The 144,179-nt window shown below is 44.5% G+C and overlaps 1 protein-coding gene and 1 pseudogene across 1 annotated transcript; both read left to right on the forward strand.

Annotated features, from left to right (window-relative positions):
* Positions 1-33,902: 33,902 nt before the first annotated feature.
* LOC146860397 (glycine amidinotransferase, mitochondrial-like) lies at positions 33,903-99,142 on the forward strand. The gene is made up of 9 exons (XM_085644263.1): positions 33,903-34,066; positions 73,015-73,230; positions 77,966-78,161; positions 87,542-87,732; positions 88,780-88,917; positions 90,127-90,291; positions 90,408-90,471; positions 90,565-90,681; positions 98,117-99,142. Exons 1-9 carry the CDS (start codon positions 33,998-34,000, stop codon positions 98,227-98,229), a joined length of 1,269 nt encoding a protein of 422 aa, XP_085500389.1. The 5' UTR covers positions 33,903-33,997; the 3' UTR covers positions 98,230-99,142.
* A 43,979-nt stretch (positions 99,143-143,121) lies between these two features.
* The window catches only part of LOC146860398 (LIM domain and actin-binding protein 1 pseudogene), a 1,628-nt pseudogene continuing 570 nt past the window's right edge, over positions 143,122-144,179 (forward strand).

Here is a 144,179-nt window from a genome sequence, read left to right on the forward strand (position 1 = left end):
TTCCACAGTAATCACACCACTGCAACTGTCATCATTGCAACCACCAACGACAACTTTGCCCTGCTCAACAATAGTGAGACCACCCCCCTTGATCTCTCAACGGCATTCTACACCATGTGCTACCACACTGTCAGCTCACACATCTCCAACACTGGTATCCAGAGGAGGGCCCAGGATTGAATCAACCATTAGCTCACCAGCAAGGCCCAGGGAGTCGGCCTCCACCCTTCAGCATGTAGTACACTGGGGTCATCTGGCCCATGCCCCAGGGCTCATCTCTCAGCGTGATGATCTTCAATGACTCCATGACCCCCCTCTCCACCATCACATGCGCACACGACCTCATTATCATCTCGTATGCCATTGACACCCAGCTGCGCCTCACCCTCACCAGAGACCCAGCCATTGCCAGATCCAACCTTCAAGAAGGCATGAGATCCATTGACGAATGGCTGAACATCAGCCACCTGAGGCTGGACTTGGACAGGACTGAGGTCATCATCTGAGGATTGTCCCCTTATGGCTGGGTCAACTCCTTGTGTCCCACCGGCCTGGGCACCGCACCAGCACCCAGTGGCCACGCACGCAAGCTGGTGTTCATCGCATTTGGGACCTGCTGCAGAACTAAATACTTATAAAGTCCCAAAGGCGAGACCTATTAGCTATGCCAATGCTTGTTTTTCTCAGCTTGGCCTGAGTATTACCCGATCCTGATTGTCTGCCATTTTAGCCCCACCCCTATTGATTAACATTAGCCACGCCCCTTCATTTGCCAGGTTAGCCCCTCCCTGGAAAAATTTCTGCAGACGCCCATGGACATGAGGAACATGCATGTTCTAACAAGCCGGTGTACTCATCCCAATAACTGCACACGAGGCCCGCAGCGTTGGAATGGGAAGCTGACAGGGCCTTGAATTAAAGCAACGCTGCCATCTAGTGGCCATTTAGCGGTACCGCCCCCGCTAAAGAATGGACTGTGAAACACATGAGACCACAATAAAGACTGCCAGGACATAGAGATACTGCAGAGGAAGAGGCAGCTCCATGTTTTCGTTTTTTTACAGAAGTAGAAAAGGAAAAGACAACAGTACCAGGTGATATGCACAGCAGCTCTGGGACAACTGCTACTCAGTGAAATTGATGGGGGCGGAATGAGCAACTGCCTAAGCTGATGGGGCCGACCCCCACAAGTGAGCCTGTAAGGAAATCTAAAACGACAGGCTGCCAGAGTTTGTGTGATTTGCAGTGAAGCATACTGGCCAGTGGTGGTCACTGCAGGAGTAATGACATCAGAGAGTAATACACTGGGAGAACAGGAGAGGTACAGGACAAAAGTCCAAAGCAAAAAGTCCCTGGGGTGCTGCATGTGCGCGAGGCCTCTCCACACTGTTCTCTGAATGCAAATGTTAATGTGCCCCATAAAGAATACACAAACGATGTTCAACCACCGCTGTCCAGGGAATTAACTAAGCTGGAGAACAGCACTAATGGAAGCACCGGACCACCTCAGGGCAAAAATCAAGGAAAGGTTAAAAAGTTTCACAAGAAAAGGAAATTGAAGTTTAGATCTGTCTGCTATTCTGTGAGGGAGGGAAGATATTAGAAGGGGCTTCACAATTTTTTACAAAAAACCATCTAGGAAGAATAATAGTGTGTCATGTGGTGAATACATGCAGCAAAAAAAGTACAATACCAGAAATAGACGCAATTGGACAGTAAGCTATGGATAGTTGCATCCCGAACCACGATAGACTTATCAACATGAAATAATACCGAGATCACCAGTGGTCGTGAGGGCAGTGGAAACAGTAAACCATAACATGGTGGTCACAAAATCAATAAAAATAAACTTAGGACAGAAGATCAAAGAAATTAAATGCACCAGTGAAAGTAGAGGAGTACAGAGGCCCACCAAACCATGTGTGCAAAAGAGAGACCATAAATTTCATGCAAACGAGACATGCACCAACTGTTAGACCTGGCACCCATAGGGTGGTCTTCTCCCAAACCTTATGCGTTCCTCCTACATTTTGTGCGGATCTCGTTTTTATTGGTCGAAAGGATTCTGTGCACTTTACCACTGCTAACCAGTGCAAAAGTGCTTGTGATCTCTCCTTAGTCAAATTTGCTTAGACCTATTTGGCACATTTAATGTACACTAAAGTGGTAGCACATATACACTGGACTTGTAAATTAAAAGCGACTAGTGGGTCTGCAGCACTCTTTGTTCCACCCACTTAAGTAGCCTTTTAAATATGCCATCACAGCCTATGTGTGCACTTTTAAACTGCCAATCTACCTGGCAAATTAACCCTCTGTCAGGCCTAAACCTTCCTTTTTAATACATATAAGTCACTGTGGTAACAGACTTATTCTGGCAGAACAAGGGCTTATGTCAATGTGGATTCTAAATTATATGTTTTCTGTGGACTGAAGAAAGAGAGAAGGAGTAGGTGGTGACTGTTGGAGTCCATTACTTGCAAAGTATCAAATTTTTTAAATATATTTATTTTCCTAGGAGTTTGCATCTTCGTTCATGGAAATATTCCTACAATTTGGAGACAATTGCTTAACCTATCATTTGAACTTCATATCCAACGCTTGTGGAATATATTCTACAAATGGTGCTTTTGTACCTAACCCCGTTTTTTTTTTTATTGACTTCCATTTTGAGAACATAATTATTCTGGAGAGGAATTCTTCTCTGCAGGCTGCAGTCTGTTTTGAAATCAGCTTTATTCAGAAAAGGAATTGTTCGTGACAGAGCTTTTGATCTTCTTATTGATAAAGTTGGATTGTAGGAAGAGCTTTGACCTGGAGTTCATTTGTATAATTTTTATATTTGTTGGCGCAATTTTTGTGGGTGTCATGTTTGTGGATTTTACCTAAGTTCTTGTATCTAAAATGTGCAGTGTAGTGACCAGCAGGTCACTGTTCTAGTTGTTTTGGTATCAGCCACTCCCCGAGGGCTGGCTCACACCCCACGCCACACCCATCCAGCACAGGCATCACTGGACATGTTTTATCACCTAAGTATAGTGTCCGTGTCATCACTCTTACTGAATGGGGGCCTAGGGCCCCACAATATTACATTGGCGATGAGGGGGCTGTGCCCGTGCGTGCAGCAGCCCAGAAAATTGACGTGAGGGGAAGGGATGCCCGTGTCAATGGCACCCGCCGGGAGCAGGCGCAGGACAAGCCTGATGGCCCGCGAGGCATGTGAAGAGCCCCGGGTGTGAAGGAGGTGATCGGGTGCCCAATCTGCACCTGGTGTGCATGCCATGGCATCGCAGACACGTAACGCAGAGGGACCACGTGGGGAGTCTGGAAGCTGGTGGCCTGACCCTGCCACCAGCCTGCTGAGGCCCAACTGAAGGAGCGGAGCGGGAGCCCACCCCGCATTGAAGTGACGGCCCGCTGGGCATGAGGTGAGCCCGAGCGGGTGCAAGCAAATACATCCCAGGCCCCTCTAGGTGTGGAGAGGCAGATGGATGGCCCGATTGCCACTTGAAGAGGTGGCCGCAAACTACCTCACTAGCCGTAGTCGTAAGGAAAAGTAGGTGGAGTGCCAGGTCAAGTACGAGGGCACCGTGTGCAAGAGTAGGACGGGAGCACACCCCCATCCGAGGGGCAAAGTCACAAGCATCTGCGGTGAGGAGCAAGCGCCCGTGGGGGTGGTGTCGGTTTGAATCTCGTACCACTGCCGGGGCCGAGGCCACGCACCGGAGACTCTCAGCAGGCAGCTCCAGCCTGCGCAGACCATCAGGCGAGAGAAGGCTGGGGTCGGGGGGAGCAAGTAAAAAAAATTCTGGTGCCGATTACGATCCGGTAAAAACCGGGTACGAACCGTCGGTCGGAGAGTTTTCTCCGTCCGACTCGTACCCGGTCGGAAAACTTTACAAACATGGAATTGCGATTCGCACGGAAACACCATTTCCGTACGAATCGTAAAAAACACCGACCGACGAAAATATACATACCAATGTGATCCGGGAATGCTGCGACGTGATGTCGGGACGCTTTCAGGCAGCGTTTCACGACCCAGGAAGTACGATTCGAACCGACAGCAGTCCGGATGGCAATATTTTCACGGCACCCAAAAAGTGCCGGAAAAGCAAAGTATGGCGCGAAACGACCAGAGTAGGTGGCCCGGTACGCGCCGTACCCCCCCCAGCCCCCGTATGTACGCGCCGACCCCCTCAGCCCCCGTACGTTCGAGTCGTACCCCCCCGTGTATGTACACCCGTGTACGTGTGGAACCCCCGTGTATGTACACCCGTGTACGTTCGAGTCGTACCCCCACCCGTGTATGTACACCCGTGTATGTGTCGAACCCCCCGTGTATGTACACCCGTGTACATTCAAGTCGTACCCCCACCCGTGTATGTACGGCGCGTACCCCCAGCGCTGGGGGTACGCACCATACATACACGGGTGGAGGTACGACTCGAACGTACACGGGTGTACATACACGGGGGTACGACACGTACACGGGTGTACATACACGGGGGTTTGACACGTACACGGGTGTACATACATGGGGGTTCCGACTCGAACGTACGGGGGCTGGGGGGGTACGACTTGAACGTACGGGGGCTGGGGTCGGCACGTACATACAGGGGCTGGGGGGGTCGGCGCGTATGCGGGCACATGTCTCCATGGTTGCTATGGGAGTTCGGTGCGGACGGTGTTTTTTCCATACGGTTGTAACATCGGGCGCACGGGATGGATCGTAATTCCGCGGTCGGACTTCACTTCTCACATTTGTACGGTAAATCGTCCGTGGACGTGTCGGACACATTTTCCGACCCGAGGACGTGTGGGGAATAATTCCCAATGCGATTCGTATGGACTTTTTCCAATGCGAATCGTAATTGGCAGTTTGTACGGCACTTGTACGATTCGTACGGTAAAAAGACAGTAAATACAAAAATGCGCTGCTTGTACCCAAACGGCATGCAGGAAGCACCAGCCGCATCATAGGAAGCGCGTTCACGGTAGGACTGCCCCCAACAAGAGACAGCCAAGCATGGTGAGAATGTAGAATCACCTGGGGGAAGGAAAGCAGCAGGCCCCTGCAAGGTATAAATGCATGGTGAGTGGCACCTGTGGCCTTCTGCAGTTCCTAACTGACAGGAAGATGAGGAACATGCATGTTCTGACAAGCCAGTGTACTCATCCCAATAACTGCACACGAGGCCCGCAGCATGGTAATGGGAAGCTGCCAGAGCCTTGAACTAAAGTAACACTGCCATCTAGTGGCCATTTAGCGGTACCGCACCCACTAAAGAAAGGACTGGGCAACACAAGACCACAATAAAGACTGCCAGGACATACAGATACTGCAGAGTGCCAGCCCCATGTTTTGATTTTTTTTAAAGAAGTTGAAAAGGAGAAGACAGTGGTACCAGGTGATATGCACCGCAGCTCTGGGACAACTGCTACTCAGTGAAATTGATGGGGGAGGGCGGAATGAGCAACTGCCTAAGCTGATGTGGCAGACCCCCACAAGTGAGCCTGTAAGGAAATCTCAAAAGACAGGCTGCCAGAGTTTGTGTGATTTGCAGTGACGCAAACTGGTCAGTGGAGGTCACTGCAGGAGTAATGACATCAGAGAGTAATACTGTAGTGTAGTTCCTATATCCCTGATAGGCTCTGCGCATTGGAATAACATACACTGTAGATTTGACATAGGACTAAGGTCAGTATGTCTCTATCAAGTATATTAAACTTAATTACTTGTGTGTGCCAGCTAACTCAGAGGTCACTAGAAACTTCTCGAATATACAAGAAGGGATTAGTCTCTGACAACCGCATAAACGTGATAACTTTGTTTCCCTTTAGAATCGGAACAGTCTCAGAATCGTGGAAACAATAGATAACAGTTTCACTCAGTCAATCGTGCATGCTTCGTTTCTACAGAGTTGCACAGAAATAGAGAGACGGGCGTTTTCAATAAAAAAGGGTTCATTAAACAGTCTTATTTCACGTGCAAGAGATATGAATTGCTACAATCATAAGACAGACTGCGAAGTACAATATGTACGAGGTTAGCAGTAAGATAAAATAATACTGCAATAGCATGGTTTGTAGCTATGACATATATTAATCAAAATACATACATAAATAACATAATGCTAAAATGTGATACTCATCTGATGTTTCTAAATTGTTCTACCTCAGTGTACCTAACCTAAGTGCAGTACGAGGTTTGAAGTAGGTGCTGTTTCTAAAGTTTAGCTAGCTATATTTTAGTTTAGCCAAGAGTTGCCAAACGTTTCTCTACGTTCTAGTCAGCTCCATACCTGAGAATGAGAGAGGTTGGAATCTCTTTTCTGGACTCGATAGTCTAACCCCCCGCAAGGGAAGTCAGAGAGCACTGGAGCTGTATTCTCTGCGAGGAGGAAGGCAGCGTCAGGTCAGTGCATCAGGCTGTAACTCGATCTCCTTCCAAACTTGCCGTGGCGAACCGCGTAGTCTGGGTTGGATCGAATCCTCAGGGAACTGCGATTTGCCAGGGCAAGTGCTGGTATATTTATACCTTGAAGGTGTCTAGGAATGCCAGTATTGACGTAAACGTCGGGCAGAGGAACGTCATGATTGAACCCCTAAGGAATAGATGTTCATGCATACTTAATGAGTTCTTGGAGAAATCAATATTCAAGCTGAGGGAAATTCCTAAAGGCTTAAGGGTCTGGTTTTCCAAGAATCCGTTGTGACGTGGATGGACGGATATAGGTGGCCATGCCTGTATTTGGTTTGTACGGACAATGTCTAAATAAGGGCCGAATTTCTATGTCCAAATAAGGGCAATGTGAATTGTACCTATATAAGGGCATAAATCGGGAAACCTATATACAGAATCTAAATCTGCACACAACAATACACAGGGAGAACAGGAGCGGTACAGGACAAAAGACCAATGCAACAAGTCCCTGAGGAACAAAAGAATGGGTTCTGCATGTGCGCCCAGTGGTGAAAGGAAGCCACCACAAGTAGATGAGGAAAGAGCGCAAGGAGAAGACGTTGCCCCGAAGATGTACCCCAGACACGGACGGTACAGAAAGAAGCGCGAGAGTCAACGCCCTACAAGGAAGAGGGCCGAGGTGGTCACCTGATGTGACTCATCCTGTGAAGCCGGCCCGAGAGGAGGCTGCAAAGAGAGAGCCACGTTGGTGTGGTATTCAGGCGGCTGGAGCGCGTTCTCGAGAATGAAGACGACCTGCCAGAGGATCGCGGCGAAGATGACCTGCCAGAAGGTTGCGGCAAAGAGGACCTGACAGAAGGCCGCGGCGAAGATGACCTGCCAGAAGGCCGCGGCGAAGATGACCTGCCAGAAGGTCACAGAGAAGATGACCTGCCAGAAGGTCCCAGCGAAGTGATCGAGAGATCTGACAAGATGACCGAGTAGAGGTTTGTGGAGAGGACCAAAGAACAGATCAGAGAAGAAAGACCTGGAATCAAAGAATTAAGACCGAGAATGAGTATTGACAGGAAGAGGGTCACGATAACAGGTCTGGTCACCGAAAGAAGAGAAAGAATTGTCCTAGGGGTAGGACAGGACCAGGTAGACCCTTGTGAAGTGCATATCACATAGAGAGGCCTGGTCAGTGAAGATGAGCAAGAAGATGGGACTAGACCGCGTCCCGAAGCGAAAGAACAAGAAGGAGGAAATTGAGTGGCATGACGCCACCGCAAAGAAATGCAAAGAAGAAATCTGAAGAAGAAGAGAAGAGTGTGTGATCTGACTACTCGCACACCAAAAGGCAAAGGTGACGAGTGCAAGAACATTTGGCATAGTGTACAGTACCTGGAGAACATCGGTGTCACTTTGAGAAACTACCTAACCACGAGTATTCTGAACACCTGGTGACTGCAGAGGTGAGTAGGCTGGATCATTCATGACATCCACCTTGGGGGTCGCACTGGAGACTGGACGTCGAGACTGCTCGGACGTCCTGAAGAAGAGGACACAACAACTCCACACCAGACCGTGGCGACCCAGGTGCTAAGGCCTCAGGGACAACTGTGAGAGCGGTTCCCGCCACGAGAGATGAATCTACAGCCGCCTTCCGCAGGTCCCAGGAAGACGACGATCTCATGCTAAGTGACAGGAGTAAGCAACTTTCCTTCAGGTGGAGCTAAGGACTTGAAGGCGTGACTGGTAGCGCTTTCTCCACAAACCTAGCGAGTGGCATTGGAGTGACACAGCAAAGTACACCTAGTCCAGTGGAAGCCTGGCGAAGAGGGCCTCCGGGACATCCCGTGAGAGGGGAACAACTGCGAGTGGGGCATCCTGGTGAGAGGGATGTCTTACAATTACTCCGCCATTCTGTAGGGAGAAGCAATGCTGTCTGTGTGGAAATACCACAATAACCGGACTGATTGGTGGAAAGTGACATCTATCAGATCCACCATCAGTCTACCTGCTCTGTCACCCAGAGAGCTGTGTCTAGCAAGACATTGGTGTCAACTTCCATGCCCAGAGTCGAAAGAGAACCGGACCCACATGGCACCCATGAACTGTGTCAAATAGAACTGGTGGTCCCAGCTGCTGTCGTACCATCGTCTTTGCTTTGCAGGCAGCTAAAGAGACTCAGCGGAAGTTTCTGTTATTTATTGTTTTATTCTCTTCCACAGGCTGGACTCTGTTGTTTAATTTTGAATAAAGTTTTGGAGGGATGCAGTGACCTGCTGGTCACTGTTCTAGTTGTTTTGTTATCAGCCACTCCCGAGGGCTGGCTCACACTCCACCCCACAGCCATCCAGCACAGCCGTCACTAGACATGTGACCCTGACAATAAAAGGGGCCGGGCACATGTGCCCTTCGCCAGTTCTATTTAATTTAATTTAATTGTGGGTTTATATAGCGCTAGAATCGACTCCCGGAGGAGTATCTCCGCGCTTCGACCACTGGGGAACCCGTCCTGGCTCACCCTGAGAGATGGTCCTTAATGGGTATCTCTAAGGTGCGACCAAGCATCCCCGGCGGTCTGGGGGGGCCGTTGTGAAGATGAGGCAAGCTAATGCCCAGAGTTGCCGAGTGTGGTCCCTGACTGGAGTAGGCACCGAGGCGAGAATTATCGAGTCCGCTGACCCTGGTCCACGACCCTGGCGCGTCGGGAATCGAACCCTGGTCCCAGGCCGTCCTCTGCTTACGGGTCTGCCGCCTCTAACCAGTGAGCCACACCTCTCCACACCTATCTATCACCTAAGGACAGTGTCCATGTCGTCACTCATACTGCATGGAGGCCTAGGGCCCCACAATATTACATGCAGTACTGCGAGCAGACGGCTAACAGTTCAGCATGTACGCTAGCACTGCCACTGATAACGCAACCTTTTTGAAAACCCAACGAGGTATTGTGCATGGCAAGAGTTCTTCCACGAGACGTGGAGGGAATAAAACGTTGCAAAGTGGCACATGCATTCTGAAAATCTGAGCATTGCGAGAAAATGTGAAATAATCCCTGCCCACGCTAACAACATGATTTTAGGATCTGACATAGTTTCAGACAGACAACAACATAACTGAACACCTGTCAAGGGTTCACATTTCTGGAAACCTCTGAGTACTTGTTCGACCTCGGAGGTAACTGCATCATGTCTTTCTTTGACTGCACCAAATCTCAGGATTTTATGTCACTTTGGGCCAGATGTAGGTAAAATCCAAATTGCGATTCCTTAATTGCGATTTTTACTGAATCGCAATTAAGAAACCGCAAAATGCGATGTAGATTAAAAAAAACAATAAAAATCGGTATTACCGAATCGGTATTTGCGAATTCGCAGTTTAAGAAATCGCAAATTAACGAATCTGCCATTCAGGTGCAGCCTGATGACCTCACAGCCACGAAGTTGCCACACCGATGCTGTTTCTCAGTGCCTGAAGCTGTGGAAGAGGCAGGGAGCTGGACCACACACCCAGGAGCTGCACAGAAATCACCAAGCAGACACCAAATCCAACAATGGACACACAGGAGAAGGGAAAGGAGCAGGCAGAGGAAACACAAATTTAGTGAGAAGGAGTTGGAGGTTTTAATTGAGGAGGAGGTAAAGACCCACGACCACCTGTTTGGGAAGAAATCCCTGCATGTTCCTGAATCCACCAAAAGGAAGATATGGGTAGAAATCCAACAAAAAATCAATGCCATTGGTGTCACCCAGTGCTCCATTAACGAGCTAAAGAAGCCCTGGTATGACCTCCGCGAACGTGCCAAAGGAGAGGGTGGCTGAGAGGCTCAAACAAGCGAAAGAGAGAGGTGGCGGAACATTTACTGCGTCAGAACCAACACCCCTGGAAGAAATGGTGGGAGTCCACCCTCCAGTCTGAGGCCATCATTGGCATTGGAGACGCGGACAGCTCAGCCAGAGGAAGCAACAGACAAGGTAAGATGCATGCACAGCATGGTGTCTCCCCCAACCCATTCTCCAATTCCCAATCCCCAATGAGCAAGTATGAATCCCACTCCAGACCATGATTTGCTAGCAACCAACAATGCTTCCTGGGAGATTTAGTCCTAATTGACACATAGCATACCAGTGAGTCCAATTAACCCAAGTGCATGTGAGCCACACCAGTGAATAAGCAAGCTGGGGACTGTTAGTTACAATGACATTCATGTAATTTAATGAAACACAAATGCTGCAAGGCAAGTCAGTAAATTGACAATCTTTACCCACAGGCGAAGATACACCCCAGACTGCTGCGAGGGAGTCAGAAGAGGCACCTAGGGGACAAGACAATCAGGATGAGGAGACCCTGTCAGAATCAGATGTCCCACCACCACCACCACCTCCACCGAGACCCAGTAGGTACACAGTGGGTAGCATTCAGGAGATGGAGGGGTCAGAGGATGAGAGCCCGGGAGCCCCAGAGACCATGCAGGAAAAGGCAGAACAGACTCCAGAGACACAGACACCCATGGAGCGTTGCCACACAAGTGGCCGACGACGCAGACCAAGGGCACACAGTCCAGATACAGAGGGTGAAGGGTCCAGTGTATTTGCAGGTCTGAAGGGAAACATGTTGAAGGTGCAACGGCTGCAAGGCAAAACAATGCGGTCAATGCAACGCCAGATGGTGGACATGAACAGACACATGAGGGACATGACGGAGGGCATAAATGCACTAAATAACACTGTTGCTGAGGGCATGCGGACATGGCCGATGCTGTAAGGCTGTTGTGCACTAAAATGGACATGGAGCGGAAGGCACGGCGCAGGGACAAACAGCGCATGGAAGGGTATACAAAGGCAGTGAACCGCCTATGCAATGCCACCGCTGTCCTTAGCAGATGCTCAGTGGCCATGCAGTTGGAGATGGCCCCCTGCAGCCGAGACGTCGCAAGGGGTTTAGTTACTGTCACCACTGCGCTGTAAGTGCTCCAGACAGCACACATCGCTGCCACAGGGTCTGGGGATGGTGGTGAAAGTGAGGAGGTAACAAGCCACAGCAGCATCACTCCACCAATTACAGAGTCTAGGAGGCGCAGTGCAAGGCAAGGTTCAGCCGCAGGACAGTCCTCCAGGAAGGGCAGTGTGCAATGTGAGCGGAGCAGTGCTGAAAATATGCTGCAGCTGACATTGGGAGATGGGTGAAGTAACCCATGTGACCAAATGATGAGGGATGACAATGAGCATGCAGTCTATCAATGCCATGCTGGGATTGTTGAGTCACTGAGATGCCAATATGGTGCGGCGGTGTGCATTACTATTGCCTGTTGTAAGGTCAATAAAACACCGTTACACAATTGCAATTACTCGCTTTGTCTTATTACTCACTCAGAAATAGTTGCGTGTGATCTCAGTCCGTCTGTGTCTCCCATCTGGTGCTGTTGCGTGACCTGCTGCGCGGTGCAGTGGCTGTGGACATTCCTCATCCTCTGATTCAGTGAGTTCCATGGGTGTTCTCTTCTTTGTAGCCAGGTTATGTAGCATGGCACATGTTGCTATTATTTTTCAGCAGATTAGAGGGCAGTACTGCCGTGCACCTCCACTTTTGTGGAGGCAGCGGAACCTGCTTTTCAGGAGTCCAAATGTACGCTCCACCACACTTCGCATTGATTTATGGGCCACATTATATCTCCTCTCACTTGGTGTAGATGGGTTGAGGTATGGAGTCAGGATAAATGCCCGCACCGCATATGCCCTATCACCTAAGTGGTAAAGTAACAAACATTATTCACAGTCACAAACAGATACGTGTACTCCCAGGAAATTTTGCAACAATATCAATGATGATGTGAGACGCATCACAAATGACCTGTACATTGATTGAATGTGTTGATTTACGGTTACGGTGGTGGGGTGCAGCCTGTACCTCTCAAGGATTTCTGCCTCTGTGAGTTGGAATGGTGTGATGCGCACTCTGTATACGCGTTCTTTTCGTCTCCAGATCCTCTGTGCTGCTGCTTGCATCCGCATCCGCCTTGCAATGACATGGCTGCCATTGTGTTTACACAGATGCATTCTGGGGCTGTTTATATGCCGTGCACCTGTTTACCACCTGCTTTGAGTCAGTGTTTATTTGCGACTCCTAAATAGCGGTTTTTCAAAAAATTGCCTATTTGCGATTTTTGGTACATTGATTTGCGGTTTTGTTTAGTGATTCCTTATTTAGCGAATCGCAAATTAGAGAGTCAGTGTGGCATATTCGCTAAATAAGGAATCGCTAACTGTTTTCCTTTAATTTTAGCGAATCTTTATTTTGCAATTCGCTTTTTCTTTATCTACATTTCACATGGGTCATTTGCGATCGCAAACGTAGAAATTCTGCGAATTTCTGCGTTTGCGATCGCAGATTGTCTACCTACATCTGGCCCCAAGTTTCTTCTCATTTTATGGTTATGTTGCCACATGCTGGTATTTACTGGTATTGGTACTCTAACATTAGGATATTCGAGTTTCTATTTGGATACTGACTCTGGTTCTTTATTATTTTAATTTATTGTGTTAACTTTTTATTTTTGTGTTGTGTGTTGGTACTGCACATTTCTTGTGGAATTATTTTATTTACAATGCAAAACATTTCTCCTTCGCCATTTTTCTTACCTACTCCTCGTGAACTAAAATGGTCCAAATGGAAAAACGTTTTAAACATGTATCTAAAAGTATGTGGTTCCAACTTTTCTGCTGAAAAAAAGCTTAATTACATCCTCATTGTCTAGGAGCTGAAGGGCAGGAGACTTCTGAACATCTCCCAGAATTATCAGAGGAGGATGAGGGAAAAGGAGGAATGTCCATCATAATTGAATTTGAGATATTAGTAAAGAAATTGGATAAACATTATTTGCCTGATAGTCTATCATTTTGGAAAGATACCATTTTGGTATGCGTTTACAATATGTTGATGAGTCAGTGGAGAAATGTGTCATTGCTCTTAGGCAATTGACATCTACATGAAATCTTTGTAGCAACACAGAAGAGCACATATGAGATTAATTTATGTTGAGAAGCACAAATGATAAGGTCCATGATGAGTTAAGGTTGGAAGATGATCCTAAGCTGTGTGAGGTGATTATGATTGCCAAACAGATTGAGCATTCTCAAGTGCATGTGGCTGAACTGAAACAAACAAAGGTTGAATCATAAACCGTTAATGCTATTAGTACTAAGTCAAATGCAGTGTTGAAAAACAAGAATAAGAAAAATGTAAAGGAGTCTGTTTTAGCTGTGGCAATGTTGGTCATTTGGCTAACATCAAAGATGTTTCTGCTCTTAGCAGTGAGTGTAATGTTTGTGGGAAAAGGGGATACTTTAGAAAGTGTTACAAAAGTATGTATGGTTCTAAGTCATATGAGGAAAGTAATGACAAAAACAACAAAAGACAAAGTTAATGAAATTACTACTCTGAATGTACCCTTTCTCTTATAGATTTCTGATTGCATTAATGGAGTTAATGAGGATAATGGGCATCCTACGGATGTGGTCATGGTGTATGACATCAGAATTGAAATGATGATGGACTCAGGGGCATTAATATCTGATGATGTGTTTGACAAAAACTTTAAAGGAAAAGGGGAATTATTGAAACCTGATGTCAAGCCTTATGCTAATGCTGGCAGACCTATAGAATTGTTTGGGTAATTTGAAAATAATTTCAATTTTAGAGGCAATAGAACTCAAGGTTAAGCGAATGTGCCATTGGTTGGTGATACAGTGTTGTGTTGGCCCAATCATAAGTTACTGGGCATCATGTTGAATCCCAATGGGGATCCATAAATTCAAGTCAATTGTGTCAAACAATTTCCAGAAAGGTTGGTGAAAAAATTTCCTTCTGTTTTTTTCTGAGAGCAATGGATGTTTGAAAGGTTATTTGCAGTGACGGCCGTGTAGGGCGTTTTACCGGGGCGGTGACGTGGCCCAGAGGAGGGGCAGGGTGGGGGGTTGCAAAATGCGGCAAACGGACGATTTCAGGTAAGTTACGAAAAAATGTAATAAAACTAATTTCGTTGCGCGCGCTGCATCGCTTTTGGCGATGCAGCACGCGCAACGAAATTTGTTTTATTAATTTTTTTCGTAACTTACCTGAACTCGGCCGTATGCCGCATTTTGCAACCCCCCACCCTGCCCCTCCTCTGCGCCACGTTACCGCCCCGGTAAAACGCCCTACACGGGCCGTCACTGGTTATTTGCATGATATAAAACTGAAAACTGAGATTCTTCCCTTTTCGTGTAAAATAAGGAATATTCCTTGTAGTTTTCAGGAGGCTGTTAAAATAGAGCTTGGTAGACTATGTAAGGAATGTATTATCAGGCAAGTAGAAGCAACAGACTGTTTATCTCCCATTGTAGTGGCCCAAAAGCCCAACAATGAGATCAGACTATGTGCTGACTTGAGAGAGCTGAATAAGAGAGTGGGTATAGACAGGCTTCCTGTGAGAAGCTGGCCTGGTATATGATGTCCAAAAATGTAACTGGGCACCTTGCACCAGTCCAGACAACCTGTATGATGATTTAAGAGGTCTTAGACAACCTTAGAAAGCTCTCTAAGTGGTACCTGTGCAGAGCAGCCTTCAGGCTTGGTCCAGAAAGAGTGTAAAGCAGCTTGTTTTACCAGAATGCAAACTTACGGTATAGATTAAGTGAAAAAGAACCACACAAGGCAGTTATACAAATATGGATTTATTATAATATACTCTAACACATTTAGATATCTCACAATGCATACAATACTTTTCAAAGCAACATAGTAAATAGCACAGAATACAAAGTGGACCCCAGGGGTGGGGGGGACCAAACCATATACTGAGAAAGTGGTATAAGTACCACGACTCTGGTCAAGACAGTGTCGAGAGGATGTGGAAATGCTGGGAACCCAAGGAACTACCCAAGGTGAGTAGATAGGGACTCCACGGAGAGCGTGTGCAGTGTGGGAACACGACTGCATGCCCCGTACAACTCTACGGGTAAGTCATAGTTAGATTTCTAAAGATTAAGGACCCTTCCCAGTGGACCCTAAAGAAACCCTGTGAAAGACAGAAGGTTGGAGAGCCACCTCACCCGTGGATACCCGAGTACCCACGTTATCTACACCAGAAAAGCGGGGTGCACAGGTGTGAAGTGGTGTCAGAAACCGCCATCAAACCCAATGGAGGTCTTCAGGAAAGTGGCACTGCTGAAGAACGAGAAAGTGTCAGGTGGAATCCGAAGGTGGATTAGAGATGAGAGGTACCTGCATGCACAGGGGACAGAGTCTATGACACTCAGGAGTGACCGGGAGACTTGGAAGACGAATGTCCTCCAATGTCGAGTGTTGCCGGATGGATGACGATAACATTAACTCTGTAACCGTGAAGACCAGGTGATGCTGAGGAAGACCAGGAGCCATGCACGAGCTGTCCCACTTTGGATGTCGAGTGCTGAGGGGCAGGTGTTTGGCGGGAGCACCAACAAGCCTTGGCAAATGCAACCAATGCAGAAATCAACGAAGGTGCAACGTCGGGACCAGCATGGTCCACGTGACTCACCACAAGCGGGGGAGTCAGGGCAGGCTCCGAGCAATCAGTGGAGCCCAAAAGAAACAAAGGTGACCCTCAATTGGACCCAGAGGCCAGAGGCACTGGAGTCGCAAGAAGATCTCAAGCAGCTCACCAAAAGATGCAGGCCACGATGCACACAATGTGGTGTGCCTGAAGATTCTGGTCACTGGAGGTGCTCGAGGTTGGGGCTACTTGAAGCCCGAAGGTCTTCTTGGAAGGATGCCAACAAGCCTTTACAACTGCAAGTTGACGCGGTGCACAGAGTTCGGTTATTGCAACCCCCACAAGGAATACTGGCCTCAAAGGCGCAGGGCAGGCCTCGGGAGCTGCGGAAAACCACCACCCGTGTTACAGAACCATACGGAGTCCGGTGGAGCTCAGGATCAGATCGGTCGACTTAGTTGTGGTGCCTGCGAATGCAGGGGAGTGACTCCTTCACTCCAAGGGAGATTCCTTCAGGTGTCTTTGATGCCCACATGCCTTGGAAGGTTCCTGTATGATGCACAGGCATAGACAATGCAGCAGACTGGAAAGGAGATGAAGTCGAGTCCAAACGAAGTCCAGCAAAGTCCAGGGTGTCCAGAAGGTAGAAGAAGAAGTGGTGTCTGATCTGAATCTTGTCCCACGATGAATCTAGGGACCTCCATCAGGTAAGCCCTTGAGTACCCTAAGGAAAGGGTTGGTACAATTCAGGGGACCCTCCCAGGGAAGGGTCTGTACAGGGGGGAGGTCACTCCCATGTCCTTTGTCCAGTTTCGCACCAGAGCGGGAGCCAACGGCTCCCAGAGGTGGTTTGAACTGGACTATGCATGGTGACACCAAATATGCCCCTCATGCAGACTGAGTGGTGCCGGCAAGAGCACCCACCCTGCTCCAATACACTAAATCCTGTCTGGGAGGTGGTCACACCTCCCTGGGACAGGATGCCTATTGTTCTGCCTTCCCTTGCTTGAGCTTGGCTCAGCAGCAGGAGGGCAGAATCGTGTGTTAGGTCGGCAGCAACCATTTTGTGCTCAAGAAGGCTTGTACTGGGAGCACGGAGAGCCTAATGGAGGGCTCTTCCAGTGCTTGGAATTATACCTCTACACAGTTTACAGTGTGGGGGTATGAATCCAACATATTTGATACCAAACATGATAGGATTAATTGCAGCCAGTTTCGAGAAGGTGATTGTGTTATTACCCAATGCCCCTCTATATAGTATATGGCTGCTTCACTTACAACCCGGGAGAATGGACTCTGTAGGCTGTAGGGGGGTCCTGCACATTCAGGGGCACCCTCACACTTAGAACCAAGCACCCTGCCTTCAGGATTGAAAAGGCCTGCTATAGGGGTGACTTATAGGTTTCAAGTGCAGTTACCCCAGATATAGGAAACCTAAATCTGTAGTAAGTGCTGCTAGCACCAGCTTACACAGGCTGCAATGGCAGACTTGTATTTCCATTTTGAATGGTCTCCCATGGGTGGCATAATGCATGCTTCAGCCCATGAGGGACCTCTGAGGTACCAATGCCTGGGTGCCTTAGTACCATATACCAGGGACTGATAAGAGTACCCCAGTATCCAATCTGGGATGTATCTAAGTACTGAACATACCAATTTAAGGGAGAAAGCAGATAGACTGGGGTCCTGATTAGCCGGATCCCAGTCAAACTAGTCAGTAACAGCTTAGCACCAGGCAAAAGGTGGGGGTAACCATAAAAGCACATACTACTTTCCTACACTCCCCCTACCTAATACATCAGAAATGGTAGGAGTTCTTTCAGGGGCAAGATGGTTTACCACATTAGATCTCACCTCAGCATATCACCGGGTCAAGCTCACGAATCGATCTAAATAATTAACTTTGTTCATCACACCATATGGCACTTACCGATTTGAGTGTATACCCTTTGATCTTTGTTCTGTAGCCTCAGTTTTACAAAGGTTAATGACTAAGACAGGGGTCTCCAACCGATCAATCGCGAGCTACCAGTAGCTCCCCGACTCCTTGGGAGTAGCTTGCGCCGGCATTTAATTATTAAGGGCTCACTCGGAGCTCTGGCATCTATTTATTATCCATTCCTTCTCTTTGCAGGCCTTTTATGAGTGCTTGCCCGACCTCACCCAAACTAGCAGCTCCAATTGGCTGAAACAGAGCTTAGCTGGAGCGGGGTGGGCAGAAGAACATGACATTCTTCCAGAACTCTGGAACAGGCAGGAACTGCGCCACCTGCTATTTCCAGGCTGGCACCGCACTTTATATCCTGCACGACATGAGCGCAGATAATCAGGACGAAACGCCTGACAGTTGTAATGCCGTTGGCGCAAGCACTATTGACCTACTGCTCCTTCTGAGAACTGCAGCAGCTGCCTTTCGATCCTGCTCGGAGCGGAGCACAGTAGCAGATTGATAAGCGAGCCCCAGTAGCTGTATAGTAAGTTAATGCAGATCAGTGCATTTAAGACCCTTTGGTTTGAACATGTGTGGCTGTAAATGAAATACTCCCTCCGACAAAAAAAAAGAAATCGGAGTAAATCGCTGCCTAGTTTGAATGATTGTACAATACCTAATCAAGCTACTAATAGTAGGAAGACCAAACATGCGCCGACCAAACATGCGCCGTGGGGAGCACTGTCCTTCTCTTCATTTTAAAATTGCGTGCAGCTGAAAAACATGCACCAATAACTTTAATCATAATATTTCAGCAAATGTTCTGTTTTATGTTTAATAACCCTGCTGCCTTTTTCAGCAAAGGCCTACTTGCAATTGCTGTGGATTATCAGATTCAAAGATGTAGTTTTTTAATTCAAGAAAGAAGCCCGTGGGAAAACGCACAACAAATGCAAGTCAAAACGCTATTCCCCTTGCTGTCCTCTAGCTGAAATGCAATTTCTTAGCGCTCTTGTGATGGGAATTTATAAGGCATAAATCAGTATTAAATTAAATAATGCATTTAATTTTCCCTTTTTTGGTTACCGAGTGCTGAGTCAGACAACAGACAGCCACAGCCGCAGACAGGCCAGCCCCAACGACGAGCAGTCTGAGTGCATGCGAGACAGAAGTGAAGATATCCATTCTCAGAGTTGTTATTTAACCTGCTTTCTCAGTCAGCAAATAGATTAATGAAAATAGGATCAGCACTTACACAGAGAGATAGGCATAGAGGGGGCGGAAGTGGGTGCAGTCACTAAACAGACAGAAAATTAATTAGAAGTTCTTTCAGAAAAGAACAATCAAAGCATGGGACCGGGTCTACAGCCACTGTTTGTAACCTTAAAATGCATCATCCGATCACGCAGATTAGAACTGGAAAAACCTCAAGGCACTGTTCCTGACTGCCACAGCAGGTGCTCTGCCCCATGAGCAACCTTAGTAAGACTGACCTAAGCGCTTTTCTCAGGACTGAAGCCTCTTTCCAGCAGGATGCCTCACAGAGCTCTGTTATTAGTTAATTAATGGAGACTGTGACATGCAGCATTTCGTATCAAGTGCTTTAATCCCCGATCTATCTTACTTTCATTGGAACTAATGAGCCATAGGTTAACGCATAGGTTAACGCAGATTAGTGAAAGAGGTGCATTGATCTCCGATGTATATTCTAGAAAGAACAGGAAACTGTGATCTACAGGTAGGGAGATGCCCTGCGTTAATCTATTCAACCATCATACTGCAGCAAGAATGGTAACCTGCGGGTTACATCTGGAGCCCTGCAGCAAGCGCATTGACCTCCTGAGCTTTCATACTGGGTTTGAACCTGCGACCTTAAGGCGGCATGTCTATCTCTGCAGCAGGCGCATTAACACATATACACATTTCTGCAGCAGGTACATTAATCCACTGAGTTTGCTGCTATGGAACCATTACATGACCAGCAGGCATGCATTTTCATTTGAAAAGAAATGAAACTAGGAATGCCACCTTTCCAAATACCGGACATTTATTGTTTTAATAGTCTGCAAAGGCCTGGACATGAAGGAAGATCATATGTATTAATTTGTAACATGACTTTTCTCCCTTTGTGTATTTGATAACGAAAAAAAGGGAGGAATTTTCCTGCAGCATTTTCCTAGTGCTTACTAACCCAATGTATGGCACTGAAGTACTTACCTACATGGAGAGCAAGCAATGGCATGTGTGGGGTGGGTGGTTGCAAGGGTTTTCCTAGGTTTCTGATCCTGTGTGGGAAGTGTTTCCATGTCTTGACTGATGAACACCAAAGTGCGGTTATCATGTTATGGGATGCAGCGCAGTGGATAATGATGTGTGAGACAGCCTTAAAGTCAATGACGCTGGGCGTGAGGGGTCTCTCGGAAAAATGTGCGATTTGCTTAGCCTTTAGTAGCTCAATACGATTTTCACTGATCAGAAGTTGCTCTCCCTACAGAAAAGGTTGGAGAACCCTGATGTAGAACCTTCATAGGGTAACCTCTGTCTTTAAACTTGCCGGCCATCTTTACCATCTGTTCGTAGAGAGCATCGGTGTCAGATAAAATTCTCTTAGCAATTAAGAGTACGATATATGATTCTTCATAGAGTTCTGATGAAAACTCTTAAAATGCAACAAATTGTTGCGATCTGTGTCTTTTTCTAACATATTAGTGCCCAGTTTATTCTAATTCTTAGACACAAAAACATCCAAGAAGGCTATACCGGTGTCACTGATTTGGTGAGTGAATTGAATTCTCTCATTCACTTTGTTGAGTTCAGTAGGTGTCTTTATCAATTTATTTTTTGTGCCCTTCCATAGGGTAAATATGTAATCAATATATCTTTCAAAAAAGATAGCATTGGTTTTCCATGTTTCATTGTTAAGAATATGTTCCATCTGAAATGTATTCATGAATAAATTGGGGTATGCAGGTGCGGCGCAGTTGCCCATTGAAGTGCCAGTAAGTTGTATTTATTTATTTATTTAGCGATTTATAGAGCGCCTGGTGACCCGGTGGCATCCCCGCGCTATGAAATCAGTGGAGCTCTGAGGGGAGGGGGAGGGATACTATTTAGTAAAAAGGAAAGTTTTCAATCTTTTACGAAAGAGGAGGTGACAGGATTCCAGACGCAGGCTGCGAGGAAGTGAGTTCCATCCTGAGGACGCTTTGACCGCAAAGCGTCGCCCACCGGTGCGTACCTTCCTGAATCTAGGGACAGTGGCCAGGCGTTCGTTGTCCGAGCGCAGGAGTCTGGGAGCTTTGTAGGGGGTGACCATGTCTTTCAGGGCAGCTGGGCCTACACCGTTGATGAGTTTGTGGGCAGTGCACAGAGCCTTGAATTCTACCCTCTGGTGCACAGGAAGCCAATGTAGGGCCTTGAGGGCAGGCCTGGCCGAAGCTCTGGGGGGGAGACTCATAATGAGCCGCGCCGCCGCATTTTGAGTGCGTTGGAGTTTCGCCAAGGTAGATTCGGGGGCACCGAGGTAGACGGCGTTGCTGTAGTCTAGCCGGGCAAGAATGAGACCCTGAACCAGTAGTTTTCTGGATAGGGGAGGAAGAAGTGGAAGGATCTTGCGGATGGATCGCATGAGTCCAAAACAGATTCCTGCTGTTTTGGCTGCCTGGGTCTTCATGGTCAGCTCAGGTTCCAGCCAGACTCCCAGTGTCTTAATTTCCTTTTTCGGGGTTGGCACCTCACCGAAAACGTTTAGCTATACCGACGGGGGAATGGTTGTCCATTTCTTGCCCATGAGCATGATTTCAGTTTTCGCTCCGTTGAGCTTCAGAGAGGACTCGCTCATCCAGCTGTGAACGTCCTGGAGGCAGTTCAATAGGTTGTCTGGGTGGTTGTCAAGGTGAGATAATGAGACGACCAGTTGCGTGTCGCCCGCATAGCTCACTATTTTTATCCCGTAAGGGGTAACGACATCCTCAAGGGGGGCCATGTAAACATTAAACAGGGTGGGACTAAGCGAAGACCCCTGAGGGACTCCGCTTGAGAGTGGTAGAGGGGCAGAGTGTGAGTTGCCGTGCCAAACCTGGAATGAGCGGCCTGATAGAAAAGAGTCTATCCAAGCGAGCGCAGCGCCCGCGATTCCTGCCCTGGCCAGACGATGGAGAAGGACACGGTGGTCCACCGTATCAAAGGCTGCACTGAGGTCCAGGAGGATCACTGCCACTGATCCTCCTGAATCCAGAATGCACCTTGCCTCCTCGATGACAGCGAGGAGTGCGGTGTCCGTGCCATGGCCGGGGCGGAATCCAGTTTGAGACTGACGCAGGCGTTTGTTGGCCTCGAGGTACTGGGAAAGTTGCACATTAACCAATTTCTCAGCCATCCTGCTGATGCATGGGAGAAGCGAGATTGGTCTGTAGTTGGCCATGTCATCAGGGTCCAGTTGAGGTTTTTTGAGAAGAGCCTTGACAACAGCGCTCTTCCAGTTCGGAGGAACAGAGCCTTGCCAAAGAGAGATGTTGATTAGTTCCATGATAGTGGGAGCTATGCTAGGGGACACTGTTTTTAAGAATCTTACAGGGGCAGGGTCAAGGGGAGAGCCGCTTTTCATCTTGGCCAGTGTAGAGACTACTTCGTTCAAAGATACTGCTCTAAATGTGGACAGCTGAGGGTGTAGGCTGTTACCCATAGGGTTAGTGGCCGCCTCTTTGTCCGTGTGGTTGGATGGACTGGTAGGTGGGAGGGAGGCTAGTATCCGGGCAATTTTGGAATCGAAGTAGGTAGCCAGTTCCTTACTTCTGTCCGGAGGAGGTGGGTGCGATGAGGGTGGCACTGGTATTTTAAGTAGTTCTTTGGCTATGAGGTAAGATTCCCTCGCCGAGTTGGAGGAGTTTTTTATTCTGGCGTCATAGTAGGCGGCTTTGGCAAGCTTCAAGGTGGATTTATAGATTCTTATCGAGCTGCGGTAGGCGTCCTTACTAGCATGGAGCCAGTCCTTTCTCCACAATCTCTCTGCTTTTTTGCACTCTTTGCGGAGAGATCTAGGTTCAGGGGTGTACCAAGGGGCAGAGCCCATTTTCCCGTTTTTTTCCTCACGAGTTTTTATGGGGAGGATGGAGTCGAGGGAGGTGGAAATCCACTCCCTGAACTGTTTGTCCGCAGTGGTCGGGTCATCCGGGAGCCTAGGGGTTGTTGAGTTTAGGGCTCTGAACCAGTCCTCCGCCGAGAGTCTGGCCCATGCCCTATCCCTGGTATAGGTGGCAGGTTTGTGGGGTTTCCTGAATGCCCCTGGTAAGTGGATAGTGACCAAAAAATGGTCCGTCCACGGGAGTGGGAGAGAGTCTTTAATTTGTAGGGGATGGATGTTAGTGAACACTGGGTCTAACAGATGTCCCTTATTGTGTGTGGCTCCGGAGTTGGCAAGATGGAGGCCGTATGCCGCCAGGTCATTGATCAAGTCGGATGCCCCTGTGTCTAGAGGGTCGTCGAAGTGTATGTTTAGGTCTCCTAAAATCGAGAAATTGGAAGTAAGATGGGCCAAAGATGATACGGATTCCAGGAGAGCGACCGCAAAGGGGCCAAAATGGCCGGGGGGGCGATATACCAGTAGGCCAGACAGGGTACTGGTCGGGGCTAACTGGATGGTAAAGAGGCAGCTTTCGGAGTCCAGGATTTGGGCATCGCTAGCTCTGCAAGAGAGGTGATCCCGGTAGATAATTGCTAGTCCGCCTCCTCTGCCGGAGGGGCGTGGTTGGGACTGGATAAGGGAGCCCGGGGGAAGAGCCATGACTACATCCGAATTCGAATGGTCGGTAATCCACGTTTCTGTAAGGAACAGTATATCCAGGTCGTGGTCTGCTATGAGGTGATTAATGAGCAGGGCATGCATGGGTAGCGACCTGCAGTTTAATGTGGATATTTTAAGGCCCGGGGGTGGGACTGGAGGTTTGGGGAGTTGTAACTGGACTGGGTTGCAGATAATGCAGCTAGTAAAGGGTCCGTTTAGATCGTGTACATAGTTGAAAGTGCTGTCGTTAGTGGGTCTGAGACTAAGAAGGTCTCGACGGGAATAGCTTACCCTTGTGGGAGCTGGATCCGGCATAGGTTCTGGCCCTAAGCCCGGTCGTGCGCGGACGGGCGCAGACGGGCTTGCCTTAAGCGCGCCTTCGGCGCGCAAATGGCGCTCGTCCGCTGCGCTTGCGCGGCAGGCACATTTGTAGGGGGTGTAGGGGGCGTGGCCTCCCGTGTGGGCGTGTCTCCGCCTTGAACTGCGAAGGAGGGAATCCCTGGTGCAGCGTTAGGATCCGCTGTGTAAGGGGGTCTGCGGGGGACTGCTCGGCGCGGTGCACAGTGCCCGTGAAGTGAGTAATAAGGTTTTTTTAAAAGAATCAAACACAATTTTTAAAAGAGTAAATCCTCCGGCTTCCGCCTCAGAGGTCAGCACAATCTACTGTCGCGCTTTTCGATCGGCGCTTAAATAGGCTAGCGGGTGGGCGTGGCCTCAGGTGGGCGTGGCCTCCCGTGTGGGCGTGTCTCCGCCTTGAACTGCGAAGGAGGGAATCCCTGGTGCAGCGTTAAGATCCGCTGTGTCAGGGGGTCTGCGGGGGACTGCTCGGCGCGGTGCACAGTGCCCGTGAAGTGAGTAATAAGGTTTTTTTAAAAGAATCAAACACAATTTTTAAAAGAGTAAATCCTCCGGCTTCCGCCTCAGAGGTCAGCACAATCTACTGTCGCGCTTTTCGATCGGCGCTTAAGTAGGCTAGCGGGTGGGCGTGGCCTCAGGTGGGCGTGGCCTCCCGTGTGGGCGTGTCTCCGCCTTGAACTGCGAAGGAGGGAATCCCTGGTGCAGCGTTAAGATCCGCTGTGTCAGGGGGTCTGCGGGGGACTGCTCGGCACGGTGCACAGTGCCCGTGAAGTGAGTAATAAGGTTTTTTTAAAAGAATCAAACACAATTTTTTAAAGAGTAAATCCTCCGGCTTCCGCCTCAGAGGTCAGCACAGTCTACTGTCGCGCTTTTCGATCGGCGCTTAAGTAGGCTAGTGGGTGGGCGTGGCCTCAGGTGGGCGTGGCCTCCCGTGTGGGCGTGTCTCCGCCTTGAACTGCGAAGGAGGGAATCCCTGGTGCAGCGTTAAGATCCGCTGTGTCAGGGGGTCTGCGGGGGACTGCTCAGCGCGGTGCACAGTGCCCGTGAAGTGAGTAATAAGGTTTTTTTAAAAGAATCAAACACAATTTTTAAAAGAGTAAATCCTCCGGCTTCCGCCTCAGAGGTCAGCACAATCTAGTTGTAGATAATTATGGTTTTCCTAACAGAAGTAACTCTGATATAAAGTGAAGTGTGAAACTTCCATCAGGAATAACTTGAAATCATCATTCAGTGATGAGTTCATCAAATGATACTCAATGGCTTCCATCCCAAGATCATGGGGAATCAAAGTATAAAGAGATTTAACGTCTAGAGTACAAAATAAGATTTGATCTTCCTCATTAAAGGTAACTTTGTTGACTTTGACCAAAAGTTCAGTGGTGTCTTCGATGTAAGTACTCCTTTTCAGGACAAAAGGTTGTAGATGTCCATCTAAAAATTGGCCCACTGGTTCATGTAAATTTCCTTTGGTGGATACAATGGGTCTAAACAGAGGACTGTGCAGATGTGTATGCACCTTCGGTAGCATGTACATATGCGGACTCTTAGGGTTTGCTTGAATTAAGAAATATTTCACTTCTTAGTGCCATTATCTATAGCTCTATCCAAAATAGTGTTGAAGATGTTGGTAAATGTTGCTGTGGGATTTTAATTCAAAATAGAATATGTATCAATGTCTGAAACATGTTCATCTACGTTTCTTTTGTAAAACGAAGTGTCCGGGATAAAGAGTGCTCCCCTTTATCTGCTTTTTGACATGTTATATCAGGATTGTGAGCAATTTTCTTCAAAATTCCAACTTATTTATTCGTTAAATTACCATGTTTGTGTCGTTGCTGGTAATTAATATGTTGAATATCTTGCCTAACCAATCTTTCGAAAGAATCCAAAATCTTCTGGCTAACAGGTGCTAGGAAAGTACTTTTAGGTCTTAAACCCTTCAAAAGGTTACCTTGGTCTTTGCCATGGTCATTCGTAACACCCTCACTATACAGTACCAGATTGTCTTGTATATTTGAAGGGCCAAGAGGAACAAGAGGAAGTACACCCTCCTGATTTTAAATCAATTACAATTTATAGTACTTCACCGTTTATTCTTATCATGATATTAGGAATAGATATTTTTGCCATAGTCAACCACAATGTTCTCGAAGAAGTTCCTCAAGCGTAAATTGCGCATAAATTTAAATAAACCAATTTTGAGTTCAAGGTAGTTGGTGTAACATGTGGGGACAAATGAGGTACCTTTTGATAAGTTTGAATCTCAATAGAGTTAAAATGATGCTTTGAGATGTTGATCACTAAGTTGTTTGCTTCTTGCCCTTGATTCTCTTGGTTGGTACTTCAATCATGCACCCAGGGTCTTTATAAATAATGAACGATAATAGTCAGTTGGACACATATTTTTAGTTTGGTGGTCAAGAGACCTAGTGAGTTAGAGCAACACTTTGATACTGAGGACCCGACACAGTAAGCTATAGGGGGTAGAAATAAAAACACACACTAGGTTTCCCTGTCGCATGACACCTAATGGGGTGAAAAGCATCCCTGCACGTATAGCAATAAGCTGATAATTAGAAGCCTTGCCAGGTGAATTTCCTAGCTAACTGGAAAATAGCAGTTGCTTACGTGACGTGTATCCTACTTTTTTTTACAGCAACCACCATTGCATTGCCTTATTATAGTGACACACCCTTATGAACCAGATGCTAATTGGTCATTTTTTCCCCTATGCTAAAATAAATGAAGGGATTAATTGATAGCAATTCTCGTGGGATGCAGGAGAAAGGGCTTTATTGCTGTTGTTGTCCAAAATTATGTAATCAACCAATCATGCAGTCAGTTTATGCGGGTGAATAATTTTTCCACTAACTACAGCAGGCCTACAACTGTTAAGGTTACATAAATCCACTGCTGAGAATCGCTTGATCATTAATCTAAGAAAAAATATAATGTATTTTGGTACACATACTAAACACCCACGCAGGAACCCATGGGAGGTACCAATCGACTTCGTAAAGATATGACTACCTTGGGATAACCATCAACAACAAGTTATCTTGGGTGGACCATATGCTTACGAGAAAACAAATATCAAGTATCATAACCAAATCCGTCAAAAGATTCACAAATATTTAAGGCGGTAGAGCAATTGGTCCTTCAATCTCAGCTTTGAACTCTAAGGTTATACCTTCACTTTGAAATTAATCTTTAGTATTCAAGGTAGAAAGAGTATTAGAGCTGAAAAATCTGCATTCAAAACATAAAATCCTTAATTGAATTTTCATACTTCAATGCAGCACTGTAAAATCCAACTGGAACTTAATCTTGCATCACTGACTACTCTTCAAGGAGCTGCAACATTTAACTATGTCTGCGACTTTTGCTGAGCCACTGCACATACTTTATAAAGCTTAATATTTGCTGAAATATCGCAAAAAACAAAATACAGTGTGGATTTACATGTAACCAGCATTAAAAAGCCTATACAGAAATATACATTTGCTATTGGATTTGCTATTCAGCATAAGTAGTCCTTATCATAATACTTTTAGCTATTACTAGATTCTTACTCGATGGTAAGGAAAGACTATGCACACTTGCCATTAAATCCGCAATAAATGTTAAATATTTAAGATATAAATTATTTTATATTCTATTATCACAATTTGAATGCTCATGGAAATCAATATGCATTCATCAGACCGGATGCAGGCTCTGTAGGTATAAACAGGATTATGTAATCTGTTTCTGTTCAAATTAATTGGACCTATGAAGAAAATACCTGTGTGCTCCCTTTAAAGAAGAAAATATAAATTCAACCAAAGATTAACTATTCTATAGCTAAACTAATTACATTTTTGGGCTATGCCTATACATTGTTACAACAGTTTTCTAGTCCCACATATCTTGTGCAATTCTACTGTAGCACAAGAATGCAAGACTGATATTATTTTTGATCGAAATTACCACCTGCCTTTTTAGGTCTCGCTGAGACCAGCGCATGCGCTGGCTCGAAGAGACATTTTGTATGTGGGAATTTCAAAGTGCTGCTGGCTGGCCTAACGCTTGCGTTCACGCGATCGTGCACGTGCGCAGCCGCCCGCCAGCAGCACTTTGCAAACTCGTGCGTCATCGCGATCGCATGCCTATCTGGATTTCTCGCGTTCGGCCGCCAGGTTTGTTTACATTTGCTGAACCGTGCTCATCCCCTCCCCTACCCCCTCCCTTACCCCCTCCCTTCTCCTACTTCCTCGTTAGTCTCATGCCTCACTATGCTGTAGCAGGCTGTGGGCGCGGCCCCAGCTGCCAGCTTTGTTTACTTTTGCAGAGCCGTGCTCAATAACGGCACCCGCGCTTTACTTTAACATGGTTAAATGTAAAGCACCGGTGCCGCGATTGCTGCAATAGTAAAGAAATAGAAAAAAACATCTATTTCTTTACATTTGCTACAATCGCGGCACCCGCGCTTTACTTTAACTATGTTAAAAGTAAAGCGCGTGTGCCGCAATTGTAGTAAAAGTAAAGAAATTGATTTTTTTCCTATTTCATTACTTTTGTGCAATCGCGGCACCGGCGCTTTACATTTAACCATGTTTAAGGTAAAGCGCGGGTGCCGCGACATTTCATCCACCATTTTCTTTAACTTTTCTTTTTTCTTCTCCCTCAAACGAAGCCTCCTCACCAGCCACACTGCGCCCCTGCACGCACCCTGCCAATGCTTGTTCCATTTGTGCTTAGTTGCTTCGGGGGTTGGGCCCTGAAGTGTTACTGGTGTCACTTAATGCATGCTGGCAGCCCCCTACTGTGCTCTGCCGCAGGACGGGTGAGGTCGTGAAACCCACCGAACCTTGCGGGTCGCGAATACTGCACCAGTTTCGGAAGACCGGATCAGCCCACTGCACTGCATAACCAAAGCTCCAGGGCTGGCGAGCACTTTAGCCATTTTCTCTCAAATAAACATTTTACAGGTGGGTGGCTACTGCCGTCTAGGGACATAGGATGTTATTGTATTTCTTATTGAAAAATATCGTGCTACTGTCAACCAGATTGTAAAGCTTCCTATTGGTTTAATTCAGGTACAAAATTAACACAATCTGTGCGCTAATGTTTCATTTGTAGGAAATGATCCGCAACAGGGCCAGATCATGTATTCAAGATTTTCAGGAGACCATCACGAGTTGGCTGTAAACACATTAGGTCGGTATCTGTGCAGTGTGTCTCCTACATGAACAACCACATTTCCTTAAAACACTAACATTGTGTGTCAGGATGTGAACTACAAAAATATCGTAGGTGGAATATGAAGTGCCAGATATGGTGAAGCGAAGTAAAGATTTACTATTCTTGTCTCCAAACCCATGGACCTTGTAGGTATGTGTTGGTATGGTACCTATAATTGAAGTTACGTGTCACAAGGATACTCTGGTTATGATGTTTTTGTAGCATATATTTAGGAGGTGTTTTCCCCACAGTACACCATACAAAGTTAGGCACTATACCCAAATTCCCTACAAGTTGCGACTATAGCACTAGAAACTGTACTTCATCCTATTCTAGGCACTGTAATTTAAATGACAAACATTAGTTATTTTATAGTGGTTACAACCACAGAAGGGTGGAAGGCTGAGGATGATGTCAAGAACCTAACATTTGGCAGAGGCGAGCACTCAGCTCACTGAGCTATCCTTTGGCCTAGCAGTCTGACATACCACATCTATTATTTTCATACCCATTCCCAGTTACACCGGCATGTTCCTTAAACATTAAAAATCTGTGTACATTCTCATGCACGGGAAAGAATAGTAATATGAAAATCTAGAAACGTAACCATTTAAAAACGTGTAAACAAAACTATAAATGCATTATTTAAAAAGTGCACAGCAGTAGAGCGCTGCTCCGCCGAAGAGTGCCTTTACTATACAAGAGGAAGTCACAACCAATTAAAATTTAGGCGCAGAGCTCGTGGCACATGATCTGGTCTTTCTGCTGGATCAAAATTGGAGCGGAGGCCGACCTTTTCTTTTCCTCTACAGGCCAGATCATCTTCATCAAAAACAGATCACGGCATCTCCATTAGAAGCGGCGCCAACAGCTGCCACTGAATTATACAGCACCCAACACGGCGCAAATCGCAGCTACTGGCTCAATAGAGTGCTCTGTGTAGAGCCAAGAGTAACTACTACCTTAAAACAATTCCCAGCGCAGCGCCAGGAGCAGCCAGTGCCTTGAATCAGTCTCCAGTATAATGCAAGGACAAACCACTGTGTTGAAATAGCACACAATTTGGCGCCAGTAGCAGCCCCAGGCTCGACACAGTAGCCCCCCCCAATATAGCACAGAGAGCAACCACTACTTTACAACCGCATCAAATACATGGGTATGTGCAGCCTTCTTATCAAAAAGAAGCATTGGCATAGCCAATAGGTCTCTCCTTTGGGACCTTATGAGTATTTCGCCATGCAGCACACAATCATGGGCGTACAACATATAATGTTATTTTACTTGCCGCTGGTGTACAGCCACACCCAGCCAAGGATAGGATTCCGTGCTATTTAATGAAATATAATAACGTCTCTTTAAAATTCTTTAATAAAGATGCTTTGACACGAATAGGCACATTATAGCACTCAGAGAAGTACTTATTAAAGTGTTTGTTTTGTACAACTGGAAGTGCTTTCATACGCGATAATGAAGACAAGCATAGGCATAGCCAATAGGTCTTGCCTTTGGGACCTTATAAGTGTTTAGCCATGCAACACTTGATGTTGTTGCACCAAGGATATTGTGCTACATAACTAAATACTTATAAGGTCCCAAATGCGAGACCTATTGCCTATGGTCTGGTGAATCAGGTGCAGATCTGAATAAGGGGTGCTAGGTTTATCCCATTTGCTACATGCTTAGGCCAGGATAGCAAGAATGAGATCTGTTGGTGAACATGGTACTAAGCCTAATACAGAATCGCCATTTGATCATTTTTCTATTGCAGTATTTGTCAGTTTCGTCAATTTGTCTAGGGGTGTGCACAATTTCCTAATTTGTGCAATTACACAAGAGTTCAGAAAAATTATGCCTTATCATGCAAAATGAAAACCTGGCATTTGGCACTATTTTATCGTGAAATGCATCATGGCATGCATAAAGCATTGGCATAGCCAATAGGTCTCGCTTTTGGGACCTTATGAGTGTTTAGTTATGCAGCACAATATCCTTGGTGCAGCTACATCAACTGTTGCATGGCTAAGCACTTATAAGGTCCCAAAGGCGAGACCTATTGGCTATGCCAATGCTTGTTAATCATTGTTTACTGTTTCAATTGCATTAAGTATTGTAATGGTTTTGTTTAAATGGAGTAAATGTATTTATTCGTGTTCTCAAATTTCAATGTTCTCAATCCGGCACTTCAAGGCAGACAGCAACTTGTGCCCTCAATCATGAGTGCTGGCTATTGTTTCTAAAGTAAACTCAACCTGTTCAGAGAGCAGCTGGAAGATGGACACACTTTCCCAAATTGCAAGCTTTTAAATAGTATTGAAGAAAACTCAAGGAATGTTCTTGAGGATAAACCATTGTGTATACTATCTAGAGTAAGTTTCCCAGTATGTTAAAAGATGATTTTCTCAGTTTAAATTTCTGACCCCACTCTTCAGCTTTTAGAAAATCTGTGGATGGTTAGAGCAAGGAATCTTGAAGTTGCCTAACTTATTGGCTTCCAAAGGTCACAGTTGGGATGAAACTAATCGACATGCAACACAGCTCTGTTCTTAAGTCCTCGTTCTTGGACAATGAGCCAGAGGATTTCTGGTAAATTTTGCAGTCAGCTTTTACATTGATACAAAAAAGTACTATGTGTTGGGCTCAACGTATAAATGTGTGTTACTTTTCCTCAAAGGGTATAGAAAAAAATAAACTAAGAAACAAACTAACTGGTGTACATATGGATCAGCTCTTGAGACTTTCACTCTCTAACACAGTTCTAAAGCACATGAAATTAATTAAGGTATTTTCCTGCAACCTGTATGCCTTTCCTACTTAATTTTCTACGTTCACACAAGAGCATTCAACCCAGAGTACCACTCCTTGGCAAGCATCAAGAAAAGGCACGTTGCACTTCACTTTTTGTACACTAGAGAACACTTTGTATGTTTCCTTCACAGAATATATTCCTTTGAGATATGAAATAACCTGCTGTACCTCAGATACTTCCCTTTGTCTTTGAACTTTAATTTAGTGGACATCTTTCCAGCATTGCCAGCGGTATCTAATAATCAGAATGCATGGATTACCTAATCTGAATTCCTACAATTTTATCAGAATGAAAGACATCATAAGAAGAGTTGGGTTGAATGTACTTTCAATTAACAAATATCATCATACTTACATCAATGTCTGATATTTGTACCAAAAAATGCACCTTTTTTATGAATTAGTTGAACATTTTATGTGTAAGGATTTGATTTAAAACCTATCCACTTGTTTATTTTTCAAAATGCAACATTTTATCATGGTCTTTTGAAAAAGTGCTTTAACAAATTAACCAGCTCAACCCCTACTTTTGTAATCTGTAACTGATATGCATGGTTTCTCCGCCCTTAAAGAATTTGTCCCACACACTGCCCACCATACACTGTCGCACCTATTTTACTTCCCCCCCTCACCCCCCCAGGGCACGATCATGAGCTCCTAGTGATACCCCAGAATGTACCTCTTAACTGCTGAAGAAATATTTGGGGAAGAGTGGGAGCAGCCCAAACCACTGACATCATGGTTGGGTGAAAAAGTCTGCTTTACTAAAACAGATGCACATTACAAAAACAACCAGGGACCATATGCCTTACAAAACTAAAACCTCACTATACAGAACTGGTCACCTATGTTAACTACCCTGCATCCCTAAATGTACCTCACCCCGCACAACAACTTAGTTCTGTAAGTCTCTACTTCCTCCTGTGCTAATTTTCTGCCACTGATACCTTTAAACTCCCATCTAGCTTTACTGCAACTATTAACCCCTATCTAACTTTAATTCCCTAGTGAACCTTTAACTTCCTGGCTTGTGCACGCATGAGCTTGTCTACCCATCCCCTTTCAGCCTGGATTGCAGCTGTCAACAACAATAAACTTTGGTAAACCATGCCAACTTCTCAGCCAGCTGCTCTTAGGCCTGCTTCAAAAAGACTACCATACATGATTAACTTCCCGTGAACACCTGTTCCAGACAAAGCATGCCCTAAAAAACAAACGCATCTCAAATTCGTATAGACCCTAACCCCTGGCTCGAGGGAAGGGTGGGAGGGCAAAAATGCTAAGTACCTAGTACAAGCCACTGTGTCATAAAGACAAAATGGTCGTTGGACACCTAAAATTACTACCTTTATGTACCTAGGGCTATAAAATAGCCTGATAGAGCTCAAACCACCAGAAGTCTTTGGACTGCTCCATTCCCCATTAATCCTGGGGGTGCAGACCTCCATGTATTCGACCTGTCCCCCAAAACTCCATTCTGAGTAATTATGGTGCAGCGAGATGGTGTTTATTAAATTGATAGGGGTCGCATCCTTTCAAATTAATAATTCAATATCTGAGAAGATTAAATTTGTATTCTGCATCCAGTCACACACTATTGAAATCCTCCTCTGAATAGATGAACGGAAAATACAGTAAATATGTATTGATCTGAATATGCGAAGAGAGATAGGCACATGCTTGTCCGGATGTGTCCCCACTCTGTTAGGAGCCCCTGCTAAAAAAGGGAAAACGGTTGGCACTTCTTGGAATGGATAGCTTCTAATCTGGGAATTCCGTGACCTTTAGCTCTGCCTGCATCACCACCTGTTCTGTGCAGCAGCCAATGGGGCGGGCTTGCAGAGCTGATATAAAGCCGCTAGTACAACGGTTCCCTTTCACCACATTTACGTCCAGTCAGAGACTAACACCGAGGGGCTGCAAGCTCTGCACCAGTCGTGAGAACATTCCTCGTCAAAGCCGGAGAGAGCCACCATGCTGCGAGTGCGATGCGTGCGAGGGGGCAGCAGGGGCGCCGAAGCCGTCCACTACATAGGATCGATGGTGCGTATCTGGGTTTTCTTTTATACCGTATGAGTTTTCTGGTTTCGTCCAAAAATAGCTAATTCTAATCGCCCAGTGCCCGCCAGTGGCAGATTTGGAAACACATTCCTCTGGTGCCCCTCACCCGAGATCGGAGACACTGAAACGTGTGTTGTGTTTTTTTCTTGCACCCCGTGGGTTCGACAGTCTAGAAGCAGCTGTCAGGTTGTAACAGACTTCCTCCGTGATCATTCACTGCAATAACCCCTAGCCTGCTGTTTGTGTGCCACGCACCCCATGCCCCTTCCCCCCCCCCCCCTACTGCTGCTGATCTGCTCTAGCCTAAAAGGCCCCTCCCCCCTCCACACACCCGGCTTTTCAGTTCTCTGTAAATCCGTCCTGCTATCTCTGCCTGTGCTGTAAACCCAGCCTTTCGCTGCTGTGCAGTCTGTTCAAACATTCGAGGATGCTTTTCCACTAAAAAAAACTGTCCGCCGTTCCATTAGGCAGGTCTTGGCTGAGGTTGTTTAGACCGCGCACGCATCCTTGGTGCCATTTCTTCGGATTTCGTGTGTGCACTGTACAAATGCCCTCCCGCTTTCCTGTCACCCTGTGGCACACCAACCGGAGTACATCTCAGTGAGGTTGTGTGCTGTACGCAGTTCTGCAGTTGGAGAATTAAAAATATTTTAAACAAGGCATGTGCAGTTAGGGTCCGCCGCCCAACCCTGCCCCCACCCCCAAATTCAAGCTGGGCCTCACGCTTCGCTTGTGTGGGGGAGGGGTCTTTCCTGCGCTGCCTTTGCTGGGTGCTAAGCTGCTGGCAGCTGCATTGAGCGTGGAATTTGTCAGGACACCTAACAACGTGGCGAGGTCCATGACATTTTTCGGTAGGCAAGGTTTTTTTGTAGCGTGCTCTTAATAGGGATGGTCGCGCTTATGGAATGTCTGCGTGCAGTGACGGTGCTGATCTCAGAACCCTAACCTACCTCGAGCTGTCTGTGTTCAGCCCCTCCTCCACAGAAATTTCCCTGCAGGAGCCGGGCCGTGTCTCCTCTTCGTTCAAACATAGAAATTCTCTGCAGATTCCTTCGTGTGCACAACGACATTTGCATTTAAAACGCCCCCGGGGGAGTATTTGCATTCCTTTTCTTAGTAAAGTGTTCAGAGATTTAATGATTGGGTCTCTACTGCATCCCTCCTCGGCGCCTCTTATGGTCCAGAATCTCAGAAGATATTTGTATTTTAGGAGGCAGTATCGAGAAGGCGGAAAACGGCAGGAATACATACATAATACAAGCGATGCAATCGCGCTGCCCATTCCTTTTGTCTTTTTTTTGTAAATTACTGCACTCGTAGAAACAATAGCGGAATTGTGTGCTCGTTAACGTTTGAAATCTTTTTATGTAGGGGTTTGTTTTGATACTTCAGTACAGAAGCTGAGCCTGCCCTGTGCCACGAATGACGTGCCACACACACGCGCCCATCTGTTTTTACAAGCCACACATTATTGATTTATTATAAAATTAATAAGCATTTGCATTCCTTCATTTATTGTACATTCTTGGGGTGTCTGCCAATATTGTTTTCAAATATAGAATTCACATATCCATTCTAACTTTTTGGCCTCTTTGGGAGACCAGTGATTTAATTCGTAGAACCACCCTTTATAAGTGTGATCAATTATCCACCAGTTGATTCAACCAGGTCCACTCTTTTCTGCCTCAGCTCTGGGCCTGTGTTGGCCGTACAGGGGTAGTAGCCACCCCCGCCCCCTCTAACCCCCACGCCCTGCGGTGCAGGGTACGAATGCCCGAGGCTGACTCTGCATCTTCGAAGGAGCACGTGGGAAGAAGGCAGCTGCGCCACAACTGTCCGAAATAGCAATCCCTGCTCCGCCTGCCTTCCAGGCGCCCTTCTGTAAATAGTTGGTTCTGAGAAGCAGGATTCCCGAAGGAAGGCCGGGGTTACACGTCAGTTGTTATCGGAGCCGATAAAGAAGAGGCCTACGTGCGCTGCTGCATTGGAGCCTGCGCGAGAAGGGGGTTCAAGGGTCAGCCCCGCGTATTACGATATTCTGCCCAATGGATGAATGTTTTAAGCTCAATTAATGTGACCACCAGCCAATCAAGTGGCAAATATGTCAATGGTAGCTGTCAATGCTGGAGTTAGTACGTTTTCAAGCAGGTTCAGTTTTTAGCAGATGCATTTATTTCATTGATCATTTAGGCTACTCTACGAGGTCAAACACTTGAAGGCCTACCGCCGCAACTGTGGCCTTGCCTCAGAGTCGTCTAGTGAATGACGCACGGAGAGAGGCATACCCTATTAATGGGGTCACTGGAATTATGCGGCAGGGTTGAGTGAATTATACGGCAAGAAAAAAAGGCAAAATATTTTGTGATACTATTAATGATTTAGTCATTTTTAAACGTGTAAACACTGTGTGGGCATTTGTTGTACCTCATTAGTACAAGTTTAACACCCAACTATAGCAATAAGTTACAGAAAGATGAGCAGCCAACCTTTGCAAAGATCCTTCCACTGCGCATCAACACACGTCGCTGCATTTTTACACATTTTTTAACCATTTGACCTAGAAAGAACATTTTTGTTGATAAAATCGGCAGTTTATATGGCACTATCACATGATTCTAGTGTCCCTGCTTATTAATAAGGAGTCTTGTACAGTTAACCTTGCTGTTTCCCAGGGCCGGCCTTACCCTGGATTGACCCGAACAGCGCCCTGGGAGGAAACAAAAATGTGTTTATGAGGGCAGGTGTGAGGGAGATGGGAGGAGGGCAGGGGGTTGATGGGGTGCTAACAATAATGCTGAGGTACATTAAGGGATGAACACTAAGTTTTTTAATGGGACTCAATTGAAACCAGGTGGGGTGGACAAGCTGCTGTTTGCATAGCATTACGTCAGGCAGTTCCCTGCTGAGGCCCCCAGAATATTTGCCGGCCTGGGCTCAGCTCACTCATGCTGAAAGTCGGCCCTGGGCGTAAGGCAGCGCTTAAGGTATGGAGGCAGCCCTTCAGGAGGTCCCATTCATCTCAAGACCAATGAATATCAAAGCGACGTGGGAGTCTAAGTGTCTTCTCCCTCTTCACATTCTGGAGGGAGGGGGGGCCTAATTTTGTGTTACAACACTGCTATTTTCCCTGGTGTATGCTTGGAGACACTGCCACATCTATTTACTAGGGCACTAGTGACCAATGTGTCAACAACGGCTCTAGTTTTCCACCATGAAGCAGCATACAATGGTAATACCACCCAGGACATTTATTACCTTGGCTGTGTGTTTCTGCTAGGTTTAGAGCTCAAGTTTAAACGAGAGATTTAGACTCATGATACTGATCCAGCGGGTTATCAACCTCAGGTACTCGCTTACTATACATTCACTTGGGCCCATAAACACACTCATTCATGTAGGCTAGTAAATACAGATGGGGTCGATTTATTGTGCTAATACCTGCAAAATGAATTTTATCTGATTATATCTTACCAAATCACTTGATCCAATGTATTTTCATCTGGTCAGTGGACCATTTAGCTAACTACATAGGTGAAAGGTTACATATAATAAACTTTTATTGAATAACCACAGACTCGGGAGAGTTTAAAATGTTTATCTAGTAAATTCATGTGAGCTAAGAACCATAATACAGTTAGAACACCGTCTTTGACAAGGAGAGGAAGAGAAATAATTCATTCAGAATAATAGTTAAACAAAATTATTACGATGACAGAACCTGTGTAGGGCGGAAAAGAGAGCAGCACATTGACATACTACACAGAATTATATTAACCTAGTATGGTGTGGAAACCAACCCCTTGGCCAAGGAATTGGGAAGCGCCCCCTGGGATGGATCAGGCGACCAATATTCAGGACAGGATTCAGGATAGGATAGATAACCTCTTCTAGATACAGCAAAACACACAAGATGATGGACGAAATGTTGCACATTGGCAAAACATTCACCCCCAGTCACAGACCTGGGTTTAATCCATCTTTATTTTGCTCACCACTCCACCCCAGTTCAGACATGGCCATATGCAAATCAGTCTTGACTCTGTGCCTCATGGGAACAGTCCAGCCCGAACTGCCAAGCCATGTCTTCCCTGGACCGGAATCAAGCATCCTAGGACCGGTTTCGGGGTTTCACCCCTCTTCAGCCAGGATAGCTTGACACCAGTGGCGTAGTGAGCACGGGACCCAAGTCTGGGCATACCCTTCCCACATAGGGCGAACAGCAAAACACACAAGATGATGGACGGAATGTTGCACATGGGCAAAACATTCACCCCCAGTCACAGATCTGGGTTTAATCCATCGTTATTTTGCTCACCACGCCACCCCAGTTGAAACCGGTCCTAGGATACTTGTTTCCAGTCCAGGTAGGACCTGGCTTGGCAGTTCGGGCTGGAGTGTACCCATGAGGCACAGACAGGGTCAAGACTGATTTGCATATGGCTGGGTTCAAACTGGAACGGCATGGTGAGCAAAAAAATGATGGATTTAGGCCCAGATCTCTGTACTGGGGTGAATGTATGACATTGTTCTGCATTCTGTCCATCAACTGTTGTTTTTGCACTCTTCTAGATACGGCGCCTGCGCCGCACCCCTCTCTGACACTATCTTCCTCCTCAATTCTTCAGCGATGTTCTCTAATATGTGCATCCTCGATTCTTCCGCAATGTTCTCTAATTAGGGGCCTCCTCAATTCTTCTGCGATGTTCTCTAATTAATTGGCTCAAAAGTTCTAAGTCTGGAGTTAGATCTTCAGTATTTTCTCAGATTTTGGACAGCATCTCACTCTCTTAGCATTCTCCGTCTCTCTGTGGTAACTGATCTAACTAAACTACCTCTATTATACCTTTCTAATGGCATGTCCAAACCCTGAATGTTTCGAATTTATGAAACTCCTAACTCTGATTGGACACGGAAAGGGGAGAAGATCATCACACCATGCTAAGTTTAATACACTTCTTTAAGCTCATTGTTCTATATTCCCTCCCCTAAATTTACTTTCCCATGCTGTATTTCCCACCCGTATTCACAAGTGAATCAATACAATGTATATAGTTTTATTAAAATTTCTTCCGTTGTCAAGTCATCAGTCTTGTTCTCAGGACATGTTTCTATTCTTTTCAATGACATTCAAGGCTTTGCACCACGGCTCTTGGGTTGTTTCAACTGCGCATGTGAATTGGTCACATGATGCGCAAGTTTCAGTCCTGCATGGAGGCCCAAATACTAATAGAGAGGTCAAAGAAAGAGTGTATTAAAATCAAAAATAAATGATTTCACTGTATACCACTTATCTCTGCTCTATTCCCATTATCTTATATAAATCTTTCGCATTAGCATTTTTAGTAAACTTACATGGTTTAGTTTCAGCAAGGCATGTGCATTATCATGTGAATTCCAAGCGGCCATTTTAAAGGCAACTGCGCAGCTGCAAAGAATTCCCTCCAAGCGATAGTACGTCATACTGCGTAGATGTAGTAGACGCATGCTCAATGCAGAATCTAGCGTTTAGCGGCCATTTTAGAGACACACGGGTTACTTGTTAGTAATACAGATAGGCAAGCTTCCCCTAGATTCCGTGTGCGGATATTCTGGTGCGTTATTAGTATTTACGAACACAATTATTACGGTATTACAAGTTATTGAGAGGATTGCTTCCGAGCAAGTCTCTTTTATACGAGTCCTTGCTCCATCAATCCCCTCTGATGGCATTTTATGCCATCACTAAATTTCCATCACTAAATCAGACGCAAACTTTAGCAGATCTCAATTTCTTCTTCAACCTTCTCATTGCCTTTCTTTTCATTTCTGTACTGTAGACTCTTCATTCTTTTATATATATTTCCTTTCAATTCTTCAAGTTGTATCTCTTCATACTTTCTTTTCTTACTCTTTTCATTCACTTCATACCCTTTTGTTCCCTTGTAACATTTGAACCATGTCATTATTGCTAAGGCCAATAAAGTTATCTCTAAAATTGGCAGTATTATTTGACCTATTATGCTCTTACCTATGTTAGAAAACCAGATCCCTATTGTAGTAATACTATTTGTTAATTTCTTCCATACACTATCAACTTCCAGTGGTTTTAATTATTTTTCCAATCTAGTAATGTTCTTAATATATCTTCCAATTTCAACACTTTTATCAAGTATGTAGGTGCAATAATGTTGCGCTGTCAGCATTTTACAGACTCCGCCCTCTTTTGCCAATAATATATTAAGAGCAAGTCGATTTTGCAAAACCATAAATCTGATCGCAACCATTTCTGTATTGATCATCAAGAATCCTCCAGCAGTGTCAGTAGATAACCAATCTACTACTGAAGAGAGCTGACACATTTTTCGGGAATTCAGAATTACTCCCACTGAAGGTATCAATGCACTGAAAATGTCACCCAGTATTTCAGAAAAACTAGCTCTTTTTATATATGTTAGTTCTTTGAGTGTCTTCATTGCTTCCAGTGATTCTTTTTACATGGTACACCTTTGGGAATACTATTCCAAAATAGCAACTCCCGTACCAATGATCAGGCAACCTGAAATAAGCTTTATTGCCATACACGTAATAAATTCCAGGAAATACTGGACCTGTTCCACCTTTTAGTCCCCATCCGCCAAACCCTAAGAAATTATGTTTGCGTTCACTGGAACCAATAAATACATTGTTATATTCAGTCTTTAATCTATGGAGGCAGATCTTCCCTTTCTTTTCAAAGTCCAAGAACATAGCAGCAAGAGTCTTGCTAGGTTTATACATTTAATCTTTCTCAGCCCACTGAGGTATCTGTGGTTTCGGTTCAGAAGCCCTTCTCTCGAAGTCCTGTCTCCTTTGCTCAACTAAATTCAAAAATATATTTTCTTCTTCGTGTAATTTACATGTTAAATTGTGCTTGTGCGCTTCGGCTATATCTATTGTCTTCATCGTTAGAAAATATTCTCCCATAAACTGTGCGTCTTTAGTACTAAGAACTGGGTTCATGCTCTTTCGCATAAGAACCTAAAAAAAATAACATCTACATTAGAATAATATTGTAGTTTTCCTGTTCTATAAAACAAACTTGCTAAAACACTACAAGATATACCATATGTTATTGGAATATGATGATATGTCACACCTTCTGCTACTGATGCTGGTAATTTCATGCACACAACAATCACTAACTTCCATAGTGTCCACGTCCTGCACTAGTAACTCTGTAAATACATCTAATACAGTGTCATTATTTGTCACTGTGGGATATGTCTAACTCATCTGGTGCATCTAAATCTATTTTGTCTCGTTTTGTCTTATTCTCATCTGGTGCTTCTAATGCTACCCTATTTCCTTTAATGTTCGCTACTTCACTCATTCATCTCTGTGTTGTTCCTTTCTTTTGTAACCATCAAATAAGGGATGGCTACTGTCAGTACCAACCAAACTATGAGTACTAAAAATATACTACATATGCATATTCTACAACACTTTTGTACACGATTTCGTTTGGGTTTTCCAGCAGCCCTATCATCAGCCATTCTGAGTCAAGAAGATTTCTCTTCTATACTTTTGGTTTACTTGTAGAATTCAAAATTCCTTTGAGAAATTTTCAGGTTGGTCTCACTTCGATATTTTGTTCTGCAATTATCTCTTCATTAATTTCTTCATTCAGATCTAGATTCTCGAATTCTTCAAGAATTACATAGGTCCATTCAGGGCCCTTGAATTTATTGTTCAATATTCTCAATCTTTGACTTTGTCGTCTGGGCTGTTCAGCAGATGTTCCCGACTGACTAGAAATTTTGTTTACTTGGTCAGGTTCTTGATTAACTGTTTTGAAATGATACTTTAGCCTTTTCACAAAACTCGGCCAGTTGTCACCTTTTCTGACCCTTTTTGCTTGCACTGTATTGTCACTGTCTTCAGGTGTTCTTTTATTTTCGTTATGTTGTGGCACAACTTGGTTATCTTCGTCTTCAGATTTCCTCTCTGTCTTACCTTGTCCAGGGCTTACTCCTGTACCATCTTTTTCTGCCTGGATGCGTTCTGCCCTAGTCTGACCCTCTTCCGGTTTTATCTTGATTTTCTCTTCTTCTACCTGAACTTGTTTTTCTTTTCCTAACTGGTCCTGCTTGGGTCTTATTGCACTTTGGGTTTCTGCAGCCCAAACGCGTTCTTCTAGACCAGGGGTCTCCAACCTTTTCTTTAGGGAGAGCTACTTCTGATCAGTGAAAATCGTATTGAGCTACTAAAGGCTAAGCAAATCACACATTTTTCCGAGAGACCCCTAACGCCCAGCGTCATTGATTTGAAGGCTGTCTCACTCATCATCATCCACTGTGTTGCGTCCCATAACATGATAACCGCACTTTGGTGTTCCTTAGTCAAGACATGGAAACACTTCCCACACAGGATCAGAAACCTAAGAAAACACTTGCAACCACCCACCCTACACATGCCATTGCTTGCTCTCCATGTAGGTAAGTACTTCAGTGCCATACATTGAGTTAGTAAGCACTATGAAAATGCTGCAACAAAATTCCTCCCTTTTTTTCGTTATCAAATATACAAAGGGAGAAAAATTGTTACAAATCAATACATATGACTTTCCTTCATGTCCAGGCCTTTGCAGACTATTTAAAACAATAAATGTCCGGTATTTGGAAAGGTGGCATTCCTAGTTTCATTTATTTACAAATGGCAATGCATGCCTGCAGGTCATGTAATGGTTCCATAGCAGCAAACTCAGTGGATTAATGTACCTACTGCCGAAATGTGTATGTGTGTTAATGCGCCTGCTGCAGAGATAGACATGCAGCCTTAAGGTTGCAGGTTCAAACCCAGTATGAAAGCTCAGGAGGTTAGTGCTCTTGCTGCAGGGCTCCAGACGTAACCCGCAGGTTACCAGTTCTTGCTGCAGTATGATGGTTGAATAGCTTAACGCAGGGCATCTCCCTACCTGCAGATCACAGTTTCCTGTTCTAGAATACACATCGGAGATCAATGCACCTCTTTCACTAATCTGCGTTAACCTATGGCTCATTAGTTCCAATGAAAGTAAGATAGATCGGGGGATTAAAGCACCTGTTACGAAGCGCTGCAGGTCATAGTCCCCATTAATTAACTAATAATAGAGCTCTGTGATGCATCCTGCAAGACAGAGGCTTCAGACCTGAGAAGAGTGCTTAGGTCAGTCTTACTAAGGTTGCTCATGGGGCAGAGTACCTGCTGTGGCAGTCAGGAACAGTGCCTTGAGGTTTTTCCTGTTCTAATCTGCGTGATCGGATGATGCATTTCAAGGTTACAAGCAGTGGCTGTAGACCCGGTCCCATGCTTTGATTGTCCTTTTCTGAAAGAACTGCTAATTAATTTTCTGTCTGTTTAGTGACTGCACCCACTTCCTGCCCCCTCTATGCCTATCTCTCTGTGTACGTGCTGATCCTCTTTACATTAATCTATTTGCTGGCAGAGAAAGCAGGTTAAATAACAACTCTGAGAATGGATATCTTCACTTCTGTCTCGCATGCACTCAGACTGCTCGTCGTTGGGGCTGGCCTGTCGGCGGCTGGGGCTGTCGTCTGACTCAGCACTCGGTAACCAGAAAAGGGAAAATCAAATGCATTATTCAACTTAATACTGATTTATGCCTAATAAATTCCCATCACAAGACTACTAAGAAATTGCATTTCAGCTAGAGGACAGCAAGGGGAATAGCGTTTTGACTTGCATTCATAGTGCTTTTTCCCATGGGCTTCTTTCTTGAATTCAAAAACTACATCTTTGAATCCGATAATCCGCAGCACTTGCATGTAGGCCTTTGCTGGAAAAAGGCAGCAGGGTTATTAAACATAAAACAGAACATTTGCTGAAATATTATTGGTGCATGTTTTTCAGCTGCACGCAATTTTAAAATGAAGAGGAGGACAGTGCTCCCCGCGGCGCATGTTTGGTCTTCCTACTATTAGTAGCTTGATTAGGTATTGTACAATCATTCAAACTAGGCAGCGATTTACACCAAATTCTTTTTTTTTGTGCAGAGGGAGTATTGCATGTACAGCCACGCACGTTCAAACCAAAGGGTCTTAAATGCACTGATCTACATTAACTTACTATACTGCTACTGGGGCTCGCTTACCAATCTGCTACTGTGCTCCACACCATGCAGGATCGAAAGGCAGCTGCTGCAGTTCTTGGAAAGGGCAGTAGGTCAATAGTGCTTGCGCCAGCGGCATTACAGCTGTCAGGCGTTTCGTCCTGATTATCTGCGCTCATGTCGTGCAGGATATAAAGTGCGATGCCAGCCTGGAAATAGCAGGAGGCGCAGTTCCTGCCTGTTTCGGAGTTCTGGAAGAACGTCATGTTCTTCTGCCTGCCCTGCCCCGCTCTAGCTAAGCTCTGTTTCAGCCAATCTGAGCTGCTAGTTTGGGTGAGGGCGGGCAAGTACTCATAAAAGGCCCACATAGAGAAGGAATGGATAATAGATGCCACAGCTCCGAGTGAGGCCTTAATAATTAAATGCTGGCGCAAGCTACTCCCAGGGAGTTGGCGAGCTACCGGTAGCTCGCGATCGACCGGTTGGAGACCCCTGTTCTAGACCTATCTGTCCCTCCTCAGACTCATGTATTGTTGCATCCACTTCAGTCTGATTAGATTGTTCTCTCCTTATCTGTTCCTGCTCAGGTTCTCCATTAGCTGTATCACCTCTTTCCTGAGCTGGTTCTTCTATACCGGTCTGGTCCTTACTGCTCTCCTGTCTTTCTAGATGGATTTGGCTTCTTGTTTTCACATTTACATCCAGTATATCAACCACTGGTATCCAGTTATCCTGACTTGTGCTTAGTTGTTCTCGATCAGCTATTTCAGGGATTGTTATTCTAGATCCTTCAGCTGTACAACCTTCCGCAGCCTCAACTCCTTGTGTATGTTGAGAACCTTCCGTGCCAGGTGCTGGTACTCTCTTGGTATGGCATGCATGAATCCAATTAGGTAAGCCTGCACATTTCACTGCTGTGGTGGTAACCAATATAACTTGTGGTTTTCCCCACCTGGGTGCTAGACACGACACTAGAGTGTGTTCTTTCACCACCACCCAATGACCAGGATTCAGATCATGTGCTTGATTCGGCTGCCTGGCAACTGCGTCTTCACCCTGGTGAGAGATAGAACGCACTAGGTCAGCCAGTTCTTTGCAATATTACAAGATCAAATCATCAGATATATTCAACAGTTTCTGTCCTGGTATACATGCCTGCCTCATTGCTCTTCCCATGAGTATTTCATGGGGACTCAACCCTGTATTCCTATCGGGAATGCTTCTGAGCCCCATCAGAACAAGAGGTAAAGCATCGGGCCAAACCAGTGGGGAAGATGCACATATTTTTCCCTGTCTTTCTTTTATAGTACAATTCAGTTGTTCTACCACTACAGAAACCTCTGGGTGGTATGCACAATGCAGTTTTTGTTCAATTTTAAATGCTTCACAGATTAGTCGAATTACTTCCTTATTAAAATGAGACCCTCTATCTGATTCCAAAGTTACTGGAAAACCGAATCGAGGAATCAGTTCCCTCAGCAGAAGTTTGGCAACTGTTATGCTGTCATTTCTCCGTGTAGAGTATGCCTCCACCGACCGTGAAAACAAACACTATTACAAGTATGTACTTCAATCCTCTGCAAGGGGGAAATTGAATAACGTCAATCTGTAGTCTTATAAATGGGCCTTCCGCTTTTCTAATTGTTCCCATACAGACCACTGTCTTTTGTCCTGGATTCATTTGTTGGCAAATTAAGCATCTCTGGCATAGACTCTATGCTACACACGTGAACCTTGTATTGAACCAATCCTGTCTTAAGAGTCTGATCATGGCATCCCTGCCTATGTGAGTGTCTCTGTGATACATTCTAGCCATATGTGAAAGCATGCAGTCTGGCATTATTGGCCTACCATCTGGGCGAATCCAGACATCGTCTTTAGACCTCTTTTGACACCCAGCTTTTACCCATTCTTCCTTTTCCTTCATCTCTGCCTCATGCGGCAGTTGTCCTGCTTCTTCCCATGTCTCTAATCCTGAAAGTAGAATAAGTTGGCAGCTGATTCCATTTGTTTCGATTTTCTTGTTCACTGCCATTTTATATTTGGCACAATGTTGGGCAACTTGGTCAGCATACCTGTTACCAGCTGTCACATAGTCATTTCCTGACTGATGTGTGGCACATTTGACCACTGCCACTTCTTTTGGCAATTGTATTGCTTCAAGCAATTCCTTTACAAAATTTCCATTTTTAATTGGGGATCCTGAAGAAGTCAAGAAATCCCTCTGCATCCAAAGTTGGCCAAAATCATGCACAACCCTGTAACCATACTGACTATCAGTATTAATGGTTACTTTCCAATTTTTCCCAATTTTGCATGCTTTAATAAAAGCCACCAATTTGGCTACTTGTGCAGATTTGACTCCTGGCAAATAGGATGCTTCGACTATTCCAGCCAATGTACATACAGCGTAAACAGCACTCAGCCCTCCCTCCTCATGGCGCATACACGAGCCGTCTACAAACAACTTGTTCTGCATTTTTCAGGGGTTGTTCCTGTATGTCAGGACGGGGCTTAGTACAAAGCTCCGTCACATCCAGACAATTGTGTTCAAATTCATCCCTCACTTCTTCTCCATAGGCGTCTGGTAACAAGGGGGCAGGATTCAACACTGTACACCTAACTATTGTCACGTTTTCAGCACCTAAGATGATTTTTTCGTATTTTGTCATCCGACTAGGAGTGAGATATTGAGTTCGGGTTCTTGTTAGTAGAATCTCCACTGAATGTGGGACGTGCACGTTTACTGGATGTCCCATCACAATTGACTCACTTTGTTTTAGGCTTGTACAGGTGGCAGCTACTGTTTTTAAACATCCAGGTAAAGCTGAGGCTACAGGGTCTAAAGTAGCGGTGAAATATGCCACCGATCGTCACATCAAGCCATGTCTGAGTCAAAACCGAGAGTGCACAACTATTCGTCTCACAGCAAAACAATGCGAATTCTTTTGAATTAATCTGGCATTCCTAATGCTGGGACTTCACATAGACATTTTCGTAATTTCACAAATGCTTCCATACTTTCATCATCACTTTCTACTGGATCTTTTGCTCGTTTCATGGTCATTTAGATTAGGGGTTTGGACAATAAGGAAAATCCTACAATCCACTGCCTACAGTATCCTACAACCCCAAGGAACATTCTGATTTCTCTCTGGGTTTGCGGCAATTTCATTTGTCTTATTATTTCTATTCTTTCAGACGTCACTCTCCTCACTCCACGTTCTATTTGGTGTCCAAGATATTTGACACTGGTTTGGAAAAACTGTAATTTTTCTGGGGACACTTTATGGCCACTTTCAGCCAAATGGTTCAACAAGGCAATTGAATCAACAACACAGTCATAACTTGTTTTGGATGCGACTAGTAAGTCGTCAATATACTGCACTAATACGGACTCTCTGGGTAACACTAAGGTTTCTAGGCACTCTTTCAGTATCTGATGGAAAATTGAAGTTCTTTCATTGTACCCTTGAGGAACACTATTCCAAACTAAAATACGATCCTCAAATTTAAAGGAGAAAAGATATTTGCTGTCTGGGTGTAATGAGATAGAGAAACAAGCATTAAAAATGCAATAGTTCTCGCCTTTTATTTAGTTAAAGCCATTTGCTTTGCTATACAATACCATTAGCAAAGCAAATGGCTTTAACTTAATCAAAGGCGAGACCTATTGCAGCAGTAAGCAACTGAAAGGTGACCAGCAAACCTTTGCGATGGGGTTTCACGGTGCAGGACTGGTACCTCCATGTTTATTAACCCGACCAGTGCCAGCTAGAAAAACTTTTGTTTAAATACGCAGATAATGCAGTTAACGATTCATTATCTATTACAAAAAGGGGGTTGTTTACAATAGTAGATTTATCCGTGTAGAGAACTTTTCTTTGTAATGTGAAAATGCCGGGGTTCTACTAGGAGATACAGGCATCCCCACTGTATAGGCAGTGATGATTAATTATGTGGCAAAGCCATACTAATGCAGAACGCTACAGGACCGCATCATCCAAGTGGGCCTGCATACAGGCACTAGGCAGACTACCATTAACCCACACCCTACTAACCATGCACAGCAGCAGCCTCCTACTACAAACCAAAGCGCCATGAGGAAGAAGAGTTTCTGTCACCTTAAAAGGATGCCCTTATCAAGTCAACCAGCGACACCTTGTTGAGGTGAACAGACAAGCTGAGGAATAGCCCAATCGCATTTTGCACGGTAATTGCACTAGGCACTTTGTGCAATTAAGGGATTGTTGGCGCTCAAGATACTGGCAAAAAATACATAATGCAAGCACCCACGCCTCACCTGGCCGTCCCCCTTGGTGAGCAATATATCATTTATAGAGTGCACTGGCCTGCCTTCTGAACGGGTCGCTCCCATTCACTTAGGTGTAAGCCTAGAACTGAACTGGCCTCAAGCACTTATCTATAGTTAAATGGTGCCAGTAACAGCTCAGATGTGTAAAGGTCCATGTATTCTATAGTCCTGGCAGCAATGGGCATTACCAGATGTGTTCACATAGGACCCTAGAGCTTCGATTCCAAGAAAAAGGAATGGATTACATAGAGTGGAGATACCGAGTAAGAGCGGACCAGTTACAAATATTTAATTTTTTTAAAAATGGTGCACTTTTTATATGGTCCAGATCACAGGGATGCGTAGACTTCGTATTTTATCCAGAAGTGAATATCGTTTACTGCTAAGGCAATGGACAGCCTAGAGCGGGCTGTAGATAATTACTAATACTTTTGTCATGCCCTAATCTCCTGAGCTCTTAACGGCGCACGTCTTCTTGTGACCCTAGCTGCTTCCTTTGCACTAATGGAGATGCTTACTTAAGTCAGACGCCTTTGCAGGTACGCAGACGGCGAAGAGGCCTAGTCAGATTTCCATCCTTCCGAGGTCGGTAAAATGAGTACCATTAAATTGGTTAACATTAACCCCTTCAATTTACAGCGATTATAAAATGCATAAATGCAGCAAGAGGGGCAAAATTAAACAACGAAATCCAACAGCTTCTTTGTGTATGCCCAGCGTCCCAGAGGTTCAATGAAAAACAAACTTAGCCGTTCCCACCTCTTATCTCTAAGGCCGGGGGAAGAGTAGTCAACAGCACATCTACCACTGAGGGAGCATTGTTATGGCAACGCTCCTGCTTAACATACCCAGCACTGTTTAATTTCAGCACAAGACAAAAGCACTGTTTTACAATGCAATTTCCTCTGGGTGGGACCGGAAGTAAATTGCCACTTCAAAACTGATGAGTAGGGAGCCTTTAATGCAATAAATTCTTGATCAGCAGTATTTAAAAGGTAGGCAATAAAGTAAGGCTCAAGCCTAGCTTGAACAGACTGCCTTCCTCTGGCTAGGCTCTTGTCCCATGGGGACTGGTGAGCCCAAAAAAAAAGAGCAGAGCCAAAATGGAGTTGTGCCAATCATTTACTGAATGTAATTTAGGTCATGAAATAAAGCCGAAGCTTTGTCCTTTGGAAGTAAAAAAAAATGAGTCGGAGATATTCATCCATTCGCTGCATTTGGCAATGTTTATCCAGGAGGCCTGGGCTCAAATCCCAGCTTCTCCACTTAAGCAAACTGTGTCATTCTTGGTAAACCACTTTACTTCACTTCCCTCAGGTTGACCTTCAGACATGAAAGCACTTTGAAGTAATTCAGTCCTGGATATAAGTTATATTGAAACCTCACTTTGCATTGTTTAAATAACAATATTGCCCATAGGTACAGTGTAAATGAGAAACTGACATTTCTTGGTTCAGTCATAAGTCAGGTTAGGGTATAGGAAGGGGTCATTTTTAGGTCTCGCCTGAGACAGCGCTTTAGCGCTGCTCTGGCGAGACTTATAGTAAGCGAGTTTTGGAAGTGCAAACAGTGGCTTTTCAGGCCTCCAAATACAGTGCATGTGCGCCGTCCGGGCGCGCGCACCATTTGGAGGCCTGAAAGCACTCGTTTGCTTTCACTTTCGCGGGCCACACGGCCGCTTTGAAGTGTGATCGCGATCGCGATCACTTACATTTCGCGGGCGCTTTGATGTTCTCAGTGAGCCGCGCGGCCACTGCGAACATCAAAGCACCCGCGAAATGTACACGCCATTTTCCACCCCCTCCCTTATTCACTTTCATTATTTTTTGCACTCCCTCCTTGTCCTTGTCAGCTTTCCTGAAAGCTTGCCTTTGGATGCAAAACAGTGGGAAACTCGATAAAACATCTGTAATCTGTAGGCACAAGTCTACGTACGCATCAGGCCGGCCAGGAGTTTTCACGTGAATCGGGTCTCACATAACCGCTCCTCGTCTTTTAAAATACATATAAGAATGAAATTAATCATTTCCTATGGCAGAAAAAGGGAGCGGACAACAAACTAGCTAAAGTTTCCTACGGATTTATATTTTGTTATGTATATGGTAAAATTGACGGTGGTTTCTTGTTTCAAACCCTTTCAGTGTCATTGCAGCCATTAAATCCATAATGCGGAAAGTAGCGCAGTGAGTGAACGGTGGAAATGTTTTCCATTTTGTCTGAAACTTCTTTATTGTAATAATTGGCAAACTATTTTTGAAAAAAGTACCTAACAAACGGCACACCCGTAAATAACATAAGTTGACACCTGGGTACGCAGCTCGGACAGTCTCCTGAGCGCCTTGCATGGTTCTATGACTATGCCATGCTTGCCTCTCACGACAGAGCGGGTTTTCCCAACTGAGAACAAAACAGATTTGTTCCTTTGGTGGGGGAGGGGTTGTTTTTCTTGCCTCTAACTTGTTAGACTGTCAATTAAGCAGGAGCCTTAGAAATGCCTAATTATACCACTGGCACAGACGGTGTCCCATCCAAGAGAATGCTCCAGTTTTAAGTTGTTTAAAAAAATATTGTGTAAGAGTTAAAGAGCGAAGGGGCGTCAGTGTGTTTTTTTTTAAAAAATGTATTTGTATCTCGAACGGAAATGCTGATCGGAGATGTTACAGTCCGAATTTTTAAGTTTCACATTTGCTGCTTGACAAAACAGATTAAGGCGCAGAGGGGTGGAGCGTAGAGGGAATACAAAATAAATAGTGATCCGGGTGCACTTTGACCAAGTGATGTCTATGGGGGAAGGAATGCTTTGATGCCGTTAACTTAAAGAGAACAAGCATTTGCAATGCAATCGGTCTCGCATTTGCGAGAGTTTGAGCTATTAGCATTGTAAATGACAGTGCCTTTTATTTATGTTTTACAAAAACCAAACTTAAATAAAAAGCATTGTCATTTACAATGCCAATAGCTCAAACTCGTATAAATGCGAGACCTATTGCATTGCAAATGCTTGTTAAGAACTATTAATGTTAATAAATATCAATGCAGTGACGTAATGTATAAAGTGAAACAAAACATTGAATGGAAACACATTTATAATATGACAAATGTATAGGCGATTGTTATATGAATTTATTGTCATTTACATGTTAAACCTTAAAATGGCTCGGCTCCTGCTTTTCTACTATGGCCAAGCCAGACCACTGCCTCGGATCTGACTCAGCCCACCCTAAACTTTTGCAGGCCTGCCCACCTCTGCCAGAAACGAAAGCATCGAAGGGGTGGCTACTCTGCGGACTTGATGGGAATGCTCCTGGGCCTGAAAGGGCACGTGGAGCAGAATAAGGGCATGCACGTAAACGCGTGCGTCTCTGGTGGGGTAGGTGTGAGACGGCGCGTGAGGTGAGATTCTACAGCCCTGCATGAGCAGGTCGAGGCAGAGCACGGTGCGGCGCACGTCCAGGCATTCCTTGCGGCCAAAGAGGCGGCATCTCCGGTGAGCGCCAAGCCGTGACGCAGCCGGCTGAACATGGCAGGGGGGGCGTCTCGAATTCCGTCCTCTGCACCCGTGCCACACACATCACTCACCTCCTCTTTCACGAGCACCGAGCCACACCCTTAATCCCCCAATCCCTGGAGCCCAATGGGTCTGCAGCGAGTGTGGTGTACTGACATACTCATTCTTCACTCCTATCTGAAGAAACGGGGAGTGTGTCAAGAGCCTCTCCCTGAATGCCAAGGACGACTGCACGACGGCAAGATGAAAGGTGCACGTGCAACGGGGATGAAAGGAGGAGCTCCTACCTCCAGCTGCAAGCGCAGCACAAGTCTGATCACACCTCCTCCACGTCCGCGAACCCCCCTCTCAATCCTGCCCCGGCTACCCCCGCCTCCTTTCTCTCAAACACCCCGGGGGTGATGGGACCTGCCTTCCAGACGCAACGCTGCATTCCGGCGGAGAAGTCTGTTTTCCAGTCACATCGCTTTCTGGGAACTTTTAATAGAATGCTGAAGTATTTCTTTTAATTTTAAGTATGAGAAGGGCGAACCGATTAATACATTGTTATTACAAGAAGTTATGTCACACAAGCTTTAACGATTATTTCACGGGAATTCCCAACAGTGACATCATACAAAGTCTCAAATTAAATGTGAAACAAATAAAATAATAAATACCACAATCTAAATCAGGGGTCTCCAACTAGTAGCTCGCCGACTCCCTGGGAGTAGCTCGTGCTGGCATTTAATTATTAAGGCCTCACTCGGAGCTCTGGCACCTATTTATTATCCATTCCTTCTCTTTGTCGGCCTTTTATGAGTGCTTGCTACTCACCCAAACTAGCAGCTCAGATTGGCTGAATCAGAGCTTAGCTGTAGCGGGGCGGGCAGAAGAACATGAAGTTTTTCCAGAACTCAAACAGGCAGGAACTGCGCCACCTACTATTTCCAGGCTTGCACCGCACTTTTTATCCTGCACGACATGAGCGCAGATAATCAGGACGAAACGCCTGACAGCTGTATTGCCGTTGGCGCAAGCACTATTGACCTACTGCCCTTTCCGAGAACTGAAGCTGCTGCCTTTCGATCCTACACGGAGCGGAGCACAGTAGCAGATTAGTAAGCGAGCCCCAGTAGCTGTATAGTAAGTTAATGCAGATCAGTGCATTTAAGACCCTTTGGTTTGAACGTGCGTGGCTGTACATGCAATACTCCCTCCGCCAAACAAAAATAAATCTGAGTAAATCGCTGCCTAGTTTGAATGATTGTACAATACCTAATCAAACTACTAATAGTAGGAAGACCAAACATGCACCGCAGGAAGCACTGTCCTCCTCTTCATTTTAAAATTGTCTGCAGCTGAAAAACATGCACCAATAACTTTAATCATAATATTTCAGAAAATGTTCTGTTTTATGTTTAATAACCCTGCTGCCTTTTTCAGCAAAGGCCTACTTGCAATTGCTGCGGATTATCGGATTCAAAGATGTAGTTTTTGCATTCAAGAAAGCAGCCCGTGGAAAAAGCACTATGAATGCTAGTCAAAACGCTATTCCCCTTGCTGTCCTCTAGCTGAAATGCAATTTCTTAGTGGTCTTGTGATGGGAATTTATTAGGCATAAATCAGTATTAAATTAAATAATGCATTTAATTTTTCCTTTTCTGGTTACCGAGTACTGAGTCAGACAACAGACAGCCCCAGCCGCCGACAGGCCATCCCCAACGACGAGCAGTCTGGGTGCATGCGAGACAGAAGTGAAGATATGCATTCTCAGAGTTGTCATTTAACCAGCTTTCTCTGTCAGCAAATAGATTAATGAAAAGAGGATCAGCACGTACACAGAGAGATAGGCATAGAGGGGGCAGGAAGTGGGTGCAGTCACTAAACAGACAGAAAATTAATTAGCAGTTCTTTCAGAAAAGGACAATCAAAGCATGGGACCGGGTCTACAGCCACTGCTTGTAACCTTGAAATGCATCATCCGATCACGCAGATTAGAACTGGAAAAACCTCAAGGCACTGTTCCTGACTGCCACAGCAGGTACTCTGCCCCATGAGCAACCTTAGTAAGACTGACCTAAGTGCTCTTCTCAGGGCTGAAGCATCTGTCCTGCAGGATGCCTCACACAGCTCTATTATTAGTTAATTAATGGAGACTGACCTGCAGCGCTTCGTAACAGGTGCTTTAATCCCCTGATCTATCTTTCTTTCATTGGAACTAATGAACCATAGGTTAACTCCGATTAGTGAAAGAGGTGATCTCCGATGTATATTCTAGAACAGGAAACTGTGATCTGCAGGTAGGGAGATGCCCTGTTTTAAGCTATTCAACCATCATACTGCAGCAAGAACTGGTAACCTGCGGGTTACATCTGGAGCCCTGCAGCAAGCGCACTAACCTCCTGAGCTTTCATACTGGGTTTGAACCTGCGACCTTAAGGCTGCATGTCTATCTCTGCAGCAGGCGCATTAACACATATACACATTTCTGCAGCAGGTACATTAATCCACTGAGTTTGCTGCTATAGAAGCATTACATGACCAGCAGGCATTTGAAAATAAATGAAACTAGGAATGCCACCTTTTCAAATACTGGACATTTATTGTTTTAATAGTCTGCAAAGGCCTGGACATGAAGGAAAATCATATGTAATTTGTAACCTGACTTTTCTCCCTTTGTATATTTGATAACGAAAAAAAAGGAGGAATTTTGTTGCAGCATTTTCATAGTGCTTACTAACCCAATGTATGGCACTGAAGTACTTACCTACATGGAGAGCAAGCAATGGCATGTGTAGGGTGGGTGGTTGCAAGGGTTTTCCTAGGTTTCTGATCCTGTGTGGGAAGTGTTTACATATCTTGACTGATGAACACCAAAGTGCGGTTATCATGTTATGGAACGCAGCGCAGTGGATAATGATGTGTGAGACAGCCTTAAAGTCAATGACGCTGGGCGTGAGGGGTCTCTCATAAAAATGTGCAAGTTGCTTAGCCTTTAGTAGCTCAATACGATTTTCACTGATCGGAAGTAGCTCTCCCTACAGAAAAGGTTGGAGACCCCTGATCTAAATGAAACATATGCACAAAGAAAATGGATAATATAGGCAGAGGACTAAAAGAACAAGCGCTCGCCAGGCAGCCGCTGTTTATTTTTGCATCGCGCTTTCAATTTAAAGTAAAAGCGTGATGCAAAAATAAACAAGCGGCGCCATGTCTCCTTTTTTGTCCGGCCCATCCGGAGTGGATCGCACGGCTTGTTTACATAACACGCCTCCTTGCGATAAGAAACTGCTTCACGACAGCCGTGAAGCAGGCGATCCAGTCTGGATGGACCGGACAAAAAAGCCAAAGGGAGGCAACCCAGAAAGCTCATTTCCAATGGCAGGCCACGTTTAGCATAAACGGTGACGCCAGCCACTGGAAATGAGGGGCGGGGCTTCAAGCCCTTTTTTAAAAGTCCTTATTAGCAATAGATCTCGCAGGGTGAGCTGCGCATATGCACAGCAACTCTAGGCGAGTCCTAAAAAGCATGGCATAAATCAATTACGGTAAACCATCCTGCCTTCCAGGGTATCTGGTTCAGAATCACAGCTGGATTGGGCACTACAGGGCAACAAGGCACAACAATTTTATTAATCTTTCTCTGGTCCTGAACTATCCTATCTGCTAGGTTTCTTTATGCCAATTATATGTGAATTACAGGGACTGCTCATTATTTCTTTTAGAATGTCTTGTTCGATTATTTGATCAATTTCTGCTGCAACACCAGCTTTAACTTCAGGACTCGTCTTGTATTGTCAAGTGTTTGGGTAATCTGCACCTTCCTTTACAGTTACTTTTACTGGGTCTACATTTGCCATTAACCCTACATCTTTTTCCTGTAAAATCCCACACATCTGGATTTACCGTCGTTTTGACCTCATCTGGTAAGTCATCTTTGCTCATCATAGAATACATCTCATCTATCTCTGTGCCTTGTTTAGCTAACATAAATTTGTGGACTCCGTCTTCATCTGGGGTTTGAATTGCAACACCCTCCGGTGTGCAAAATATTGTGCAGTTTATTTTGCACAGTAGATCTATCTCTTCCTAATAAATTTACAGGACTGGAGTCACACACTACGAATTTGTGCATTACCCTAAAATTGCCAATGCGTACCTCCATGGGTTCTGTAATAGGGGTCCTAATTTGTTTATTGGAAACGCCCACTACTTGGATCACTTCTCCCGAGAGGGGTAGGTTTGGAATGTCTGCTGTTCTCACAGTAGAACGGGTAGCACCAGTGTCCAATAAGAAGGTAATATCTTTTCCTTCTACTTTATCATCAACATATGGACCTAACTGATCTGCCGCTAAGGATGCGCCAATTACGCACACCTATTCCTCCCCTATCAGGCACCTTCATTGGTCGCTGTCATCGATAAGGGTCCTGTAAAAGAAATTGTGAGGTTACAGAATTTTTCTTACCACTTCCTCCTTGAAATCCGGTGTCCGCACTGTACTTGGTCTGGTTCACAAAATTTGGCATAGGGGCAGGTGGCAACTGACTCTGTAGATTTATAACCTGCTGCGGTTGGTTCATTATCCCCTCATTCTGCGTCTGTGGATTTAAATTTTGATTTGGGCTATTATTCTTCTGTATAATTTTACACTTGTTTTTCCAATGCCCCAATTTGCCGCACCCATAACAAGGAAACTTTTTCTTTGCCTCCTCTCTACTCATTCGTCCCTACTCATTCGTCCCTTCTGTTTACCCCCATTATTTTCATGTTGGCCCTGCCCATTTCCTTGATTTCCTGTCTAGCTATTTAGTTGGAGTTCCTGCTGTTCTGCTAATTTTACTTGTGCCCACATTACTTTTTCTTTCAATTTCTTTAGTTTATTGTCAATCTCATCTCCACAATACTTTGCGTATTTGAGAATGTCTATGGGCCTTGCTTGCCAACACATGTGTTGCCAAATCATATCTCCAATTTCTAGTTTTAATCCTGTCATAAATCGATACACAACATGTCCCATGTCTTTATCTCCAATGTTCTCAAACCCGCTATACTGTTACCTGCAGTAAGCGTTCATAATAGGTATATACTGATTCATTTCTGTCCTGGGTTGTTCTATCTATTTTTACCCAATTTGTTTCTTTCGGAGGAATTTTCCCTTTCAAGAAAGTGATCACCTGGTGATATTTCTTCATTACCTCTTCTGAAGGAGCTCCTGTTTTCTCATCTCTCGGGTATTCATCATTAGGCCAATCAACAGTAATTTTACACTCTGTCCATAAATCAGTAGGCACCACAATGTCAAACAAACCATCCAAATCCTTTGAAAGATTTGTGAAAATTTCTAAAGTACTGTTAACTTGCTGATACCACTCAACTGGCTTTTCTCTTAACTTCGTGAAATCATTTGTAAAGGATAAAATATCCTGTCTAGTCCATGGTACATGTACATATCCTCCTCCTGGTACCTCCCTCATAGGACATAATCTTTCTACCTTTCCTGTTTCTTTCATCACAAATTCAGAAGGGGTTCGATTGGCACGTGCTTCTTCCCTTTTTGCATCCATCTAGCTTTCCATTTGTCTAAGTCACGCCATTTTTGTAAAATGGTCATCAACTCTTTAACCTGTAACTTTCTTTCAGACACATTCATATTTTCTAGGTCTTTATCACTGAATTCTGCTCTGTATGGTTTCTGTAATACTTTGGATTTGCCTATTTCAACTCCCATTGAAGCTAAGTCTGTCAATTTCTCATGCAATATTTTTGTATTTCGGGTGATACTTCTGCAGATAAACAATAACTCTTTTTCATTCTAAGTGTTCAACCTGTCTAACCCTACATTCCCAGCTATCATTTCTTCTAGTTCCACTTTCAATTTGTAGATATCTAAGGTTTCATTGGTTGTTTTGGCTTGTCTTTTCCATGTGCCGACCTCTCTATTTCTTCTGGGGATACCATTGTGGCATTCTTAACTCCTGTGGCGGATTCTATTTGTACTTCCTTCGAACCACTAGGTTTAACTCTTCTCGGGGTTTCACTTATCTGACCTTTTATCGGTAAATCCATTAATGATATTACCGACTCTCATTCGCTACCTTGATCATCAATGATTAAATTCTCTTTTCTGGGTTCAATTGTAGGTGTGGACACGACTGGAGGTGTGTGAGCAATTCTAATCACCATACAATGGAACCACTGGACCTATGGTCATGGGAATGGTTAGGGCTTCAGGTTGCATATTCAATTGAGTTATTTTCTGTATAAACTCCTCCCTGATCTTGTTTATTGCCTCTTTCTTTTTCCTGCAGTACCCTTCCATTTGTTGTCATGCAAACTTTGGGGAACTTATGGTGTTCCTAAAACCGGAGCACTAGGAGTAGTTCTGCTCTGTTCCTTTTGGTAAGGCGGAGGGTTTTACATTAAAATGTCTTCCAAAAAATCCTCTTCCAATTGTCCACAACCTGTCATCGTTAAATGTTTGGTCTTCCCTGTGCATTTGCCTCCTGACGGTTCCTCAGACATTAGTACAGGATATAATCCTTCAGCTACCATCGCTTGTCTTCATTGTTTCATCTGACTATCTCGAGTCTCACGCTTTAGCCTGGGATAATATACACTGAGGTTCCTGCTACTTCTGGCTCTATCGCGCTCAAATGCTTCCGTTTCCCATTTCTCTAAAGCTTCATATTGGGTTAATCTTGGTCGGGGCTCTAATTCATTCATTTTTTATCTCAGGTTATGCAGAATCCTCCGATTAAATATACCATGTTCTGGGAAAGCTAGCACTCCATCTTCTTTTGTATATTCTATCCAATTCTCCAACCATACACAAGTATGATAGCCTCTCTCCTTCATCATGTATGATGCGGGCGTTTCCGGGGGAGGTATAGGAATTCCCTCTCTAGTCTTAACAGGTTTATCCTTTTAAAATAATTTAAAATTTTCTGCATAAACGTCATCTTTCTCTTTTCTACGTACATTTTTGGTATCGCTCTTTTTATATATTCTCTGGCAAAACCTAAATACCTTCTGTCAGGTCGATTCCCTATTAATGTTGATCGTGTCTCCACATAAAAATCCCACTGTCAATTATTATTGTAGTGTCTATCTTGCTAGCCAAATCAAATCTTCGCTTTTACTCTAATGTCTAACCAATACCAGTGCGGCTTTTATTCTTTCGACCAATCAGATTCTATTTTACACTATGCTCTTAGCCAATACTAGCGCCGCTTTTCTGTAACGTCAGTATCGCTCCTTACTACTGACCCCTCCTTTACAATTTCGCTTCAGTCACACGCCCGCTGTTCCAACCAATCCCAGCGCGGCCCTTAGTGACGTCAGTGCAGCACCCTCAACTGACCCCTCTTTTGCAAGGTAACACGAAACTTATTTTCCTTTCAAATTTTCATACAAATTCATTAATTAACAACATAGAAACATTCGCTACTCCGTTTACTTTACTTAAACCAGAAAATTGATTCACGTTTTCTGCGAGTGAACTATTCCGCTTACTCTAAACACATCAAGAGTAAAACCCTTCCGCTTACTCTTCACTCAAGCACCAATGATCCTGCTACTCCTTCAGTACTACCCTTTCTAGGTGATATTGGACCAAAGTTTCACCAGCGAACTTCTTTGCTATCAATCACTCTCACTTTTATACAAAATAGTCCCTAATTCAACACTGTCAGCCTTGCATAGCCCTTCAGTGCTATCTTTTGCAAACGAGCAACCTCACTGCAGTGTGGTTTCCAATCATCACCCGCTATTCAATATTCCCGGGAATTTACAGACAACATAAAACAAGTTCAAACGGGTAAGTTAATACATAATCAATAATTCAGATTTAACTTTTTCACCTAGCTAGCTAATAAATTAAACCATAGCTCTGCTACCAGAAAAACTGATCCAGCAGGTTATCAACCTCAGGTACTCGCTTACTGTACATTCACTTGGGCCCATAAACACACACATTCATTTAGGCTAGTAAATACCGCTGAGGTCAATTTATTGTGCTAATACCTGTAAGATTAATTTTATCTGATTATATCTTACCAAAACCTCTTGATCCAATGTATTTTCTCTGGTCAATGGACCATTTAGTTAACTAAATAGGTGAAAGGTTACATATAATAAACTTTTATTGAATAACCACAGACTCGGGAGAGTTTAAAATGTTTATCTAGTAAATTCATATGAGCCAAGAACCATAATACAGTTAGAAGACCGTCTTTTGACAAAGAGAGGAAGAGAATTCATTCAGAATAATCGTTAAACAAAATTATTACGATGACAGAACCTGTGTAGGGAGGAAAGAGAGAGCAGTACATTGACATACTACACAGAATTATATTTACCTAGTATGGTGTGGAAACCAACCCCTTGTCCAAGGAATTGGGAAGAGCCCCTGGGACAAATCAGGATACCAAAGTTCAGGACAGGATAGATGACCTCTTCTAGATACGGCACCTGCGCCGCACCCCCTCTCTGACACTATCTTCCTCCTCCATTCTTTTGCGATGTTCTCTAATATGTGCCTCCTCGATTCTTCCGCAATGTTCTCTAATTAGGAGCCTCCCTCGATTCTTCTGCGATGTTCTCTAATTAATTGGCTCAATAAGTCTGGACTTGTATCTTCTTCAGTATTTTCTCAAATTTTGGACAGCACCTCAGTCTCTCAGCATTTCTCCGTCTCTCTATGGTAACTGATCTAACTAAACTACCTCTATTATACCTTTCTAATGGCATGTACCACCCCTGAATGTTTCGAATTTACGAAAATCCTAACTGATTGGATAAGGAAAGGGGAGATGATCATCGCACTATGCTAAGTTTAATACTCTTCTTTAAGCTCATTGTTCTACATTCCCTCCCCTAAATTTATTTTCCCATGCTTTATTTCCCACCCGTATTCACAAGTTAATCAATACAATGTATATAGTTTTATTCAAATTTCTTCCGTTCTCAGGACATCACGCTTGTTCTCAGGACATGTTTCTATTCTTTTGGATGACATTTAAGGCTTTGCATCACGGCTCTCGGGTTGTTTCAACCACGCATATGAATTGGTCACATGATGCGCAAGTTTCAGTCCTGCATGGAGGCCCATATACGAACTAATAGAGAGGTCAAAGAAAGAGTGTATTAAAATCAAAAATAAATGATTTCACTGTATACCATTATCTTATATAAATCTTTCGCATTAGAATTTTTTGTAAACTTACATGGTTTAGTTTCAGCAAGGCATGCGCATTATCATGTGAGTTCCAAGCGGCCATTTTAAAGGCAACTGCGCAGCTGCAAAGAATTCCGTCCAAGCGATAGTACGTCATACTGCGTAGATGTAGTAGACGCATGCGCAATGCAGAATCCCGAGTTTAGCGGCCCTTTTAGAGAGACACAGGTTACTTGTTAGTAATACACATAGGCAAGCTTCCCCTAGATTCTGTGTGTGGATATTCTGGTGCATTATTAGTATTTACGAACACAATTATTATGGTATTACAAGTTACTGAGAGGATTGCTTCCAAGCAAGTCTCTTTTATACGAGTCCTTGCTCCATCAATACAATGACTGTAACATCCATTCAGGGGGCAAATCAGACAAGCATTGGCACAGCCAATAGTTCTCACCCATGGATGAGCTACTGCCTTTGGCAATCGGACGGGGTGAATAAAATTGTGGGGTGGAGGGGGATGGAGGGAAGAAACCAAAATGAGGCGGATGTGAGGGGGTTATAGAAACAGGGACATGATGACAAGAAACAGGGCCTGCAGGGCAAGTGGGAAGAGATAAGACACCAGGCATAGGGAATAAGAAACAACTATGGCACTCCTCCCTGTCTGGGTCCCTTGCCAAACCCTAGGTCGCTCGGGCCTCAACTACTAAATGTTTAGTAGGAAGGGTAGCCAGTGGTTCTATCCATGAGGAGGAAAGGGGTGTAATGTTGGATCATAGGCTTGATTATATCTCCTCTGTTGTACCCCATGAGCAGTGAAGAGTCCTGGTATAGAATGTATAGAATGTAGAAGGCAGGGGAGACCCTCGGGTGGTCTAGCGATCTGGGTGAAAATTGCACATCTGTGCAAAGTCAAACTAATCCCCATTGACTCCCAGGACAACTTGGCAATTGATCTTGCTTTATACTCAGGCATAAAAATTAGACTTTTTAATGTATATAATAGTGGGCCTGGGTACAGAGAAAACTAATACTATATGTATTTTAGAACACATCCTGGCTGAACGCATTGGAAATACCCCATAATTGCACACTTGGAACTCTTGCCACCCCCCTTTTTAGATTGGACTGAGGAGTGGGGCAGTTTTTGGCAAATTCCACAGCTAGATCTCCCTATGGTTGGATGGACCAAGAGAGTAGGCCAGGTGTTGGCTCTTACGTTGCAGCATGCTTAGAGGCCCACAAATGGCAGGACGAAATCAGATCCTAATGGTGAAATGACCTTCAAAGGACCTGGCTATGCCAGTAGAATTGATTACTGTTTGGTTGACCTTAGGCTATGGCCCACTGTGTCCGATATGATAGTGGTTGGGTGGAGGAGAACCCAAGGTTTTTGGAAGATGTTAAATCCAAAGTGTTTGAGAAAGGGGTGTTGCGGTCTAAACTTCCAAAAGCGGAAATAATACAGAAGGGGCCAATTGAAAAATGGGAGGCGTTAATGGTATAATGAGGAATGTAGAAAAGCCAATGGTAAGCTCCTACAGGCAGTGAAATCTAAGCTCCGCCCAGATATGGTGGCATGTAGAGCTAGATACGGACAGGTATTAGAATATGCAAAGTAACAATGGGAATGTTCCCTATGGTCCTTTCTACATAGCGCTCCGGTAGCCAAAGACAATAAATCCTTCTGAAGTAAAACATCATTTTGTCTGAATGGACCTAAGTCTGCTTTACAGTTTACAGTCTAGCTAGAAGAGTTGGTATCCCACTTTGGGGGCCTGTATGCTCTAGGAAATAAGGAGGAAGAGGAGACTGTAGGCCTGAGGGAGATTGTACCATCTGGCACTGTGGAAGCTCTAGAAATATATTTTGAGGAAACCCAAGTAGCTATAAGCTCACGTATCCCAGTCAGAGCTGATCGAATATCTGCCTACGTATATATAGAAGAGGATTTAGAAGTTTGGGTCCCATACATTAATATGTTAACTAATGCCATCCTTTCGGGTATGGAAATCTCTATTTCCTGGAATTCAGCTGAGATCATACCTATTTATAAGAAAGGAGATAGGGCAAACCTGGCCAGCTACGGACCTATTAGCTTAATTGACTCTGCAGAAAATCTTCTGCAAGCAGTTATTGGCCCGTGTTCAGGATTGGATCGTAGAAAAAAATATTCTGTCCGATTACCAGGCGGGTTTTCATGCCAACGTCAGTACCCTGGACCAGGTCTTCCACTTTCTCTGCATTTATTAGAAATACGTTTTTATTAAAGGGGAGGGGGCTATATGTAGCCTTCGTAGATTTGCACATGGCATTTGACTTAGTCCCTCAATCTTAACTCTGGAAGGTGGTGGCAGAGTTGGGAATCCCTCTAAATGTATTAGATATTTTTATTCTCCTGCACAAAGCAGATAAAACTCAAGTTAGGTTGGGGGAGGATGGACAATTGACCGAGCCCTTCATGAAAAACGTTGTAGTGAGACAGGGGTGCGTTTTTAGCTCCGACCCTGTTCTTGCTGTTTATTAATGGGGTACTAGGTTTCCTTGACGGGGATGGGTGCGATGTCCCAAAAGTTGGGTAGAAAAGAGCGTCGCTCTACTCTACACCCAACGCCACCTTATTAATATCAAAGTCCCTACAAGGGCTCCAACTGCTACTAAACGATTTAAACTTTTCTGTGATGAGCGTGGTTTGGAGCTCAATGATGCAAAAATGAAGTACATGATGTTTGCCAAAAGTACTTTGAAGCCGCCTAAGGGACGTATGTATGTAGGGGACCGTACAATAGAATTAGTTTGTCTTTGACTATTTGGGATTTGTCTAACATCTAATTTATGTTGGGCATCCCATATAGAGAATATACATCTGTCCCTAATCCAGCAAACTGCCCACATAAATAAGATCCATAGAAACACGGTGTCCAGGAAAGTGACTCCAGCATTAGAAATATAGAATACTAAAGTTTTAGGAGCAGTTTTGTATGAAGCAGAACTGTGGGGTAGTGTGAACACTGAATGCCTTACCGCCACTGAACATCGTTTTATAAGATCTCTCCTTAACCTACCAGCCAGCACTCCCCTGACTGCAATCATTCTTGATTTGGCCCAAAGAAAACTGGTTCACAAGCTGGACTATAAGCACTTCTTGTTTTAGCATTGCCTTTGAATGATTGAGGAGCTCGCCTCCTATTGAGTGGCTAACAGGAATCTTTTGACACAGCCCAAGATAAATTGAATTCCCTGATTTAGTGCCCTAAGAGAACTATTGGGGATGGAGGAATATTGGTTAAGACCGGAGGAGCTGTGTTCGATTACGAAGAGTAGGGTAAAACCCATTTATTGGGAATTTATCCTGGAGAAGGACGTGCCAAACTCTATGGGCTCCCTTACCCAGGAGTTCATGAATTTTAAACCCCTCCCGCTCTTCGAGGAAACGATCCATGAAATTGTTTCTCTTCTTGCACGTAAACTGTTCCTCCAATTCAGATACAAGACCCTTCCTACCAAATTTTTCTGTAGCAAGTGGCTAACTAATGGATTCCTTGATGATAACTGTCTGGGCTGTAAAGGTAGTTCTGAATCCTAAGTACATTTGTTATTTTTTTGCTCCAATTACGAGAACTTGAGGGCCAAGTGGATTATTCCCCTGTGTAGGCTTATCAGACTTGGCCACTATCTAGATATACTAAGAATTCTTGCTACAGACAGCCGTAGAGAATAGTCTTGTGTCTAGCAAATTTTTTATTAGCTCTATGGATCAGACACTCAGTGTATTGTATTATAACCTTTTTATTGTAGTTTTTAATTGTATATACAGATAGGTATTTTTACATGCCTCTTATTAACTGTTTTTATAAAATCCCTTATTTTTTGGTTTCTTCATAATCATCCAGGCGTATGTAATTTAGGCTTGAATTTATTGGGCTGTGATGTACTTTTTAAACTCTTTGTGATCGAAATAGGTATAATTATGATGAAACAGCAGGATGCCTGTAAGCTGGAGCATGCATTGAACAAGTGGTCTGAGTTATTTCAGTCTCCGGTCTCGCTGCGCTGTATTGCTGTTCTCTGTGTCCCTTCTGTGCCCGCACTCGTCATTTTGATATGATGCCACGCCTTATGTTCCCATGCCACTCTGTCTGATCTGCCTCCTTCTGTGTTCAGCCCAATGTTTATGAATGGAACCACCCAAAATGCCTCTCAACCTCCTTCAATAGGACGAGGAGACTTGGCACCATCTTCACAAAATTGGGGTCCAATCAACAGATGAACTTCCCGCACCTGCGAAACAAGAAGCCAAACAGACATAGTGCACAACAACTGCTCCTCCTACAATCGAGGACTAGAGCAGGAACTCAGAGGGTATCCGAAAGAACTTGCTTTCAGAAAATAAACAGCACGTCATCCGTTGTTTCAATACCAAATGCATACCCCCCAGTGCATCTGCCCTATAGTTTATAGGTACTCATCTGATATTCTGAAAGGCTTCACAGCACTTTTACAGACTAGCTATTAAAAGCCCATAAATACCACAAGACTGATTTGCATATGGCTGGGTCCAAACTGGGGTGGCGTAGTGAGCAAAATAAAGATTGATTTAATCCAGCTCTCTTGACTGGGGTGAATGTTTGATTTACTCAGCATTTTGTCCATCTTTTTTTGCTGTAGCACTTGTGATCTGTCAAGGCAAGGCTAACATAATTACCTTTCCTCTCTATAGACCAGAGACCAAGCACTGATTGATTCAGCTTAATCAGTGCCAACACTCTGCTCCCGATGTGATTGAGGTACTGTTTTGTTCTGTTCAGCTGTTAGCCCCCTGCAGACATATTGACAGGTGACTGGGAAGCAGGACAAGCAAAATTACAAAGATTTATTTTCAATACTTACGTTTCTTTTATTTTGCAAAGTCTTCTTTTCTCACTTTGTACTCAAGTTTTTTTTTGTTTTCGCTCATGGGCGCAGTTCTAAAAAGATAAGGATTATTTTATTGCAAAGCAACATTGTTTCTTTATTGCGTTTAATTTCAGAAATTATGCTTTAACACATAATCTTGCAGTAAACCCCAGTCCGCCCCCAATCTACATGACAATCTGCCCCACTTAAGTCTAAAACAATATGCTCCACTTCAATTCAAAACAATCTGCTCCAATCTAAAATCTACCCCACTCTAATCTAAAACTGTCTGCCCCACTCCAATCTGCCCAACTCCAATCCAAAACAATTTGCCCCACTTCAATATACCCCACTCAATCAAAATAACACCGCTCCACTCCTATCGGCCACACTCCATTTCACCCTACCACAGTCCAATCAGTCTACATCACCCCAATCCACCCAGTCATCCTAATGCACCCAATTCCAACCCAGTCCAATCTACCCCACTCCAATCCACTAAATATAATCTCCCTCACGCAATCTAAAACATTCTACCCCATTTAATCCAAAAAAATCTCTCACTCCAATCCAAAACAGTCTGTCCCACTCCAATCAGCTCCAATCCAAAACAATTTGCCTACTCAAATCTGCAACACTCCAGTATGACCCAATCCAAAACAAAACAATCTGCCCCACCCCAATCCCAAACAATCTGCCCCACTCCAATTCAAAACAATTTGCCCCACTCAGCTCCAGTCCGAAACAATCTGCCCACCCAAATCTGCACCACTCCAGTCTGCCAAACTCCAACCCAAAACAATTTGCCTCCCCACCTCATCCCAAATCCAGTCCACCTCACTCCAATCCAGTCCACCTCACCCCAATCCAAACCACCTCAATTTAATCCACCCCATCTCAACCCAGCCCCCATCCAGTCCACCCCACTCACCCCACTCAGTCCAATCCACCTGCCCCACGCCAATCCAATTCACCCCACCCCATTCCACCACAATCCAGTTCACCACTCTAATGCACCCCACCCCATTTCAGTCCACCCTCCACCAATCTAATACACTCCATCCAACTCCAATATACCCCCCTACCTCAGTCCACTCCACTCATTTCCGATTTATCCAGACATCTCCAGTCCACCGCCCTCCACTCTAATTCACGTCACTCCAAACAGCCCTACTCTAATCCAATCCACCCCCAATCCAATCCACACCTCTCCAAACCAACCTAATCCATCCAAATCCACCTCACCCCATTTCAATCCACCCCACTCCAATCCACTCAATATAACCCACTCTATCCCAATCCACTCCACTAGTCAGTCAGTCAGAAAAACTTTATTCGGTTTTTGTTCTAAAACCATAAAAGTTACATAGACATAAAAACAATTTGAGTGAAAGTACATGGTTTAAAATGATAACCATTTCCATAATTAGAATCAAATAATTAAATAAACAATCCTGAGGAAAAAACTTAACACATCCATACTAATCCTGGATTAAACAGAAGCTTTTAAAAACCCTACTATAAAAAATATACAGTTATCTTTCAGTAATTGCAGGAAAACAAGTGCCGGGCGAGCCAGTCTAAAATTCATTCTTTTTAAAATAGGAACCAGAAAGTGCTTGCGAGGAATTTCATATAATTTACATAAAAACAGGAAGTGCAGCGTATCCTGCGGAGACTGTCCGTCGCAGCCGCAGGGCGCTGACACTTGACCTCTGTTAATACTCTTGGGTCTAGTGAGCAAAAGGTGAAAGATGTTCAACCGAAACCTATTTTCTCATGTGTTGACAGAGACCCCATAAGATAAGGCTCCGTCATGGGGGTTGTCTTGAGCATTATATACATCCAGACACTAGGTTTCAACACCTCCTTAGCTTCCCTTTCCATTTTCCTAAGTGACAAATAGGCTAGCTTGATCGATTCCACATCCTTCTGTATGATGACATCAGGTTTGGAAAATAGATCACCCCGCCCTATCCCATCAAACCTTTTTTGATATATCTCAGCCACGGGATACGAGCCGAGTTTTCAAGGGACATGCACTCTCTTAGAATCAGGTGGTTGAGAGTTAGATCTTTATTCAACCAACATTTTAGCCAGAAAATCATGGGTCGCAAAGCAAGGGCCTTACTTAAGTAGGGGACCCCCAGTTCCTCGTGGACCGCTAAATTGGAGGTTCCACGGGGAACACATAATAGGCGTTTCAGAAAATCGTTCTTGGCTATCTGGAGAGATTCTGCAACAGTGTATCCCCAAATGTCACTGCCATAGGAAGCTATGGCCAGGCTTTTTGCCTGGTACACTTGCAACATAGCTCCTGTTGGTTTCTTTCCTACTTTAGATGCAAAATTAAAAATTGCTGAGTTAACCCGGGCCAAATCCCCTTTTTTCTTCAGTATTAAAGGGCCCCATTTAAACTGGTCATCAGAAAGGACCCCTAAGTAAGAGAATACATTCCACTACCTCAATCCACTCCAATCCACCCTCTTCCACCCCACTCTATGCCACTCCACTCTGAGACACTTCACTCTTCTTCACTTCTGTCACTGAACTCTACTCAGCTCTAGGGCACTTTACTCCCCCTACTCCACTCTGCTACCTCCGCCCGCCCTCCCCCCAAACTCCACTTTAGTCTTATAGTCATGTTTGCTGAACAGCACCCTCACTGGTGTACAACATGGCAAACACATTGCCAAAGCCAATAGCTCTTGTATAGGTGAGACCTATTGGCTTTACCAGTGCTTGTTCCTGCCTTATATCTCGTGATTCTGCAAGCAGCAGCGTTGACTGTACTTTTAGTCATAGCTTTTAGATCTCGTATTACCCACAGTTGTTTTGGGTGATCCTCGCCTTTGAACGAGTTTCTATCTGCTGCTCTAGGCTCTGGATCCCTCCACTTAATTGGCATCAGTCCAAAATAATCTGCTCCACTTCAATTCAAAATAATCTGCTCCAATCTAAAACCTGCCCCACCATAATCTAAAACTGTTTGCCCCACTCCAACCTGCCCAACTCCAATCCGAAACAATTTGCCCCACTTCAATCTACCCCACTCAATCTCAAAAAACTGCTCCAGTCCTATGTGCCCCACTCCAATTTGCCCTATCAGTCTACATCACCCCAATCCAATCCATCCCCCACCAATCCAGCCCAGTCCAATCTACCCCACTCCAATCCACTGAATATAATCTCCCTCACGCAGTTCAAACCCACTCCAATCCAACAATGTGTGCCTCACTCCAATCCAAAACAATCTGCCCCACTCCAATCAGCTCCAATCTGAAACAATTTGCCCACTCAAATTTGCACCACTCAAGTCTGCCCCGATCCAAGCCAAAACAATCTGCCTCACTCCAACCCAAAACAATCTGCCCCACTCTAATTCAAAACAATTTGCCCCACTCAGCTCCAGTCAGAAACAATCTGCCCACTCAAATCTGCACCACTCCAGTCTGCCAAACTTCAACCGAAAACAATTTTTCCACTACAATCCACTCCAGTCCACCTACCCCAAATCCAGTCCACCTCACTCCAATCCAGTCCACCTCATCACAATCCAATTTCCCTCACCCCGGTCCAATCAACCTCAATCCAATCCACCCCATCTCAATCCAATCCACCCCACCCAATCCACCCAACCACTCAAATCCACCCACGCGAATCTAATTCACCCCAATCCAGTTCACCCCACTCCAGTGCACCCACCCCACCCCACCCTACTCCAATATAATACACCCCATCCAGTCCACCTGACTCTAATCCACCTCACTTCAGTCCAATCCACCCCACCCTACCTCAGTCCACCCCACCCAGTTCTGTCTACTCCACTCTTCCGATTTATGCAGCCCTCTCCAGTCCAACCCACTCCAGTCCACCACCCTCCACTTTAATTCAAATCACTCCAAACAGCCCTACTCTAATCCAATCCACCCCAGTCCAATCCACCCCATCCAGTGCACCCACTCCAATCCATCCCACTCAATCTACCCCAATCCAATCTACTCCAATAGACTCCAGTACCCCATTCCACTCCAACCCACCCTCGTCCACCCCACTCCACTCTATGCCACTCCACTCTTTGTCATGTCTGCCACTGAACTCTACTCAACTCTACAACACTTTACTCCCCCTACTCCACTCTACTCCCCCTGCCCCCACACTCCACTTTAGGGCACTCCCCACCACTAACGTCTAGTCATGCTTGCTGAACAGCGGCCACACTGGTGCACAACATGGCCAACACATTGCCAAAGCCAATAGCTCTTGTATAGGAGAGACTGATTGGCTTTACCAGTGCTTGTACCTGCCTTATGTATCGTGATTCTGAAAGCAGCAGCGTTGACTGTACTTTTAGTCATAGCTTTTAGATCTCGTATTAAGCACAGTTGTTTGGGGCGATCCTCGCCTTTGAACGAGTTTCTTTCTGCTGCTCTAGGCTCTGGATCCCTCCACTTTATTGGCATCGCGGCCACCGGTTCCATCATGGACCTTGTCAGCTGTTCCTGTTGCAAGTGTCCAGCAGTGGAACAGTTGAACCGGTGTCCCTGCTCTTGTCCAGCCCTACCAGTCAAGCAGATGGATAACAGAGTCTCGGAAGGACTGTGCATATCACTTCTGCAACTATATCGACTGCCCCAGGGCAACACATTCTGATCTGGAGAGTAATCCTGTCCCTTAAAAGCACAGAGAAACCTGCTGTGAGATAAGGAAAATGTATATAAGAATGCGAGTGTTTTTCCGGGTCACAGTTGCTGGTGTATTTTCTGCTGCCTTGTCTTCATGCACACTAACTTATCGGTAGGGTCAAGTTGAGTGTAAACAAATCAAAGTGTAGAACACCCACCCTAAGCACTCTGACAAAGGATGCATTTGTCACACTTTATCAGTGCACACTGAATCACATCTTGGGAAAAGATTAACATAATTCAGCATAGTTCTGTTTTAGTTCACGTAGTAAACCTATCAGCCATTTTGAAACACAGTGAAGGTTAAACCGAGGGTTGGGCACTCTATAACTATGTGGCAAGGACACAGACAATGGATTTACAAAGGAAATCTGATCTAGGCACCCTTGGCCGTTATCAATTTAAGCTCGGCTTTCTTTGTTTCACTGCTTTCTCGTGTTATCTTATTTGAACACAATGAGTCACAATCCCACTGCACTCCAATGCAGCATTATTCTAAAACTGCCGCCCTAGTGGGCTGTTTGTGCAAACATTATCTACATTACCTTAAAACATACCTTCATTTTATCAACAGCTGCAGGTTATTGGCGCCAGGGGAAGGATTCCAATAAAAGTGATATAAACAAGGGAGACCTAACACTGATGTGTGTTTCATTCTGAAAAACATCTAATCCCACTCCTCCCTCGCTGCCAATTATTACCAGGTGGTGCCGAATTTATGCAGGGGTGGGCACTCGCTTTTTTGTGACCGAGACCTGTTCTTCATCACCAAACTTTGAAGCAGAGTAAGGGGAAGGCAGAAAAGTGAGCATGACGGAGGAAGAGAAACCTGAGAAATCATAGAGAAAGGGAGAATGCCATGGTGAAAAAGAACTTGCAAAAGTGAGATACACAAACAAAAATTCTAGGGTTATGGAAGAAAGAGGCATGACACTGAAGGAGTTCTGTTCTGTTTCTCACAAGAGAGGGAATAGCAGCTACCTGTCTGGCCATCGGCCAGTGTCTGTTGAGGTCACTGAGTTTTCCTTCTTGCAAACTCCTTGGGCCTGATTCACAAACTGTACTTTGTAGTACGTTTTTAGTCCTACAAACTGTACTACAAGCATACTTCAAAATGTAAGTTGTACCTATACTTTTCTGTGTGGAGATTTCTGCACCGACTGCAGAGTGTAAGTATATGTTTGAGTATTAAATATGGGAGGGACACAAGGGAGGGAACGGGAGAAGGGCGGATTTACTCCTAAAGGGAAGGGATTATGGAGGAATAAGAGGGGCATAGGGGAGGTCACTGAGGGGTTTTGGGAGGGACGTCATCCACCCACACAAGTAAGCAAGTTGCTTTACTCTGGGTGTAGATATGTTACTTACTTTTGTATTACGTTTAGACTGAAAGTAGTATACTTACTCCAAAGTGTAAACGTACTCCAAAGTGTAAGGTACCTTCGTGAATCAGGCCCAGACTATCCTGGTCTGAGAGAGGTCAGAAAACGTCGGTCACATCCATCCAGTTCAATCTTTGCAGCAGTTTATGCGCAGATTCGTCAGAATGGGCCGTAGAGATTAGCAATAGAAAAGCATTACTATGGCCTAACAACTGAGCCATTAATAAGTCTGTGGCCCTGGGTTGGGGGTGATTACTGATAAGCAAGGGGAAGATGTCCCAGGTCCCTTGCAGGCCTATATACCTGCATTTGCTCCCAATCGCAATGAGTCGCAATCACGACGATCCTATTTAATATTCGTTAGGTAGGTTGCTTTGCGAGCCCCTACGAGTGTACCATTTGCAGTTCAGCGTGATATTCTATGGGTCACATCCAAATCCGCATGTGGTTTGCAGATTGGGATAGCCATCAGGCCAGGCCTAGCTCTGCTGCTGTGGCTCATGCACCCAAGTATGTATTAAAACCACTCTGCGGTTTCATAACTTTGTTTGTACTGTGATCTATGGGAGCTCTGTTTAGTGTGTGTTTAGGGTAGGATACTAAAAGCTTTCTATGTGAAAGAATTACACGTCTACATTTTCTTCCTTGTTTTGAACATTAACTAAAGTCCTGTGCAAGTGCTTATTATTGACATTGTTTCTGAAGGTATGGATGGTATGGATGGTATGGATGCAATGCATGAACAAGGAGGCCCCCTGTATTGAACGTGCGTCCACTGCAGGGCGCTAAGCGAGCCGAGCTGAACTGTGTTTATTCCACTGGCATCAGAAGACTCCCCCATATGCAGTGTATTTTCGGATCATCGTTCGGGAATGGTCGGTAACTGTTATTGTTTTCTTTGTCTGGTTCTCTTAGTTGAGTCGAGGAGTTACAGGATGGGTGCAGCGAACTTTCCAGAGCACCCAAGCAGCAGCCGCATCCCAGAGTCCTTGTGCTGCTGATGACAAGGTCACAGACCCTGCCCCAGAGGACTCTCCTGTGTGCTCATATAATGAATGGGACCCATTAGAGGAAGTCATTGTGGGAAGAGCCGAAAATGCCTATGTGCCTCCTTTCTCAGTGGAAGTTAAGGTAACAATCTGAACCAATTGATGTAAATAAAGTCTGCCTTTATCAGTGAGTTGTTTATTCTTCAGCAGATATGTTAAGTGTATGAAGTAAAGTTAGGGTCTCATGTAGAGATAAACAGTGACTGTACGTCTGGAAAAAAACGCCACATCCCCTAAACTCTGCATTCCTCCGCCATGTTGCAAGGTGGGGAGAAGTCACGTGGCCCTCAGCCTTCCCGACGGTGGAGCCACACCAACTCCTTCTTTAATCAGGCAGTCAGCATGCTGACGGAAATAACGTAATTCAAACTGCCCCGCGAGAGCGGCTGGTACGTCAACAGTTTTGGCGGTACCATCCCCGAAGGCAGCGTTTGTCATGTCATCTCAAATATTGATCCAGTGGGGCTTCAATTAAGCGACATACACAACTATAGAAGCTAAAAAACTTTCGTATGTTCTCTCTGGCGGTGACTGCCCTTGTTGCGGTGAGTCTCCCTACCTGGAGGCATACAATGGCTCTCCAAATCCTTACCTGCCGTGCCCCACGGTAAAGCGCCTGACATCATGTCATACAGTGTGGCACGGCAGTGACGGATGGTGTAACTACAAGATATCAGTCCCCTTAGTCCTATTGAGTGACGTGACATCTTTTTAGATGCAATTTGGCAGTTTTATTTACTATAGGGACATTAATCCTAGATGGAAGGTGTTAAATAATTTGTCATCTGTACACATTGTTTATCCGTGGTTGGCACACATTGGCATCATCATACAACTCTGTGCCTTTTATTGGAATTTTAGATATTGTTCTTAAGAGGGAAAATCTTTGTTGTCCTGAAGGAGGTGCTATATTTCATTTGCACCGAAACTCGTCCATGCAATTACTGTACCAAATTTGTGCAACAGAATCACATTAGATAAGGAGTTGGTTTCCACTATGTGCTATAAAGATTCCCAGAAATTAATCCGAACCAATGACAAATGTGATTGTCTTGTATGTTTTCTCTCTTTCAATTATTGTGTCCATGTTTGAAGGAGTGTCTGATTTTTAACTTGTCATGAATTGTTTTATGAGATTATTGTAAACTATTTTTTTGATATAATGATTGAATTTTTATTAAACTTTTTTGAAATAATAAGATTGAATTGTTCATGCAACCTCTGACTCATTTAAGATTGGGAATAGGAATGCTTTATAGGGTGTCTGGATGTTGAATTAATAATGATATAGTGGTTTCCAAAGGGAATTATTTTTTACTGGTAAGCCATTCTTCTCTGCACTACTCTGCTTCACTCTACTGTGCGCCACTTTGTAAACTATACCACTGCATTCTACGATGCAGCATTGTATACCGCTAAATTAAATGCCACTACTCTACACCACTGTACTCTGAAACACTCTACGCCAGTGCACTCCACACCAGGCCACTCTACTCTATGCCACTGCAGTGTATGCCACTCTAAACAACTCCATACTATGCCACTCTGGTACCCGACACTCTTTGCCACTCTACATTACAACACTATTCTGCTCTTCGCCATTCCGCTCTACAACACTGCACGCAACTCTCCTCTGCCACTAACTTTTAGCCGTGCTGAACAGCAGCCACGCCGGTGTACAAAATGGCTAAAACACATTGGCAAAGGAATGCAAGGTAAATGCATGAAATGTAAATGACCGGCACTAAAACGCTTAGGATTGCTTTAATGTTATTAGCATAAATTGTTCAGAAGTTCTTAAGTGTTTTTGCTGGTTAAGACTTTACTGGCAAACAGTGCACGATTTCTGAACATTGAATGATTAAAACTTTAAGGTTAAGTACATGAATATAGGGCCTGAAAGGGACCCGTTCCCCTGTCAGTTTTGAATTGCACACTTTCCTGGGTGAAGCTGAGGCCAGGAAAGTCTTGTCCTCCATCCAGTCTGTGCAGTCTTGGGTAGTCCAGTCCCAGCAGCAGTCGCTGGCACAGCCAGACGGAATTACTGTACACCAGTTCAGTTCCAAAAGCACGCTCTAGTTGAAATGCTCTAAACAGATATATGCGGCACTGTGGAAACATGCTCCGTGTATATGTTTACAGCATGTGACCTGAGTGACGTCCGGTCACACACAGACTGGTATGCCCTATTGCAATGACAGCCCCGGTAGCCCCTCTCTTCTCAACTCCTCACAGGGTTTGGGTGGTGTCAGTAATGCTTGATGACTTGAAAGCGGGGTAGGGTAGAGGCAGCTTTAGCAATAAAGGGCAAGCAGTCCTGGGAGTACAGGGCTGCCACTTAAACATCTGACGCTTCTTGGTGTCATCAGTGGGTGGTCCACAAGGACCCTCAAGTACTGCAAGCCAGGGCTTGCTTACAAGTCATAATGACTGGCACATGCACAATTAGGCGTGTGTCTTGGGAAAACTGTCTGGCTGTTATGACAACATCCATGTTAACATGCATCACATCAAGCAAACAAAGGTACTGTTTTATTAAAGAAATGTGGATGGTAATTGCTTCGTGCAGTTACCATCCACATATCTTTTTTTATAATTGGATGGGTGTGGCCCCTCCGCCCTTTTCAGCAACCGCCCCTGGATTCTTGATTGAGTCACATCAGTTACATTTACAGATAATGACTCTAAAATGAAACAAAATTGCTAAAACAGCGATTAGCCCGAAAATCTGACATGAATCCAGCCTTCCTGAATCTACACCGGTCACCACTCTAATGGCTTCACATACAAAAAAGTTAGTTAGTTGCCCTAGAGCAGCGAGACAAACTATTCAAATGAGGAGGGCATATTAAAGGTTGGGTAGTTCGGCTCAGATTAACTCTTTCTAGAACAGTTTGCCCTCAAACATTTATGAATGTAGCATTGCTAACCCCACCCTTTACTTGGAGTATACATTTAGAACCCTTTCACTTGCAGAGTTTTTTCTAGATGAACAGCGAAAAGCAGACAAGAGATATTTATGCAATCATGTTATTTTTACACACTGTAGGAAACATAGGAAATACAGATTCACTCTTCTGTTTCTACACATTCTGAGATACAGCAGTTTTTAAATACAACTTGCATTAAACTGATTCTAATATCTTTTTGCAACAAATATTTTTAGGAACTTTATTTTTGCTTTTATGAAAGTGGTCGTCAACACTGTGACAGTAAACAAACATACAGAAGGGAAAAAAACAAGAGAAAACAGCCATCAGAAAAATGTCGTAGGTAGATAAAGCATGTGCATATAATGGAAATCAGTGACTCATGAAGATACCCCCAATACTATTTCACATGTGTAAACCGTGGTAATAATACAGTTTGAACTGCTTTTTACTGTGTTTAATTTTTCACTAGAAATTCTAATTTTGTTCTTCATGCATGCAAAAATCCTATTCTTCCAAATGAAAGAACACCATATCAAGGATTTAAGGGTTTTTTGGAAAGGTCCTGTTTGTAGTTTTATGTAGCATGAACTTGGCCTAAAGGCATAGAGCTCCTTCCTTAAGCACCGGATTACACCACAGTCAGGGTTTTTTAGGCACAGACTTTTAGCGATTTGCCCAGAATCAAAGAATATTGAGCCAATACTAGGATTCTAACCTGGTTCCCAATTTTTTAGAGTCAGCAGGTCTGGCCATAACACTACATCTCTTCCCAAGGGTTATGGTGTATCCATGTATTATAACTAATAAAGTACTCCCTTCTGTAAAGTATAAGGATATTTTAAGTCCTCTCAGAGTTTCATGACCTTATAAAGGAACTTGGCCTTGTTTCACTATAAGGTCATAGAACTCCTCTGTGACTTGTAATACCATTATAGTGTACAGCAGGGAATACTTTATTCTGATAAATATTGCCTTCTCGGGTGGTGGTGACTTTATAATGTACAGGGCTGAAAGCTGGGTGGTTTGTAAATATCACCAGAACCTTGAGATGGCAATATAACAATGTTTCACAAAAGTTACCTGATATATATGTTGCATATTACATGTTTTAGTGCTGTTAGTATAAATGCTTTTTTTAAACAGGGAAAAGTTCAATGAAGGCAGCTAGTAAAATACTGAACTATATTGATTGTAGTTGAAAGAAGAGGAAATATTAAATAATGTAGCTAAGAATACATGGTTCCAGATAAAACAAGGTTTGCTTTCTTAAGATTCGGACTATAGGAATCAGAATATTGAACCTACTGCCAGCAATCTAGAGCTAACAATGGGCCTTGATTGCATTTACTATGTTCTGCTTTCATTAATAGGTTGTGGTGAGAGATTCTTTAAGCTACTTCTGCAGTATTTAACTAACAATGGGCCCTCATTGTATTTAGGATTTTCAGATTTTGTTCATCTTTCACAAATAGACTACTAACTAAACAATAAGCATTTGCTAAATTCAGAGGTGTTTGAAATTTCTCCTGCAACGTTCATTTACCAATGGGCGATGATTTCAGTTTCAATGTTCTGGTTTTGCTTCAGCTTCCATGAAGCGGTTACAAATTATGCAATGGGCATTAGTAAATTTCTGCAGAGGCTGTCATTACGATGTATTTTCCACAAAACATGGAAAAACCACTGTCCCTTTAAATATGGTTTTTAAAGCAATTGCGTTTTGTGCAATTAAAGCACTCAAACATGTAGTTTGTGTGCGCGCAAAGAGAGAGCATAGCATTTTAGAAAACATGCTTTGCAAGATAGTGCTCCATTGATTTAAGATGTTGACGAGAGTACTTTCGACTTTTTGTGTTTTCATTAATATGTCCTATTCCCTTTTAGGCAAACACTTACGAAAAACACTGGCCATTTTACCAGAAGCATGGGGGTCAGAGCTTCCCTCGTGAGCATGTCAAAAAGGCTGTTGCTGAGATAGAGGAAATGTGCAATATACTGAAAATGGAAGGAGTGACTGTTAGGAGACCGGAAGTAATTGACTGGTCAGTCCGGTATAAAACTCCGGACTTCGAGTCTTCAGGTAAGCCACGGTGATATAACATAGATACTTCCCAAAACACTTAAAAGAGCGCCAGTAAGAGATCGTTTGCAATTTCTGATCTCGATATTTAACATGCCCTCTAGCATTCTGTTATTCAAGGGTGTGTTTTACCCAGTGGTCGAAGTGGGGGAAAAAAAGTAGGGGAACTGTGGGCGGAGAATGAGAGGGCGGGAATAAACCTAAGATTGGATCAGTGGGCGGAGTCGGAGGTGTGGCTAGAAATAGCAAAACATATCAATTTTTAGTACGTTTGGCATTTCACTGACCAGTTACAGCTTATAATGTTATTTAATTCAAACAATGGATAAACATGTTTATTTGAGGTTTAATATATAGGTTGTTTACATTTAATACATTTACAATCTGGGACATGTTTCCAATCACAGAATGTTCCAAATACGCTTATAAGTGGAATCATAAGACATTTGTGTCCGAGCCATGCAGTTTCTTTCATCGGCACTTCTCCTCCCTTTTTCTAACCATTTCTGAACATAAAATTCAGGTTTAAATTCTATGACATGAGACCCCACGATTTTTCTGAACATTATAGAAGACAGACGATTGATTGATATTCTGTTTCGCAGTGGTGTGAGCACCTCATTCATCACACTAAAGCCCCGTTCACATTCGGCAGTGGAGGTGCAAAAGGTGTCTATAATGTGCACTAATGGTTTCAGGCTTCCAGGGATGCAATTTTTATTTTGTTTGTACTCTCTGAAACCAAGGATGTACTGCCTAGTATCAAATACCTGCAACCTGCTACAATGGTTTAGTAATTCTGCCTCACCATATAAGATGTCTACTGGATCTGACCAATAAACTGGTTGTAATTCTATGTACCAACTCTTTGTATTCCATTTCGTCATTGTTTGTGGTTGTGCATCTAGAAACATTTGATGCATTAGTCATTGTCATCCTTTTTCGCAGGTTATTTGCTAAGCTTCTAAAAAACTGTGCCCTTTTGATGCTAACACAGCCTTTGTTCTGTTGCAGTCCTACACCAGCAAACTGCATCCGTTCAGCAGCATTTAATGCGGTTGTAGCAAAGGGCCCAGGTGAACCAGCCATTGATTCAAGCACTAAAATCTGCATCGGTATTGAACGATCACCTCATATATGGTCATATCGCGCCGCAGCAGCCTTCTGGATAGGTCACCCAGCTGGAACTTTGCATTGTGCATGTACCATGTTGCAAAGTGCAAGCATGAGGCAAGGCCCTTGTAAACATTCCCCTTAGTCTGGTGTGCATGCAAATCCTGCATTGCCAATCCCTGGTGAGTTGCATTAGTACTGCTGGAACAAGGCAAATGGAAGCACCAATGGGTGAGGCGGACTGGCCTCAAGGGTCCTGTGAGCTCAGTGGCAAAGTCACTGCTGCTCTAGGGTGTGCTGCTTTGTAGGCCTGCCCGCAAGACTGGAGGTGACCTTCAGTATGGATTGTGGTGGACAGGGCTTCAAGGTTAACCAACACTGGCCACCGGTAAGGTCCACCTGCTGGTGCTAAGAGACCAGGGCTTTTAAGTTCTAGTAGGGCCTTCTAAGGTCTAGTAGGGGAATGTGCTCCCCCAGGAGAGTGGTCTGATGAACTAGTCATGAAGGCTGAATCAGGTTTCCCAGTTCCAAATTCTGTAGCTCTGTCCATAGTGCCACATCCTTTTCCCCGAACACCCTTCTGTCCCACTGAGTGAAACTTGCACTGTCTTCAGCTGCAACCCAATTCTGCCCCATTATAAACACCTGGATGTGACTCAGATGTGGAAATGCAAACACTCATAGGGAATGCAGGATTATGTAAAGCATGCAAAATATAATCAGGAACGACATGTTACCTTAACACTTTTACTCTCATTGTTCAGAAATCAATGAGTATTTTTTTGTCTCAAACATTGAGGACATGAATACAGGGCTCCTCCTGTACACATGTGTTAAGCAGGGCTCAGAAGAGAAAGGGCCTCTTCAAGGGAATCTGATCTGACTCACGGAAATCCACAAGGGCTCCTTTATATTCATGTCAGCTAGCTAGCTGCTCAAACATAGTATAGTACTTATGTATAAGTGTCCTGCAAAGGATACCTTTTGAATTGTCCTGCTTGGCCAACTCTTCTACTCACAAAAAACAAGAGCGATATTGGCGTTGCAGCGCAAAGCGCTGTCGATGGGCGTGAGATTTTGTAGGAGAGTAGATTTGAGAAGGGGACTTGAAGCCCCGCCCCTCATTTTTATTGGCTGGCGTCACCGTTTATGCTAAACGGTGGCCTGCCATTGGAAATTAGGGTTTTTTGTTGACGCCCTTTGGCCTCCGATTCGGACTGGGTCGCCTGCTTTGCTGCTGTCGCAAAGCACTTTCTTATCTTTATGGGGCCATGTGTTTCTAGATAGAAGCACATGGCCCTATAAAGACAAGAGATCGATGCTTGTTTTCTTAACCATGGTGGTTTGGGGTAATCAGCCGGAAGATTATGATAGGTCGTTACTTGGGAAGATGAGAGGCTGTGCGTTGTAACTAATTTGTAACACTGAACAAAACTGTTGAATATTAGAGAAACCACGAAGCAGGTTGTCGTTTTACAGCGCGTTCATTCCCACAGTGATGCAGGACGCAGACAGTGCTTTAGATGACTCGTATGCAGGGCTGGCTTTAGGGCAGTGCGACTGGTGCGGCTGCACTGGACGCTGACCTGTGGAGGGGGCTCCCACCTCTATGTTTAGCAATAGTTTAGGTGTCCCCTCACGTTTAGCAACACCCCCGTTATGACCTACGCAGACTAACACGAAACCCTAATGTTTCTGCACAGAAACCTTCATGCACCATGCGTGCAGAACGCCAGCATTTGTCACCCATGTACACAGCTGAATAGAGGCGCAGGCGCGTACAGTCCAACCCGGAGTGTCTCATATGAGGAGAATTCAAGTATACGTGCAGTACCAGATAAAGCTCATCGAGTGATGATTTTAAGATGGACAGAAGGCTGTATGGATGAATAGATGTAGGTTTCATGTACACTTTATGCACCGGAAATAGAATTCGAAGTAGAGAACAGAGCAGAGTGATGGCACGCATACAGTCATTGGCCTCTCCTTGGTACGTCCATTCACATCTAGTAGTCAAAGGCCATAAAGTGGAGGAAATTTTTTTTAGAACTGGGAGAAAAAACAGTCACCATGAACAGCAGGTGCTAGCCTTGGGCTATCTTGTAGTTTGTGTTTCTATCACCTGGTCCTGTTTGATTCTCACTCGATACTCTCTCTCATTCTTGAGGGCTTCCCACGTGATTACTAGCAAATCTGAACTTCTGTTTAAGATTACTTTGTTAGGTGTGGCGAATCGGAGTGTCCAAAGGATTACTGAGTGATGTGAACTTTAGAAAAAGAAAATAACTCAGTTGTTTTTTAAAATGTTGCCCGTGTCATCCTGTTTCAGTAATGACTCACTACCAAGCAATATGTAATCTGGGAAAGGTTGAAGCAAGAGGGATGGAATCCAAAGATTGGGACAAGGAAGACTTGGAGTAATGTAGATGTTCATTCCTGCATTGGGGAGCTGGTACATTTAATACTCAACTGAGCCCATTTGCTGAGGAACTCGCATTCAAAGCGGAGAATGAGTAGAATATCAATACCCATTCCATCCATGGCCTCATAGTAGAAATCCCTTGCACAGCGTGATAGAAGGCTTTGCTGCAAGCTGAAATTTCAGGGACCCTAATAGATTTCTCTTGGCTCCAGGCTGCAAAGAAAATAGACTGGTGCCTCATTACTCCTCCATCAAATCTTACATAAAGTACACATCATTTGCGTTTGACAGTCCTGTCAGATAATGGAATGGTTGTTGGTGAGTTCCCCTCGGCCTACCCTCCTGGTTAACACACAACTGAAGACATATGGCTTGGAATACTAATGGCTTCCCCACCATATAAACATACAAATACAAGTAAATTACCCACAGCAATCTTAAACAAGCATTTGCAACGCAATAGGTCTCGCATTTACGCGAGTGTAAGCTATTGGCATTGTAAATGACAATGCTTTTTATTTATGTTTCAAAAACAAACTAAAATAAAAGGCATTTTCATTTACAATGCCAATAGCTAAAACTCGTATAAATGCGAGACCTGTTGCATTGCAAATGCTTGTTTTTTCCTGGTGGCGACCGTCAGTCTGTGTGAGCCCGAAAATAAAGGGCAGAGGAGGTCAAGGGCGGGGACACCAAAGTATCCTGACGTGACCATTGTATTGGTCACAGTGGGTGCAGGCAAGTAGCGGCCCCACCAAATGAGGTGTGAATCACGGCAGCAGCAGCGCCATCAGAGGTAGCAGTTTTCGTGCTAACCTAAGACTGATGGCCCTTTCGGTGATGTTTTGCAGGCCCCTAGACACGCAGGGGAAGGGGGAGGAGGTCGTGGGCACTGCAGAGGCCTTCCTCCATGTGCACCACATAGGCTGAAAGATAAAGTTGCAATTTTAAAAGTAGGGCTATTCCTGCAGTCCTGGGATGCTTTTTTAAAACAAAGAAGTAGGGGAACGGACTGAAATAAGTTTTAAAAGTAGGGGCACGCCGTGCCCTTCCGTTCCCGCCCACTTCTAACACTGGTTTTACCATGTTCTGTAGGCATGCGAAAGATCTCCAAGTCTCGCGTTGCGTGTTCATCAGTGCGCACTAATCTCAGCCTTCGCTCTCCAGCCAGCACGCCCTCCCTCGTGTCACTCAGCCATCTGGGTATGTCTGGCGTCCTAGGCTGTGCCCAGTCTGTGGCCGAGCATCTCTTTGCTGGCATCAATCCCACTAAATGATTATGTTAAATGTGTTGTTCTATCAGCTAATTCTTCATGAGAATGTAAAATTTACAGGCAACAACTATTTTGTACAGGAATACGTTATGTTGTTTGTAGCAATACAAGACATCTATTCTATACTGCTGATGCATTTTGGAATTACAACTAAAGTGTGTTACAAAAAAAAACATCGCATCGATGCATGTAAATCATCCAATAAATAAACTTTTTGGTTTCTGCATCAGAAAATATTCTAGCTGGGTTGTTTCAATTATGTAAAAAAGGCAGAGTGGCAAGTCACATGTGAGATGGGCTACAAAACGTCGGTCTAGCAGTGGAAATCAAAAACTGAAAATAAAAGAAATGCAACAGGTCAGCAGGATCTAGCATGTACATTACTAGGTGGAAACCACTACAACAAGAGTAGATTACTCTGATGGATTTACAAAAGTCAGGCAGATTAATGTGTTATAATGGCAAACCTACAGACCAGATTCAATCATCAGGATGGACAGCCCCTCGCTATGGGGGTTTACTGTGAGCCAACTGGATAGTTCTGAGCTAAAGGGGGTCGATTTACGCCTACCCTAGACATTAATTCGGGGAATCCCCCAGATTGGCACACTGGCTATCGGGGACCCAATGGAATACGGGTGAATAAGTACAGATGAGAATGAGACAGTCACAAGACCCACTAAACCATTTCAGAGCTGCTGCCACACTACCGCCCCCTCCCCACTCCAGAAGAGGATATTAATTATGTATGATGCGATTGTGTAAGTCACCTGAGGAGTTTCGCCTACTTCCCGCCCCCCCACCCGTGCGCTGACCTGTTTGTTCAGAAATCGTGTATTTGTTAATGAATGGACTGAACAGCTGCTTAGTTTCTAAAAGTTTTTTCTGCATGCCACTATGATACCTGTTGAACTCTGTATTGTTAAATAGAAATAAAGTGGTTGAAGGAGTAGGACCGAGACGATGAGAAATATGCATCATAGAACTTACAGGGGATATACATTGTTAATTAGACTAATCATGAGCTGGTGACACAGGGCCCGAGTCACAAAGGGAAAGTTAGACCAAAAGTCTAACTTGAAACAAAATTAACATTACTACTTTTAGGAATTTACAAAGGTAAGTTACTACTAGTAACTTCATTGCTTGTAATTTTACTAGTAGTAACTTTACTACTAAGTTTACTGGTAGTAAAGTTACTAGTAGTAACTTATGTTTGTGAATATCGAAAAGTAGTAAAGTTAGAATTAAGTAGTAAACTTAGACTTGCGTCTAAGTTGATTACTTTTTGTTATTCACAAAGGTAAGTTACTACTTGTGTGTAAAGCAAGAGGGGAGTAAGGGGTTTGAAAAAAGGAAGAACAGTGCAAATGGGAGTAAGTGGTTTGTAAAAAGAAAAAAGAAGCAAGGGGAGTAAGGAGTATGCAAACAAGCATTGTTAAATGCACTAGCTTTCGCCTATGTGGTTAATAATAAGCTTTTGTTTTGTTGTAAATTGTAGCTTGCTGATTAGTTGTACTTCTAAGTTACAGAAAGTCGGTTAAAGTGTTATGACTTGTTAATGTACAAAATGGCAATATATTGTGCTGTTACTAGTGGCATAGTGCGGGTAAGTAATAGCAACATTTTGAGAAAAATGAAAGGAAATGGAAATAATAGAATTTAATGATGTAATAGCAATATGTGTTTAGAGGAGTTCTGACAACCTTTGGGCCCGGTGCCACTGCACCTGGTGCACCATTCGAATCATACCCTTAATGCCTGCAAGATAACTGCATTGACTGCTTGTTTAATAGTAAGATATAGCAATTTTTGGTGTTAAAGGACTTATGACAACTTTTGACCCCGGCGCTATTGCACCTGCTGTACCATTCAAATCATGTCTCTATTGCCTGTAAGGTAACTACACTCGTGGCATCTTGTTTAGTAGTGAAATATTGAATATTCGGTGTTTAGAGGGTTTTTAGAGCTCTGTACCCCAGTCCTAGTGTCTTCTCACTTGGTGGGGAGGCTGATCTGACCTTCAGGAGCACAGGGTCTGCTTCTTGGGGGCTGCTGTGCCGGGCTGGTCAGGGAGCGTCAACACAGTAAACCGTACTTTGAAGATTAGTGCCTGTGGAGTTAAGGGGAGAAGCTTCTCTACTCCAAGGGAGATTGCATGGCGATTTGTGAAGGGCTGGCAGTATCCTGGGGTTCTTGGAAGCTGGTAAGCTGCAGAATGATTCGCTGGGTCACGTTTGTGGAGCCTTAGTGTGGGAGGCACTGTTTGGTGCCAAAAGTTTACGTCAGTCTTCAGTTTTTGCTTTTTATTCCTGCTCTCGGTGTCCTTCTCTTCTTGATCTGTCAAATCTAAGTTCCTGGTGTCAGGAGTGCCACCAAAATACTCAATTTAGGGGCGTTATGGGGCGTGACAGGTAGTAGCCAGTGGGCTTCTTCCCTTTATGGTGTCTCCACCTTCTATTTGACCACTTCTTATGGGCATAACCCTGACCCAGAGAGCCTAATTCCACCAAAACCAAGATGGTAGAATTCTAAAAGTCGGTCCACATCAGGTAGCCCATCTTTAGGGGTGGTACTAGCCTCAGATGGGAGATACGCCTCCTAACTAACATTGTTTTCTGCCTGTCCTAAGGCTAAATGGGCCTGGTGCAAGGGGTGGCATTTCCTGTCTGGCGAAGCTTTGGATTGCGTACAAAGGCAGAAGAGGCCTTTGAAGCCTCCTGTTTGCTGATCACTTAGCCATCCTGCTTGGAGGAGGTGACAACACCTCCTGCCGGTGTAGCCATTATTTCTTCCCTCAGAGCACAGGTTTTCAAACGCAGGGTTTCAGAAACCTGTCTGTGGTGGCAGGTTGGTCTACACAGTCAGCAAGAGCACTAGTAATCAGTAGGTTTCCAGTAGCACCTCTAAGCTGCCCTCTGGGTGCTTGTATTAATAAATCCATCACTGGAATCAGTGTGGGCTTATTAATACGAGGTGTTTGATACCAAACATCTCTAGGTTCAGTTTCACCATCACGTAGCTGGGGAACTTGTGAACACCAATATCCAGCTGATGAAATCAAAATGGCTTCACCCGTTTACTTGCAATGTCTAAGAATTGACTTACATTACAGGGGCATATCTGCTCATGCAGATTAGTCCACACACGTAGTAAAGTGCACCCTGCCATAGGGCTGTAAGGCCTGCTGTAGGGGTGATTTACCTATACTGCATGCAATGTCTGCAGGAATGGCACACAGGAGGTGTGCCATATCATGTCTTCACTTTTCTCTACACCATGGCACACAGTCTGCAATGGCAGTTTGCATATGTGTGCTGAGGGTCCCTTGGGGTGGCACAATACATGCTGCAGTTGTTAGACCCTGTTTAACTTCCTTTCCCTAGGTACCAGGGGTACCATTTACTAAGGACTTATAAGGGGTGTAAAAGGTATTGCCAATTGGGGAAACGATTGTACAGTTTTGGGAAAAAGATCTGGCACATGGGAACAGGACAGGAGGAACCCAGTGTGCTTTCTGTCAAAATTGCATCAGATACAGGCAAAAAAGTGTGGGTGACCATGCTAAAAAATTGCACTTTTCTACAGTACCCCTTCGCATGGAAAAGGGGGAATCCTAGAGATTTCCTTGCAAGCACCATTTATGCAATTTGTAGGAGAAAAGCTAGTAGAGTGCAGTGTCAGTGATGCCCGACTTGGCACATTTGTGAATAGCGCATCATGATCGACTGCTTGGAGGTTGAGAAGGATGAGGATGGAGGAGAGATGATTATGTGCAATGTTGGGTTTGGACCATTCAGACTTTTCAGATTGGGGTGACTTTGGAATCTTTGAATCTGGTAGACAATGAAACCATGAGGGAAAGAAGAGAAGGAACATAGAGTGGCACCTAAGACAAGATGCTAGCCAAATGATTGCTGCTTCAGATCACTCACATACTGGTAAAGCGGACAAGAGGAGAACATGTGGAGTCATTCACAAGGGGTTAAAGCTTGAACACAGGTTCCATATTCATGTGGAAGGCAGGGGCTGCTTTGAAATAGTATTTTCACTCTAAAGGCATCAATAGTACAGTCTGATCTTAAGTCTTGTCTATTAATCATCTCTTTATACCTCCGCTTTAATTGTAGGTCACATACTGTCACATAAAATGGGGAGAAAAGTTCAGCGAGGAGAGGCAGACCTGGTAGAAGTCAGGTGTCTTGCATTTCTTCTCGAAGGCATCTCGCATGATTGTAAGGGTGCTAAGAAAGTTCTTCCTGCCAATACAGTTGTGGGCATACCAAGAATCCCAAGATTCTGCGCACAACACCTGGGTGGCATGTGTTAACCATGAATTACCCATGAAGTGAGGCGGTATTCGAGGAAATGTTGAAGAGTGGTTATATTAATTGCGGAAAAATGCCATTGCAGTGATATTCACCACCATAGCTCAAACGTCAATTGCAAGGAAGTAGAGTTCCAAAACCTGGTCTTAAGGAACAGTGAACCCTTATTGAAAAAGAGCTTTATGATGTGATTACATGCTGTTATTTCCATGTATTTTAAATAGTATTATATTTTTTATGCAGGCCTTTATGCTGCAATGCCAAGAGACATTCTACTAGTGGTTGGAAATGAAATAATTGAGGCACCTATGGCGTGGCGTGCTCGCTTCTTTGAATACAGAGCGTATAGACCTCTTATCAAGGAATACTTTCGCCGCGGTGCCAAATGGACCACTGCACCAAAACCCACAATGGCTGATGAACTTTATGACCAGGTATCCCAATTACTTCTATTTATGTGTGTGGTGATGATTGGCCTACATACATGCAACAGTTTGGATCATTTGTGATTTTACCAGTGACCGGCTGCTAGCATGTCCAGTCTTGGGTTTTAAGCGACGCAGTCTAGGATTAATCACGTCCCTGAATGTCCGGGAAAGGAGTAAAAGAGCAGAATTGGACCATACTATCCTTGGCAGCCTGGATCTAAGGCCAGCTTCAATCTGGGTTCAACTCTCCTTTTATCACCGGCATGGGACACTATAAAGTAAGATTATTTTTTTTGTTAACATGTTCATTACAGAGTTATAATGCACTTTTCAGAGTAATGTAAACAAAACCTTAAGAGCGTGATCAGAACTACGTTTTATTCCTTTCCAAATGTGTTCTCTGATTTTCACATAAATCGGGTGACTATCTTCCATGCTTCTTCACAGTCACCCCCAACCCCTAAAAAAGCTGACCTCTTCACATGTCAAAAAAGCAACAACATTTCTTGTTATTATGTTGCATACAAAGTTAACGTTTCTAATCGCTTTCTTTTAAACCGTCCAATATTTGTTTTGTCTGAAGCTACATTTATTTCGAGATTTATTTGGACTTTGTTTCCTATTCAGAAGAAAAATCCCAATTCTATAGTTAAAGTATTAGGGCTCTGGCCCCATTTTCTCTCAATAAGAAGACTTAGTCTGTGTGCAGTAGTTTAAAGCACGTTATGGAAATTACTTTAAAGCACTAACACTATTAAATGGCATATAAACGAGGAACAGTTTAATAAAACCCGTGGTATTTATGCTAAATCACTAATAGTATAGCTCACTTTTTACTGAAGACCTTGAATTTCGTGACTACACCCTCACTTTTCGTGACCCAGTCATCACCTCTCTGAGAAATCCAGGCCTAAAACATCTATTACAGCATATATTATGCTATACTTGTGTTCTGATTTCTCTTGGTGCCCTTTAAAACATGGCGCTAGGTTTGCGTTTTTTCGTCCACTGACTATGCTTCACTAACTGTGTTTACCCGTTTGTTATTTCCAGGATTACCCAATCCGTACTGTGGAAGACAGGCATAAACTGGCTGCTCAGGGAAAATTTGTGACAACCGAGTTTGAGCCGTGTTTTGATGCTGCTGATTTTATGAGAGCTGGAAGAGACATTTTTGCACAAAGGAGTCAGGTAGAAATTGAAAGTTTTTATGTGTTCCTTAAAATAGTTAAAAATTCAATATGTTGTCTGTGCTAGATTCACACTGCAATTGCTTATTTAAAAAGAAATTTTTAACCACACGTGAGGAAAAGGTTATTTATTTTTGTTATCGGTTATGTGCAAGATCTACATCAGAAGTAATACTTGAGTACATTTCAGTTAGTGATAGTAAACACTGTTGCAGCTCTGCGAAGCTTGATAAAAGAAAAGTTATTATTACACAAAATAACATGACAGTCAGGTTTCTAGATTTTCTCCTAGAAAACATTTAAGTTCTCTACATTCAAGAATATACACACATTTTTGCTTGTAAACATTTTTCCCTTGGAGGAACCCTTTCCCCTACACTCCCACTATTTTTGGGTGGGGGGGGAGCTGGGGGGTTGGCGGCTATCTTTCCCTTTCTTCTCTAAAAATGAATTTTACTTCAGCTCTTGACGCAAGTCCATCTCTGACCATTACCAGGATGGGAAGGGGTCAGATAATGGTTTGTGCATACAACACATGTACGTGAATCATAAACATGTATGACTGTGGTTGCTCACACACCCCTAGCTCATCTACACACCAGAACTCCAACTTCCTACCCACAACAGGATATTTACTCATATGAAGTCTCCTTGTAAGTAATTCCTTTTACAAGTGCCTACGTTTTGTGAATTACAAAAAGGGGTTGTCATACATAAAATGCTATCTAAACCTGTTTTCCAGCCTTATATGCACGAATACATCTTTGTGAACCTGCCTCTGGGTTCCTAATGACTTCCTACAAATACGGAATTGTACTAAAGTCTCATCGTCTGGTGCTCCAGAGTTTCTCTGCTCCACTCGATACACACAATCATCTGGGTCATGTTCAGTTCCCACGTGGAACTTCATACCCAGGTCCTGACCAGTTTTTCCCTCTTCTTGCGTAATAGATAACTGATAATTAGTCTGGAAGAATACGCCATACCTGTGTCAAGGCCAGTCTCCCTTGCTTTTCTGTCTCTGCACTCAGTCACTGAAAGTGCTTCTGGTACTGGGCGCTGCCACCAGCTCACAGTAGACCATTGTTAAGTGGGTGGTAGAGAAAGAAAAATTAGTTGCTGAAAGAGTTGATCTCCACTATTTAGAGCATTCATCAAAATACCTTGAACAGGACTTTTGACTTCTAACAAAAAATACATTTTCTTCTAGGTTACAAATTACCAAGGCATTGAGTGGATGCGAAGACATCTTGCTCCAGAGTACAGAGTTCACATCATCTCTTTTAAGGATCCTAACCCAATGCACATTGATGCTACCTTTAACATCATTGGACCTGGCCTAGTGCTTTCCAACCCAGACCGTCCTTGCCACCAGGTACAGCTTTACACCTTAGATTATTTGAAGACCCATGCAGCATTAAATCACAGTGAAGACTAAATATTTGTAAAAGTTGTCAACTAGCCTAATATTATTATAATTTTTTTTTTTAGATTGACCTCTTCAAGAAGGCCGGCTGGACTGTAGTCACTCCACCGACCCCCCTGATTCCTGAAGGTATTCTTTGCTTACTTCTGAAATGAAAAATCAAAATATTTGTTTTCTGAGTCCGCATCAGCATCTCTAACCGTGTTGTTGTTCTGGTTTTAGATCACCCACTTTGGATGTCATCCAAATGGCTCTCCATGAACGTCTTAATGCTTGATCAAAAGCGTGTGATGGTGGATGCCAACGAGCACTCAATCCATCAGATGTTTGAAAAATTAGGTAATTAGTGACCCTGATCTTTGTTTTCACACTTGCACCTGCCTTTGCACAGAATCACAATCGCACAAAGCACTGGGCTCACAATTATTCGCCAGGACTATAGAAAGTCTACTTGACCACTATTAATACACGTGCTGTCCCTCAGTATACCAGATCCTATTGTACAGGAAGAGCGATCCTTTGCTTTACCATATAAATCAGGGAGCGGACAGAATATATCTGGATCACTAGCTGAACAAGATAACAAAATTGGGCGAAAACCTAGTACTAGCAAGTCAATAATAGTAATCGGACTTATGCTACAAAACACTAAAATAAATTACATCAAGTTGAAAAAATAGTTTTGAATATTGTGAATACACACCAATAAATCTAAATAGGTTCGTAAATTAAAAGGGACATTTAGATGGCAAACGTCTAAAACTGTGCATGGCCAATGTAAAGAAATTGATTCAAATATCCCATGAGTTAGAGAATAATCCTCACAGAAAAACTTCACGAGGCGCTAAGAAGGATAATGAAATGCGTATCAAGAAGGAATTTTGAATAGGGACCAAGAGGTGTTTATGAACTTTGAAACCACACATTTATTCAGGTCCAAATTGTAGATGAAATTGCACTGCTTCATGAATATCAACATTACCTGCAGTAGCAGGAGATGGTGAGCTGTAGTGTGTTCTGCTGACATTTCTAGCTAAATACAAATCAGTGAAAAGAATCAAAACACAAAGATCCATAGTATTCACTTGAAATTAATCAAGACTACGTATAGAAATATTTGATAATCCAAAGAAAAGACCAGGCCTAAATGTTGACTAACTAGAAATCCTGCAGAATGCATTGTAATACTCCACATTTCAAATTAGAGTAAGACCGGTTAATGAGGAGTTGGATAATGTAGAAACATTGCATTTGACAGCAGCGAAGGGCACCAGGCTCAGCAAGTCTGCTTTCCCCCCCATCTGCACTGCCCACACTGATCATAAATGTGCTTTGCCCATACTTAATTAGCACTATTCCTTTTTCTGTCCAATACCTTTTTATTTTATTTTTTTAGATCTAACTTTCACTGTCTGGCCAACCACATGTTTTCCTAAGAGTGCATGCATATATAGAGACTTTCAGTCAACAGTTTCTTGCCATCTGTCTCTTCAAATGCTTCACAAATAATGCTCCCTCCCACCACAGCACAAAGTATAGATTAGTGGATAAGCTAACTTCAGTATTTGGATGCCTTTACTTTGAGTGACTGCATTTTGCTCTTGCACATGTATACAGGCACCCAAAAACGAGTTGCCCAACAATAGGTCTTTTTGGACACGTGTACTTACCAGCAACTACTAATACTTTTGTATAGTAGGTTGTGATCAACTATTTCCATAACATGCATAACATTTGTTGTAAGTTACAATGTGACTCATCAATATCAACCAACTTTAGTTTATTTATCCTGTAGATAAACGAGCCCAAGGCATTAGGGTAGCAAGAGTGTATATGCACATTTCTAGTGACATTTCAAGCAATTGTATCTGACTTAAGAGGGACCGTTAGTAACGACTTGAGTTACTGCAGCAGCTTAGAGCTTCTTTCCGATACTCTGGTTTTGCAGTTACATGTGTTCATTGTGTGCACAAATACCAGAATAGTAGAGGGATCCCTGAATAGTTGTGCAGCTGGCATTACATATTTGAGTGCACATCCTAATTCCTAAAAAGTAAGGAAACGTTCAACAGTGGAAGTCGGTGCATGGCAAATGTGATCTTCCAGAAAGTTAATATTCCTTTTATTGCAATTGTGTGAGGAAAACATGAGTCTTTGTGCAGAGAAGTGTTGTATGTATTTTCTCAAGATGTCTACATAGTGTGCCTTTTGCATAAACCAGCCTTCTAAAATTTAAGTATACACCCAGAAAGGGCTGTGGAACCATTTTACTCGGCTGAGAGGACTAATGTTGGTAGCATAATGAAACATGCTTTCCATCTCCATTGCACTCTTCTGTGAGGACCTCTATTGGTACTATAGTGCACACCCACCTATCCATCTTCATTGCACTCTTCTGTGAGGCCCTCTGAGATAATATAGTACAACTGCAGCTTTCCATTTCAATTACACTCCATCTCCATTGTACTCCTCTATGAGGACCTCTGTTGGTAGTAGAGTGCAACACGTTTTCCATTTCTATGAGGATCTCTGTTGGAATTTCTGCTTTCAAGCATTTTTGTGTTCTTCTCTGAAGACAACTGTTTGAAGTACAGTGCAACAAGCTTTCTCACCTCCACAATACTCTCATACAAGGTCCTCTCTTGGCTGCATATTGATGCTTCAGCTTTCCAGCACTTATCTAGGCTGTGAATCATGGACCTAGATACACGGTTCTGCTGTATGCATTTCCTCAAGATGCCAACTTTGTCAGTGCACACTCACGCCCTTGTTGCGTAGGATGCAAGTATGGTCTCACAGTTACACAAGATAGATACAGAAACTGCATAAATCCGCTTCCAAGGCCTATGTATCAAGACCAGCTTTATTTTCTTTTGGTCTAATCCTGTGTATAGTTATGAATTAAATATTGCGATTACTAGATTGCAGTAATAATTTAACTGGATGAGCCATTAGGTATTTGTTGGAAATAGCCATTTTTGCAAGGTCGCCCCACACATTTTGCCTTACTCATACTTTTTGTTGAATTTGTTTTTACTGGCCTTAGGAGACTGAGAATTGTACCACTGCTAACTAGTACTAAAGTGTATGTGCTTTCTCCTCTAAACATAGTAATACTGCTTCTCATTCAAATTGGCCTATTTTATTTACCTATAAGTCCCTAGTAAACTGCACTACATGTGCCCAGGGCCTGCAAAATAAATGCTACTAGTGGGCCTGCAGCACTAATTGCGCCACCCACTTAAGTATCCCTCTAACCATGTCTCAGGGCTGCCATTGTAGAGCCTGTGTGTGCAGTTTTAAACTTCTATTTCGACCTGGCAAAATAAACCTTTTTCCATGCCCAAACCTTCCTTTACATTATATATAAGTCACTCCTAGGGTAGGCCCAGGACAGCCCCAGAGGGCTGAGTGCAATGTGTTTAAAAGCAGGACTTGTACTTAAGTTTTACATGTACTAGTAGTGAAAAACCCATAAATTCGTTTTTCACTACTGCAAGACCAATATCTTCAATAGTATAACATTGGAAAGATTGAACTGGTTCAAGTTTGGTGTCTTTGGACCCCTAATTTCAAATCATAATTTATGATGAAGTCGGATTTTATAATACAATTCTGAAAATACCACTTTTAGAAAGTTACCATTTTCTTTCCTTAGCCATTTGGTGCCTCTCTCTAATCACATGACTGGTATAGTTGGCAGTTGAGCTTTGTGTGTACTCTTAGACAGCCATACACAATGGGAGCTTAGGTGTGTCAGAATGGGCCATCTCGGAAAGGATGGGAGGGGAGCTGGGCACAGCCTCACTTACACCTGAATAGGCTGTGTCCTGTCTACACACAAAGGGCTGCATTTCCTCCTGTAGTGAGTCTGGAGCCAGGGCAGGAAGGGAGGAAATGTGTGCACTTCAAAGGCATGTCTTTGAAGTCTCCCCCACTTCAAAGGCATCACTGCGTATAAGTACTGGGCCTCAGACACCATCACTTCAATACACGTCTGGACCTGTGCCTACCCTGCCAGGAAGTACTGCTGTGCTACTGAAGGACTGCCACTCTACTGGACTCCTACTTTGTTGTGCTGATCTGCTGCCCTCTTGCCTCAGGTAGAAGGACTGAACCTGTATCTTTTGACCCCAGAGTGACTTCAAGGGTTAGTTTGCTGGCCTCCTTATCTCAATTCTCAAGGACATAAGAGGCTTTCAATCCCTGCAACTGGACTCTGCCATCTGTGAGGGTACCCTGCCAAGTGGTCGCACCCCATGGTTGGACCCTTGGAAGTGGGCCAAAGGTGCTTACGAGCAAAATCGATGCATCTCCTCTGAGCAACTTATCCCCAAGCAGAACATACGCATCTCTTTGGCTGACCGACACATCCATGAGCAGAAGCGGCACATTGCTGCTGCTGTGTAGATTGGACCCATTGCAATAGACTTGCATCGAGATATCTTGGGTGCGACGCATCACCTTTGGAACCACCACTGTGCCCCGCTTTCTTCAGCGCAGGCTCTCACATCTCTAGTCAACGGCAGCCTCGGTGACTGCGTCGAAACTCCGCATCACAGCTTCACTGCTCATTGGAATTGATTAATCTCATCAGCTACGCATCACATCCCAACACAAGACTTCGCATCGCAAACCCCATCGATGGAATCCTCAATGTCGATGTAACAGAACCTTATACCACAGCCTTGCCGCATCTGAACTGGTACATCAACTTGTGGATCCACACAACGCTCCACAACCAGGATTCAAGGTACTCTATCCAGCGGGCAACTGGGTCCCTTAGACAGCCTGCGCTTTATCGCGACCCGGCCTAAACATCTGACTTTATCCCAGTCGAGCACAACCAGATACCCCATATAGCGCTTTCTGCTTTTGGCGCAGTTTCTCACTATAAACCTTGAACTTCAATAATTTCAGTTCTACTCATTGGATGTTTTTTGTTTTCTTCTTGCTTTATTTATTTAACTCCGTTCTATTTTTTTAACCTGGTGTGGGATCCTTTTTTTGTGGTGTTTTCACTGTTTTACTGTTTAAAGTGTTGCACAAATACTTTACACATTGCCTCTAAGTTAAGTCTGACATTTCTATGCCAAGTTACAAGAGGGTGTGCACACGTTAATTTAGGGTTTGGCTGCCCCTAACCCTCACTAGCATTTTGGTTGCTGCTTGACCAGGGCTGATACCCCAGTCAATCAGTAACCCAATTTCTAACAGTGTTCACTCCGGAAGAGCCGTGACACTCACAAAGTGTTGCCATCCTCCGAATTGTACTCCTCTTTCTGCCCTCTTTTGGCATTAGTCTTTTTTAAGAGGCTGTTTGGTGTAGCTCCAGTTTTCTCCCCACCATTACATTATAATTTTTACATGAGCATACCTGTCTTCCCTGTAGTACAATTACAGTTCTCCATCATCTCTGAGGACATCTGTTAGTAGTATAGTGAAACTGCAGCTTTCTATCTCCATAGTATTCTTCGGTGAGGAAATCTTTGGCTTTGTACCGCTCTGGGTAAAAGAACGACCGTCCTTTTACATCTTTGGGCCAGTGGCGGCTCCTCTGCTAAGACAGAAGAGCATCGACCCACTGCTTTTTTGGAGTGAAACACAAAGAAAAGAAAATGATAACTTGCATTATTATAATTTTATTTTCACCTACTTCTACCCCACAGCTTTGGGTGAGGGGATGGGGACAGGGGTATAGTGGTTGTAGCCTCCTAAAGTGCGCAATGACTGCTTGGACGGCTATCTCGGGACACCCTAAACAGTCTTGCAATCTGTGTGTTCTCCATACAGGCTGCATTACAACCTACGTGGAGAACATGCCCCGGCCTCCAGTCAGCGCCGAAACATAGTGCTCAGACCAATCACAACACTGCTAAGGCAGCGTTGTGATTGGCTGACTGTGAGCTTGGGTGTGCCTCCTGTGGTCGAGCGAGGGAAGGATTAAAGAGGAGGGACGCAGGGAAAAAGTAAGGTGGTTTTTTTTTATAGCCGCTTTCTCACGTCCTTCCCACTTTAACATCCTCCCGTGTACTGCTGCCCCCCTACCTCCGATCCGTGCCAGCCGTGACTGCTTTGGACTGTGTGGAAACTAACATCTCCTAGTCCACCGAAGACAAAAGCAATGAAATTCCTTCTGCAGTCCAAAACAAAAAATTGCTTTGTGTATATGATCCTACATATATTAAAACATTTCTCAAGCCAATAGTGGAAAAAGGCTGACTAGAAGCCTCTTTCTGTGTGTATGGAGTATATAATTAATACTGTATATTTGCCAAAACGATGCAAGCACCATTACACATCAAATCTAATACTGGTACAATGTCAAAACATATACTTATGCTCATTCTTTTATTACATTTATAATCCATTCAATATTGACATATAAAAGATAGTCGAGGCCGGACTTATTGACTTTGGCAGTGCTTGTTTTTCATTTTGTTTCTCCACATTCGGAATATATAACCAAACTGTGTCTTAATTATCTGTGCTTGCCTGTGGTAGAGCCAACAGATCTGATATATAATATGAGATTAGAAGATGTCGGAATGTAATAGAATGTGGGCCTGATATGTGATTTAGGGCATACAGTGCTCCATCACATAACATGCTTGCACTCAATACTTAGTGGTATTTTGCAGTTTCTTATTATACTGCCACTCTTACCTTTGCAGCAGGCAAGCACAGATAATGCAGACACGGATCACTTATGTTCTATGACCCCTGCTTTGATGTTTAAAAGGAACATTTCTGATGTTCTTGAATCTACTCTAATATTGTAACCCTGACTTTCAAAAATAGGGTTGGAATGTAATTTTCCTATTCCTCTTCAAAACACTACAAATCCACGTGGAAAACAGTGCTATTTCCGGAAAATGTTTGTGAATTCCTTCATTTCCACTTGGATAATGTTATTGTTGTGCAGTTGCACTTGCTGAATGCCCTTGCTTTTGTGCATTGCTGCATGTCTGTTTTCATTTTTTTTACTTCACAGGCAAAACCTACTTCCCCACCAATTATGGGAGTACTGCATCACTTTGTCCACCGTGGCAGGAGTAAATCTCTGACTGTTTCCAGGGTAGGAAGGAGTCAGTAGTATGAGAATACCCACTGTCTAGTTTGAGGGTATTTCCAACATTACCAGGGAAACTGTGAGCTGCAACATTCACTCTTTAAAGGGGGCTTCCAGTGCTGAAGAAAAAACAGCCCATTTACTAAGTTGTGCATGTACTAATCACCAACATTCGGCATTCCAGAATGTTGCTTGTTTAGAAGGTATTCTGTTAAATATTGAAATTTGTACATTTCACAAATATTTCATGATACCTACTAGAATCACACAAAGTGCTTGATACTAGGCCTAGTTGAAATTTCATTTATTCTGGCACAATTAACATAATTTCTGGAATTTTGAGTTCCCGAAATTATGCCACATTGCCTATTTATGCACTGTTCGCGGCAAAATTGTACCCCTAGCATGCAGGAATAACATGGTTAGCTCAGAACGTTGCTTGTGTCACTTTTTCATGCTAGGTTTTAAACTGCAAAATGTGTCCTCAATAATTGATGCAAGGGCGTATTTTGTGATGGAATATGGCACTAGATGACAGATTGCATTTTGCGTAATCACGTGTGATTGTGCCTAAATTTCACGTAATTACATGCATTTTGCACACCCGTACATGCTACATGTGATACAAATAGACCGCTTTTAAAATATCTGTACAGTAAATGTCCACAAACACTCACACTTTTTCCGTTTTATTTTGCACAGGTATATCCACCATCAAAGTGAATATCCGTCATGCTAATTCACTGGGAGGAGGCTTCCATTGCTGGACCTGTGACATCCGTCGCCGGGGCACCCTGGAGTCCTATTTTAACTAGGCACTGCTAGATAAGCATCAGCGATTTCAGCCTACACGTATCATCTTGGAAAAGGAAAAGCGAGTTTCCCCTCGCCAGATGCATGGACTCTGTAATGCATGAGCAATGCTGCCACTTCAATGGTCTCCAGCTCTCATTCTCTGCCCACATATTCATTTTATGCAAATTGTACAGTTGGACTGAAAGTATTCCTTTGCCAGCAGGGAAGGTCCCCTGGCTGGCTTCTTGAAATCCTTCCTATTTACATGAAGCTGCTTTGGAATTTGCAAAAAAAAACTTGACAATAGTGTGCTTTAGGCCAGGGTTGTTGGGGGGCAAGAATAATATTGCCACCAGCCTAAGCCATCTACCTCTATTTAATCTAAAAAAAAAAAAAAAAAAAAAGGCAGCTAAAAAAGAAAGTTTGTTTCTTGCATTCTATTTTACTGATTGACTACTCTTTTGTTACTTAGAAAAAAAAGTTTTAAACAAAAACATTTTTTATGCTCATCTCTGTAGAAGACATTTTTGGATTAGCAGGACCATGGAGACCCTACTGAGGGGGAAAGTTGCGAGACCGTTATTTTATTTTCTCAAGACCGTTTTTGAAATCGTTTTGTGTATGGTTGAGATCATTCTTAAATGAATTCTTTTGTAATTACGTTTTTACATGACATTTCCTTTTTCATTAAGATTATTTTAAACATGTCTTACATCAGCAGGCCTTTTATTAAGTAGAAATATTGTAATTGCTATGACCTCAGCAAAAATAAATGCTCTTTGAGCCAAATTCTCTCATTTTAGACATATTGTACCAGGAGGATACCCAAAAATGTTGGAAATCCAAAGTGAAGAATGTCTTCTGTGTGGAAAATTTGTGAATTTCTGTTTGATAAGGAACTTTTTTATGTGCTAATAAACCTGTTTTTTCGAACTTGTAGCATTCATTATGAATCTCATAGATTTGCAGTTCATAAAGCATCATATTAAACCTTCCAGGAGGTGGTTGAAATGGAAAAATGCTGTAATGAGGCTCTACGGGTTAACATCCCTCTTCCAAGATGGCAGCTGACAGCATTCGGTCTAAAGCTTTAGAGACTGAGAAGGGGCCTGACTGCAGGCAAAGATGGACACGTCAGCTTCTTGCTCTGGCAAACAGCCCAGTGTAGGCAAGAATCTTGAGACCCACCCAGGTGACCTGTCAAACGGAAAGGGGTCCGGGGCGCTCTGGGGCTGCAACAAGACCTTTCGGCCATGCTGGGAGAAGGCCAGAGCGAGAACGCCAAGGAGCTCCCGGGGCAAATCTGGGAAGATCATAATTCAAACACCACAGCCTGCCTGCTAGGAAATATAGATCAGGAATATCTCTCTAAAAATCTATGCCGCTAACAAGTCACAATAGAGCGTTGTGATTCAAAGAAGAAAATAAATGAAATTAACATCTTTAAGATCAAAAAGGCATTTCAATTTATTAACCAATACTATTCAAGCATAGATATACAAAAAAGGATATGAATAGAACAGATTTCAGTAGTGTCCCTTGGGGTCACAACTACCCACACAAAGAAAAATAAAGGAAACAATACTTCTACCTATTTATAGACATAAAGGCTCACTCTTAAGCACATGCTCACACCCCATATAAATTCATACTTTCAATCAGACTCTGAGATCACATTCATACTACTCATGTAACCCAAAACGACCACTAACATCCAGAAAAAAACATGTTTAAAAATCAAAAATGATTTGAGAGATAACAAGGACCAACATCGAGATCACATTGAATTTATAGTTGTACATAGGTATCAAATAGATATAACAATAATAACATTTGCATAGATACTCAGTGGATGACTAAATCACCTAGAATAAACAGAGAAGGTAAGATAACCAGCATTCAACCTTACAAGTGGTTGTAGAAAGTGTTTCAAACAATATCCACCTGATTTTGAAAATATGACTGTCCATTTTTGGAGGTCCTTGTATTTAACAGTTGGTAAGCATCGACGCGTGTTTCGTTGAAGACCAAAGGGAGAGGTCACACCTTCAGGGCAAAAAAAGGAATTACAATCCAAGCAAATGGAGGGTGGGACTAAATCCCAGAGCAGTATCAAATCCAACAAGAATTTGGCTGCGTAACTGACTGTGATAAAGGGCCAAACATGCAGCCCTTGAGAGGGTCTCGTCACATAGAGAGGGGCCCCCTAAATACAGATCAGAGGGGTGCCAGCTGATAATGAAACACCAAAAGCAGCACACTAAAGGAGAAAGTTAATAATAAATGTCAGAGGTTCAGAATGACAGATATAATTCAGGGGGTTCAAATGGATACCCACAGTCAAAAGATAATCTGGTCCAAATGCATCAGAGGTACAGTCACAGCAGCACAAACCCGAAATGGGGGCCGCGAGAAACCAGCCAGACCCGAGACGACGGGGTGGGGAGACACCAGATACCCCTGAGGGAAGCAGGAGGTGGCTGCCCGGCCCAGGGCCCTCCTGTGGGGACAACGTTAAAGGCCCACATGGTCTTACAGGGGGCACCATGAGGAAGGGAAACACCGTGCTTCAATGGATTAGAACCCCTAACAATCAATCAGGGGTTTGTAGAGCGCGCTACTCACCCGTGAGGGTCTCAAGGCGCGGGGGAGCTGCTCCGGTTTAGTCAAAGAGCCAGGTCTTGAGGTCCTTCCTGAATGTCTGTAGGGTCGGGGAGCGTCTGATGTTCGCAGGGAGCTCGTTCCAGGTCTTGGCTGCGATGTAGAAGGCTCTCCTGCCGGTTCTGTTTCTGCAGATGCGGGGGACCTCTGCCAGGGCGAGGTCGGAGGAGCTGAGGTTTCTCTTGGGTACGTGGAAGGATACTCTGTTGTTGAGGTATTTGGGTCCGATGTTGAGGGATTTGTAGGCATGGGTGAGGAGTTTGAAGGGGATCCTCTTCTCGACGAGGAGCCAGTGGAGGCCTCGTAGGTGTTGCATTATGTGCTCGTGACGCGGTGTCCTGGGGACGAGTAGGACTACGGCGTTCTTGATGGTTTGGAGTTTGTGTAGAAGAGTTCTGTTGATTTCGGCGTAGAGGGCGTTTCCGTAGTCCAGGGTGGGTGACAGTCTTTCTGCATTTGGGGGGGTTCCATTTGAAGGTCTTACAGAGGATGCAAAGGCAGTTGAAACTGGTGGACGCGACGGCGTTGATCTGGTGCTTCATGGAGAGGGAGGAGTCAAGGATGATTCCGATGTTCCGAGCGTGGTCTGTCGGGGTTAGTGGGTTCCCGAGAGCAGAGGTACACCATGTGTTGTCCGAGGTTCAGGGTCCAAGGATGATGACCTCGGTCTTCTGAGTTGAGCTTCAAGCAGCTGTCCTTCATCCAGGCTGCCACATTCTTCATTCCTTCCTGGAAGCAGAGTCTGGTGTCTTCGGGATTCTTCGTGAGTGAGAGGATGAGCTGGGTGTCGTTGGCGTAGGATACTGAGCCCATGCTGTCTGATGATGTCGAGGGGGCCATGTAGATGTTGAAGAGCGTTGGTCTGAGCGATGATCCTTGGGGTACTCCGCAGTTGATGTCAGTGGGTTTGGGAGAGGAAGGGAGGGAGTCTGATCCTCTAGGTTCTGCCAGAGAGGAAGGATTATATCCAGTCGGGCGGCTCCTTGTATCGCAGCGTCATGGAGTCTGGAGCGTGCGATGTGAGACGGTGTCGAAGGCTGCGGAGAGGTCTAGAAGGATGAGGGCCGCGGTGTGTCCCTGGTCTAGTAGCATGCAGATGTTGTCAGTGGCGGTGAGGAGGGCGGTCTCGGTGCTGTGGTTGCTGCAGAAACCAGACTGGGAGGTGTCTAGGATCGAGTTCTCTTCAATGAAGGCGGTCAGCTGGGCGTTCACGAGTCTCTCGGTGACTTTGGCTGCGAAAGGGAGGAGAGGGATGGGCCGGTAGTTTTCAGGTCCGTTGGGTCACTTACTCGCCTTGAATCACAACTGCTCCAATACGAACGAGAGGGCACATAATGGCAGCCTATGTCTGTCCAACCCTTCCTCTCTATCATGAAAAAGGGATCTTTGTGAAGGGGAGTTTCTCTATGTGTGAAACTTAGCAAAAAGATTACATTTAATTGTTATCTGGCTATCTTTTTCACTTCAGGATGAAGTACTGGCCATTGTAGCCTTGTTGGTTTCAGGCTGCATTATTTGTCTTTTATTTTCTCTTAAGTGTCTATGCAGGATTGCAGAAGAGTACAACTTAATTTCTATTGAAGTGCTCCAGGGTCCACGCACATGGGCGGGACTATTCACATGATTATGACTATCACAGAGATACCTCTACTAGAGAACTGGAGTTACAGGTAAGTAACTACTCCTTACTCTGACCCACCAGGGGTGTAACAAAGGCCCCTGTAGGCCCCGCGGTGCGGGGGCGGCCCCGTGGTCCAGGGGGCGGCCCCGTGGTCCAGGGGGCCCCCTCAGAACAATGCAGCTTGGTTCGACTCTGGGACCAATAACTGTCTGCACCCAGGCCGTTCTGTCATTTACACTTCAACCAAGTGAAGATTGTCCTCAGTGTGCACAAATATGTGGCCTCTTTCATGGGAGCCGAAGTAAAGGACATTATTGTAGATGTTTTACTGTGTAAATAAGGGCTCAGTGCTGTGCTCTGTTTCCAGGGAGTCGGACCCGAGACAAAAGGGGATGCGGGGGTAAGCATTTACCTTACATAATAACCGGCAGATAGTGTCACGCACGCATCAGCTAGGCTTGCGCAGCCATAGTGACGCGTGTTCACATTTGGTGCCATCACGCAGTGGTTCAGTTGTTCCCGGACCCCAGGGGCCCGTGACACATCCCCAGGGTTCCGCAGGTCTTGAGCGCCTACCCAAGCCTTCTCTCGTCATTAAAGGCATTGGGATTAGCATTTGGCAGGATTAAGGAAACGCCCTCGCATCATACAAGAGTGCTGGTATTCCCTTGTGTGTGTGTACGCAATGGGCTGAAAGTCAGTAGTTTTTGGGCCCAGAGCATTTTGATGCCCCTGTTCCCTCTCCTCTTCTGGCCACGCATCGCCCGCTGCCCGCATGCAGGCCAACTGTGCCTCTTAGGTGTTTTGAGGTTGAACAGCGTTCGGACAGCACCGGCCTTGGCTGGGCGGCAGGAGGGCACTCAAACGGCGGGCCTCTCCACAAACATGTAAGTATGTTTATATTTCTGTAAACTGTGGCCTGATAAAATATATAGTTTAAAAACATTTTTGTGCTACAGAACGCAAACACTTAACTATTGGGTCCTTGTGTGCTGTAGCAGTACTGGTGGGCGGGAAACAAGTAATGTTACCTCTATCAGTTGGCGAATGAGCCCAAAAAAAAAGTGAATTCTACCTGTCTCCCAAGTTTAATCTTCTCTTCCAAGAATTAAGCAGGAAGCAGAAACCTTTGAAATCCTAATGGAGTATCAATTTAGTAAATGAGTTGTAAAGTCTGAAACTGGAAACTGGGTTCAATCCCTGCTTGGCCAAAATGTATATAAAGGCAAATACTTTTATTTCATCAAGCATCCTTTTTTAATATAAGCGCTACAGTAAATACTTGAGTTCAGGATGGGCGCTGTACAAAAATCTGTTGTGTGTTTGATTTAATAGCTCAAAAAGTTGCTTGAAATATAACATAATGTGTATTTGTAAAGCACAAGTTCAACTGGAGGCATCTTGGCGCTGAATAACAGATGTTTATTGTTACCCAGCTCAATGGTTCTCATTTAATCGACCTCAGATTGATGAAAGGCTGAGTGGACCTGCCAGGATTTGAACCTGTGGCCATGAGGTCAAACACTGGCCCCTCAGAGGACACCTTTGTCCACTGAGCCACCAGACCCAGCTTATGAATCTAGGCCACGTACACTACAAATTTATATATAAATGACAACAGACTTGCTTCTTAGTTCACTAATAGCAATGTAAGCCGGGAGGGGGCAGGAATGTTTCTTGCATTGTGTTTCAAAACTCCTACTTTTGATAAATACTTTTCAAATAATCTGGCATATTAAGGTGAAAAACGTTTGTGTCTTAATCAGTTTTTCCAGCCATCACAAACCCTTTCTGTAACTGTGACACACAACATGTTTCCGCACTCCGACAACTGCCCCTGCTGATTCATATATAGTGAGAAATGGTTCAAGCCAATTAGCAGGCTGGTAATCATAATTAGGCCCTGATCTTTCCCTCCCACAGCGCAACTTTGTGAAAGTATGTAGTCCAGGCCAGTAATTGATGAACCCTTCTTACGATTGTGCAAAGTATGTGCAGTGTACACAGCTTCCACGTTAGTGATGGTGCCCTGTTTATCGATATGAGTGCGTACGTTTTTTATGTTGCTGTGCTTTAATGCTGCGTTATTTCAAAGTGAGTTTGTTGTGTTGTACTGTTTTGTGCACCTGGAGGACGTTAAGTGAATTCCTTTAACATGATATCTTTGAGATAGTGCTTTATTTTCAAACACCACAGCTAAGGAATAGAAAGAGGCAAACTCAGCCCACTGTTTCCAAGCTTGCTATCTCAAAATAAAGTACTACCTTAAAAGAAATATTCAGTTAATTAAATGCACTTTATGTTCTGCATGTGCATACAAGAGGTAATTTGAGTATTTGTTTGGTATGTACTTGTTTGTGTATTTTTTGCGAGTTACTATTTAAATCGTACAAATTGGTTGGGGGTCCCCAGCTTCCAGTAGTGATTCGGTGGGGGTCCTCAGGAGTCAAAAGGTTAAGAACCACTGGTCTACAGGGTGGGGAAGGGTAGGTAATGCACGTAGTGTAAACTGCAGTGCACATGTAACAGCACCAGCCGTCTGAGCCTGCCCCCCATGGACGCTACCGAAGCAGCCTGCAAGCAACTAAGTTAAGTCACTTTTCCTTCCATCTCTCCTCAGGTAAAAAGCCTTCCTCTATTCATTAAAATGTTTCCATTACGCTGCGGCCACACAGCCAGAAATTTACATTTGGTACTAATGCACATATTACCACTGTCTTGCAAGTAAACGTACAAATTGTGTTCTTTGAAAATTGTGAGCGAATAAAATTGCATATTTTAAAAAAAATGCACCGACAAAAGGACAAAAAACACCACAAATAAAACGATGTTAATGTATATTTTTCTACCTTTCAATTGAATATAGTGATCACTTTTTGTTGTGTTACACAATTTGACTCAATATGTATTTAAAAATGCAGGACTATAAAGCTACGCTTGTTAGTGCTTCATTCGTCAGGCAAGCATCATGTCAGTCCAGCATGCAGCTCCACGTGGCACCTTGCACACACTGAAAGCAATCCCATATTACAGGTTGAATAAAAACCAATTTGAACTCATAACTAACCTTCCACACAAAGATTGTCCTTACAGACTTAATCAATCAATCATAGCATTTGTAAAGCACACTACATTCCCGTTACGGTCTCAAGGCGCTGGGGGGGAGGAACGCTGCTACTGTTCAAAGAGCCAGGTCTTGAGGAGTCTCCTGAAGGTTAGGAGGTCTTCGGTCTGCTCTAGGTGGATGGGGAGGGTGTTCCACGTCTTGGCGGCGAGGTGGGAGAATGTTCTGCCGACGCCGGTCGCTCTTCAGATGCGGGGGGTGGTGGCGAGGGCGCGGTCTGCGGAGCGACGCTGGCGGGTGGGGGTGTAGGTGCTGAGTTGGCTGTTGAGGTATGCTGGTCCGGTTTCGTGGAGTGCCTTGTGTGCGTGGGTGAGGAGCTTGAAGGTTATCCTCTTGTTGATGGTAAGCCAGTGCAGGTCTCTCAGGTGGGGTGTGATGTGGCTGCGGTGGGGGATGTCGAGGATCAGGCGTGCGGAGGCGTTCTGGATGCGTTGGAGCCGTTTCAGGAGTTTGGCCGGGGCTCCTGCGTAGAGTGTGTTGCCGTAGTCCAGTCTGCTGCTGATGAGGGCCTGGGTGACTGTCCTTCTAGTTTCGGTGGAGATCCACTTGAAGATCCTGCGAAGCATGCGGAGGGTGTTGAAGCAGGCGGAAGAGACGGCGTTGACCTGCTTTGTCATGGAGAGGGTGGAGTCGAGGATGACCCCTAGGTTGCGTGCGTGGTCGGTGGGTGTAGGGGGTACTCCTAGTGCAGTCGACCACCAAGAGTTGTCCCAGGCCGAGGAGGTGGAACCGAGGATGAGGACCTCCATCTTGTCCGAGTTCAGCTTCAGTCGGCTGTTTCTCATCCAGTCGGCGACGGCCTTCATTCCTTCGTGGAGGTTGGTTTTGGCGGTGTGGGGGTCGTTGGTGAGGGAGAGGATCAGCTGGGTGTCGGCGTAGGAGATGATGTTGAGGTCATGCTGACGGGTGACATGGGCGAGCGGAGCCATGAAGACGTTGAACAACGTGGGGCTGAGGGATGAGCCTTGGGGTACGCCGCAGATGATCTCGGTGGCTTGGGAGCAGAAGGGGGGGAGGCGGACGCTCTGAGTTCTGCCGGAGAGGAAGGAGGTGGTCCAGTCCAGGGCTTTTTCTTGGATTCCGGCGTCGTGGAGGCGTGCTCTTAGTGTGCGGTGGCAGACCGTGTCGAAGGGAGCTGACAGGTCCACAAGGATGAGGGCCGCGGTTTCTCCGTTGTCGAGCAGGGTCCTGATGTCGGTGGCGGCGATGAGGGCAGTTTCAGTGCTGTGGTTGCTGCGAAAACCGGACTGGGACGGGTCCAGGATGTTCTCTTCGAGGAAGCTGGTCAGTTGTTTGTTGACGGCCTTTTCGATGGCCTTCACCGGGAGCAGGGAGATGGGTCGGAAGTTCTTGAGGTCCGCCTTGGGTTTCTTGAGTAAGGCGTTGATCTCTGCGTGCTTCCAGCTCTACGGGAAGGTCGCTGTCTCGAAGGAGATTTTGATGGTTTTCCGGAGGTGGGGTGCGATGGTGCTGCTGGCTTTGTTGAAGATGTGGTGTGGGCAGGGGTCTTCTGGGGATCCGGAGTGGACGGTGTTCATGATCTTGATGGTGTCGTCGTTGATGTTGGTCCAGGCGAGCAGGCGGTTGGTGCGGGTGGTGGTCGTGGGAGCGGGGGTAGCGGCTGCCGGGGTGGTGACGGCGTCGAAGCTGTCGTGGATGTCTGCGATCTTGCGATAGAAGAAGGTGGCCAGCGAGTCGCACAGGTCTTGTGACGGTGGGTTGGTGTTGGAGCTGGGGTTGGAGAGTTCCTTCACGATGCTGAAGAGCTCTTTGCTGTTGTGTGCGTTGTTGTCTAGGCGGTCTTTGAAGGCGTTCCTTTTGGCGGATCTGATGAGGTGGTGGTGTCGGCGAGTGGTGTTCCTGTGGGCTGTGTAGCTTTCTGGTGTTCTTTCGTGGGTCCAGATTTTTTCTAGTTTTCGGCAGGTTCGTTTGGAGGCCTGGAGTTCTTCGGTGAACCAGCTGGCTCTCTTGCTGGTGTGGGTGTTGGGGGGGGGGGTTCTTGAGCGGGGCGAGGGTGTTGGCGGAGTTGTCGATACATAGTCTGAGGCTGCCGCCTGCGGTGTCGGGGTCGGCCGGGTCAGCGGGTGGGCTGCGGGTGAGGGCAGTGGTTAGCTGGTCCTCGGTGACTTTGCTCCAGCTGCGGCGAGGCATCTGGTGGGTGCGGTGGTGGGTTTCCGGAAGGTGAAGTGGATGCAGCGGTGGTCGGTCCAGTGGAGTTCGGTGGTGTGGTTGAAGAAGACGTGGGTGCTTGCTGAGAAGATGGGGTCAAGCGTGTGGCCGGCGGAGTGGGTGGGTGGGTGTTGTGACGAGTTGTCTCAGTCCGAGGTCGGCGAGGTTGGCGATCAGGGTGGGGGAGTTGGAGTCGTTGTTGTTCTCGAGGTGGAAGTTCAGGTCCCCGAGGAGGATGTAGTCCGTGGAGGCGAGGGCGTGTGTGCTGATGAAGTCGGCGATGGAGTCGCTGAACTGCGGTCAGGGTCCGGGGGGTCTGTAGATGAGGGTGCCTCTGAGGGTGGTGTTGTGGTTGGTGTGGATCTGGAACTGCAGGCGTTCGGCGGTGCTGAGGGTGTCGTCAACTGTCTTGGGAAATGTTGGCTAGAAATCTAGGCTTGATCTACGTGTCTCCAAAGGCAAAGAGGGAGCATGCTTTGGAAATGTCCAGATGTGTATTATGCGCTGTTGTTTGCCTTAGTGTTTGGGTAATCCTTCATTTATTGGGGTCATTTCGGCTGCACTATTAACAGCAAGAAATGATCAGGTCACTTTTGCTCGGAAAATTATGTAAACATCTTCCAATGGGCTGGATTATATTAGGCATACTAAAGGTCCTTTAAGATTTGATGCATACAAATTTCTGAATATAGAGAGCGTGTACTCTTTGGGGAATGCTTGACCACGCAGTGTTTTGTTGTTTTGTGGTTTGTTGTGGCCATCATTTACATTTTACTTGATTTTTGCATTTACTGACCCTTTATTTAAGTTAAATTACTTTCTGTGCATTGAAAGTACGTCTGGGACACTCATGTCATTGATTTGTCTTAGTTCTGATTGTAATTTTGATGTTACAAACCATATAATAAAAGAATGTATAGGGTAATAGTGTAAGCCAAAAGAGGACAGTTGATGCACAACAGGTTTAAGGGTTAGAGTGCAGATGGGTGCTGCTTGCAAAGATTTACAGAGTGTCCAATTCTTTCAATTTGCGAAGCTTGTAGTTTCCCATTTCAATACCGCAAAGTTTGTCTCTGCATAGTGTGATCATTTTTACTGCATAGCAATATATTTTTTCACTTTCAACAAAGCTAGCCAAGAGGAAAAATTGAAAAATGTGTCTGCAAGTTGACCTGTTGCAGATCTTTTCTATGTGTAACGGCATTTCAGAGGGGAAGATACAGGCCACAGTCTCCTAAGGTTTTGCTATGGCTTAATTTTGTGGTACTCCTGGCTTACTCTTGAATTCCGTGAGCAAGGCAGGAGCAAGCTCGGAACAGTCTACCTTATGTCTACAATTCAAGAGTAAGATAGGAGTACTATATGTGTAAGTCTCACCCATTTCCAACAAATATTTTGTGAAATGGCTCATGGAGCTCTATTCACATAAGGTTTGCTATGAGTAGGTATGACGTGTTCTTGCAGTACTCCTGGCTTGCTTCATAATTTCATTAATGAACCAGGAATACTACTGACTTACTCATGGAATTCAGCCCCAACATCCCATTCCCTGGTCCCCACTTGACCTATTCTACGACATCGGAATCCATTGCCTCTAATACCCCCTGAAGCCCTACCCACCCTACAAAGGCTGAACTGGTCCTGCACCCATGTATCACCTCCTAACAGTTGGTTATGAATCAAAGCAGATTTATCCACAGAAGGGAGGCTCCACATGCCGTTTTGGACCAGGTAATTCCCAGTTCACGTGTTAATTCACATTCTAGGGACCAGTACTCAGAACAGCAGGATATACCGTCTGGAATTGCTCTTTCTGGCTAGACGGTATCCTGACATCTCAATCCAAACCACTGGTAATTAGGGGCTTAATGTTTCCATTTTTGGTGAAATATTGAATTGGCTTCCCTGAGTGCCTACCCGATGACCCTTAACTGCTGCATTTTCTGCTTTTATAACCATAGTGAGATATACCACTTTAGCATTAAAAGAGATTGCAAAATATTTTAATCTTGAAGAGAAATATTAGTGGATATTTTTTCGCAGGAGGAAACTCAAAATAGACAATAAAGTAAGATGAGATGATATAGAAAACCTAAGTGTTACCTCAATTTATGGTACCATGCCCACCTTCTGGCTCGAGGAGAAGAGTAATAAGCTATTTGCTTATACTATTATAGTTTCAAAGAGAGGTTTTCGAAACCTACAATCAAGATCTTGATCCTGGCATGAAATGCCTTAATAATTGCATACAAATGACTATTCCCCCCTTAAAGAATATGATATCTATCTATCTATCTATCTATCTATCTATCTATCTAACTTTTACATATCACCCAGGATCCTTCCGGGACTCCATTTTCCCTGGTGAGATTTGTAGATTTTAGTTTATCGATTTCATTCCAAAAGCGAGCTAAGCTGGTTTCATGGAGCATTTGATATATTTTTAGCCATTCTTCTTGTTCTAAGGCTTCCTTTGCCTCCCAAGTTTTTTTTTTTTTTTTTTTTACTTTTTACGCAGGTTAGCGATGTTTGATGCAGTTTTAGCAGTGGGGTTGAGCTTGTGGGTGTGCAGGAACCTTCTTAGTGCTCTTTGTGCTGTGACAATGGCCTTGTACTGCTGTTGAAACTGCTTCTTCCCATTGGCCCATGGATGTTGCTAGCAGCCCCGGTTGCAAGCTGGGAATCCATCTGCCCCACTTGTAATGTATATCTCCCGGGGGGGGGCTCCTGACTAGTTTTGTTGCTTCGCAAATCCTGGAAGAGCCCACTGTCCTAAAGTTAGCTGTCATGGGTGTTCCTAAGTCATCAGTTACAGTCAGGGGATTGTGATCTCTTTCAGTCCTCTCAAAGTACTCGCTAAGGATTCTGACAAAAAGATGTAGTCGATAGTTGAGATTCCTTTTGTTATGTCTTTAAATAGAGGCCCTAATATAAGTAGGACTCTAGATGTCCTAATATAGGCATGATTCTAGATGCCCTTATATAGGCATGATCTTTCACCTACATTAGTTCCCTACAGTACACAATAAAGAGCCCTGAGGATTGAACCTTATCTAGTTTTAGTCCTGGGGTTTTCCCTGAACAAAGGCCTCCTATAACATCTCCAATGGGCTCATACATTATGTATGAGCATTCATGAGGGTTCCTGGAAACAAAGCAGAAACTAAATCACCTGCATAATATCTATATACAAGGTTCATCCCTTACGTCTTCTTCCGCCTGACAATGACCCATACAAAACATATTTTCAGGTATAAATACACCATATCTTGCCAAGATAAGGCAGAGGGAACCGAGACTTCCAGGCCGACACACTGACCAGTGACGCTGAGGCTCCTGCATGCAGACGCTCCAGCTGACAGTGGTCTGAACATCCCTTGCAGGGTGTCCAACTCAAGACCAAGAAGGGCTCTGACATTTCTCATACTTCAGGTAATGGGGTTCGACTAAATCCTAGAGGGATTCTTGGCTTTTACAGCTACTCACATGCTAGGTACACTTAGGTACATCTAGATAGGCATCGTAAAAGTATGCGCACTTTTATCATGCATTTTATATTTATTTATTCATGCTAATTGCACAATGGTAGAACTGTACTATCCATTTATATTCATAGTACTGCTAATCGTATATCTCTGCTACTGTCTAATGGTTGTTACAGCTCATATATTCTACACGAGAATAACAACTGTTCAATAAACCTTTTATTGAAACGTCCAGACTGGTTATTCTGTGTAACGCTCAGAACTAAAAGAGCACGAGTGACTGAGCGAAAAGTAGTGCATTGTTTCCAGGGATCAGGGTTGTCATGTTCTAAGGCTGCCAGAAACTAATCTCTTCCCGATAAGAGGAGACACTAGTGGCACTGTGAGCTAGCTAATTCAAAAACCGGCTAACATACGCAGTGGGGGGGCATAGAGTTAGTCTGCTACCAATCCTACAGTTTGTTACCCAAACGTGCAGGTTCTGCATGGGTACTTTAGGAACTACTCAGCACTTTAAAGGTGGTGGGAAGCTGGCAGTGAAGGACTTGGGCCTCAAATATTTGTTCAGTGGAGATTAGTTTTTAGGTAAACAGAAGGTCATTCAGTCAGTCAGTCAGTCAACAATAGCTTTATTTGGTTAAAATTTTAAAACCATCAAAGCATACGACGAAATTTCAGGTAGCAAATAGTTACAGTTACAATAATCTACAAAATCCATTCAGACAAAACCAAATGACACAATTAACAATATTTCATAAATAATTAATCGAACAATATAATTGGCGAACAGTCACAATAAAAAGTATGTCAGCCCAGAATTTATTCAATTTTTACGTCTTCCTAAAACCATTCATTTTTGCCTGTTCTTTCGTTTGTAAGCAGGATTTCATGCGTGGCACACTCCAAGAAAAGGACCTCCAAGCAGTCATAGAGATCTTCGGTTGCAGACAATTTTTGTGCTTTGGTCGCATTATGGTAACAGTTCATCAAAAACAGGAGTTCTTTTTATGGTATGACATCAATCTTGCGAGAATGTTTAATAAAAATTCAGAGACTTCACAATGGCCGACTAAATAAGTTGACGCAATATGTTGGCTTAAAAAGCTCACAGAAGCCATGTAGAACTGATGGGGTAAGAACCTATGTTTCCTGAAGGCAGAGTGTATTGCTTCTGTACAAATAGGCCAGCACAGACTTGCTTGTCAATGTTGACCTAAGGCCCGCCACGTTCCAAGATGTTATTGTGAGATTGGGCACCATAGCTGGTTTCTGTGGTTGAGAACATGGGAGGTGGGAGCTAGGAATAATTTTCTAGACTGCCACAATGGGGATTGCGCAGCTGGCTCCACCCAGCTTAATCGTTGCTTCTTGTCAAATATCTTACAGTTCTTTGGTTTTGAGCGCATGATACTTCTAGGGTGTTTGCAGCTTTTGACGTACTTGGAAGCCAGTCATGGATAGCGCCTTACGCACCCCTCAACACGTTCCTGTGTGGCCTTGAGAGCTCCAGCCTCGTTATCAAGTGGTGGTATTTTGACTGTCTTTAATATCTCACTGCCCCAATCCTCAAAACACTTCTCTTTGCCCAAAATGATGTCTCTGAGGCCCTTTCTCGACCATGTGGTTATGGTGGCATCCGAGGTTCCTTTTTCTGAGATTCGAGCTAACGTTACAGATATTAGGTCAGCAGAAGTAAGCTCCTTCAATGTTGGAATGTGTTGGAATAAACGTAAGAGGTTACCTCTATTAAGTGTGTCATGAGAGCTCTTGGGAATGTAATGTGGGATGAATGCCAATTCTAACTGTTCCGTGACTCTTGCATGTATGGCGTCCCCCAGTCTGGGGAGTAGGGGCTCCAGGTCACATAAAGGTTGGGAAGGTAGACACCTGACTCCACCTTGAAGTAGGCTCATATGTTCAGGTGAAGGCTTACTTATGGAACCTCTTAGCCTCCAGCCCTTGAGCAATTGGTCTTGGTGATGCTTGTGGTTGATTGTCGTGGTCAGTATGAGGTGGACCCACTAGTTAATTAGATCCATTGTAGATTATCGTTACGGCCAAGCTGTGTGCCCTCCTGGCCCAAGTTGTTGGGCAAAGAGGCATTAGGCCAGAGAGTGTTTTGTCTGCTCCTGGTGAAATTGAAAGGGCCTTTAATGAGGGGTGACCTGTTGATTATGTCAGTGTATAAAGTGATTTTGTTGGTACTTGACTCCACCGTTTGTGCCTCGGAGGCAGTTGTGAGTGTGGGAACCCCAAAGCCCATGTGCATGTGGCTTAGGTGACTGAGCCCTATTGACCCCTTGTGTGGCCGCTGTTAGATTATTTGTTGCACAAGTTGAAGAGCATGCAGGTGCGTCCTCTGCGCACACTCCCACCAGCATTGTGTCCAGAGAGGCGTAGTTTCCCGTTGTTTCTAGTGCATGGTTTGATGAGCATATACCTTCCGGGCGCTCCATGTTTGCCTTAGACGTCTCAAAGACGGGTGTGGGTATTAGAGCAACCCCAGGTGCCTGTACGTTGACCTTTGGTGACTGTGCCCCAATGATCCCTTGTGTAGCCAATATTGTTTTTTTTTAGAACGCACTTTGCAGAGCTTGTGGTTACATCCTCTATTCGTGGTCCTGCCAAAAGAGAAGGACTCATTGTTTCTTCTAGTTCATGCTTGATTTAGGTGCTAAATCGAATATGGGAAAGAGCTTAGTGGGCCTTGGTGCGTTTGAGAAGTGTTAGCAGCCCCTGAGGTCAGAGATCTCTTTTTTGCAAGGCGTTGTTTGTTTGGACAGTTTTTCCATTTCTTTATCGCCCTTCTCGAAAGGATGAGTTTTTTTAAGAAGGCTGATTGTATTGGAGATCCATGAAATTGGGCTTATTCACCCTATTCGGTCAGCCTCAGGGAGGATGTATCTACTGTGGTGCAAGGGGTTTGAGTAGGCTTTGTAATGGAAGAATGGGGCTTCTTTTCTGCTACCTGGGGAGCCGTTGATGCCTTGACTGAAGAAAGGCTACAATGTGTGTCAGTGGTTTGCCTGAGACAATTCTATTCAAGAGCAGTTCATTTGTATTTATTCCAGGACAGCAGGCCTTGCTCTTAACGCTTTCCACAAGTGACCATAGTATTTTGGGCAAAGTGCTTAGTTTGTCAATCAAAGGGGAGCTTGAGCAGGGTTGGTCCACCCCAGTGCATCCAGTACGATTTCCCAATGAGCTTAGTCTAAGCCCCAGGTCTTCTAAACTCAAGGCAATGGATTGGATTAAGTCTCTCTAAAGAGATTGCCATAAAGGTGCCCTGGCAATCATGTCTTGCTTGATGCTAATGGAGGCCAGAAAGAGTCTGGGGATCCAGTATGGGGAGATGCGGGTGCCGCTGTATGTATGGGGCTGAGGGGCTGCATTGATAGTCTATTCCAAACAGTGGGGTTTGTGCTAGTGATGCTACGATTTGTACTTCCAGTGTAGCAAATAAGTGGGCCAATACGTTGCCCAGTTTCTGAACTGGTATGCTTTCTCTCCTGGGCTTCTTTGAGGGCGACTGGGTGGAATTAGCCTCTTGTGTGTTTTTTCCCAACTCTTGTTTCGGTGGTGTTGTCTGAGGTAAAGGGGTGGTCATGTTTACATGCACTTGTGCGGTCACTGTTACCGCCTGCGGGCACTGTCTGCTGGGCAAAACTTCCTCCATTGCCGTTTCCCAAACGTATGTGCTCGGCGGGCTCGGGTTTTTTTTTTCTCCCTCCGTTGCTGCTTTCTCGGGGTAATTTCCTGAATCGGCATCTCTCTGTAACTGGTAGAGGGTAAAGGTTGAGATATCTTCTCACTGCATTGGTCCTCCCAGTGTAACCCTGGGTGGGAATACGATCTGTGGGGTTTTAGCCCGGTATCTGGTTGAGCCTCTTGGCTTTTACTGTATAGGGTCAACGAAAGCTTATCAGACTCCCATGGACCTAATTGGGATGGTGAATTGATACCCTTGAGAGGGGCTTTGTAAAAGTATCCACTGATCAGCCACTGATCTTGGCTGGTCAACCCCTGAGACACATTAGGATCAGGTTTTGTGAAGGTAAGTGAGGTCATAAGTGTAACTCCTTGGCTGATCTCATTTGCCCCTTGGTTACTCAGCATGTTGAGGGAGGAGGTGCAAAGCTCCGACTCCTCAGGACGGATGGCGGTGATGGTGAAAAGGAATCATCTGAGAGACCATTGGCTTTTATCCGAGGCATGGCTTTTCTTTTGGGCATACCGCTGGTTCTGTGCTGATTGCTTTACTTGGCTTGGGTGCTGATTTATGAGATTTTTGGCTGGGTTTTGTAAAAGAAGATGATAGTGGTGCCGCTTTTCTTCCCAGTCAGCAACTGTGCTCTACGGGGCACCGAGGGGACAGAGAGGCACGAGCCTGGTTCATGCAGGGACTCCCCAGTGCTTCCCACACTGGATGGTTGGGTGGGTCACCCGACAAAGAGCTCTCAAGGTTTCCCAGGGCACAAGCTGTGGTGTAAGTGTTGCTACCGTTCAGTAGTTATTGGTGCAGCCCCATGGGACCTACCCTAAGGTAGTCCTTGACATTGGTCGCTGGGGAATGTTGGGAGATGCACTTAGGTCTTAGGTCCTGGAGTAGCCTGGTCAGGTGCGGGGGAGGATACTGTGGAGAGCAACCCACACCACAGAGCTAGCCAGGCCGTGTCTGCCCCCACAAGCTCTACCCTTTGGAGGAAGCACTAACCCCCACACACACTTCCTAGGGCAAAATGCTATGGCTTGCCTGCCCCTTGCCCAACCTGGTCAAGGTCAGGGTAAGAGGCAGGCCTACACCCAATGGGCACCCTGCTGGGCTGATTCACACTCCCCAATGCACCCCAGTGCTACCTTGGCTCACTCACTTCACCCACCCTCACCTTGTCGTGTAGTTCCTATTTAACCTATACAGGATCTGCGCGTTTGGATAACATAAACTGTGGGTTTGGTGGCAGACTAATTCTGTGCACCCCCGCCGGATACGTTAGCCTATCTGTATCAGCTAGCTCACAGTGCCACTATAATCTCCTCTTATCAAGGAGAGAATAGATTCTGGCAACCTCAGAACATGATAACCCTGATCCCTCAGGATCGTGGAAACAATGTACTACTTTTCGCTCAGTCACTCGTGTTCACTTAGTTAGATACACAGAATAAATAGGGTGGGCGTTTTCAAGAAGAATTTATTGAACAGTTGTTATTCTAGTGTAGAATAGATGAGCTGCAACAAGCATTAGACAGTAGCAGAGATATATGATTAGAAGTACTACGAAAGTAAATGGATGGTATAGCTCTACCATCTTGCAATAATCATGAATACATACAAGTATTTAAAACACGGGGGCGGAACGAGCCACGCCTGAAGAGGGCCGCTTTCTGAGCGAGCTCTTTCGGCCACTGAATAATCCTGCATTTATCCTGCAACGATAACCTGCAAATGACCTAAATATTTGAAATACTAGTGTTGGAAGTCTGCGGTGTACCGAGAAGCCCACTTTTGCTGCCCAAAACGGCCTAAAACTGTGGAAAACAAGGCGCGACCGTGCTGCCGGGAAAGGCCTACGGAGCATGAGCAAAAGTGAAACCACGGGCCCGTGAGATGGCTGGCCGAGAATTAGTTTAAGAGCCAGTGGAGACGGATTCCATACAGCGCAGCAACGGATTCCTTGCCTAGTGGGAGCCGGTGCAGAAGGTGGAACTGCCGGCATCTGGGAAGCGCTGGAAACAGCGGAGCACGAAGAGCACCGACGGCACGGAGTGCCCGGATTCAACGGCTCCAGCTAACAGACGGTGAGGGCGGCCCAGCACGGAATCTATGGGGAGCGTCGTAGAGGTCTGCTGGTCTCAGCAGGGTCGTAGAAGTTAGTGAACACGCACCGCCAGTGTCGGCCGAGTGCAGTGCGCGCTGACGCCAGTAATAAGTTAAACTCGCCCTAGCTGCGACATGGCATCTACACCAGCCACGTAAAGTCTGCGCACATCAGCGTATAAAACAGGAACAGTAGCCTGTCTCTAGTACAAACGCCATAAATCTTATCTGCAGTGACGGGGGCAAACAGAGACACACCAAATGGTACACAGCACTGGAGTACCCCCCACAGAGCAGTCTGGCAGAGCCAACTGCTGTACAACTCCCGCACTGTAGAGCCCATAGCATCCGAGGTGGAGAATAAAGTGACCAGCCTCATGTCCACGCGTCTGGTCCACAGCGCACGATTGGAATGGCGGCCTGCACTGGACTTACACTGCAAGAGAGTCGGAATCCATAGACTAGATAGGCTCCCGCAGGCTACGGGATCACAGATACACTAGACTCGCCCATCCTTATCTTCAAAACTTTGCCATCTGCACAGAACACGTGAGTGAACAAGTGAATAGGCTCCAACAACTCACGTAGCTGGGAAATGTGGAAAACTGACAGAACTCAGTCAAAACTCCAATTTGAACAACCCAAAAAGAAAACTGAGCATAGCTCGGAAGACCAACATACGCCGCAGCCTGCTACGTCGACTGCGGCGCTGACGCTATTGGAGATATGCAGGCTATGTTCTCCACAATACAGGCCAGCCTATCCAACATAGATTGCAAGATAGACATTCTTACCTACCGAGTAGACGCACAACAACAAATGGACACAAAGCAAGGGAAGATGGATAAAACCCTGTCAGTGCTAATGGCTAGATCTGAAGATTTCGAGGCGCCGTAACAATCTGCGCTTTATTTGAATAGCGGAAACAACAAATACAGGACCAATGGAACAATATATTGAAAAACTGCTAATAACACTGCAAGGCAGAGAGACTTTCTCGGACGTATTCATCATAGAAAGGGCGCACAGATCTCTGGCTCCAACATCGCCACCGGGCGCCAGACCGCGGCCAAACTGCTGAACTATAGAGACCGCGGTGCTCCGCAAGGCCCGCAACTAGGTAGCCTAAAACATGAAGGGATGGACATCTCTATCTACCCCGACTTCACGCAGCAAGATCAAGAGGCGAGGAAGAAATTCTTGCCAGTTAAAAAGAAGGTCCAAGAGCAAAATATTCAATATGCAATAATATACCCGGCCAGACTGCGGGTAACATATGGGGGCAAAACTACTGTATACAATGAGCCTAAAGATGTGTTTAAGTACTTACAGCAGAAAGGCTCCCATAGTACACGAAGGAAATCACCGAGAGGAGGCCCGGAGGAGCAGGCCGGCACTTCAGATGTTGAATAACAAAACAGTTCCCTCTAAACTGTCTGTACGCACATACGAGATATCGCGCGGCAGTACAGGACCACAAGCTAGAAAGATACAGATAAGTTCTAACTGAGACTCGGTGGGTTAAGAAGACACAGTAATGGGGGCGCAATGCAGGCATAAATGTACTTCAAAAACCCAAGGGACACTGAGGTCATAGATGCGGACTGACAGTCTTCCCATTCTCCTGTTAGTTGTAGGTTTACAGGTGTGCATTATGCTTTAAGTTTAACAAGCCGACCACTCATGTGATACCTTCACAGGGGGACTCGGCTGGCAGCTACCGCCAACCTGTGTGCACCACTACGAGTTAATGTTTCTTTATGGGATCGGGTGGGGGGTAGGTGGGGATATCACATGTTTTTGGGGACTGTCTTCGCTGTAATTGGGACGGCGAAGTGGGAGGGGGGAGGAAAGGGTGAAAATTTGAGAACTGGTCGACAACAGGATAGCAGATACCATATGCAATATATGGGTCCTACTCACACTACACTGACGTGTCCATTTCAACTACATACTTAAGTACAGATAATCGATCACGACATACAAGACAACTGACATTTATGACATGGAATGTACGTGGCCTACAAAACCTGCAGAAAATCCGTAAAGTCCTTGCATATTTAGACCGCCATAAGGTAGACATAGCCTGACTTTAGGAAACATACCTCACTGATGTCACAGAGGGTAGAATAGGCAGGAGATAGGCATCCTATCGCATGGCTTCCTCATACTGGATTGCTAGTGTGTGTATGTGAGAGAACGGTCCTGAGGCGGAAGCTGGGACTTGAAGCTTCTTTATACTGCTGTATTTGTACTTGTTTTTACAACGCCCTCACAGGACCTGCTGCTCGATTTTAAAAGCACCTGTTTCTACTGTTTTACATTGCACATCTTAAAAAGCCCTGACAGAATTTGCCGCTTGATTTTAAAAAGCGGTACTTTCTATTATTTTAAACTTTGCACATCTTGCACACTCTGGGCTCGAACCCGAGATTAGTCGCCGTTGTCCCGCCCTCTTCAGTGAGGAGCTGGGCGAGCAGACTAGTGCTCCGCCCCTCCCGACCCGATCTGAATAAAACCCCGCCTAAACACATCACCGCTGATTGCTAGTGTGTGTATGTGAGAGAACGGTCCTGAGGCGGAAGCCGGGACTTGAAGCCTCGTTATACTGCTGTATTTGTACTTGTTTTTACAACGCCCTCAGAGAACCTGCTGCTCGATTTTAAAAGCACTTGTTTCTACTGTTTTACATTGCACATCTTAAAAAGCCCTGACAGAATTTGCCGCTTGATTTTAAAAAGCGCTACTTTCTATTATTTTAAACTTTACACAGCTTGCACACTCTGGGCTCGAACCCGAGATTAGTCGCCATTGTCCCGCCCTCTTCAGTGAGGAGCTGGGCGAGCAGACTAGTGCTCCGCCCCGCCCGACCCGCTTTACATAAAATGACATCCTTCCCTAGGAAGCGCAGCGGACGCGCCGGACCCGCACCCAGAACCAAGAACCCTGGTCCGGGGTCATGGAGAGACGTGAGTCGTCACTCCTATAGCCGTCACACACTACTGGCCCTACGGGGCAATGGCAAGAGCCCGGGCTGCGTTACCTTGGAAATGCGGAAAGATCAGCAGCCCCCCCCCCCCATCTCAGCACAAATTGCAAGCAGGCTCTCCCTAAGCTACGTTGGCAAGCCCAGGAAGAGGAAAGAACATACTGCAGTTAAATGCCTGTTACTAAACGCCAGATCGCTGGTGAAACACAGTATAGAACTAGCGGACCTAATACTGGAAACCAAAGCTCTGATAACATTCGTAACGGAATCCTGGACAGATGCAGCCTAAGGTCCAGATATTGTCCAAGCTACCCCTCCTGAGTACGAGTGCTTTGTCCAGAACAGAGAAAAAAAGAGGGGAGGAGGACTTGCCATAATCTACCATAATTTGGTAAGAGGATCCTTCCAGCCTGGCACCACCGATCTTTTCGAAGCACTCGTTTATAATTTCACCTTATCTGATCACCATACCCTCAAGGGCGGCCTTATGTATAGGCCCCCTGGGCCCAAAGCCCCGTTTCGCCCAGCACTCAGTAGCCTGTTAGAAGAAGCGGTCTGTGCCAAGACGTTTACACTGTTGGGAGATGTCAACTTTCACCTGGAGTGTGACTCAGACCCTGACACGCGGGATCTCACAGAACTGATGCATGGGGTTGAGCTAAAGCAAAGGGTCAGTGGCCCGACTCATAGAGCAGGACACACCCTAGATGGGATTTTTTCTAACCATCCCTATCTAGAAGTCACGGCAGTCCGACTGGTCCCCTGGTCTGACCACGCGGCAGTTCAATTTGAAATTAGCCTGGCCCCGCCTCCCAGACCAAATAAGGTCAAGAACCCGCCCAGAATGATCAGGAAGTGGAAAAACATAGAAGGGGAGGCTCTTGAGGGCTTGCTAAGAACCTCTATGGGGCCCCTTCCAGTCAATGTGGAAGAAGCAGCTACTACATATACGAACTGGCTGGAGGCAGCTTGCCTCAACTTAGCCCCTCCTAAAACGTATCATTCCACACGCTCTAGTCCTTTGGCTCCCTGGTTCTCTGAACAAATCAGGGATCATAAATTGCTTTGTAAAAAGTTGGAAAGAGTCTGGCGGAAAAACTATAAAGAGGAGGATAGAAAGCCTCTCATCGCAGAGCTGAAAATATACAAACACGCGATCCAAGAGGCCAAACACGCTTTATACTAAACGCATCAAGGATGCAAGTAATTCCTCTAAGGAACTATTTCGCATAGTATCTTCCCTGGCTGCCCCCAAACCAGTAGAGATACCACCTAGTCGCAAATTATGCGAAGATCTGGCTAAATTCTTCCAGGAAAAGGTAGAAAGAATTTTCCTCCCGCTAGACATCCAAGCAAAGATCGCCGCTCCAGAAACTAACCCAGAGGCAGGCAGTAGCAAAGTGATGTTACTCAACTTCTCCCCCATTAGGGAGGAGGAGGTGGGGAACCGACTACAAAGGATAAAATCTGGCTCCCCTAATGACCCCTGTCCGGCCATGGTAGCCAAACTAGCCCCCTTGGCCATGGCCGCAGGTCTTACTCCATTGTTCAATGCTATGTTGGATAGCGGGGAGTTTCCCTCGCGCTGGAAACAAGCCTCCATTCTACCCCTGCTGAAGAAACCTAATCTAGATGTGACGGATCTGAATAACTTTCGGCCAATTGCTAGCCTGCCCCTTCCGGCGAAAGTCATGGAGGGCATCTTAAACACACAGCTGAGTGCCTTCTTGGGGGCAGGCCAGAGCCTGGATCCATCTCAGCATGGATTCCGGGCGGGGCTCAGCACCGAATCTGCACTGATTAAATCAGTAGAGGAGGTGAGAACAGTGATGGATGCAGGGGGTAGAGCTGCCCTCATCTTGTTGGATCTGTCCTCGGCCTTTGATACTGTCCACCATAAGATACTTGTGGACCGGCTAAGGGCCAGCGGGATTCAAGGAAAGACGCTTAAAATCCTGCATGCCTTCCTTTCCAGCAGGACGCAGAAGGTGGCGCTGGGGGACTTTGAATCAGACCCTTTTGTGCTCCCCTGCGGAGTCCCTCAGGGGTCCTCCCTGAGTCCTACTCTTTTTAATGTGTACGTCTCCACCTGGCACCAATTATCAGATCCTTTGGCTTCAACTTAACATGGTACGCAGATGACACTCAGATAGTGGTGTCACTGCTACCTGGGGAAACCAATAGCACAGCAGATAGGTTCAGAGGCTGCATGCGGGAAGTCAGCAACTGGATGGCAGAAAATTGCCTCAAGTTGAATTCAGCTAAAACTGAAGTATTGCTGTTTGGGTCCAGAGACAACTTCTGGTTCCCACGTTGGTGGCCGGAGGAAATGGGTACCCCCCCATCTCCGGTCCCGAAGGTCAAAAACCTGGGTGTACTGATGGACGACTCACTGTCCTTCAGGCCCCAAATTAATGCGCTTACCTCAGCAACCCACTATGTATTAAAAACCATCCGGAAAGTCCTGCCGTTTCTTGCAGACGAGCACAAGAAGACAGTGGTTACAGGACTGGTAATGTCCTGACTGGACTACTGTAACAGCCTATTGCTGAATGCCCAACAGGGGCTTCTTAATAAGCTCCAAATTCTGCAGAACGCAGCAGCCCGCTTGATCACAGGTACACCTAAATTTGCCTCGGTATCAGGGGACCTGGTGAAGCTACATTGGCTACCACTTCGTAAAATAATCACTTTTAAATCTCTATGCGTAACCTTTAAGGCTCTGAATGGCCTAGGGCCCCACTGTGTGACCCGATTTTTCCAATGGCACAGACCGACAAGATCGCTGAGGTCAGCTGAGCAGGGACTGGTAGTTGTCCCCAGAGTCAGAAAAGCTCGTTTGGGGAGGAGGAGGAGCTTTTCCCTGGGTGCAGCAAAGGCATGGAACGCACTGCCGCTGAACCTCAGACAAATGCCGGACCTCCTTTTTTTTAGGAGAGCGTTGAAGACGTGGCTCTTCACACACTAATCCTCTGCCCATACACACTTCTGCCAATCAGCGCCAGGACACCTCCGGGTAACAGTGCACTATAAAAATGTGAGAAATAAATAAATACTCTACATATGACAGAGGAGTATTGCTCCTTATCAGACACGGCATACCATTCACACTAATTGGTTCAATAAAAGATGATCCGGAACGATATGTTTTAGTCCAGGGAAACTTCGGAGGAACAGCCCTGACTATTGTTACAACATATGGCCCAAATATATACGATCCATCTTTTTTTGCTCAAATATGGGCCAAACTGTCCACCTTAACATCCACAGCACTAATATGGAGAGGCGATTTTAATACATTCATAGACCCAAACATGGACAGATCCACGGGTAATGACAGATATGGGAAGCAAGCCGCAAAGGCACTTAGAGAAGGCATGGAGGAATATGCAATGTCAGATAGCTGGCGTTTGCGACACCCAGGTCACAAAGAGGGCACTTGTACCTCTACAACTCATAATACATGGTCTAGAATTGACTTCTGGATAGCTATGCACGATGTTTACACGTGGACAACATCAATAGAACACATGCCTAAGACATTGTCAGACCATGCACCTGTTCGCCTAGAGCTCGCAATACCCACTCATACTCTGACAGTTCATGTGGCATCTACAACAAGGGGCGCTGCTAGACCATGTGTTTAGATCTGAACTACACCAAGCCATCGCGGAATACTTTGAACTCAATGTAGGATCTGTAAGTAGTGCCAAAATGCTATGGGAGGCCTTTAAAGTGATAATTTGAGGCTACTGTATCAGTAAACGCTTAGGTATTTTAAAAGGTATTCAGCAGCAGCTGTCCATTGCTGAATGAGAACTAAAGCAATTAGAAGCAGAATACACGATTACACAGGACCCCAAGACACTGGCAGAAATTAGGCTGAAGATCGACACTTATCACGAGTTTGCAGACAATGAGGTAAAATATAACTTGTGTAGATGTACAGCGCGCAATTATGGTGAGGGTGGGAGATCGGGCCGTGCTCGTTCAAGCAGGTTCTGCCCTACACACACAAGGTCCTATATAACCCAAATCACAAACACACAAGGCAAACCTACATATGACACCGAGTCGATTCTTGATTGTTTCTCAGATTACTATACGCTCCTATACTCTAAACAGACGGACACGTCCCCACCTGAGATACACCAATATTTAGATGACATTGCCATTGCGTGGCTGTCAGATGAACATCATGAATACTTCTGCCACCATATCACAGAGGATGAGATAAAAGAGGCAATCATTTCTCTCCCAAACAATAAGGCCCCTGGTATGGATGGGCTACCTGGGGAGTTCTATAAAGAATACAGAGACCTACTAATTCCACACCTGGCTGAGATGTATGAGGAGGTCTATGAGGATGGTATGTTACCAAAAACCTTGCGTGAGGCGCTGCTGATTACTCTCCCCAAACCAGACAAAGACCCAGTAAAGTGCAAATCTTATCACCCCCTGTCATTAATAAACATAGACGCTAAAGTATTAGCAAACATTATTGCATCACGGCTACAGCCTCTGATGTGTAATCTGGTTTTGCCAGATCAAGCTGGCTTTATACCAACAAGGTCCACAATGCAAAATTTGAGGACTATATTTGCGATGTTTCACCACCTAGATCCAGATTTGCCAGCATCTGGGGCCCTGTTAGATGCAGTGCAAGCTTTTGATTCAGTGGAATGGTCATTTATGTTTACGGTAATGCGCAGAATGGGTTTTCCTGAACCGTTCTTGTGCTGGATAACACTAATGTATAAGGGAACCGAGTGCACGAATAAGAGTCAAAGGTAATACATCAGACCCGATCAGTATAGAACGTGAGACGCGGCAAGGATGCCCGCTCTTGCCGCTTCTGTTTACACTAGCGTTAGAACCTCCGGCATGTAAAATACAGCAAAAACATGCAGCCACTGCACTGCAATTCCAGCTACGGCCAATCAGCATATCATTGTATGCTGATGACATGGTCCTCTATACACGATACCAGGACACCAACGTAAACACACTCATTAGAGAATACATTAGGTTCGAACACTACTCGGGACTCAGTATAAACTGGGATAAATCCGTGGTGATACCACTTACCCCTGTCACAATATAGCCAAAACTAGATTATCCATTGCAATGGCTTATGGAACCTGTAAAATACCTTGGCATCTGGATACACTGAGATCCAGAAACAGTGATCCGAGAAAACTATGGTAGAGCCATATCAAGATTAGAGGACCAGATAGATGTATGGATCAAATTACCGTTGTCATTAGCTGACAGAATAGCCATACAAAAGATGACTGTATTGCCAAGATTCCTCTACCTATTCATGAACATACCGATATCGATTACACAATCAGTATTTAAAAAACTGCGCACCGCCATGTTGAGATTAACATGGGCAGGTAGGAAGGTAAGAGTGGGGTGGAAAGAACTGACAAGACCATATATCCAGGGGGGCTTTGGAGCACCAGATTTACAATATTTTTACTGCACACATGGGGCAACATGCCCATTACTGGCTACACCCACACGACCATATACCAATCGTAGCAGTAGAACATGAGAGCGTGAAACAGACCCCACTGATTGCCTCTCTGTCGGACCTGAGGCGGAATGTCTCGTGAGCCATAATACACCCTGTTAGTTGCACATCGAAGGCATGGTTCATACAGGAGAAACACGCACAGAAACTCCCAATGTACGCACCATCGCTGCCCATATCTCACCACCCACAAATAACGGTAATGCAAGAAAAGAACATGTTCACCTTGCTGGGGGAAATAGGTTTAGGCACTGAGCAACTTATTCCCACACGGCCGATTCATACCACAGACTGACGCTTACTTTAGTGTGCATCGCACACCTTTAAAGATATTTGCGTATCTATGTCTCCGTATGGCAAGGAGGGAATTATACCCTTAGTTCCCAGATGATCCACCGATGCATAATGCACTACAGATCCTGTTGACGTCACCCACACGACAACGCTTAGTAACACGCCTTTATAACGCGTCCTAGGATGAACAGTTCCGAGCCCTAGACAAACCGTTACAGAAATGGGAGGAGGCACTTGGTAAACCTATTGCTAAAGAGGACTGGGAATACTGCTGTGCGCTGATGCAGATGCTAACATCAAATTGCAATTTGTGCATTATACATTTCAAATTCATACACCAAGTGTATTATAACGAACAGAAGACAAGTGTCAAAGGTGTGGTGCCTCTGGTGCAAATTGTTTGCACGTGGCATGGGCATGCCCTCAGCTTCAACCATATTGGCAGGAAGTGACTAGCACTCTCGCTCTAATGCTGTCAGAACAGATACCCAATGAGCCACTGGTGTGCTTATTGGGGGTATATAAGACGAGGCTAGCTCTTAGACGCAAATTTCTGGCTGTAACATTATTACTGGCCAAGAGACGTATAGCCCTACGCTGGGGGAGCAGGCGCCCACCGCGGTGCAGGGATTGGATTGTAGACATGACATATTGCAAGGAGACCCTGGAGAAATATGCAGAGGAACTGCCACAGGCCTCCAGTTCTAGGGATTACTGGGAAGAATTTGTACAATACCTTAGTTTCGCACAAACAGACTACTGAATGCATAACACAGTACATCAGCGGGACTCAAAAAGTGTGAGCTTCTTTAGAATAGCCGATGAGAAGTACTTTGAAAAAACGGGGGGGGTGGAATGTAAACACTGCAGGCTGTGGACACTTGGAATGTAATATATTATTTTATAAAGATGAAAATGGGAAAATACCAAAAGGGAAACAGAACACAGAACGTGCTGTACATGTCAATGAGTATAATGTCTTTGAAGTATGGAAATTGTATAGTATTGGTATATATGCTGTGTAAACTGTGTTTTTTCTTTTTGCCTGACCAGAATAAATAAAATAAAAAATAAAGTATATAAAACAAATGATAAAAATTGCGTACTCCTACGATGCCTCCCTAACTAGATGTACCTAAATGTACCTAGCATCAGTGTAGGTGCTATGCCAAGAATCCCTCTAGAATTCAGTCAAACCCATTACCTGAGAATGAGAGAATATGGGATCTGTCCTGGTCTCGAGTTGGACACCCCGCGAGGGATGTTAGAACACTGCGAGCTGAAGTATCTGCATGCAGGAACCTCAGCGTCTCTGGTCAGTGTGTCAGCCGGGAAGTCTTGGTCGCCTCTGCCTTTCAAAGCAAGACATGATGTATATATACCCATAGATCTCCCCAGGAGTCTCCTAGCTTGCTGTGTTACTGTGTCGGCCTAAAGGATGACGTCGGGCCTGAATTTTATACAGAGATATTATACAGGAGATGTTCATTCTGCTGTCAGTCCTGCTGTGTTTCCAAGGAGCCTCATGCATAATGTATGAGATTCGAACTAGGGGGAAATCCTGCGTTCTGAATGCAGTGTCGTATCTAGGTATAAGGTCAGCCCCTATGAACTGTTATGTATGTAATGTAGGGAAGAATATAGGTGAAAGGTTGCAATGTTACCTGCGCCAATATAGGGTACCCATATGGAATATAACACCCACTCCTCTTCCGACTGGACGACATATGTATATTATTACTGTACTACTAGGCTAACTAAATATTGGTTCCACAAAGCTTATAAAAACATCTCTTTAGCTAAAATGTTTAAAATGTCAGATTTTAAAACGTCTAAAAAAAAACTTTGCAAGCCAGAGCTCTAAAGTGTCTGTAGTTATAGTCCGCATCACTATAAGCATTAGAAAGCCATGTATGCCCAATAAATGAACGGTATGTCAATGTCAATTTTGATTCTGAGTTGCAAATCGAGCTTGTTTGAAAAGGGCGTATTTCTTCCAGCACATGGCGAGCTAAATGAGTATATTGTTTGTGTCCTGGCTGGTAGACGCAGCATTTCTATTGCTTACTTCCGCAGTAGATCGCCCCTGTAGCACCTCGCAGAGTACATCAATTGAGCACAGATGTTGTTTCACTCTGTCCGCAGCCGGTGCTGAGGCAGCCTGTGCGCTGTCCAAAGCCTGGGTGTCAGTGGAGGAGCTGGTGTAGATACCAACAGGTGCAGTTACTACCTGTGGTGGCTCAAGGAATGCCGCCATCAACATTGAAATACGCTGAGGACACTGCAGAATATGGGCCGTTATCGTGTCCAGTAGAGCATTCACGTCCTGTTGCGTACATAATGGGAGTGTCAAACAAAGGTCCAACACGCATTCTTCTCCGCAAAACAGGCATCGGAGGACAGGTAAGATGCAGTACATCCAGACTGGTCGAAATGACAAGAACCAAGATGCACTTAGTTCCCTTAGGGGAGGCGATCCTAGATGTTGTACCATGCGGTCACAGTATTTACGCTCCAGGAGTGCTTTCTCCATCTCCTTGGTGACTGGTACGTCCATTGCATAGCTGATAGAAAACAGAATACCTGCTATTAGGGTCAGGATTGGCAGAAGTCCTCCAAAGATGCTTCCGAATACAGAGTGTATGAAGTTTGGTATAACTCCAAGTACCGTCTGAAAGGTGCCTAGAAGTCCAGAAACTATGGTCTTAAATAGGTGAAATATGATTGTCGTATCAGACATGTTAAAGATATGATTGACCATTTCTCCAAAATAAAAAGGGCAGTTTGCATGGATAAGCGCCTGTATCTCTGCCAAAGACCTTTTGATCTGGAGATCAAAAGTCTCTCGAGCGGAGGTAAAGGGCACAGACTTCTGTAAAAGCATGGCTTTCATCCTGCTTAAGAGTATCAAACCGTATCAAAGAAACATTCAGTAAAGGCCAAAACGGCACTTCCCTGAGTGTATGTGTCAGTGGAAACAATACTTGCATACAACAAGTAACCCTGGAGCTCATCGTTACCAGATATGCGATGCCCGGGAGCATTCTGCAGCAGCTTTGACTGTTCAGCATCAAGTAACTCCCATTTGAAAGTATCCTGAATGCTGGAGTAATCACTGCAGCTGGGGCGCCCCCCAGATGGCAGGACAAGTTCGCTACAGAACCATTACAAGCCCCGTGCAGCATTATATTGACATATGAGTGATCCACTTAAAGCTCTCTCACAATTTGTGCCGCTTAGAAACACTTCACGATCCCAACTCCGGCATCGGAATCTGTATGGTGTTTCCCATGATTCCTTAATGTATTCCTTACCCATTTTTTCATATCTGCCTGCCTGCTTTTGTTCAAGGCAATACTGAAACTGAAAAGTAGTGACCGGTAGAGTTATGTGGCCATGGATTAGCCATTCAGTGGACGGTGATTCTGCCACTGTAAATGGTAACCTATCTAGTTTTTCGATACGCAGCATTGTATATTTTGTGCTATTTCTTTCTGTTTATCTGTTAGATTGTATTCAGAAAACAGAGACATGCTGTTGATAAAACGCAAAGATTGCAGCATCCAGCTTCACAACATAATAGAAAGTAATTGAGATTGCCCATGTTGAAATTTGGCTAAATCTTGTTCTAATGTGTCTATCACAGAAGATACAATGTTGTCAAAGGAATATATCCTGGAGGTCAATATAGTTAACCCATTGTCTACCACTGCTACAGATTTTTCTAGATTTATACGGTCTATTTCACGTAATCTCTCTGCGGCCTCTTGTTGGGATATCTTCCATATTTCATTATAGTCAGCAGAAATGCCAGCATAAATTAAACGTTTCTGACGTGGCTTAATGGGACCTAGTAAAAAATCCCTAAGATCCACCTCCTGTGATAGTTAGGATAAGTGTTGTTTCACCTGCGTGAGTGTTGAGGTTTTTAGCCAATCAAGTCACAACTTCCCAACACTGTAGGATGTCACTACCCCTGGATGTTCTCTTTGTACATAACGTGGAGCTGGCTTATGGATAGCGAACCCTTTGGTTTTACCCATGAATCTCGCCTGACAACTATTGGTGTCAGTGGGCCAAATCAACCATTTCTTCCAATTGGAGTCTGATCTGTTGTATTGTATAATGGCATCTATTGTAATCCCTTTTTGTGATGTTATGTTGCCCTCGGTGTGTGATGGATTTGGCAACCGAGGTGTGTTCAAGTCTTTGTTCTTGGCTAGTCCACGGCAAGACGTCTGTTGCACTGTCTCGTTCAAAAACATGATCTGTTGGGGGATGAGGCATGCTCTAAAGCTTCTGTCCCCTGAACTTGCCATTCCCTAGTACTCCAGACTGATTTTAAGTCTATGGTATCTTTCCATAAGTCGTAACCTTGTTCAGACAACTGGGCAATAATGGATGCAGAGTAGATCTGTTTGGTGTTTGTTAACATGTTTTTCTGTGCTGATGTTGGTGCAACCATATAATAATATGAGGCTGGGTCAGACATATTAAACCCTGAAAAATATGGAAACTTATGTGCAAATGTTTTTGACCTGCCTTTCGGTGGTGTTGGACAATGTTCCCACTGGTGGTAAGTGAACACAATTCTAGGATTAGCAGATTTATGCAAACATGATGACCATAATGTTGATAACTATACATTGTTCTGAAATCTGATGTGCTTTCAAATGTTTCAATATTCAAAAAGGCAGCAGTTTTTCCTAAATGAGACAACATGTTATTTACAGTCTCACAATCCCAATCATCAGAAAATGTACTTGAAGTAATGATATCACTTAATGATATTTTAACCCCTTCCCCGCTCATGACGGAACCACTCCGTCATGAGCCACGGTTGCGCTGCGCTCATGACGGAGCGGTTCCGTCATGCTGCGGCCGTTGGCCGCCGCTCCGCCCACGCGGCGCTAATTCCCCGCCTGTGCGGGCGATTAGCGCAGTGGGCGGAGACGTGACGGAACCACTCCGTCATGAGCACAGCTCAACCGTGGCTCGTGACGGAGCGGTTCCGTCACGAGCACAGCGCCACCGCGCTGCCCCCAAACCCCCCCCCCAGCACCGCGGCGGAATTCCTGCCGCGGCGAAGGGGTTAAATAAATGAGGAATTTTTCAAACTTTGTTCAGACCAAATAAATCAACCTTGTCCCAAACTACACCATCAGGTATAGGAACTGCTGTAATGTTCACTGATGACAAGTCTCTTTGTTTCCGGTGAGATGATTGGTGTGGTTTTAAACGTAAATTGACCTTTTGGGCTGCAGAGCTTTGTCGAAGGTATTTTCCATTAACAAGCATGCTAAAATCTATTACTAAGCCTAACCAGAAAAGAAAGAAAAGTATCCGGTGATTACCCATAGTTCTACCCAAGGTGACACCAGGTAAGTCTTTTTAAGAAAGTTTAGAAAGACTTTAACTTGCTACTTGCGTGATTTATCGACTGGCATTGTTTCAGGTTCACTTGGATCCAAAGAAAACATATCAAAGTTTATGAAGTAGCCAGACGCAGTTCGTTCAATTGTTGGTATTGCATCAAGATTTGTTGAAATCGTAGTTTGCTCTTGTCGAGGCATGTTGATGTAGACATCTGTATTTGGTCGAATAGAAATTTGTTTTAAATTTTGGTTACGAATATTAACTTCAAGTTGAAGAGGAACTAGTTTCATGGCATTGTTGCATAGTCCATCATTCCGTACACGATACCTTTTGAACGTGATGAGTCTTTCCATTTGAACTTCTTGAATTGTAGCGAGAGGAGGCTGTCTGCTACTTTGCAGCCCACGTGGCCTACTACTCAATATGGGCCACATAGTGTGGCTTGATTAGGTCGATTGAGACAAATCTTTTCTCCTTTTTTCTGGCAAGAGGCAGTAGAAGTACAGTTCTTGTTCCTTCAACTGCTAGGAGCTGTACAGGCTTTCTGTATTATGGCCCAAATTCTTTCTTGTCTGCTATTTTCTCTCTGACCAGATCCCAGACTTTTGGGGTCCAGACAGGTCTTGCCGTGACGGATTTCACTTCCCCAGCGGCGGTCTGCTTCAGGTGGACATTACTTTGCTGTGTCCTGGATTCATTTAGATCCTGTAAAACAGCCAAATGATCATGGGTGTTAAAAGTCTTTTCATCCGCCACTGCGCCTTCACAATCAAGATCAGGTACCCGCATTCTTGTCCCAAATAGGACCTCATATGAAGTGACCCCCACTAGAGAACTTCTTGGCATGTTGTTCAAAGCTTGCTGCACTCCATACAGATGTTTTACCCAACTTTCCCCTGTGCCTAATACTCTAGCTGTTAAAGACTGCTTTAAGTCCAGGTTTTTTCTCTCCACGACCGAATTTCCCTCGGGATGGTAAGAGAGGAGTACCGTAATGCTACACCCAATCCTCGCTTCGCCTCTTTGTAAGCCCAAAAGCTAAATGCAGGGCCCTGGTCAGAATGTAATGTGTCAATTGCGTATGTCCCTGTAAAGACTCGCAAATCTTTTATAACAGTTTGAGCGTCGGCCGAGCACTGAGGCCACACCCATAGGAATCTTGAGCAGGAATCCACTGGAACCATGATATACCTGTAAGCCCCATCTCTTTTTAAGGGGCCTCAGTCGTCCAAATAAACACACGCTAGTGGCTTGTCAGATATTAATAATGGTGTCTGCGCTGGACGTGTTACGGTGGAATCTTTCATCTGCTGGCAGATGTCGCATTTCAAAACATAGTCCTTAGTCTGCTTCATTAACCCAGCCACCAATAGCATTGTTTCAACAAAGAAACAGTCGCCGTAACTCCTTTATGTGCAGAACCTATCGCTTCATATGCTGCTAGATATAAACCTAACCTATACTCTAAACAGACGGACACGTCCCCACCTGAGATACACCAATATTTAGATGACATTGCCATTGCGTGGCTGTCCGATGAACATCATGAATACTTCTGCCACCATATCACAGAGGATGAGATAAAAGAGGCAATCATTTCTCTCCCAAACAATAAGGCCCCTGGTATGGATGGGCTACCTGGGGAGTTCTATAAAGAATACAGAGACCTACTAATTCCACACCAGGCTGAGATGTATGAGGAGGTCTATGAAGATGGTATGTTACCAAAAACCTTGCGTGAGGCGCTGCTGATTACTCTCCCCAAACCAGACAAAGACCCAGTAAAGTGCAAATCTTATCGCCCCCTGTCATTAATAAACATAGACGCTAAAGTATTAGCAAAAATTATTGCATCATGGCTACAGCCTCTGATGTGTAATCTGGTTTTGCCAGATCAAGCTGGCTTTATACCAACAAGGTCCACAATGCAAAATTTGAGGACTATATTTGCGATGTTTCACCACCTAGATCCAGATTTGCCAGCATCTGGGGCCCTGTTAGATGCAGTGCAAGCTTTTGATTCAGTGGAATGGTCATTTATGTTTACGGTAATGCGCAGAATGGGTTTTCCTGAACCGTTCTTGTGCTGGATAACACTAATGTATAAGGGAACCGAGTGCACGAATAAGAGTCAAAGGTAATACATCAGACCCGATCAGTATAGAACGTGGGACGCGGCAAGGATGCCCGCTCTTGCCGCTTCTGTTTACACTAGCGTTAGAACCTCTGGCATGTAAAATACAGCAAAAACTTGCAGCCACTGCACTGCAATTCCAGCTCCGGCCAATCAGCATATCATTGTATGCTGATGACATGGTCCTCTATACAGGATACCAGGACACCAACGTAAACACTCCGTCATGAGCACAGCTCAACTGTGGCTCGTGACGGAGCGGTTCCGTCACGAGCACAGCGCCACCGCGCTGCCCCCAAACCCCCCCCCAGCGCCGCGGCGGAATTCCTGCCGCGGCGAAGGGGTTAAATAAATGAGGAATTTTTCAAACTTTGTTCGGACCAAATAAATCAACCTTGTCCCAAACTACACCATCAGGTATAGGAACTGCTGTAATGTTCACTGATGACAAGTCTCTTTGTTTCCGGTGAGATGATTGGTGTGGTTTTAAACGTAAATTGACCTTTTGGGCTGCAGAGCTTTGTCGAAGGTATTTTCCATTAACAAGCATGCTAAAAACTATTACTAAGCCTAACCAGAAAAGAAAGAAAAGTATCCGGTGATTACCCATAGTTCTACCCAAGGTGACACCAGGTAAGTCTTTTTAAGAAAGTTCAGAAAGACTTTAACTTGCTACTTGCGTGATTTTTCGACTGGCATTGTTTCAGGTTCACTTGGATCCAAAGAAAACATATCAAAGTTTATGAAGTAGCCAGACGCAGTTCGTTCAATTGTTGGTATTGCATCAAGATTTGTTGAAATCGTAGTTTGCTCTTGTCGAGGCATGTTGATGTAGACATCTGTATTTGGTCGAATAGAAATTTGTTTTAAATTTTGGTTACGAATATTAACTTCAAGTTGAAGAGGAACTAGTTTCATGGCATTGTTGCATAGTCCATCATTCCGTACACGATACCTTTTGAACGTGATGAGTCTTTCCATTTGAACTTCTTGAATTGTAGCGAGAGGAGGCTGTCTGCTACTTTGCAGCCCACGTGGCCTACTACTCAATATGGGCCACATAGTGTGGCTTGATTAGGTCGATTGAGACAAATCTTTTCTCCTTTTTTCCAGCAAGAGGCAGTAGAAGTACAGTTCTTGTTCCTTCAACTGCTAGGACCTGTACAGGCTTTCTGTATTATGGCCCAAATTCTTTCTTGTCTGCTATTTTCTCTCTGACCAGATCCCAGACTTTTGGCATCCAGACAGGTCTTGCCGTGACTGATTTCACTTCCCCAGCGGCGGTCTGCTTCAGGTAGACATTACTTTGCTGTGTCCTGGATTCATTTAGATCCTGTAAAACAGCCAAATGATCATGGGTGTTAAAAGGCTTTTCATCCGCCACTGCGCCTTCACAATCAAGATCAGGTACCCGCATTCTTGTCCCAAATAGGACCTCATATAGAGTGACCCCCACTAGAGAACTTCTTGGCATGTTGTTCAAAGCTTGCTGCACTCCATACAGATGTTTTACCCAACTTTCCCCTGTGCCTAATACTCTAGCTGTTAAAGACTGCTTTAAGTCCAGGTTTTTTCTCTCCACGACCGAATTTCCCTCGGGATGGTAAGAGAGGAGTACCGTAATGCTACACCCAATCCTCGCTTCGCCTCTTTGTAAGCCCAAAAGCTAAATGCAGCGCCCTGGTCAGAATGGGGGAACAACCTTTACAACGCAACTTTTACAACGCACTACACTTACAACGCATTTTTTACAACGCAAAATCCATTACAACGCACTACACTTACAACGCATGACACTACAACGCATTTTTAAAAACTACCTTTACAACGCATTCCATTACAACGCCTACCATTACAACGCATAATATTACACTACACTATCCAACACTTACCCTACTGTTGCACCCCCTGGAGTTAGAATAGTAATTTTTACCCCTATACTATCCAACACTTACCCTACTGTTGCACCCCCTGGAGTTAGAATAGTAATTTTTACCCCTATACTATCCAACACTTACCCTACTGTTGCACCCCCTGGAGTTAGAATAGTAATTTTTACCCCTATACTATCCAACACTTACCCTACTGTTGCACCCCCTGGAGTTAGAATAGTAATTTTTACCCCTATACTATCCAACACTTACCCTACTGTTGCACCCCCTGGAGTTAGAATAGTAATTTTTACCCCTATACTATCCAACACTTACCCTACTGTTGCACCCCCTGGAGTTAGAATAGTAATTTTTACCCCTATACTATCCAACACTTACCATACTGTTGCACCCCCTGGAGTTAGAATAGTAATTTTTACCCCTATACTATCCAACACTTACCCTATTGTTGCACCCCCTGGAGTTAGAATAGCAATTTTTACCCCTATACTATCCAACACTTACTCTACTGTTGCACCCCCTGGAGTTAGAATAGCAATTTTTACCCCTATACTATCCAACACTTTCCCTACTGTTGCACCCCCTGGAGTTAGAATAGCAATTTTTACCCCTATACTATCCAACACTTACTCTACTGTTGCACCCCCTGGAGTTAGAATAGCAATTTTTACCCCTATACTATCCAACACTTACCCTACTGTTGCACCCCCTGGAGTTAGAATAGTAATTTTTACCCCTATACTATCCAACACTTACCCTACTGTTGCACCCCCTGGAGTTAGAATAGTAATTTTTACCCCTATACTATCCAACACTTACCCTACTGTTGCACCCCCTGGAGTTAGAAAAGTAATTTTTACCCCTATACTATCTAATACTTACCTTAAATGCAATTTACTATTATGCGTTGTAATGGTATGCGTTGTAAAGGTAGTTTTTAAAAATGCGTTGTAGTGTCATGCGTTGTAAGTGTAGTGCGTTGTAATGGATTTTGCGTTGTAAAAAATGCGTTGTAAGTGCATGCGTTGTAAAAGTGTGCGTTGTAACGACATACATCCGTCAGAATGTAATGTGTCAATTGTGTATGTCCCTATAAAGACTCACAAATCTTTTATAACAGTTTGAGCGTCGGCCGAGCACTGGGGCCACACCCATAGGAATCTTGAGCAGGAATCCACTGGAACCATGATATACCTGTAAGCCCCATCTCTTTTTAAGGGGCCTCAGTCGTCCAAATAAACACACGCTAGTGGCTTGTCAGATATTAATAATGGTGTCTGCGCTGGACGTGTTACGGTGGAATCTTTCATCTGCTGGCAGATGTCGCATTTCAAAACATAGTCCTTAGTCTGCTTCATTAACCCAGCCACCAATAGCATTGTTTCAACAAAGAAACAGTCGCCGTAACTCCTTTATGTGCAGAACCTATTGCTTCATATGCTGCTAGATATAAACCTAACCTACGATCCATGTTTGGAATTAATCTATCCCCCACTCCAGGAATCTGAGCAAATAGAATGTTATTGGCATCTAACTTGTAGAAGTACTTGATTGGAAACTTTTTTGGTAATGCTTTGCTGTTTTTGCGTGAAGCAATGACAGCCACCATAATCTCACTGTCTATTCTCGTTTTAGAACGAGTGATATCAGCTACGGAAGCCGTGCGTACAGCCCCCTCTGCGGCTTAATCAGCCAATGAATTCCCTTCAACGTGAACGCCATCACGCTGATGAGTCAGTGCATATATCATGTGAGCCCTCGGTAGTCCGGATTTCAACTCCACTACTTGTTCCCATTGCGTTTTATGCTTAATTGTGCCACCTTTTGCATTGTTGATCTTGTTTTGAACCCAGTGCTGCAAATATTCATTATATTGTTATGTCTTATATAGAGGCCCTAATATAGGCATGATTCTAGATGCCCTTATAAAGGCATGATCTTTCACCTACAATAGTTCCCTACACTGCACAATAACGAGCTATGAGGATTGAACCTTATCTGGTTTCAGTTCTGGGTGCAGAAGGAGGGTTTTTCCCTGAACAAAGGCCTCCTATAACATCTCCGATGGGCTCATACATTATGTATGAGCATTCATGAGGGTTCTTGGAAACGAAGCAGAAACTACATCACTTGTATAATATCTATATATGAGGTTCATCCCTTATGTCTTCCTCAGTCCGACAATGACCCATACAAAACATACTTTCGGGTATAGATATACCACATTTTGCCAAGATATGGCAGAGGGAACCGAGACTTCCAGGCTGACACACTGACCAGAGACGCTGAGGCTCCTGCATGAAGACGCTCCAGCTGACAGTGGTCTGAACATCCCGTACGGGGTGTCTAACTCGAGACCAAGAAGGGCTCCGACATTTCTCATACTTCAGGTAATGGGGTTCGACTAAATCCTAGAAGGATTCCTGGCTTTTACACCTACTCATATGCTAAGTACACTTAGGTACATCTAGATAGGCATCGTAGGAGTACGCACACTTTTATCATGCATTTTATATTCATGTATTTGTTCTTGCTGGTTGCACAATGGTAGAACTGTACTATCCGTTTATACTCATAGTACATCTATTCATATATCTCTGCTTCTGTCTAATGGTTGTTACAGCTCATATATTCTACACGAGAATAACAACTGTTCCATAAACCTTTTATTGAAACGCCCAGACTGTTTATTCTGTGTACCTCTGAGATAAAGTAAACGAGCACGAGTGACTGAGCAAAAAATAGTACATTGTTTCCATGATCTTGAGGGATCAGGGTTGTCATGTTCTGAGGCTGCCAGAAACAAATCTCTCCCCGATAAGAGGAGACACTAGTGGCACTGTGAGATAGCATATATGCAAACAGGCTAACATACTCAGTGGGGGTGCTCAGAGTTAGTCTACCACCAATCCTACAGTTATGTTATCAAAACGCGCATGTCCTGCATGGTTGCTATAGGAGCTGCACAACATGGCGGCAACAGTAGAATCTGAGTAGTTTAGTCATGCTAATTCTCAGAGACCCCTACTCACAAACACCAGAGATGTCTGGAGTGGGTGGGCACAAACTCCGCCACAGCTGAGTAGGTGAAATATCCTATTTATTAGCTGCTGGTTAATCAAACTTGACAGGACATAGTGTTCCTAAATTGTGCATAACACCTTATCTTAGTTCCCTTGAACAAACTTCTTCGTTTCAAAATGACTGAGACTGGGGCTGAAAATAACGTAGTTATAGATCTGCACCTCTCAGGAGAGGAGGTGGATAGAATTCTCATTCCACCTAAATTCAGATGTACTATCACCCTGAAACTACTAGAACATGGTTTAACACCTAGGGGTGGCTTAGTAGATGTTGTGATTGAGGCACACAAATCAAACAAAACAGAGGTATTCTATTTGTGGGTTACATTCCCAAAAGCAGATGCTAGAACACACACATTTCACTCTTATACAGTGGGAGATGCACCAGCAGAATATGGTCCCTGTGAGGACATAGAGGTTCCACTCACGTACCAGGAACATTTTTACTGGTTTAAAGGCGCCCTACCCCACATAAGAAACAGAGTAAAATTAGGCCCGCTCGGAGGAGACGGGGCAAGATGGCCCGTACTAGCAGGCTACACACCGCATCCTGACATTGATACAATGCCACAACATGACTTACTTACACAACACATGGATCTAATTAGAATCTACAGAAACTTGACTCAATACGTCATGAGGACTTTCACAGTCCAACCAACAACAGTTAGAACTAATGGTACTCAATCCCAGGGTATACCAACTAACATAACTCCACAAACATTATACACGGTAATGGGCAAAATGCCCACGAAACGTGATCAAATACCATTCTGGGTAGCTCAGAAAATAACTCAGCTTGAAGCTGTATTTCCAAATACTACTGCGCTTGAAAAACACAGAATGTTAAAAATCTGCTTCCCCATGTGGATAACACCACAGTTAGAGGATTGTACCACTTGGGGTATAGTCTTTGCTGCCATATTTACCAGAACTCATGGTATTCCTTCATTAACGGTGATACCTGATGTTTTGAGACAAATACAGAATGAGTACGGAGCACAGCCTGCTCTGAACTTAAAGATGAAGTAATTAAATAACTACGAACAGGTATCAGCCATAATATTGGCGAATATTAAAGGGGAAGCAGCGTCAGTGGCAATCTGCAAAAGGCTAAGGGAGTTCGATCCTTTAGTTCAACCACAAGAACTACCCAAATTAATTTAAACTGCATACGCAGAACTACCCAAATTAATTTAAACTGCATACGCAGAATTAGGCAGAGACAGTTTGGGTGGGAAAGCTTTAAAACCACAACTGATGAGCAGTCCTGAAAAGACACCTGCTTCTTCTAAAAAGAAGTGGGATAATAAAAAACAAAACTTTACAGAAAAGAGATCTCAAATCCAGAGGTAGATCTCCTCCACAGGAGCCCTCTGAAAAGAGGTACAACCTTAGGAATAGGGATAATATTAAGAAACCTGACAGGTATCAGGATACTGATACACGTTCCTCTCATTCCTTTCAGGGCTCGATGAAAACTTCAGAGAGAGAAGGACGGTCAGAACACAGAAGAGCGTACAAAGTCCAGAGACAAGCAACACACTCATGACTATACTTCCTAAAAAGAAGACAAGCCGAAATCAAAACCTCAATTTAAGAAAAATAAAGTTGTAGGTCTGAAGATCAGACATGCCCAGAATACTGAGGACGCAGCTTCTGAACAGGGAATTGGCTCAGACGATGCTAGACAGTGTGGCAGAAGTAACAATAGCTCGCCAGAACCTGAAGGAATTTCTAGTGACAGCAGACTTGAAGGATTACATCAATGTGGAAACACCAGACACAAAGGTGAGCGTCCCACATAGGTTACACGAGATAACACTCCAAATGGAGCGGGACAAGCCCAGGAAAGTTAAGGGTCTCTTTTGGGAAAATCTGTCATCTGGGTATGACATCCGATTAGCAGAACAAGATTGGCCGCCATCATTCGTTATGGAGTGCCCAAGTTTAAAAAATGTAATTTTTTCATCTTTTTCCGACCTCGTTCCCATACATCTTAAACATGCATATGCACAGGAGTGGGCAGTAGCCCTAGCTCCAGCATTGTATAAAAATCATGCAGGGTAGTCAACCCACCACGTAATCCTGTTAAAAGCTTCACCAAATGCTCAGAGGCAATACCCTATAAAGTAAGTAGCTAAAAAACAGGTCAGGGAGATCTTAGATCAACTTGAATACCAAGGGGTGATCGAAAATTGCACCTCACCAATGAACAATCCTTTGTTTCCCGTATCAAAACCAGATAATTCATATCGTCTAGTTTTAGATTACAGAAATTTAAACACTTGCACAAAGACATTTGCTGTCCAAAACGCACATAGTGCCGCATTGATGAATAACATCATGCGGAAAAAATACAAGACAACACTTGATATCTCAAATGGATTTTTCTGTCAAAATAGTCAAAATGTAGCGCCTGAAAGCAGGTATTTGACTGCATTCTCAGCGTTAGGTTCACAGCAACAATTTTGTCAACTCCCCCAATGGTATAGGAATAGCCCCGGGGTATTTTCAGCAAGGGTAACTGAGTTACTCCAAAATTTTGATGAGGAAGCATTGTCCTATGTGGATGATATTTATCTGACGGACAATGACATAATGAGGCACTTGACAGAGTGAGCACCACTATTATGGGATTCGCTTCTGAGGGCTACTAATTTAACTTAAAAAAATTACAAATAGCCCACCTCAGTGTCCTATTTTTAGGATATGAGCTCTCAAGTGAAGGAAAAAGTCTGGCAGCTAACTTTTTAGAAAAGTGTGCGCTGCTCTAACCTCCAAAAAGATTTAAAAACTTACAATCAATACTGGGATTCCTAAATTTTGGCAGAACATACATTTTGGATTATGCAGAAAAAGTAAAACCTTTCTACGACTTAATAAAACCAGATTTTTCAGTTAGACATTGGACACAGGAACATTCAAATATCCTACGTTCACTACAAGAAGACATGATTGCTTCCAAACACTTACAGACACACGTAAACGTGCGCAACTTGGTGATCCGTTTAATAGCGGGTCAATGTGGGTACACTTACTTAACCTTCAATGAAGGCGAAACGGTACTGATCACGTACAAATCATACCTGTACACAAACGCAGAAATGCGTTTCACTTCAACATAAAAAATACTGACAGCTGTTCAAACCGCTGTAGCAAGAGAAAGAGCACTGGCTCAGGGGAAACGCATAATTGTCATAACCCCGGTACAGGCTTTAGAGGCTGTTACGAAGGCTAGCATTCCAAATGCGAAAGTCTTACATCTGAGATGGATACAATGGGCTAATTCTCTTACTGCAACGGACGTTGAATACAGATTTGATCCAAGTTTAAAAACACAAGCATTCCTGCAATACGAACAAGAATATTCTCTACCTAATGAAATATTGCCTCTAGATCAGTATGAATACATAATTTATTGACGGATCTGCGCAACCGGCCATAGGAAATAAACAGCATACAGCGCAGCATGCACAATCGTTAAAGGTCGCATGCAGGATGGAAAGTTCTATCCAAGTTACACAAAAACGCAATCTCTAGGAGTCTGCACAGCTCATTTGGCAGAACAAAAAGCACTGATACTGGCACTTGTAAATACGAATCACTAATTCCTAACACTAATTGTGTGTGATTCCTTTTACTGTGTACACAAGTACTTACATCATTGGGAACTATTTGGGTTTAAAGATGCAAAAGGTGGCACAATTAAGCATACAATGCTATGGGAACAGGTAGTGGAGTTGAAAAACAAACTACCAAGGGCTCACGGGATCCATACACTGAGTCATTAACGTGATGGCGTTCACGTTGAAGGGAATTCATTGGCTGATGAAGCCGCAAAGGGGGCTGTACGCACGGCTTCCGTAGCTGCAATCACTCGCTCTAAAAAGAGAATAGACGGTGATATTATGGTAGCTGTCATCGCTTCACGCAAAGGCAGCATAGCAGTACCTAAAAAGTTTCCACTCAAATACTCCTACAAGTTAGATGCACAAAACATTCCATATGCTCAGATTCCTGGAGTGGGGGATAGGGAAATACCAAATGTGGTTCGTAGGCAATGTTTAATACTAGCAGCACACAAGGGTTTGGGCTCTGCGCACACAGGCGTTACAGCGACCATTTCTTTATTGAAACCGCGCTACTGGTGGCTAGGACTAACCAAACAAATGAAAGATTATGTCTTGAAATGTGACATCTGTCAGCAAATTAAGGGGTCCACTTTTACACGCTCGGCACAGACTCCACTGTTTAAATCTGACAAACCTCTTGCATGTGTGTACTTGGACCACTGCGACCCCATACAATCTGATGAGGCTAAAAAAGATATCATGGTTGCAGTGGATTCATGCTCCAGATTCCTATGGGTTTGGCCTCAGCGCTCAGCTGATGCTCCAACTGTTATAAAAGATTTGCGAGTCTTTATAGGGACAGACGCAGTTGGCACGTTATAGTCTGACCGTGGCCCGGCGTTTAGCTCTCGGGCTTACAAAGAGGCCATGGAAAGTATGGGCGTAGCATTGCAGTACTCCTCTCTGTACTATCCTGAGGGAAATTTGGTTGTGGAGAGGAAAAACCGGGACTTAAAGCAATCTTTAACAGCTAGAGTATAAGGCAAGGGTGTTAGTTGTGTCAATCACTTATATGGGGCTCAGAGAGCACTTAACAACCAGCCAAGAAGTTCTCTAGGGGGTATCTCTCCATATGAGGCCCTTTTTGGGACGAGAATGTTGGTACCAGATCTTGATTGTGAAGGCTCAGTGGCGGATAAGAAATCATTTGATATCCATGATCGTTTGGCTATTCAACCTTCCAAGGCGAGCTCATTGCCAGGCTTTGGTGGTGAACATCTTAACAAGGACAGCGTGCAGCAGGGATCTGAATGATCTCACCCTTCTGGCGATCAGGAAAATGTCTTTGTATTGGAGAATGGGCCTTCTGCTTGCAGGAATGCCACAGATCACAGTAGCTCAAGCAAAGGTGAACAACTGAAGTCTCCAGGCTTACACCCACAAGACCCTTAATTTCTGGAGGCCAGCCAGCCAAAGATCACTCCTCCCAAAGTAATCAAGAAATTCCTGTTGCCTGACAGGGAGATCTGTGTTGAGTGCCAGAAGACTATATACCCGATGGAACGACTGTATGCCAACCGGCAAGTGTTTCACAACAGCTGCTTCCGTTGTTCACACTGTAGCAGCAAGCTCAGCCTTGCGAATTATGCCTCGCTCCATGGAAATATCTACTGCAAGACTCATTTCAACCAGCTCTTCAAATCGAAGGGAAACTATGATGAAGGCTTTGGACACAAGCAGCACAAAGAACTGTGGACCGGCAAAAGCAAAAATGAAGATGCTTCTGAGAATCCTGCCTGTGCTGAATGTGAAATCAAAAGCTCTCATAATCCTGGGGTGGAGGATGCTCCTATTGCAAAAGTGGGTGTTTTAGCTGCATCCATGAAAGCAAAGGCAGCTGTGTCAGCAGAAAAGGAAAAGCAACCGGAGACCAAAAAGCTGCGGATTGCATGGCCCCCACCACCAGAGCCCACCAGTCCAGGAAGCACCTCTGATGAGGGTATCAAAGTGTTCAAACCTAATTAGCCTTCAAGAGATGAGATACTCAAGGAAGATGTCAAGGAAGACGGAGACCTGAAGAAGCTGCGAAGAAGCTCCTCCCCTGAAGAAAGATGTTGACCCTTCACTGTAGCAGGTGGTCTAAAGCCAGTGGTGACCGTGCATAACCGCAAGGACCCAGAGAGGGAAAGCTTGTCTTCAGACGGTAAGAAAGC

This window comes from Triturus cristatus, chromosome 3_1 (assembly GCF_964204655.1).
Source record: "Triturus cristatus chromosome 3_1, aTriCri1.1, whole genome shotgun sequence".
In the NCBI taxonomy this organism is placed as follows: domain Eukaryota; kingdom Metazoa; phylum Chordata; class Amphibia; order Caudata; family Salamandridae; genus Triturus; species Triturus cristatus.

Excerpts from the sequence above, each read along its gene's own strand:
- LOC146860397 (XM_085644263.1), top strand. The coding sequence starts at position 33,998 with ATGCTGCGAGTGCGATGCGTGCGAGGGGGCAGCAGGGGCGCCGAAGCC. Across the intron at positions 78,162-87,541 it reads TCCGGACTTCGAGTCTTCAG|GCCTTTATGCTGCAATGCCA; the intron begins GTAAGCCACGGT and ends TTTTTTATGCAG. Across the intron at positions 90,472-90,564 it reads GACCCCCCTGATTCCTGAAG|ATCACCCACTTTGGATGTCA; the intron begins GTATTCTTTGCT and ends TTCTGGTTTTAG.